The sequence below is a fragment of the Mustela nivalis genome (genome assembly GCF_964662115.1).
Source record: "Mustela nivalis genome assembly, chromosome: 6".
In the NCBI taxonomy this organism is placed as follows: domain Eukaryota; kingdom Metazoa; phylum Chordata; class Mammalia; order Carnivora; family Mustelidae; genus Mustela; species Mustela nivalis.
Window position 1 is genome coordinate 32,058,657 of NC_139025.1, and position 142,998 is coordinate 32,201,654.

The 142,998-nt window shown below is 49.5% G+C and overlaps 2 protein-coding genes across 3 annotated transcripts in view; both read right to left on the reverse strand.

The window, feature by feature from the left end:
• Positions 1-19,160: 19,160 nt before the first annotated feature.
• On the reverse strand, positions 19,161-111,849 carry GALNT16 (polypeptide N-acetylgalactosaminyltransferase 16). The gene is made up of 16 exons (XM_082733993.1): positions 111,788-111,849; positions 111,149-111,427; positions 52,843-53,000; positions 49,337-49,435; positions 48,444-48,511; positions 47,803-47,868; positions 45,328-45,449; positions 42,610-42,697; positions 40,905-40,989; positions 40,499-40,602; positions 35,207-35,333; positions 33,858-33,950; positions 32,376-32,459; positions 25,328-25,469; positions 24,529-24,651; positions 19,161-21,317 (listed from the first exon to the last, which is right to left on the reverse strand). The coding sequence occupies exons 2-16, from the start codon at positions 111,323-111,325 to the stop codon at positions 21,180-21,182; spliced, it is 1,674 nt and encodes a 557-aa protein (XP_082590119.1). The 5' UTR covers positions 111,326-111,427; positions 111,788-111,849; the 3' UTR covers positions 19,161-21,179.
• Positions 111,850-129,935: 18,086 nt separating this feature from the next.
• Positions 129,936-142,998, reverse strand: part of EXD2 (exonuclease 3'-5' domain containing 2) — a 54,947-nt gene continuing 41,884 nt past the window's right edge. For both annotated transcript variants that reach the window (XM_082733992.1, XM_082733991.1), the window contains 5 exons: positions 141,226-141,557; positions 140,104-140,210; positions 139,717-139,852; positions 134,356-134,712; positions 129,936-131,386 (listed from right to left, as the gene is read on the reverse strand). In XM_082733992.1, the coding sequence (XP_082590118.1) occupies positions 131,170-131,386; positions 134,356-134,712; positions 139,717-139,852; positions 140,104-140,210; positions 141,226-141,557 (1,149 nt within the window). In that variant the 3' untranslated portion in view covers positions 129,936-131,169. The remainder of the gene's footprint in view (positions 131,387-134,355; positions 134,713-139,716; positions 139,853-140,103; positions 140,211-141,225; positions 141,558-142,998) is intronic.

The following is a 142,998-nucleotide window of genomic DNA, read 5'->3' on the forward strand; positions in this document are numbered from 1 at the left end:
AAATGCCTTGGGCATTGCTTGGACAGGTTATGCATCTTACTCCTGTCATTTGCATTGGGAGTGCTGGGGCCTCTTTTCCTTCCAGCAGCAGACTAGACTGTTAGAAGGAGCATGGGGCGGTTTTTAGTATGACATCAGCCTCATAACAGTTTGGCCCTTCCTTTATCAAACTTGTTTTTACTAATTTTTCAAAGATCAGAATGAGAATCGGCAAAAATAAATGAACTGTTAAATTTCATTACGTTTGTACAGATACATTTAGAAGAAAGATGATTAACTTGTGTGTTGGTGTAAAGCTCCTAACATTACCCCTTTCCTATTAACGAAACATTGACATACATCTTTAATCTGCACAGCAACCCTTTGAAGTTAGAAATAATTGTTCCTCTATTAATGGTGAGAAAATAGGTTCAGATTGTTCAAGTCCCTCACCCAGATCACACAGCATAACCATAGAGATTTCGCTAGCTGAGAAAGACATGGTCTTAACCTCAGATCTTGAGATGAGTAGGGCTCCCCAGAACAAATAGCTGTGAGCTAAATAATGGATCCCTGCCTGTCAAAGGCAGCTTTTTAGATTCCTAAGACCTGAATAGATCTCATTTGTCACCTGTTTAATCAAAAGCATACAAGATATAAAACAGCTTGCCAGCCCAGCATTATGGAGTGTTTCTCTTCCATTGGTGCAGTCCCCATGGCAGTTCACACAGTAATCCAAGAAGTGTTCAACGCACACACACACAAATGATAGTTCAGGTGCAAGAGCTTAGAAGCCGGCCTAGAAGCCTCGTGTACAACAGGAGCCACTGTCCCTTGTCATAACACCATAGACTTAACTTCTAGGTCACCAAGAGACCTGCCCCAGTTACAAGTCACTGCATTCAGGGAAGCACAAAGTTTTACCTTCCCACCAGGAATTTGTAGTTTTCATCCACTCAGTATAAATGATCACAGGTCATTTTACCATCGGCGATCTTGTCTAGTAATATAGTCCACCATATTTTTTTCTTAGGAACAGAACTAGAAATTTAACCCAAGGTCAAACTTGGCCATGGGGCAGAAGTTTTGGTAAGCCTTCATCCAAAGGTATTTGAGAAGTGTGAGAGGGCACATCTAGCTTACTTTCACGCAGGAGATAACATTCGAGCTGGACCTTGAAAAATGGCTAAACTTGGAAAATAGGAAAATAGGACAGGAGAAATAACGAGGCAGTAAACACTGTAATGTTTGAGGAACAGCAAGGAAGCCATCCTGGCCGGAGAAAAGTGAGTATTTAGGTGAGCAGTGGTGTAAAGGCCAGGAAAGCTGGTAGGGGAACGCCTGGAACACACAGCGTAACTTTGTAGGCTGTGAATAACCTTTCAAGATTTTTAAAGCAAACCTGTCATCTGCATTAGGACGATAAAATTCACTGCTCTGTAGACGAGATTGGAAAACTGGATGTCCCAGAAGCCAAGTCGAGAATTTTTCAGTGAGACAGGTAAGATGAGGAATCGTGTAAAGGATTTGGATTTGGAATTTAGGCAGTTTTTTCAGGAGTGTAACATGAAGACAAAAATCGATGTGCCATGAAGAGCCCAGGAAATAGTGAGGAACAGGCAGGGAAGGCAGAGTTAACTGAGAACTTGAAAGAAGGAAGTGGTGTTATGAAATGATGAGTTGGAAGGACAGATTTTTATTTTTTTTTTTTAATGTGCAAAAGCAATTTGTCCATGTATGTAAGTAATGTGAGTAGAGGAAGGATCTAAGATTTTAAAAGTTTATTATAAAATGTACATAATCATAGGTACGAGCATGATGTGGAAAGGCTTACTTTGAAAGTAATGTAACATTGGATGGCCATTATACTTCAAAAACCTCCTGCCAAGCTCCAGGGGGCACACGTAGGCAAGTGAGTGAGGGGCTAAGACAGAAGGGGCTGAGAGACTGAAATCACAAAGACATTCGGGAGAGAAGTTAGGAGAGGCTAGATGATGGTCTGAGGGGAATTTCAGTGATAGAAACCTGAGGAGATAATTTCTTAGTGATTCACTTTCCTGTCTCCCACACTACATAGTTCTCTACCTGGAAGCCTGATCTAAGAAAAGATATCTTACCTTTGAAGACAGTGGTAGTCCTTTCAGCTACATTTAGAGATCCTGTGTCAACTTACCTAGCACACTTCTTTCTTTTTTTACAATTACATGCTTTAACTAGCTATTCAATTTGAGACATGCTGTGAAGAACTTGGCTTAAAAGCCTCTTTGTGCCAAAGGTAATTTTCTTTATGCTTTTCAAGAGAGTGGGGAGAAGGCTAATGAGGACTGATTATATCACTTAACTGAGACAGGCCCTATGTCTTTGTCCACAGAAGTTTGAATTTAAGGTCTTTGGACTATAAGAGAAATGGGATAGATCATGGTTTTTTTCCCTTGGAAGCCCGAGGTTGGATGGGTTGCCATGGTGATGCTAACTCTTCTTACTTACTGGCATTTGTTGTAGATTACCTACTCTGTTCTAGGGTCGCCCAGGCTTGGCCAATTATATTGCCCCTCTAGTCTTTGAGAAAAAAGAGTATGTTTGAGTCTTAGTACCTGCTGTAGGGTGAACAATTTGAGGAGCATCTAACAGTGCTGGGCCCCTTCTCCCCAATGGCCCTGGATGTTCCAGAGATTGCTTTGTCCTTGACACTGACAGTGGGCCCAGATGCTTGTTGGAAGCATGGTCTCCACTTTCTTCCACCTGTAATGCAATTCCAGGAAGAATTACCATAAGGCCCTTCCAGTTTTTAAGCAAGCCCCTATAGGAGGCTGCAGTTGTGAGGGAGGGCAGTTAGCCTCAAACTCCCTTCAGAGGAGTGTTATGAAAGGATCTGAAGGTACAGGTACCGAAAGGCAACTGAGGGCCAATGCTCATTAATATGAAGCCGTGATGCAACTCTCAGGGATCTCTCAAGGTAGGAAGTCTTGAATCTCCAGCATTTGGTGGCATCTCTGAGCCAGGTCCTCTCTGGATCTGTTCAAGTAGTTGGATTGAAAAATTATACCTTTCCTTCATGTAAGAGGCTAATGAGCTCTACTTAATAGAATATTTGAGGCCTATGTGCCCATAGGTGAATAGTCACTGGAATATTGCCCGGTAATCCCTGCAATTGACCAACCTAGATACCGGGGTTGTGCAGCTGGTATAAAGGACTGTGTATTACCCTTTGAATGGACCACCCAGCAGTGAGCTGCTGTTGGAGCTCAACATGACGCCTGTTCTGAGAGTCTGGATAGCAAAGGATCACTCCGGCTTCTCCCCCCACCATGGACAGCCTCCTCACTCCACCTGGGCTCTGACACCCCCCACCTGGCCACCTTCTGCATAAGCATGTCCCCCCACTTAGCTTCTGACTTCCCATTCCATGCCATTCCATCATGGGCCTCTCTCCTTCTCACCATTAAGATGATTTCACATGGTAAACATTTATATGACTGGCTACTCCAATAGTGGTTGTGCTATTTCCATCTCATTTTCAGTGTTTATCTTAATCCGCAGGACGATTGTAAAGCTTTACAATTATTATTATTTCAAAACAAACTTTTTTTGTTTTTAAGATTTTTATTTAAAAGAGATCACAAGTAGGCAGAGAGAGAGGAAGGGAAGCAGGCTCCCTGCTGAGCAGAGAGCCCGATGCAGGGCTCCATCCCAGTAACCTGGGATCATAACCCAAGCTGAAGGCAAAGACTTTTACCCACTGAGCCACCCAGGTGCCTCTATTTAAAACAAACTCTTAAGAATTTTGGGTATATTCAGCAAAGGAAACAGTCAACAAAATTAAAAGACAACTGACAGAATGGGAGAAGACGTTCGCAAATGACATATCAGATAAAAGGGCTAGTATCCAAAATCTATAAAGAATTTATCAAACTCAACACCCAAAGAACAAATAATCCAATCAAGAAATGGGCAGAGGACATGAACAGACATTTCTGCAAAGAAGACATCCAGATGGCCAACAGACACATGAAAAAGTTCTCCACATCACTCAGCATCAGGGAAATACAAATCTAAAACCACAGTGAGATACCACCTCACACCAGTCAGAATGGCTAAATTAACAAGTCAGGAAATGACAGGTGTTGGCAAGGATGTGGAGAAAGGGGAACCTTCCTACACTGTTGGTGTGGATGCAAGCTGGTGCAGCCACTCTGGAAAACAGCATGGAGGTTCCTCAAAAGGTTGAAATAGAGCTACGCTATGACCTGGCAATCACACTACTGGATATTTACCCTAAAGATACAGATCCGAAGGGGCACGTGCACCCGAATGTTTATAGCAGCAATGTCCACAATAGCCAAACTATGGAATAGAACCTAGATGTCCACCAACAGATGAATGGATAAAGAAGATGGGGTATGTATACATAATAGAATACTATGTAGCCATCAAAAGAAATGAAATCTTACCATTTGCAACGACATGGATGGAACTAGACGGTATTATAATGAGCAAAATAAGTCAATCAGAGAAGGACAATGATCATATGATCTCCCTGATATGAGGAATTTAAGAGGCAGAGTGGGGTGTTTGGGGGATAGGGAAGGAAAAAAATGAAACAAAATGGGATTGGGAGGGAGACCAACCATAAAAGACTCTTAATCTCACAAAACAAACTGAGGGTTGCTGGGGGAAGGGGGGTCGGGAGAGGGTAGTGGGGTTATGGACATTGGAGGGGGTATGTGATATGGTGAGTGCTGTGAAGTGTGTAAGCCTGATGATTCACAGACCTGTGGGCAAATAATACATTATATGTTAATAAAAATAAAAAGATAATTTTATGCATATATATATATATGTGTGTGTGTGTGTGTATAACATGTTATACTTTAAGTTTATTCTTCAAAAATATTTAAAACAATACTACCAGAAAGAAGTCAAGAAAAATTCACGTTACCGTGAAGTCATCCCTGCACCTTCACAGAAGCCTGGGACCCTTTCGCAGTTCAGGCACCAGCAGGTCAAAGAATCTCATTCACCTTTCAACACTTGTTGGCTGTCTAATGGGCTGTCTGTAGCCCTGAGAAACATCAGAAGGCTTGATAAAAATGCAAGGATCGCTGTCTTCTTTACCTTCTCTATTAAACTCTTTCAAGAAATGTTTTAAAATTACTGGAGTTGCGGGGCACCTGGCTGACTCAGTCAGTGGAGTATGCAACACTCAACCTCAGGGTTGTGAGTTCGAGCCCCATGGTGGGTATAGAGATTACTTTTAAAAAATTAAGATCTTTAGGGGCACCTGGGTGGCTCAGTCGGTTAAGCCTCTGCCTTCGGCTCAGGTCATGATCCCAGAGTCCTGGGATTGAGTTCGGCATCGGGCTCTCTGCTCAGCAGGGGGACTGCTTCCCTCTCTCTCTCTCTCTGTCTGCCTCTCTGCCTACTTGTGATCTCTGTCAAATAAATAAATAAGATCTTTTAAAAAATAAATAAATAAAATAAGACAAAGAGGGAAACAAACCATAAGAGACTTAACTATAGAAAAGAAACAGGGTTGCTGGAGGGAAGGTGGTTGGAGGGATGGGGTAGCTGGGGGATGGGCATTAATGAGGGCACTTGACCTAATGGGCACTGGGTGTTCTATGCAACGGATGAATTACTAAACTACCTCTGAAACAAATAATACACTATATGTTAATTAAATTGAATTTAAATTTAAAAATTAATAAAACCTAAAACTACCAAAGTTGTAAAATACATGGGTGATGATCCTAGTGTGGGCATAATCATGTCCTGCCTCGATCCTTCACCTTTGCCTTTTTTCCCCATTGTTTTGCATTTGATCCACTGCTCCTGCTAGAAATCGAGGGTGAAAAAGAAGGGAGTGCAAGAGCTCTCCTCCTCTCAGTATGGGTTCCATCAGCCTTAAGAAATTATTGTGAAGCCTTTTAGGTTTGGTAATAGTATTGCTATTTTTTTAAGGTATCGTTTAGAGGAGGTACTGAAATGTTTTCAGATAAAATGACATAATATCTGTGATTTGTTTAAAAAGAATCCAGTAGAAGTATGTAGATGCGGGACGCCTGGGTGGCTCAGTGGGTTAAAGCCTCTGCCTTCGGCTCAGGTCATGATCTCAGGGTCCTGGGATCGAGCCCCGGGATCGACCCCCGCATCAGGCTCTCTGCTCAGCGGGGAGCTTGCTTCCTCCTTTCTGTCTCTGGCTGCCTCTCTGCCTACTTGTGATCTCTGTCTGTCAAATAAATAATGAAAATCTTAAAAAAAAAAAAAATCTTTAAATAAATAAATCCATTTAAAAAAAAGAAGTATGTAGATGCAACAAGATTAGTCATAAACTGATCATTGTTGAATCTGGATGGTGAATATTCATTCCTTTGCTTTTTGACGTGTTTGAACTTTCCACAATGAAAAGTGAAAAATAAAAACCATTGAGAATGCAGTGACAATCCTGTCTTGACTCCTCTGTGGCGAGCACCTAGCACTCCGCGGCCAGTCTGTCCTGTCCTGAGGCTTTAGAGGAGCACTGGGCCCTCACTCCTCTACCTCCTCGCCTCCCCTTCCTGACTCTCCAGCCTTGGACTGGAGGCCGATGGGAGGAAATGGCAGGGAGGGAATGCCCCATTCTCCAAGCAGGACATATTTGGGTCACAAATGAAGCCTTTGCTCTACAATTTGGCCACTGAGGCAGGAGGAGCTCTGGGGGTTGAGCTGGCTATGCTGCGTCAGGTTGGCAATCTGCCAGCCTGGGAGGGTACGGTGGGCACCCGAAGTTGCATTTCTGACACATGCTAAAGAACTTCCTTCAGGGATATAAACAGAACCAGCACTTACAGACTACATTCTGGGGGAATTTAACTACCTTTGCTTAGCCATCTCCCTTGTCTGCTTCCGACTGGACATGAATGGCCAGTAAAAAAAAAGGGGGCATTCCCACCTCCGACAGCTGTACATCTCCAGTTTTTAAAAAGCTGTCAACTCTGCTCAGCCTCAGCGTGGGTAATTGCATTTGACACGTCGTCCCTGTTAGAGAACAGCAAATGTGTTTTCTACATACCCAATTTCGAGCGTCTCGACCCTTTTCCATAATCATCCTCAGTTTGGTTGGGAAGTGAGCCATCCTGCAGGGGACCAAAGGAACTGTGCTAGGAGTCAGAAGGACTCATTAGGCTGACAGCTGATTTTTTCATGCTAACTTCAGTGCCTTCCTAATCAAGGACCAACCAGTCCCGCAAGGGGATTGTGAGCATTGCCTATTTGCAAAATTGGGTCTTTCTCTACTGAGTCAATGTGGTTTGAATGTGGGTATTTGTAGCATTTAGATGGTCACAAAGTCAGAGTTCACAAGGCAACAACATGAATGTTCCTCATGTAGGTAGGTTAACTTTTCTGTTCTCTAAGAGCGGGCACTCATCTTGAAAACACATGCTGGCTCAAGACGGAACTCATAAGCCCTCCTTCCTGACCCCATCCAAAACAGCCCTTCTGTCTCGCATAGGGCTGCCGGCCACCCATGGCAGAGGCAGCAATAGAGGGGGTGTGGTTCCCTGGGTCAGAGTCCAAACTACCAGAACGGCCAGAACACACTTGAATCTCAAGGTCAAATAAAACCAGAAATGTGGACAGTCAGGAATGCCTGCCATTTCGGATCTCTGACCCCCTTTAGAGGTCAGCTCCATTTTCCCAAAGACCAGCTTCTTCCACTTAGAGGGCAACATGGCTGTTCACAGAGTCTCCAAGCTTCTCTTCACATCCATCTTTCTGGTTGAGTTTACGAATCCCAAGGAAGTGTTCTGGTTGACCCAGCGTGGGTCACCTGACCGATGGAGAGGTGGGATCCATGTGGTAAGCAGCCTCTGAATGACCCCCAGGGATCCGCACCTCCAGGAAGTCATGCCCTTGTGTGGACCCCTACTCTTCAGTGAGGGCTGCACTTAGGAACAACTCTCTTCTGAGGAACAGAAATCCGCCACAGCAATGGCACCTCACTTCCAGTGTTCAGTCCGAAAAGGATTGTGACATCCATCTTCATGTTCCCTCACTCTCTCACTCCCTGTGGGCAGCCAGCTTGCCGTGTTGTACAGCCCCATGAGTGGGCTTGGAAGCAGATTGTCCAGCCATGGTTGAGTCTGGAGACCAAGGCAGCCCTGGCCGACTCCCTGACTCCCACCTCACGAGTGTCCCTGAGCCAGAACCATCCAGCTAAGTTGTTTCCAGATCCCCATCCCACAGAACCTCTGAGAAAATAAATGCCAGTTGTTGTCCGTCCCTAAGTGAGGAGGTCTTTGTTACACAGCGATGGATAACTGAGACAGTCTCTAACAAAACAGAAGCTTCTGGTCCACAGCATGAGGGAAGGCACATGTTCCAGGAAAGGAAGGACAGGCCTGCTGACAAGTGTAGCTACCCCCTTCCCCCGCTACTCTTTCCCAGTCTGTCCTCTGTCCCGTCACAGAAGAGAGGTTTTTCTATAATGAAAAATCTGATCATGTCACTTTCCTGCTTAAAATACTTACAGCTCTCTATCACTCTTAAAATCCAAATTTGTAGCTCAATACCCCAAGTCCCTCATGATTAGCCCCTGCCCACTTGTCAAATTTGGCTCCGACCCGTCGCCCTCCCTCCTGCTCTGGCCATACTTTGTACAGCTCCATGACTATGCCACACCATCTCTTGCATGCCTTTGCACACTCTCTGCCTTTAATGGGCATGTCTGCCTCCTCAAGGACCACATACTCTAACTTAGGTTAGAGTTAAGGTATCATAGGTTAAGGTACAACTCAGGCATCACCACCTCCAGGAAGCCCTCCGTGATCACCAAACCCTCTACTTATCTAGCTTCTGAGTGCTGGTACCATCCTCCATCATGGCTGTTATCATACTGTGTGAAATTCCTGGTGTGACTTACCCACCTCCTTCAATAATCCCTGCTCTTTGAAGGAGGAATTTAATCTTTCATATTGGAATCTCTAGTACCTTCCAAATAATTTGTTCTTAGTTTATGTCTGTCGACTAACTGGTAAATCATTTAGCTAATCAATTGAGAAATGGCACCAAGGAGCTACTCTCACCTGCGCTTGCCTATCAACACTGGTTCTAGTAAAAAAGAGTGAGGGGCTTGGGGGTCAACTTGTCTTTACTACCTCAGTTCAGGTTCATAGTGAATGAAACCAGCATGACCCTGGTCCGTGATACCCTCATGGTGCTTACAGGCCAGACTAGACCCTAACATGGCTACCATTGTGAAGGAAATCATTAGGGTCTCCCAAGAGAGAATGGTATTTTGAGTTCCTTGAGCTTGGATGGGCAGAGGCCCCTCTAAGGCTTGGCTTAAGCTGAGATCCAAAAGATGAAAAAGATCCACACAGAGGCGGGCGGGCACAGGTTGGGGGGGTTGTCAGGTGTCGTAGGCAGAGGATCTGCAGTGCAAAGGCTCCAAGCAGGAAAGAGGTTGGGGCTTCTGCAGAATTCCAAGGAGACTGCCACAGACACTGAGAGGGTGAGGAGCACATGAGGAGAGACAGGTAGGTGGGGGACTGTCACAGATGGAGGGGAACGCCTCAGGACCCTAGCTTACCACGCAGGGACTCCGATGGGGATGCAGCCACTCCACACACTCATCCATTGATTAGGGCCAAGGGCCTGCCCTGCAAAGCCTTGAACTCCCTGCTCCCTCTGCCTGAACACTCTTCCCCAGAGAATCCTCCCGTTGGCTCCCGTTGCTCAGGTTTTGTGTCAAATGTCAACTCTTGCCCCGTCTGAACTTAGCTCTTGGGGCACCTGGGTGGCTCAGTGGGTTAAAGCCTCTGCCTTTGGCTCAGGTCATGATCTCAGGGTCCTGGGATCAAGCCCCGTATCGGGCTCTCTGTTCCAGAGGAAGCCTGCTTCCTCCTCTCTGTCTGCCTCTCTGCCTACTTGTGATCTCTGTCTGTCAAATAAATATATAAAATCTTAAAAAAAAAAAAAAAGAAAAAAGTTAGCTCTTACCTTCCTAGCACACAGTCACACTGGCCGTTTATTTTTCTGCATTGCACCTGTTAGTATCTTGGAATGCTCTTGTAAATTTTTCAGTTCACTTGTTTTTCTGTCTCTCAAATATATGCTCCATGGGCTGCGGGATCAGACATGTACTGCTTGCTGCTGTATCCGCTGTGGCGCGGTTCGTAACAGTAGACGAATGCTTATTGAATTGGTTCATTCAGTTAGCCAACATGTTTAATGTTTATCATGTGCCAGACCTAATGCCAGGTTCCACCCAGAACCCTGAGTCGGGGCCAGCCTCCCAGGCATGCAACCTATGCACTTAAAAGTTGTACGGGGCCTGGTGCTTCGAGGGACCTTTGCTGCTGTCATCACTTTTGAAATTCTTAAGAACTTGTGAATGAGATGACTCACGTTTTCACTTAACACTGAACTCCACAAATTACGTAGCCAGCCCTACCCCGGTGATAACTCTAGAAAGTTCCCCAGCACACTCAGAGTTGAGTACAGTTCAGGGACAAGCCAGTAGCCCTGCACACTATCAAAAAATAGTACCTGGACTGTCTTATATATTTAAAGAGTTACAAAAGGTAAGTGGTTTATAGGGATCTTTAGTCTGAAAACATAATTCTAAGAGTCAGACATCCTTGGAATCCGGTCCCTGTTATTTCCGGGCTGTGTGACCTTGAACGACTCATAGAACATTTCCTGACTTTGTTTCCTTGTTACAAATGGAGATGGTAATAATGTGCAACCCCCCCCACCACCACCACCAAGCTGGCTTGAGAATTAAACAAAATAAAATTTTAAACCCTTAGGTCCAGTTGTGGGCATCCTGAAAAGCAGGTTCGATTGCTCTCAACGACCTCCTCCCTTCTGTGTGCTCCCTTCCTTTGGCTCCTTCCACTCCCCCGGACACTCCAGGGCTGGAAAGATCTGGCAGCAAATGGCTGCTAAGTGAGAAGAATGTTGAGGAGAAAAACCAAGGAGTTATAGCCTTCAGGGAAGCAATAACATTGTACTTAAAAATTGCTTGAGCAAAGACTTTGTTGATGTTAGCAATTTGTATGCAAATAAACTAAAGACTCCATATTCTGAGCTGAGACCTGGCCCAGGCCCAAAAAGCTTCAGGAAGACCACAGCTTGGTACGCAGAGGAGCCTTCGTCCTTTCTCTCTGCTGTCAGGTTAAACTAAAACCTTTGATAATCCCAAAGCTGCGGTTTTCACTGCCTTAGCCTTTGACACGTTCATTAGTATGTAAGGCACTTTTCTCCCCAGGTCTGGGCATCCCCATCTGAATTTGCCACATCCTCTCTGCTGTTTCCCCTTGTCCTCACATGCATTGTTTAATCAGGCACGGATCTCGCATTAACTTGCAAATGCTGGGTCTCCTGTGACTGATGAAAAGGAATTTTCACTGGTCAGACCTCACCCGATTCTTTAAAAACCCCGAATCAACAGCCAGATTAGAAGAGAAAGCTGAGAGCAAACTGCTAAGCATCCCAGTCCTCGTGTTCCAAGACCTGAGCGTCTGGGCCCTCAAGGAGAATAGCAAGTTTTATTAGACTCCTTTATTCACTCAACACACAGTTACAGAGCGGCTGACAGGTGCTCGGCCTGTATCAGGCGCTGTGGACACGTTTTTTTCTTTATGCAGTTTGCAGGCTAGTGGGAGTATAGGAGAACACGAGCCCCTCCAACAAGACCGTGACTCACGGTCAAAGGCAGCAGCGCAGACACTCAAAGAACCTCTAGGAAGGCCCTTGACCCAGGGGGTAGGGATGGGGGTGGAGAATCTAAGGGATGGTCTCCGGCATACTTGCCCATAAAGGACACCTATTTGCCCAGCTCTCAGTTTCTCGCCTGCCAGGACTTGTCAGTCTGCAAAGTTAACTAGGCTACGGGTGCCTGGGTGGCTCAGTGGGTTAAGCCTCTGCCTTCGGCTCAGGTCATGATCTTGGGGTCCTGGGATTGAGCCCCACATCAGGGCTCTCTGCTCAGCAGGCAGCCTGCTTCCCTCTCTTTCTCTGCCTGCCTCTCTGCCTACTCGTGTGCTCTCTCTTGGTCAAATAAATAAAATTTTTTAAAAAAGTTAACTAGGCTAATATGGATCTATCTTGAATACATGCTCCCTTTGGAGTCCTGGGGACCCTGGGCAAGGGCTGGGGCTAAGCCTGGAGACAAGGCCTGCCAGGGAGACGCATTTGCCTCACACAGAGCTTCATTCATTCATTCATTCGCTACCCCATTCATTCATTCACAAACACTTAATGACCGTATTCTGTGTGTGACGGTCTGGTGGTCCAGCTGTGAAAAGACAACTATCCCGTCAAAGAGGGTGGACACTCCTCTAGCCACCGTGCTCCCCCTTTCTTGCTTTACTCCGACCCCTCCACAACTGTCAGCTCGTCGAATTTCACAACACCCCTAAGAAGTGGGTGGTCGTCTCCCTGTTTCCCCAGTGAGAGGACTGAGGTTGAGAAAGGGAAGGTCACTTGCCACGTGTGGCCCAGCTACCAGCAGAAACAGCCAGGCTTCAGCTCTAGGTTTGACTCCATAGCCCGCGCTCTTTCTGTCCTGCTTGTGGGTTGAACGCTGGGCCGGGAAGGGGGCTCCCAACCATGGCGTTCTCCGTGTCGTTGACAAGCATCTGTGGGGCCTTCTCTACAGTGTGACTTGGTCATCCTCCCTGAGGCCTTCTGAGAGTCCAGGCCTCATCCTGTGTGTCCTCCACAGACAGAGGCCCTGGGTGAGGACAGTCAGCCCAGTCCCCAGCTCCTCTGCTCCGTGGGACAGGCCCCATGAGATCTTCTCCATGTGGGGTGGAGGATGCGGGTGAGAGAGGGGCAGCTCTGCTCTGAAGACCTCAGAGAGAGCTACTCTTCCTGCCTCAGTCTCCCTTCCGGCTCCCATCCTGTTCTTACCCCACTAGTCTGAAGTCATCTTTCCTAGTTAGCTCCCCACCCCTGCAGGCCCGCATGACTGAGCTCTGATGGCTGGTACCTGTCCTCAGAAAATCTGAGGAAATCCCCAGCCTGCCCCAGGGTCAGAGAAACGCTCCCTCGTGGCTCCCAGACCGCGGCCCACACTTTCCAGTTTCCAAGGCCTGAGCACCCACATATTCTCATCTCACCTTCCCCCACGTCAGCCCCATTTTTCAGCTGAGGATGCTGTGGTTCAGGAAGTCTGGGTGGCTTGGCGGAGGTCATCCAGCTCATGGATGGCTGGGCCAGAGCTGGAGTGAATGTTCTCCTACTGCAAGGCTGTAACTCTCCCTTTCACCCAGTCAATCAGCCAAAAGTAACTGGAATGGACACGTTTGCATAGAGTAAATTTAAAATCAGCCCAGCTGCCGGATGAGCACCCAGAGACCCAGGCTCCCAGTACAAAGTGTGGGTGAGCCCCTGGGCTTCACGAGGCACCCTCCGCTCCCTGCCACAAGCGGATAGAGCCAAAGTGGCGGACCTGCAGAAGGAGAAGCGACCTGCGCAAGCACAAGGCTAGTGTCCAAGGAGAAAGAATGCGTTTGGAAGACAAGAGCCCTGGCCAGCGCGCAGAGAGAAAGCAGACAGGGCGGCAAAGCAGCCCTGAGCCCGTGGGGCCAGGTTCTGCGGAGGATCTCACCTCCCTGAGCTCTGGAGAAGGTACCCTGTGGCGGGCAGAGCCAGCAGCCATTGCTTCTGTTGCTGTGAAAGGGACGGTTGCGTTCTCCGGTCAATGGCATCTGGTGCTCCTGATTCCCTGCCGGTGACCTGGGGCTCATGGGCCGCGCAGCCTTTCCTGCACCTGTAGGTGATGAGCCAGCCCCGGCCACGCCTGCCCTCCAGCGTCCACGATCAGCTGTGAAAGGCTGTCGGGCGGCGGGACCCACGCCTTGGACTCTGGGCTGAGACTGAGAGCTTTGCAAGGGGCCTCCGTTTCCGCAGTGCAAGGCTGGGACAGAACAATACACGAGTGTCGGTGCTGGTACGAGGCTGTGAGCTCAGACGTGAAAGGCAGTAAAGCACGGTGCAGGGCAGGGAGCCTGCGGCGGACTTCGTGATCTCAAATCCTGCCTCTACCCCTTCCGGCTCGGGTAATCGTGGGCAGGTGTGCTGACCTCTCTGGGCTTCAGTTTCCCAGCTCGTAAATGGAGGAGTAATGAGAATCCTCAGCCAGCAGCACACCAGAGCTGCTGTGAGGAGGAAGTGAACATGTGGGAGGCTCAGCGACTGGTGAGTACGTGAACGTCACCGCTCAGGTGGTCCCTAGAAAGGACTGAGCCACATCACTCACAATAGAACGTCTGCCCATCCTGCAGGCTGGCAGGTGCACCACTACTGAGGCCTTGACTAATGAACCTTCTGGGGTGGGAGAGCTCGTCTACAAACACGTCAGCCGTCTGTGGCTGCTGGTGGGACAGAAACTCATAAATCACACAGAGCAAGGTTGGCATGGGGCATGGGGCTCAGCAATGAGCCTTGGCCCTTGTCTCTGACCACCCCGCCCCTGACCCCAGAGGGATCCATCACAGCCCAGGGCTCTGTGCCCATGGTGGTGCCCCATGCCCTCCAGTCAGGGGACCAGGACCCATCCTAGTCACCAAGCCAGTGACTCTTAGACTCCAGTGAACCTCAGAAGCCTCTGGGGGAAGGTTTCTAATTTAGTAGGTCTGAGTGGGGCCCAAGAGTTTGCATGGCTAGTAGGTTCCCGGCTGTTGCTGCTGCTGCTGCTGCTGCTGCTCTGTGGGCCCGCACAACGCTCACTTCTCTGGGACCGAGTTCAAATCTCCAGAGGGGGGAAATGAACAAATATGGAGTGGGGACTTTCTGTATGCATTGTCCTAATTCCTGAATGTAAAAATGCCTTGTCACTAAAACAAAACAGAACAAAACAAAACAAAGACACAACCCAGGGAGAATCTGTGAGTTCATTCATTTGGCAAGCCAGCATTTACTGTGATTCTGAGAGCCAGGCTCGGAGCTGTGGCTGCGGGGAACAGACACGTGTCCTGTTATCCAAGAGCTCCAGCGCGACCACAAAGAGAGGACAAATAAGGACCCGAGAGGACAAGTCCTCATCACAGCAAATGGAGGACGGTGAGCACTGCGGCTGGACGGAACATCCAAGACACTGAAGAAACACGTTGGAGGGATGCCCTCAGACAAGGGGGAGACCTGGGAATGTTTCCGTGTGGAAGCAGCCATGTGACTGGAAAAACGGGTAGCATCGACCCATGGAGATGACAAGATGGAGAGTGGAAGGAGCAGCAATCACAGGCAAGAGAAGGCAGAAAGCAGCTTCCAGAAATGTCACAGGTGAGTGTGGCTGGATCACAGGATGAAGGACACAGGGTGGGAGCTGAGGTGGGCCTGGCTGTCCGGTGTCTAGTAGTGGACAGCGTTGACTGTTGGGGGTTTCCAGGACTCTCTGAGCCCATTGTATATCCTCTGGGGTTGGCGCTCAGCACATCATCGTGGGCTCAGTGACGTTCATGGTGAAGATGCCACAGGGGTAAGAGACTGCACGATCCACGAGAGGCATCCCTGAGGACTTCAGACCTCTGCCCAGAGCCTGCTCACCTGCTGGCCATCCCCTGTAACGCAAGAGGCCATCAGTCTCCACCTGACGGCTGCAGGATGTGAGCACGGGGCTAAGGTGGCACTGTATACCCAGGAGAAAGCCCCTTGGGGCCGCCCTGCTGCTCCACCTCCTGCCCCCACCTCTCACTATGACCCGATCTAACCTTACCTTTCCCCGCGCTCCCACTGCCACAGAGAACGAGGCTCTGGGGAGCGGTCATCCCTGGGCGAGGGCCGCCCTTGCCAACGTGGGTGGCGGTGTCTGAGACTGCTGTGGGGCCTAAGGAGCACCCACACTTCAGCAAGCTGCCTCTCACTCAGCTGGGGACTTCAGCGGGGGGCTGGTGGGGAGAGGCCCAGTGGAGGCCCAAGCCACCACATCCGGAGACGTTTCCCTCCTGGTCCTGTCCTGGACCCAGAACCCCAGACTCTCCTGCCAGCCCTGGTTTCTTGTTCAGATGAAGTGTCCTAGCTGGGGGCATCCCTCCATTCCTGCTCTCCTCAGGGGCCCGTTCTGGCTCAGATATCCAGCTCCTACAGCCTTTTGCTAGTAAGGAGCATGGCAGTGGCCTCGCTTCCTCTTGGCTTCTCCTGCTCGCAGTGAGGTTGAATACTGGAGTAGTCAGTCCAGAGCCGGGGCTCATCTTATTTTTTTCAAAGATTATTAGACAGAGATCACAAGTAGGCAGAGAAGCAGGCAAAGAGAGAGGAAGGGAAGCAGACTCCCTGCTGAGCAGAGAGCCTGATGTGGGGCTCAATCCCAGGACCCTGAGATCATGACCTGAGCCAAAGGCAGAGGCTTTAACCCACTGAGCCACCCACGCGCCCCAGAGCTGGGGCTCATCCTGACTAACCCCTGTGTGGCTCCTCCTCCCTGAGCCTCCAGGTGTCCCTCCTGCTATAGAGGGTAGCAGAGCCCAGGGGCATCTGTATCACTGAGGCTGCAGGGCACACAAGGAAATTCCGAGTCAACAGGTGGGGAGCGGGGACCCCCGAGACAAACATGCCTACAAGCACCTCCTGTGATTGCCACAGCTTATCTGGGGGTCGAATCTTGTGAGACATTTATTTGAAAGACAAATTGTTGAGAAACAGGCTCGATTTTCAGATGGCTTGAGTGCGCCAGAGATAAGCTGAATAAGCTGAACCGAGGAGGAAGGAGAAAACAAGTCTTTCTGGAACACCACCTGGTTATTTGTATTCATTCTCTCCAGGTAAGAACCTCCCAGTTCTCCAGGCCACCTATTTCCCCATCCTTTCCTCTGGCCTCACCAAAGAAGACTAAGCCCTGGAGGAATGGTCATTAGCTCAAGAAGCAAAGGGTTTATCTGTTTGGGTATAAACGGCTGCCTAGGCAGCCGCAGCTTCCTTCTAGAATCCTTCTGTGACAATAGGCTGGTCTATATACTCACGATGCTGCATGCACCGAGGTGACGAGGTGACGAGGTCACCGAGGTGACGAGGTGACGAGCCCAGGCAATTCAACAATACCTGCCAAGCCACCAGCCTGGCTAGCATGACTAGCTCCCACCACGCCACACCCAGCCCGCCCTCCACCCAGCCCAAGCAGGCGTTGCCCAGAAGGTCATATGCAGCTGTCCAGGGAGCATCAGGACTCCTGGTCCCCATGCCCTAGCAAGAGGCCTCTCCTTGTTACCCCCATAGTTCCTGCCTTCCCTGTGGCTTTTATCATGTGGTATCCCAGGAGCCTGTTTCTTTGTCCATGTCCCCTGCTAGAATGTTCTTAAGGGCAGAGATAATTTCTGGTTTATGTTTGTGTCATCACCCCTGGTAAAGTACATAGTACGTAGAAGGCACTCCAAAAATGTTTATTAATAGCGGCATGAATCCATGTTTACTAGGCTTTTAGAGAGATGCTTTGCCCTTGTGGAATTAATCATTCCCCACAAAACCCCTCCAGGGCTAGGAGTAACTCCTTCCTCCAGGTGAGGAACCCAAAGCTGAGAGATGATGGGAGGGACTCAAGACCACATGGCCAAGGGCAGAGTGGGGACAGACTGGCTGACAAGGGCCTTGGGGTCCACACTCCGTCTATACACTTCCTCATACTTCATGAGGCCAAGTCCCATGGCAGAGGCTGTCCTCAGATGGCTCTGGAGCCTTCACCGTCCTGGCGGCACACACAGCCCGGCTGTGGGCCCAGAAGAGGGCCCCCACCTGCCTCACCTGAGCTATTTGCCCAGCAGTGAAGACCTTTTCAGCTGAGAAGCTGCCTGGACCCCTCCCTCCCGCTGGGGGAAACAGACCCAACCACGGCAGGGACACACCAAGGACCGTGGGAGCACTATCGGGAATGAAGCTGTGGGTGTCACGAACTGTAGCTTCTCCTTTCCAGGTTTCCTCTCCTGTTCTTTTGGTGGGAGAGGACCACACCCCGCTCAGTGATGGAAGACTGTCCACAGGCCTGGGGTGCCGGACCCCTTGGAAGACAGGTGTTGCCCATGTTATCTCTCCCAACTGCAGATGGAAGCCCTCTCCTGAGGGGAGCGGGGTAAGCCTCTGGGAAAAACCGCAGGCAAGTCACAGAGGCCCAAGGACAGAGGCACCGTTCCCTCCTGGATAAAAGGGAGGCTGGCCTCATGCCCGTGCCCCTCCTGCTTTCCCCACCTGTCGGGGTGGAAGAGAAAAATGGGACTTCAGAGAAGTAGGTTTGGAGGAGGCAAGAGAGCAGGACTCAGGAGAAGCAGCACCAGAGCCCTTGGAGGCTGGGAAGGACAACAGAAGGAATGTGGGGAGCTGGCCCAGCTTGGCCAGGACAGAGGCCTGAGAAGGTGGGCAAAGGGATGTGTTCCTTGAGAGGATGGTCAGATAGACAGAGACTACAGCCAGAGTCATTAGTGAATTGTTACCTATGCCCAGTCAGCCCAAGCTGGGCTCTGCGGCCACACTGTGTGCTTGGAACGGTCACCAGCCTGGAGCATGGTGGTCAGAAGTTCTGGGAAACCCAAAAGAGCGGCCCTGAGCTGAAGTGGGGGCTGGGGGCAGAAACGGCTGCGCGCAGGGAAGGGCAGGGAGCCTGCCCGCCACAGTGCACATGTGCGCCAAGGCAGCGTTTATTTTGACCTGGGAAGGCTCAGCTTCTGCTCACAGGAGCGCTGGGGGGCTTTCCGCTGGTTTCCATGGAAACATTAGGCAGAGCATCTGCTACCCAATCGACAAGGCTGGGCTGATAGGACTCTTTCTGGAATTATTTTGCTGATTCTACCCAGGAAGATTCCTACCTGCATTTCCCCAGTGCCTTCTGGTGTGGTAGAGGCGGGGGAGAGCAGTTCTGTGAGGTCAGGGCTGGCACCCAGGGAAGGAGAGAGGGTTGGCAAAAAGCAGGCATTCAGGAAAAGCCCTGTGGCTTCCAATTCAAAGCCCCAAGTAGGCTCCTGCAATGAGATCATGGAGCCGGAGCGGGCCTCTGGTCTCAGGCTGCCGCAGCAGCAGGGACACCTGCTGGTCCCCTTCCCGGAGCTGCATCCAGGACACCCTGACATGCAGAGGAACAGGCTGTCAGGTATGGGAGGGGGTGAGACCCGAGCATCTTCAGTTTCAGTTTCACACCATCAAGGCCCCAACTTGCCCACGAGGCGGGGGAGGGTGGCTTGGAGTAAGAGAGAAAGGCGCTGGTGCACGTGTACGTGTGAGAAGTGGTTTTATTCCAGGTGTGTGTTTTATAAAGATGAGGCCCTCAGGGACAACAAGTGGCACATGCTTTGGTCAAGAAGAGGAAAAGCAAGAACAGAACAGGGCTGAGTCCCACAAAGGATGGCTGACAGGTGCACTCTGACCACCGGGAAGGAGGGGGCTCTCAGGGGCTTCTCCCAGCAGCGACCCCCTTACATTCAAAGAGGGAAGCCATGCTCCCCTCCGCATCCCCAAGAGTCCATGCTGCCTGTGGGGGGACGCGCACAACAGAGATGGGGGTGGAGGAAACACAGTGACAGAGGACGGGAGATGGTGGCCCTGTACTGGGGCCCAGGAGCATTGCTTGAGGGGGCCTGGTGAGAGCTGGGGGGTGGTGAGAGGAAGTCACTGAGACCCCCATGGTGGGGTTGCTGGCCTGAGGGCCACGTTGGGGAGCAGGAACTAGCAGTCTAGGAATGCCAGGGAGGGAGAAGGGCAGCTCAGCCGGGGTGGGTGGGTGGGGGCCGTGGTGTTGCTTCAGTCCAGAGCACAGGCTCAGTCCCTTTGGGGATCATGAACCTCGGCAAGTAGCTGGGACGATCCGTGGACCCTCTCCCCAGGAGATGCACATATGCACACACACGCATGATTTGGGGGACAATTTCAGGAGCATCCCAGGCCCTCTGGAATCCATGAACTCCCTAGAAGCCCCAGGCTGATTTGCTTTGGGAGGGGGATTCCCAGGGGTCCGCATACTCTTGATCTTTTGCCAAAGCTCACACTGCCTGAGCCCCAGGGTTGGGGAAGAGGAAATGGGAAATAGCAGGGACATTTCCAAGACCAGGCCGTGGGCCCAGGGGCGGTGAGAAGGAACTAGGGGCTCTGCACACAGACAGGAGCCACCTGCCCGCCTCCCCCTGCACTGTGGGAACCCACCCTTTCCCAGGCCTCCGTCCTGCAGTGGAGAGGGGTATGCATGAGGCTTAGGCTCCATGACTTACTGCCCAAGTCTTGGGGAATGTTTAGCTCCAGAAGGGAGGTCCTGTTCTTACCAGCCCCTTCAACATCCCATCGCTGTATTTACAGAGGTAAAGGCTTTTGAGAAGGCAGGAGTCCGAAGGCCTGAACAAGGATGGGGCTGTTCCTGCGGTGTGCGGTGGCTGCCGGCCCTCACCAGGTCATCACCATGGGCCCAGGCGGAGGGGACACAGCCCCAGCTGGTCTTAAGGCCCAAGAAAGAGGTCTTGGCCTGACACACGGCCAAACAGAAGTGGGATCTGTTTCATAAACCGGATCCCAAGGCTGCCCATGAGGGCTCTTGCAGCTTCCCAGAGCACAGGGAGGGCACAATGCCCAGGGACTGACACAGGGGAGGAACTATAGGTTGTTGGGAAGAAACTAACTCTTCTGGTGCGTTGCTGCTTTTCCATCCATGTCCTTCTGCAAATTATCCATCCTTTGCTCCAGATCCTATCCTTTGCACACTCAACCCAGCACCTGCCTGGGACAGGCCACCGAACTTCTCACCTGCTTCCTGTTCTCCACTTGCCTTCAGGCTGCCCCTCGTCCAGCCCTCAGCCTCCCCATCCATGTTGTCCACAGTCTCCTCTCATGCCGATCCCACAGGTAGGCCCTGTGACCCAGGAGGGGCCCCGTGCGGGCTTCTGTCCTTGCTCTCCCCAGCCAATGGGGGACGGCCCCCCAAACACTGTCCGGGACCCCAGGAGGGTGAAGGGAAGGGGACAAAGGGCCAGGGGGTGAGGGGGGTCTGCGCAGTCTCTGTCCAGCAGCAGTCCAGCATCCTGACCTTCTCTTCTGGGACCAGGCCAGGCTGGCAGCCAGCGCATCGGGGCCTGCTTCCCCGCGCCCGCCCCAAACAAGCTTTGGAGAGACGTGTGTCGTGGCAGGGGTGTTTGCTGATGAGTCCGGCAGAAATGTGAGGAGATGGGAACGGCTTTACACTCCCCCACCCTAACCCGCTTCCGGTCCCGAAGTCTCATGCAAAAGGTCCAGGAGGCCCCGGGCTACCGTCATGTGTGCGGCAGCAGCTGCCACTGCTGGGCCGGGGCGTCGGCCTGGCACTTGCTGGTCACCAGCTGGGCGGGCTTGGCCTCCAGGCAGAGGCCGCTGACCGAGTGCTGGATGAAAGAGGCTTTTCTCCTCCATCTCTGGGGGGAAGAACGGGGGAGAAAAACACAAAGATTAAATAATGTCCAGAACTTCGTTTTGCATGGATGTAAGGGGCCTATCCCCAGGACAACGCCCCACCGTGTCCCTGACATAAGAGCTCCCTGACCCCCCACGCAGCCTTAAACTCCTTCCCTTCTGATGCACGCTTGCTTCCATAGCTCAGCAGAAGTCTACATCAAGGTCTGTGGGCCGAATGAATCTGTATTTCGTTGGGCCTGCCCAGTATCTATTTGAAATTGGGCTTCATTGTCCCATGAAAATGTGCGTTTCTAGCTTCCTTTTAGACCTGGGCCCAGTTTCTTGTGTGGCCTAGGGCAGCTCTGGGCAGAGCTGCTGCTCCCTCCAAGAGGTGGGGCTCTTGCTCTCCATTTCCTCAGGCCCTGCCCAGTTCGGCTAGCCTCACCCCTGCAGCACACCCCACTCCTCCCTGTGGGCACGTGAGTCTACATCTTCTTCCCACAAGACTTCCTCTCCCCGCAGTTCAGAGCTTCCGGCCTGGCCTGTAACCATGCAGCAGGTGGCCAAGAACCGTAGGGGGCGGCCCCGGCCACCTTATCTGCAGTGATGAGGAGTAGGGTCTGCGGGATGGTGGGAGGCCTGGGGTCCTCGATATGGTATTCTCCTGGGCCTCCCCTTCTCCAGACCTGATGAAGGGGAAAGAGGTGTTCCTGTGGAACATCTGGGGGTGCCTGGGTGGAGGACAGAGTGTCCTTTGGAAGACTCAGGGGAGGAGATGAGAGGCTGGCCCAGGCTTCAAGGCTCAGGGAAATATAAATAGTGAGAGAGATCTGTCTGTCCATCTCTCCTCTCCCTGTATCCTGCCTGTTCCGTATAGGAAGTGAGGAGCCCCCATCCCCCCCACTCCCCACTCCCCCGCTCTGTGGGGGTAGGGCCAGGCCTAGGGCTGCAGGGGTTGGGGTGGGCAGAGAAGCAAACTGACTTGGGAGGGAAGGTGGGGGGTGCAGACTCCCCTTGGGAATGTGGGCCTGTGGGGTGCCCATGCAGCCCTAGGGGAGAGGGGTCCCTGGCCTAAAAGTTGGGCAGTGCATAGGACAGGGCCTTGGTCCCTCTGGAACTCACAGCATCCTATTGCTTTGTGCTCTTCTAGTCCCCAACCTCCCGGGAGGGGCTGGCCATGCTCCCCACTCTCCTGGGCTTCGCTGGACCCTGTCCTCCCTTCTGCCCATGACCAACAGGAGCCGCCCATTCCCAAGCACGGGCAGAGACCCAGCGCAGTGTTATTTATAAAGTGGAAATGTTGGGACGCCTGGGTGGCTCAGTTGGTTAAGCAGCTGCCTTCGGCTCAGGTCATGATCCCAGCATCCTGGGATCGAGTCCCACATCGGGCTCCTTGCTTGGCAGGGAGCCTGCTTCTTCTCTGCCTCTGCCTACCACTCTGTCTGCCTGTGCTCACTCTCGCTTCTCTCTCTATGACAAATAAATTAAAAAAAAAAAAAAAATCTTTAAAGTGGAAATGTGAGGATGAGTGAAGGGATCACCCGATCCCCAGAGGTACTCCCCGAACCACGGGATTCTCACTTTCTACCCGTGCCACTGAGCACTCTCTCGGCCACTCAAGCCTGGGCCTGGTCAGAGAAACCGTGCCCCTCACGGCCCTCTCCCATCTCCTCAGCCTCTGTTCCTGCAGGCACCTTGTGAGGCAGGCAAGGAGGAGACCGAGGCTCAGAGAGGTGGGGGTGCTGGGGCCTGCCGACTCCGTCCTATTAGCTCCTGGACACAGAGCCGCTCAGATCCATGACGCCCAGTGGTTGTGGAAGCTGGAGGTGGACCAAGAAGGGAGGCCTAGCTTTGGAAGGCCCCAGCATGGGAGACCCACTCATCCTATCCTCTGGGAGGAGATGGCCCGGGGGGGCCCAGATGCAGCAGGGGGCCTGGCAGGCCTTGCAGGAGCAGAGTAGATGGAGCTCCAGAGAATAATGGAAGTGGGGGCCTTCCCAGGAGCTACTTCCTCGCTTGTCCTCAGCAAGGAGGGGTGCAAGAAGGCTGAAAGCCTGAGGGCAGGCAGCCCGAGGGAGCAGGACAGACGTCATCTGCCAGTCAGAAGCATGTCAGAAGGGTCCAACAGGCCCAGTCAGCAGATCTTTCTCTCTTTCTCTCTCTCTCTCACACACACACACACACACACACACACACACACACACACACACTCAGAGGCTGGAGGGAGGGGAATCTGGCTGCTTTTCCAGAACAGCATAGCAAGTTGCCAGTCATCCCTAAAGAAAGAGCTGACCCAGGCAAACAGGAAAAGGGCGAGAGGAAACCCTGCGGCTCTCTTCAGGCACTCTCTTCAGCCCTCCACTGTCCCGCCCACTGGCCAGGGTCAAGCACGGAGAAGGCTCCCGGGTGGTGTGGGCAGTGGAAGGGCTGGAGCAGACCTGGCCTTTATGTCCCATTCCTTGGGCAGAGGGCTCCCCCCTGCCCCCCAGTCAGGAAGGGGGCTGACTCTGCCACTGGCCGCTGCATATCCTGAGCAAGTGATATCCTTTCTCGTCAGTTTCTCCCCAGACGGGTGGGCTTGGCCTGTCTCCCAGGATTCGTGGAGACAGGGTGACGGAGGGTTTGACAAATGGAAAAGGCAGTGCTCATGTGAGGTTGCCGTGCCAGCCTGGAAATCAGGGTATCTGGATCTCACTTTCCTGGCAGCCACAAGAGAAATACTTACTGAGCATCTACTAAGTCCTGGGTTAAGACCGCGGGCTGAGGGGTCACACTGACCTTGAATCTCAGCTCCCTCCCTTCCCAGCTGGGTTTCATCTGACACCTGTTTCTTAAATTCAGCAAGCCTCAGTTGACTCACCAGTAAGATGAGGACAGCACAAGGGCCCAGACCCCCAGGGTGGCACGAGGGTAAGGTGAGGCCATCTGTGTAAAACTCTTATGACCAGCTCTTGGTCAAAGCCAGCTTGAGCTGGGCTGCGGTGGTTGTCAGGGGCTAGGGACCCAAGCCAGACGGCCCCTGCCCTCGTGAAGCTCACAGGCTGGCAGGATGGACACTTAACAGTATTTACTCGAAGAAGTGTTTCCTCATGAGTACAACGAACTGGACCTGGCCGCTGACTTGGACTGACCCTCCCTTTGGAAGGGCTTGAGTCCATCTGTTTCAGCCCAGGGCTCCCCTGCCAGGAGCTGCCACCCAGCCTGCGCACCCCAGTGGGTGAGGAGACTCACCTGCCTGCCCTCTCTTGGGTTGCACCCCTGCAGCAGGACCAGGGAGCCTGGGGTGACGGAGGTGGAGGCGGCAGTCAGGCACTTCCCCTGCTGCTGGATGAGATGGTCACTGAACAGCCACGCCTAGAAGACAGGGACCGGAAGGGCCAAGTCCAAGGATGCGGTGAGGGAAGGGGAGCGGGTAAACGATAAGACAAATACTCTGTTGGGACAATTTTCTCTAAATAATATGAGTGAGTGTATGGGTATTCACTGTGCTGTTCTTTCAACTTTGCTATATGTTTTAAAGTTTCCATAATAAAAGGATTGGCTGGAGCTGGCGGAGGGCAATCTGGAATGTACCAAGGGCTACTGTGGGGGGTAGAGGGGACAGGGAGAGACAGGACACAGGACCAGGGCAGCTAGGGGATTCCACGACCCTCCTGTGTCGCACACACATGTACACACAGGAGTCTTGGATGTCTGGCCACGCTTCATGCTGACCATAGCCACATCCCCGGAGAGAACCCAGGTGCCCTCTGGGTAGCATTTCTCCCTCCAAGGAGAACGTGGGTTTTATCCAGAGGGCAACCGTGCAACAGGTGGGAAAAGGGAAATGTGGCAGAAGCAGACCCAAGGAGCAGTGTGGAGGGCACAGTATGCGTGGTCCCTGGGAATGTGGGCTTGTGGACGGTGTAAGCAGAGATAAAATGAGAATGAGCCAAGGGAAGCCCCCTCCCCGGCCACCCCAACTCTGGGACAATGACCCAGGCTCCCTTTCCCTCTTCTGGTTCTAACCTCAAGGCTCTCAGCAGCTTACCTGGGGTGCTGGGGGGTTCTTGGCAGACCCTCTGCAGATCCCCATTCCAAGCAGGAAGTTTCCAGCCGAGTCCTGGCCCTGGGATTCCAAGCAATTCACTCCTTGCTTAATGATGCCAGGGAGTACTTCCTTCACGGGGACTCTGAGAGAAAAGGGAGCAATCAGGCTTGTCTTCTGCCCTCTCTAGGCTTACTCACCCCTCAGCCAGGGGGTGAGTAAGGGCAATGCTTGGTCAGCTCCCCAGGGAACCATGCTCTTGGTCTCAGACTCTGGGAAGGGGCCCTGGGGAGCAGGCCTAGCCGGCAGAGGCAGGAGGGTAGGGGACGGGAGAAGGAACAGGGATGCCTCTGGGAAGACTGAGCCTCGCCCCACGGGGTCTGAGCTGCTGTGGGAGCCCCAGAGGCAGCCCTGGAGGCCAAGCCTGAGAGAACCCTGGGGAAAGAGCTCCGACCAGAAACCCAGGGCTCCCCAGACCAGAAAGAAGAAAACCTGGGCGAGAGACTGAGGCCTAAAGCCTAAATATGGACTGAATATGACATCTCAAAATGACAGGAAAGAGGTCACTTCAGAGAGGCAAACTGAAAACCCACAAATGGGAAAATGCGTTCAATCTCACTAATGATTAAGGAAATACATATTCGAGAGTTCCCACGGTCTGTTTACCATAACTATGTGCATGAAATATAATATATAATAATATGCGTTATTTCTAGATATTTACTTATATAAAATATCTCGTATGTATTCTAGTGTAACAACACCAATCGATGATCTCAGTTCCCAGTGTTGGCAATAGTTGTGGGATCGAACCTTCTCCTTCCCTGCGGGGGAGGGCATAAACTGGCCCAGCAGTTCTGGAGGGCAATGGGGCATTGTGTATCCAAAGCCTCAAAAATGGGCACACATTGATAAAAAGGGTTACATGGGGCCAACCCCCAGTTATAAAATAAGTCACAGAGATGGAAAGTCCAGCCTAGGGGATATGGTCAAATTTACCCTAATAACGACCCATGGTGACAGGTGGTGACAAACTACACTTATTGTGGGAGCACAGCGTAATGCAGAGATTGCTGACTCACCACGTTCACACCAGAAACGAATACAACACGGTATGTCAGTCGTAGTTCAATAATAAAAAACACACAAAAAATAATGGACATACCTTTGACCTAACAATCCTAATCCTACTTCTGGAACTTTGTTATCCTGAGGCAATAATATTGGGGCTGTTGGCAGGGTGATTGGTTATACTGAAAACATAGATATCCAACAATAGGGGACAGGCTAATTAAATACCGATTCATCTGTAGGATGGAAAGCCCCATAGTCACTGAAAATGACTTCAAATGAATATCTGATATCACAGAAAGATGTTTAGAACATACTGTTAAATAAAACAGGCGTGTTTCAAAATATTTTAAATACTATTTTAAAATGCACAAGAAAATATGCTTAAACACACATCTCTCTTTCTCTCTCTCACACACACACACACAACACACCTCTACATGACACATTGTCTTACTCTGTGGTTAATAAACCCAAGGAGGCTGTGGGGCCCAGCTGATGCAGGCTTGTATTCCTGGGTTTAGAAGGCCACACACACTCTTGGGTTATGGCCCCAGCAAGTGATGGGGCTTAGAGTGTGGCCATGCACCTAATCTTAACCCCCTCTTGTTACCTCTATCCAAAGAGAACCTAAGTGGGTTGGGGAGGGGGGCATCATAACACTTTTGGCATTCTTTGATCTCAACCAAACCAGCTCCTCCTTCCTCAGGGCTGGTTGGAACGCCCCAGAAACCCCAAACCACGACCCACCCTCACAGAGCCTCAGGAAGACACCTTCACTTTCTCTCGAAACTTCCTGCCAGGCCCCTCTTGAGAATTTGCATAATTCTAGACCCCAGGTTGAAAACAGTTGGCTCCCAAGCTAAATATGATCCTGAACACACTTTCATGTTTTTTCTCAGTCGTCTTTATTGGTTTATTATTGCCTCACAGAGCATCAGGGTCAATCCCTCCTGGGAATATGACGTATAAAGAGATAAACACTTATTTTGCTCCCAATTTGTCAGTAGAGGGAAGTTTAATAAAAGTAGTAATATAAAAAAGATAATATAAAAGATATAAAATATAATATATTATAAGATATAAAATATAATATATATCATAAAATATAAAAAAGATAATCCTGAATATGACCCATAATAAAATGCCCCCTATGACCCCCTAATACAAAGGTGCTTGAAGCTTTGAATAAAAGGACCACCCCTGGGGTGCCTGGGTGGCTCAGTGGGTTAATCCTCTGCCTTTAGCTCAGGTCATGATCTCAGGCTCTCTACTCGGCAGGAGGCCTGCTTCCTCCTCTCTGCCTCCTCTCTGCCTGTGTCTCTGCCTACTTGTGATCTCTATCAAATAAATAAATAAATAATCTTTAAAAAAAAAAAAAAGGACCACCCCTCCTTTCTGGGAAGGGTCAGAAGTGCCTGGGGATCCTCCAGCGCCCCCCCATCAGTTGCCATCAAGCAGCCTTTATAAATACCCTCCCCATCCTGTCCTGGTCTAGCAATGACCCCAGCCCCTCCAGGGGCAGATGAGATGCAATGTCAGTTGGTTTCACAAGGCCCCTCTCTGTTCCCAAGTCCGCCAAGCTCCTCCCCAGTGAGAAAGGCTCCTATCAGTAGTGTTCTGCCCCCACCCCCCGGGCCCAGCCCCCTGACTCTCTGCAACTCTTCACTGCCCCCCCTTATCCCTGCCCTCCTCTGGATGCTTTCCCCTCCTGCCAACCATTAACACTGCGTCTTCCACTTCCTCTCCTTCCCCTTCCCTCTTCCACTTCCTTCACCTACGTCCTCTTTCACCTATATCCTCCCTTCTCCTTGTCTTTGAAAAAATATATATATATTTCTTTTTTAAGTAATCTCTACACCAACAAGGGCTTGAACTCACAACCCCGAGATCAAGAGTCGCATGCTTTACTGACTTGAGCCAGGCGTCTCATCCTCCTTTCCTTTGGATCAGAGTCTGTCTTTCCTACCTTGACCCTGAGCAGAGACTTGAACCCACCCAGAGGCTGGACAGTCCATAGTCAAAACCCCAGATTGCCTCCAGGGACCCAGTCCTTCTCCACCCCTCATCCCGACTCTTGCTTGCAGGTTTTCTAAGGCTTGGCACTGGAAAGGAGAGCTCTGGCATAATCCCCTTGGACTTCGGGCAGATGGGCCTCAGGGCAGCTCTATTCCCAGTAGCCAGCACAGTTAGGGGCTGGGAGCAGAAGAGAAAGACAGGATAAGGGCTAGGAGTCACTGGGTACCCAGACCAGCCTCTGAGTCACTCTCCAACACAGACCCTCCGAGTCCAAATTTCCACACAACCCCAGGCCAGCCGGAGCATGGCCTTCTTCCAGCTCTTTGCCCCCTCCTGTCTCTCGGTCCTGGGATCCGGGTGGGCGCATGCCTGTGGGTGTCAAGGGGGAGGCCTCTGATTCAGGGGCTGGGGAGAAGCTCTGGCCTCAAACACATTTTCTCTGTCCTACATAGCGTGGTTGTTGTGGCTTTTAGCTAATTGGCAATATTAAAAATCTGAAGGTTACACAAAGAAATCTGAATCCAGCTTCTCTTGAGAAAAAGGAAGATGAGGCCACAGGGAGCCTTGGATTCCCACAAGGCACTAACACAAGGTCGTGCTGCCCCCTGGGGGACGGGCTTTTGCATGCCAGTTGGCCACGGTCGCCACAACTCCCTTGCCTCTCACGGCTGCCCACCTGATTGGTTTGCATCACCCAACCGATCATTGTAGGATTTGAATTCGTAACCTCTCCCAAGGATGAGGGTGTTAGGATGCAAAGACTCCCCCCACTCTGCTTCGTCCAGGGCCAACCTGTTCTATTACCCCTCCCTGCAGAGAAGAGATGCCTGCTGAGGCCCCTCGGACCCGCTCAGGAATGCAGCCCAGGCTGTTCCAGATCCTTCTGCGTGCTTCCTCTCCCTGACCCTGTCCTCAGGGAGATGTGCAGGGTGGTCGGCTTCCAGAGCGGAAGTGGGCACTGTCTACATGTGGCAACAGCCACTGGCAGGAAGGCTTGGCCACTGATACTTGGGCGTTGGGGGGAGGGTACGCGGGGCTTGGGCAACAAGCTCCAAACCTGCAGTGGCTCGTGAGGTGTCCCTGTGGTCCCAGCCCTGGAGCTGCTGGCACGGTCGTCTCTCCCACCCTCCCTCAGCTTCCTGGCCGAGCCCAACTACGTCTGCTTCCCTCTTTGTGGGCCTCCTCCCAGCAGGGCAGCCATCAGCCCTTAGAATGCCTTTGTAGAAAGAGCAAAAATGTCCCTTCCTTGAGACTTTTTACTTCCCTCTATTAGAAAATTGGCCCATCTATTAGACTTCCATCTATTAGAAAACTATCATAATCTACTGGTCTTGTTAGAAGACTTTTATTGCCATCTGCCAGGGAGTGTTAGAATAAATGTACGATATCCACGGTGCGCTTAGTGCCCTGGCGCATGTGGTGTGCACAGCTTGCCCTACTGTTCCTGACAGTCCTAACAAAAGGACTACATTGCAGTTGTTGAGGCTGGCAGAACTCCGGTCTGCAGGGGGCAGAGCTGTGCCGGGACTGAGGCAGGCCTAGCAAAACAGGGGCCTCTCCCTTCGCCACCTCATTTCCTCCCCTGACCCTCTGCAAGTGGGGCCAACCATTAGGCTGCCCTGTTTGGAGGAAAGCTTGTATCACTTGGCATACAGAAGTCCTTCCTCACCAACGACCTGAGCCGCTGCTGGCCCCTCACCCCGGGCAGAACTTACAGAGTGGACCAGGATGGTAACCTGGACAGGAATGAGGTGCGCGGCTTCTACATTACCGACACAGGATCATTTTATAAAACCTCCCCACACTGACAGAAGAAACTGAAGACTCATACTCCTCACTTCGCGTAGCTGGTTTCATCCACTGTCCTGTCTTGTCATGGATCCAGGCTTCTGGTAGTTATAATAAAACACTTTTTCCTCTCAGTCCTCAGGGGATAACATGAGACCCTGTCCATGGGGATTGGGTGTGGAGAGGAAAGGCGTGTTCCCCGTGTCTCCCATGGGCCTCCCAGCTGCTGCCCGAGGCCTAGAGCCCGGGGCTCCATCCCAGTGTTGTTTGAACTCTGGCAGGATGTAAAGAAACGATTGTTTTTTTGCCTCAGAAATGACGTGTCTGAATGAAACTACCTCCCTTAAAAGTGGCCACTGGAGAAAGTGGTCCATTTATTAGACTTTAATAAAAAGTATAATGTTCTTTCCTTTCACAGCCTTCATCTGGGGGCTGGCTCACCCAGGCCGCCAATGCTTCTCAAAGATGAGGCTCTCAGGCGCCTGGGTGGCTCAGGCATTAAGCGTTTGCATTCGGCTCGGGTTGTGCTGCTGGAGTCCCAGAATCCAGTCCCTCATTGGGCTCCCTCTGACCCCACCCCACTTGTGCACACACACACACACACACACACTCTCTCTCTCTCTCTCTAACAAATAAAATTTTTAAAAAAATAAATAAAAGATGCTGCTCTTGCTTGAACTGTTTTGAAATCCTTGAAACTCGCTCCCAGTGTCAGTTTATTCTTGACTTGTTTCAGTCCTTGTCATGCTCTATCAGGGAGCCAGGATCACCTTATGGGGCGGGGGGGGGGTAATCGCCTTCTTCACTGGACTTGGCGACAACCTAACAATGGCTCTTTTCCAAAAAACAAAGCTGCCTTTAAAGAACAGGGAGTTGCCTTTTTCGAGGACCTGCAGGCTCTGAGGGGTGGAGTGTTCTGGAAAGCTGCTGTGACTGACATTGATGGAATTACCCGTTCCCTAAGGTGACAGCTCTAGAAAGGAGAACACTAACTCCTGAGTTATTACTATTGAGGCTTATTGACTATGCAATTTGTTCGGTTAAAGATACATATTGAGTGTCCGTTTTGAGACAGGAAACAAAGCAGATCACACCCCTACCCGCATAGAGCTTACTGTCACGTGGTGGGGGGGCAAGGAAATGAATTGGCCACATAGGCGCTGGAGGGTGGTGAGCATGGACTAAACAGGGGATGCTGGGGAAGGGGGTGCTCTGCAAACACAGACTGTTCAGGGAGCCCATCCCGCCCCCGAAGAGGACATTTGAGTTGAGACCCGAAAGAAATGAGGCCATGAGCCAGGTGGTTGAGAAGGCTTTTGAAATGAGAAAAAAGGAAGCCTCAGGGCCATACAGCAGCCTTACCCTTCACCCCTAGCTGGGGAGCTTGCACACGCGCTCAGAAGCAGCCGTGGGTCCGGCGCCCCCCATCTGTGTCTACTTCCAATTTGTCAGAGCAAACATTTTCCTGGGGCTCTGCAGTCTCTCTGATTGAGATCTTAATGGACGCCCACTGTTTGCTCGGATCCACGCATTGGGACTCACTAAACCCACCCCTTATCATTAGTTATCTCTAGATTTTTCACAGCAGCCGAGAGGCCTACGCTGAATGAACAGCTCTTGTCAATAGTTTTTTGCTTCGGTTGCTTTACTTCCTGAGGATAAACTCCCAGAAGGGAGAGAACAGAGTCAAAAGGGAGGAGTCTTTATTTCTGCAGCTTTTGCTACGTAATGCAGCTTTGTTTCCCTGTGGGGATAAGGCCCATTTCCGGCTCTGTCTATTAAAAATTGCTTCCAGGGCACCTGGGTGGCTCAGTGGGTTAAGCCTCTGCCTTCAGCTCGGGTCATGATCTCAGGGTCCTGGGATCGAGCCCTGCATCGGGCTCTCTGCTCAGCAGGGAGACTGCTTCCCCTCTCTCTCTCTGCCTGCCTCTCTGCCTACTTGTAATCTCTGTCTGTCAAATAAATAAATAAAATCTTTAAAAAAAAAATTGCTTCCTGCCGTGTCTTACTTGTAACTCTTTCCCCTCCCCCCCCAGAGCCTTCACATGAAGATGAAACACTGATAGCTGGAAAGAGCTGGACTGCCCAAGATAGGGTGATCTCAGGGTGGGGGGTCCCCCAAACCGCTGGCCCCCCAGCCAAGCCAGATGCGCAAGCTGAGGGCCGCACTCACGTGAGCTCTGGGTAGACATTTTCCAAGTACCAGCGGAACGACTTGCAGTTCATCTTCTTCCTCTGCTCAATCCGCGTGGCTACGCTGAAAGAGAAGGGAAGCCTCAGGCTCTGGCAGGGGGGCGCAGGGAGGAAGCCCCAGGAGGCTGGCCCCCTCCTTCTGCCTATCCCAGGCGGGGCAGGGCCAGGAGCTGTCCCAGGCTGCCTTCCAGCCGTGGCCAATTGCCAAAAATCCTTGTCTGACCTGCAAGGTCCCCCCAGGTCTCCTCACCATTCCTCATTTCTTTCCCCAAATTCCTGCACATTTTCAAGAATCAGAGAAGCCCCCCAGGGGCTCTGTTTGACTCCGGCTTCTCACACCTTGAGACCTCAGCACACCCCTAGCTGGTCCTCAAACAAAGCCTTAAGGAATTCCAAGTTTTCCCTTCCTGTATTCCAATTTCAGCAGAAAGGGTCCAACATGAAAAGCATGCTTTAAAGGTCTTTCAGGAATTTTGGCAAATGAGATCCCTCTGAGGTGCGCCTGGATGCCACAGTTTCCTCTCCCCAGTGTCCTCAGCTACCCTGATGGGAATGGCCACTGACAGATGACCCTCACCGCCTCTCTGAGCCTCAGCTTCTCCACCAGTAAACACGACCACCTGTCCCAGAAGGTTTTCAGAGAATAAAATGAATTAAGATAGGATAAGAGCCTAGCACAGGGTAGATCTTCAGCAAAGGTTAGTTCACCACGGAAAGAAATAGTGATGTAATTTTTTAAAGGGATATAGCTAACAATAAAAGAGTGCAGAAGATTCAGAGACGATCACCAATGTTCTGATCACAACCTTTAGAAATAAACGTATCTCACACTGTGATCGAGTATTCCTATATGTGTATATAGCTACACACACACACAACACACACATCTAACTGAAAGACATTTCACCAAACAATACTTAGCCTTAACTGCAATCAACTGTTCTTTTCTATTCTGCTTTGGTCCAATCTATCATGTTCTCTACGATTTTTTTTTTAATGTCGGTCACGACCCATGAAATTGATTTCATAACCAATCTACATTTTGAAAATGCTTAACTAGACTGTCGTCATACGAGCCCAGGACAGGAAAACAGGCTAACAAGATCACAGGCGTGTTTTGAATGGCGGCCAGACCCCAAGTGTTTTCTGCAGACAGCCCGGCCCTGTCTACTCCCACAGATGTCCCTTCCCCTTCAGGCGGGGTGAACGGGCGCTCTTCTTCCACAGCGAGCCTCCTCTGGCTGTTGTTTCTCCCCATGCGGCTGCGTGGTCCTCAAGGGCCCGGTCCTGCCCCGCACTGCCTCTCCTACCAGAGCCCCCCACTCCCAAGAGCCCAGCGGGGAGGGGCTCAGTTACCAAGGAGACTGTGAGCGCTTCCCTGGCGTCCACACCATTTTGTGTTTTGTTCTGGTTGTGCTAAGGCGGGTGGAGGGAGCGTAATGGGACTGGTGGAGGGGCCCACCTGCCAAAGGCCTTCCCGATGGCTGAGGGCCGGGCCTCGTAGTAATACTGCTTGTACTCGTCCATCCACACCTCTGCGGTGCGCTTGGTGTTCCTAAAAGGGGAGGAAGGAACAAAACAAAGTCACCAGGGAGGGGACAGAGTGGACTGCGATCCACTCTGTGCCGTGCGGGGTGACGCAAAGGAATAGTGATTGGGGTGGGAGAGAGGAGTCGGGTCTGTGAACCTCCATCAGCGCATGTCCGCATACCCTTCACAGTCCCCTGGAGGGCTCTGTTCTGCCGAAATGCCTGCCTGTGGGCGCAAGGAACGGGTACCAAATACTTGTTTGATAAAACATGGGTGACGACCTGAATGTCCATCCGTAGGAGAACAACAGTTTTTATATGACGCTGCTACGGGATGGAGGGCACACCCCGGTGAGCAGGTATGGACACAGAAGGACACCTGTCATTTAGGGTGGAGTGGCAGAAAAGCAGGCCGCTGACAGGACACGCAGCGTGACCCCGTTTATAGAAAAACACAAAGTTATGGTGTGTGTGTGTGCTTCTCTCTACGTGAACTGCATATATGAAAAGGAGTTAAAAGGCCTGAAATGATAGATCAGAAACCTACTCCCAGAAGTTACTTTTGGAGAGACAAGTGGGATAGGAGTCAGATCGGGTAAAAGGAACTTTTGCTTTTTCCTCTCTATATGATAGAAAGAGTAAGAACACATACAGGTACAGATATGTATGCGTTGTATGTTCTGGTACAGACTTGCATTTTGTAATGAACATGGATTACTTTTATAATTATAGAAACAAAAAATGGGGTTGGGGGAAGCAAACCAAAATAATAAAGCATCCGGTTAGCTAGACTGGGGAGCCACTGCGGTAAACAAGGAAGCGCAGGCCTGACAAGTGAAAGAACTGTCCTCCCAGGGGGGTCCTCGGGACCCTCTTCCCCTTCCATCCCCACCAGGAGCTCGGGGGATGGCTGGACCCTGTGGCTGGGGACGTGGATGCGTAGACGCTGACCAGGTCAGCCTCAGGACAGGACACCCATGACCAGAACCTGGGGCCTGGTGAGTGGAGGGCGGCCCCCAGTTAGGGGTTGGGCCAGTTCTCCAAGAAGCTCATGGACAAAGAGGGTCAAGACAAGGGAGGCCTAGTGGCAACACTCTCAGTTTCATCCTTCCATGCCTCAGGGTACCTGAAATCCCAGAATTGGAAGGAACAAATGGGGAAACTGAGGCCCAGAAAGGGGGAGGGGCAGCTGCCTAAAGCTACAGGAAAGACCAACAGGGCTGGTGGGGTTTCAGACTGAGGTGGCCTGGCTCCTAGCCTGGCACTTTGCACTGTCACCTACCTGATGTAGGTGAGGGCATTGCCCTCAGGGAAGTTGTAGGGGTGTCGTTTCCTGAAGACATGGCCCACCCGGCTGCAGGGCACGATTTCCAAGCTCCCACCGCACATCCACACCCTGAAGGAGAGTTCTGCAGGAGACAGCAGCCATCAGGAGGGAAGAGCCCTTGGCAAGTCCCCATGGAGCAAAAATGGGAAGGAGCGGGGCGCCTGAGTGGCTCAGTGGGTTAAAGCCTCTGCCTCTGCCTTTGGCTCGGATCCTGATCCCAGGGTCCTAGGATCGAGCCCCACATTGGGGCTCTCTGCTCAGCAGGGAGCCTGCTTCCTCCTCTCTCTCTCTGCCTGCCTCTGTGCCTACTTGTGATCTCTGCCTGTCAAATAAATAAATAAAATCTTAAAAAAAAAAAAAAAAGAGTGGGAAGGATCTAGCCTCTCGGGTGTCTGCTTGGAGGCACCAGTGGGGCTCGGGGTTTCTGGGCCCGTCTACATGGGATGTTCCTACCCTTGCACACGTTCCTGACTGCTCACTCCATGCATGTGCACACCCCCGCCCCCCACCACACACATCCCTGTCCACACACCCCAGCCCCATTATCTCATCCCAAACACACCTTCTCCATATACACCACATCCACATTTCCTTCATATACAACCCGCCCCACACCCCCCTGCACACATACCTGCTCCACACTTCCCACCCCAGACACCACACACACACACACACACACACACATGCACACCCTGCCCCACACACACCATACATAGCCACCCCCCCCCCTATACACACACCCTCCACTGCCGACCGCTATACACCCTGTCCGCATCTGATCCCTGGAAGAGCAGCGGGGAAAGCCCTGCAGCAGCACCAAGACCATGAGGAGAAGAAAAACCGAATCAACGGCAGCGTCGTTTCCAGCCTCTGCCTGGAAAGCCCCATCCAGATGTTGCTAAGGAAGAACACATCTGCTCATCAGTCCACTCTGAGCATTCACGAGACTGGAACACCAGCCACCAACCAGGCCAAAGGCCACTCCGGCTGGTGTCTTCCTGGCTCCAGACCTCCCTCTTGGCCCAGGGGGTCTCCATTTACAGGCACCCACTGGCCGCCTTGAGACACGCTTCCTTGTGATAGTGGTGGGCATGCTGAATGAGCTTGGGCAGGACCGCGAGGGACTGTGGTCCCCCTTAGGGCTGGGAGATGCAAGTGGCCATTCTGCCTCCTAGAGGAGGCTGTCACAAACTGCCCGCCCTGCTGTCACTTCTGGCAAGGACCCCCCCTGGGCAGGGGGCTGCACCTTCCAGAATCTCTTCCGATTACCCCTTCATATGAACCCTATAGCTGGACAGACACCTCTGACATTAAAACACTCATTCCTATCTCAGAAAATACACAACCCTTGTTTTGTGTTTGTTTGTTTTGTTTTTAATTAAAAAAAAAAAAAAGAGGGGCGCCTGGGTGGCTCAGTGGGTTAAGCCTCTGCCTTGAGCTCCAGTCATGATCTCGGGGTCCAGGGATTGAGCCCCCCATCAGGCTCTCTGCTCAACGGGGAGCCTGCTTTCCCTTCCTCTCTGCCTGCTGCTCTGCCTACTTGTGATCTCTGTCTGTCAAATAAATAAATAAAATCTTAAAAAAGAAAGAAAGACCGTTTACTCATGACTTCTAGCCGTGGTCCCGCTTCCCTCTCCCCAGCTGGCAGTACAGACACTCATTGTCCCTGGACAGGCCGGAGGGTTCTCACCTATTGCAACTTGTCAGGGCCCACTGCCTACCCCTCAGCGAACACCTGCCTCTGTCCAGCTTGTGGGCAGCAGAAGCTTCCAGACATGGGCCAGGGGCCAGGGCTGGACATGTGGTATAGCATGGGTGGCCATGTTGATGGGGTTCCCTAGGGCAGCCGGCAGACTGCCAGGCTTGTGTTCCTTCTCCCAGGAAGAGCTCTGCAGCTGGGTCAGCAAGTGAAATTTAGAACTAGGGACGACCTGAAGGACAGAAGAGCTGCATTCTGGTTCCATTCCTACCAGACTAACTTGGTTATGCTAATAAGTCACTTCATCCTGCCAGCCTGCACTTTCCATACTGTTATTGTCACCACCCACAACACATCACCATCACTCACTCACTGAGCCCTTACTATGTGCCATGCTCTAGAACCCAGGTCTAATTCTCACAGCAAGCATGTGAAGCTGGTATTATCACCCTGATGTTTTGTTTGTTTTAATTTTTTAAAAATTTACTTATTCTTTTTTAAGTAGGCTCCGTGTCTAGCATGGGGCTCGAACTCATGACCCTGAAATTGAGAGTCCCATGCTCTGTGAACTGAGCCAAACAGGTGCTTCTGTCCCTATGTGTTTTAATCAGGACTGGGAAGCTCAAACATGTTAACTTCTCCAAGACCACCCAAATACCCTGTTGCAGAATTACAATGTCAGGTTCACATTTTGTCCAGCAAGCTGCACTGTTCGAATCAGATCCCTTAGTTCATTCAGCAAAATTTTACTGGGCACCTGTTAATTATGTGTCATACACTGTTCTAGAGTCCTTACACACTCGTGGGTAGGCGACAAGAAGTCACTAAAATAAGGGACAAAAATGCAAGTAGACAAGAAAACGAGTGAAATGCGGTCTATCAGATGATACTAAGAGCAATGGAGACTGGATGAAGCAGGAAGAGCTGAAGAGAACCCCTGGGGCTGGGGTGGGCTACAGTTTTAATCTGATTGGCAAGTTCTCCATCCAAAGGGGACATCTGACCTAAGACCTGAAGGAGGTGAGGAAGCAAGTCATGTCGCTTTTATGGGAGAAGGATTTCAGGCAGAAGGACCAGCAAGGGCAAAGCTGTGGAGGCTGGAGTAGGCAGCAAGTTCCAGGGCCGAGAGGGGGCCTAGAGGAGGCAGCTCGGGGAGGAGTGAAGCCAGGTGAGAGAGGCAGGAGTTGTGGGCAGAGCTGGTGGAGTGCTGTGGGGGAAGGGCAGATGGCGTGAAGACTGCGGGCTTTGCTCTCAGCGATGGCACAGAGTCCCTGCAGGATCTTGAGCTGAGGACTGACATGATCAGACTACCTTTCAAAAGGCCCTCTAATGGGAATCCCAAGGTTTTCACGTTTGCCACCTCCACTTGCCTCTGGGGCTCTCTGAGGGAACACAGGACCGAGTCTCAGTTTGGGCTTCTTCCTTCCTTCAACAAAGGAATGAAATGAAAGGCCTGAACCCACCAGCAGCAGAGCCCTCCTGACTCAAAACTGCTCCCAGCAGCTGAACGTATGAGCACCAAGGCTAGCCTAAAAATTTCTTTGAATTTCTTCTAAGAAACAAAAACCTTCCCAGAACCACTCTGTGGTTCACCTTTCAAGTTTCCCAACCACTGAGCCCTTGCCTCAGGCTGAATCTGAAGTTAGCCATTTGATCATTTACTTGTTCCTCTGTCAATCACCAGCTGTAAAAAAAAGAAAAAAAAAAAAAAAAAGAAAGAGAAAAGACAAAAGAAAAAAGCTCCTGCATGCAGGAGAGACCATTAGTTTCTCAGTCCTCAGTGTCTGTACAAGAAACTCGCTTTGCCAAACCTCACTTCAGGCTGAGACTGAGGGCACACGGCGGTCACTTGGGCCCAGAACATGCGGAAGGAGGTTAGAAGGAAGGGTCAGTGCACTCCGGTTCCCAGAATTTACTTCTCCAAATGCCTGTATGCAAATGGTTTCCAAGAATAAGTTACAAAGGGGAGAACATTCCATGCCTCTTTCCACTCCAGTTGGTTTTGAGTTAAGATCAGACCTATGATAAACCCCCCTGCTGGGGAGTCTGGGTGGCTCCGCTGGTGAAGGGGTTAAGCATCTGCCTTCGGCTTGGGTCATGATCCCCAGGATCCTGGGATTGAGCTCTGTGTTGGGCTCCCTGCTCAGCGGGGAGCCTGCTTCTCCCTCTGCTCCCCACTTGTGCTCTCTCCCTATCTGTCACTATCCCTGTCTCTCTCAAATAAATAAATAAAATCTTAATTTAAAAAACAAACAAACAACAAAAGCCCCCCTGCTCATCTGTGTCCTGATCGAGGAGAGAGTAGAAGGAGCTGCTTCTCACCTCTCAGAAACACAGAATTTGCTCTGATCACCCCTCACAACACTGAAGTTGGGGGCACTACGCACACCCGTCAGATGTGGAGCTTCCTGACTGAAATCTGGAAGGCAGCATTCACCTCAGTTTTCCCACCTGTCAAACAGGTGAGATACTACTGGCCGTATTTACTTCGCAAGAAACTTGGTGAGGATGAACAAGGAAACAGAGGGCTCTGCGAAGAACAGGAGACCCCCCGGGTCACTCCCCATCCTTCACCCCACTCCTTGCCGAGTGGGCTGCATCACCCGCTTCCTTCCTGTGGGCTTGGCAGCGTCAGTTAGAGTGGGGACAGGGGAAAGGGAGGGTGGGGGTTTCTCTCCCTTGATACCCTCTGCCTGGGCTATGGGCTGGCTGCGGGTGCCCCAAGACCACAGCTCCTGTCAGGGGGCGCTCCCTCCTCATCTTCCAGACTGAGGGATGGCCACACCTCACAGCAGTCATCAGCCCAGCCCAGGGTCACACTGTCCCAGAGTTTTCCTATGTCTCGCCCACCCTGTGTGGACAGTCTCTTTATAAACCCCCTTATAGTACCCAAGTTGGCTGATCTGTTTATATCGGGCCTTTATCTAACAGAACCTTGCTGGTGACACTGGGAGCTCTCTGGGCTCTTTCCTTTCCTGCTGGAGCTTGAGGGCTCCCCTGGCCCCGGAAGTAATGATGATGGCCGCCAGCAGCGTGCCTTGTGTTTTAACCTATCTTCCAGTTGGCACTCATACCAGCCTCTTGAGGAAACCGAGGCTTCGGGAGGCTTTAACTTGCCCAGGGCCAGAGAGCTTGCAGGTGGGAGGGCCAGGATTTGCACCCAGGCCATCTGGCCCCATCCTTACATCTAACCATCAAACTTGGCTGCACCCCCCCACCCCCCCTGGCTTTTCTGGAAGAAAAATCAGCTGGGGGTTTAAGCTGCAGCCCCAGTTACAGTCTGTCTGCTCTTTCACACACATCTGGCTGTGGGACCACAGGCTCCCCCTGACCTTCTCAATATTTAGGAGCTGTGTGGCTCTGCACCAATTACTTAACCTCTCTGTGCCTCTGTTTCTTTATCAGTAAAATGGAGATATAACACATACCCCGAGGAGCTGTGAGATTAAACGAATGAATACATGTGTAGAACAGGGCCTTATGCATAGAATGTGTTCGAGCATGGTTATCTATTATTGTTGTGACTGTTAGTGTTACTTTCAACTTACCAAAATTCTCTCCCCCCCAGATATCCATCTGGGCATCATACTTTCCCAAGTGGTTAAACCAGGACTTGTCGATCACAAAGATTCCTCCAGCTATAACAGGAGTCCTGGGAGCAAGGAGAGGAAAGAGGCAACACATGAACTAGAGAGGCTGGAAGCCCTTCTAGATGGCCCCAGAACACCAGGTCATTTGCCCCAAAATCCCCTACTTGCAGAGTCACAGGGGCAGGACATCCAGCAGCTCCCTGGCCTCTGTCCTCTCTGTCCCTGGGCCCAGAACCGAGTCAGCACTTAGACAGTGTGCCCTCAGGAGCACCAGCAACTGAAATGTACCCCCCCCCCCCGCAGATTCCCATGCTCCTGGCCCAGGGAAGGAAGGGGTCTCTGCAGAGCCCACAGCAGCACTGACCTTATGGGCTTGGTGGGGTCAGTCCGGGCAATCTTCTGCTCAAGAGGGATCTGCTCCCACTTGAAATGCAGGCTCCAGTCAAATCCTAATGGACAGAGAGGGGTGAGGACAGAGCTCAGGCAGAGCTGCTGCCCCTTCATTCCACCAGCCCTTGGTCTCCCCTGATCAGAACCCAGTTCGCAGAGGACCCTGGGCAATTCATGCAATCATTCCTTCACTCAGAAGGAGACGGGTCCCTGACCTCATTGATTTACTGGGTAGGACAGAGGCTACAAAAAGGAAATCAATAAAGGAATAATCTGCCACAGGTGAAAAGTGCTGAAAAGAGAGGTACCTATGCTATTTTAGTAAGGGTAGTCAGGAAATGATCTCTTAAGAGATCACTTTTGACCTGAAAGTCTGATCCATGCAGGTATTTGGGGAAATGGAATTCCAGGCAAGGGGAACAGCAAGTGCAAAGGCCCTGAGGTGATTTCCCAAAGGAGAAACACCTGGCTCACTTCAGAACCCCACTCAACTCTAAGATCTAAGTAACAGCTGTTTCCATTTTTTGGAAGTCTGGGCCCCAAATAGGAAAACCACTCTGCCCACTAGCTCCTAGCAACAGATTGTCTAGTGCAGCCTGTCCAATAGAACTTTCTGCAATGATGGAAATGTTCTATATCTGCACTGACTGTCCAATATGGTAGGCACTACCCACATGGGGTTATTGAGCACTTGAAATGTGGCGAGTGCAACTCAGGAAGTGAATTTGAATTTTATTTAATTGTAATTGATTTAAATTTAAATAACCAAATATGGCTCTTATAGCAGCACAGCTATAAAGTCTAGACCAGAGCTGTCCGAAAGAATGCAAATGATGCAAGCCAGAAATGCAAACTACATATGTAATTGAAAATTTTTTAGGACACCTGGGTGGCTCAGGTTGCCTTCAGTTCTGGTCATGATCCCAGGGTCTTGGGATTGAGTCCCGTATTGGGCTCCCTGCTCAGTGGGAAGCCTGCTTTTCCCTCCCTCTGCCTGCCACTCCCCCTGCTTGTCTCTCTCTCTCTCTCTCTGTCAAATAAATAAATAAAATCTTAAAAAACTTTTTTCTAGCAGCCATATCAAAAAGAAAGAACGTATTAAATTAATTTGAATAATATATTTTAATGTAATATTTCCAAAAATGTTATCATTCCAACATGTAATCAATATAAAAAACTACTGATGAGATTTTTTACATTCTTTTGTAATAAGACTTTGAAACCTGGTGTGTATTTACACTTACAGCACATCTCAAGGCAGACCAGTCACATTTTAAGAGCTCAATAGCCAAATGTAGCTAATAGCTCTTCTATTCGACGGCCTGGGTCCAGGCCACCTCCAGGTGTATGTATTAGGAATTCACACAAGACACTGTCCTAGCATGTCCTTCTGACAGGACTGCAGGAATGGTCCCTGGGCTGACAGCATTTGGAAAGAACGTGTCAGTGTTTGTTCGGAGGGGAAGACACAAGACTAGCCTGGTTTTGTCGCTTATGGTTCCAGAGGGCTTTGTCCCCAATCCCAGAGCTTTCCACCATCCCTTTCCATTTTCTGGAGGTAAGGGGGTGGTGTGAGATGCTCTGGCACAGCTGGGTAGAAGAGCACCAAACCAAGGCTTTAGATCGCCCCCACCTGCCCCTTTCAAGCCTACAGCCCCTACTCTGGGAGATGGACCCACCTCCACGAAGATCTGCAGATGCAGCAAGGTAGGCAAAGTTATCCAGACTGATGACATCGATGATGGGGCTCACCACACGGGTGTGGTCCTAGGGGAGGAATGAGAGATGGTGTAAGGCCAGCGACTCTGTGAAGAAAGGCCCAGCTGCCTGCTCTGAGAAGTTCCCTCCCACCATGAGGCACTCAGCCCTTCCTGCAGGACTGGGCAGGATCTTGGGAGCTGTCCTGCAGCCCCACAGCCAGGCTCCTGGAAGGACCCACTGAAGTCCCATGGGCTCTCCCAGCCTCTTCCTCTCACATCATGCTGAGCCCTGCTGGGATCTCACCTCCTCAGGGAAGCCCTGCTGGATTGCTGCAGGCTGAGGATTTCTTCCTCTTTTAAGCTGCTCTCACAATTACAGACCAGACAATTCATGGGGCACTGAATCCTATGCTGCCTGAGGTGACTCTTCTGGTGCTGGTCTGAACTGCTGTTTTATTCATCGTTTGTACATGTTTCGGTTGAGTCTTCCCAACTGGACCACTAGCAGCTTGACGGCAGGGACTCTGTGGTCCCTGTGCAACCTGGCTGTCGTTCTCTCAAGCCACATCTGCTTCAAGGTCAGATTCACCACTCCCTTCATCCTCCTAGACACAAATCCACCTCCAAAGCATTGGGGAGTAATGTCAATTTTAGTAAAGATTTGGGATGTGCGGTAATGGTGTTGGGGGCTTGTGTGATACACCCCATGCAAAACTATCAGCTACCATCAGCCCTCTCTTCCCTCTCCCTCCACAGAGGGACCCAGCCTAGAGGCCCATCTCTCCCCAAACTGTGCTGACCTTCAAAATCCTCTTGTCTGCAATATGGAGGCCACCCAGCTCTGCCCCTCAGTTCACACACACCCTGTCTCAGGACCACAAAAGGCGGGGAGGAGGCGGAGCAGGGAGACCACCCATGGTTTCCTATAGAGCTCTGTGGGGGCCTTGCCTCTGCCTTTTCATAGAGTTTTTTGTTCCAAGGTGTAATTCACATTTTTATAGCAATTTCACTAGCTATAATTGACACGTGATGAAATTCACCAATTTAACGTGTGCAAATTCGGTGGCTTACAATACAGTCACAAGATTGTGCACCCATCATACCTAATTCCAGAACATTTTCATCACCCCAACAAGAAACCCTGTACCTGTTAGCGGTCACCTCCCCCATCCTCTCTCTCTCCAGCCCCTGACAACCACTCATCACCTTTCTATTTCTATGGCTTTGTTTCATTCTGGACATCGCACCTCAGTGGAATCATAAAACACAAGGCCTTTGGGGACCGTCTTCTTTCACGTAGGGAAGCGTTTTCATCCACATTGTAGCACGCATCACTATTTCATTCCTTTTTATGGCTGAGTAGTAGTTGTGTGGTTATATCCACACACATTTGGGCTGTTTCCACATTTTTAACTATTCTGAGAGATAGTGCCCTGAACACTCCAGGGTAAGTTATTGCGTGTAGAGGGTATATTTCCGTTTCTCTTGGGGGTGTGCCCCGCAGTGGAAGGGGTATCAGGTAATTTGGTGTTTAAACTTTTTTTTTTTTTAAGATTTTATTTATTTGACAGAGATCACATATGGGCAGAAAGAGGAAGCTGTAGGCTCCCCGCTGAACAGAGAGCCCGATGTGGGGCTTGATCCCAGAACCCTGGGATCATGACCTGAGCCAAAGGCAGAGGCTTTAACCCACTGAGCCACCCAGGTGCCCCTTGGTGTTTAAACTTTTGATGAGAGGAGCCTGGGTAGCTCAGTGAGTTAAGCCTCTGCCTTTGGCTCAGATCATGATCCCAGGGTCCTGAGATCAAGCTCTGCCTCGGGCTCTCTGCTCAGCAGGGAACCTGCTTCCCCCACCTCTTTGTGTGCTTCTCTGCCCACTTGTGATCTCTGTCTGTCAAATAAATAAATTTTTAAAAATCTTTAAACTTTTGATGAACTGCCGGGCTGTAATCTGGCTGCCTCAGATTACGTTCTCACCAGCAATGAGTGAAAGGGCTCCCACTTCTTCACATCCTCACCAGCCCTCGTTACTGTCCATCCTTTGGTCACGGCCATCCTGTAGGTCTCAAGTGGTATCTGACTGTGGTTTTGACTCGCATTTCCCTCAAGGCTTAACAATGTTGAGCATCTTTTCCTGTGCTTGTTGGCCATTTGTGTACTTGCCTTGAAGAAATGTCCATTCCAATCCTTTGCCCATTTTTGAGCTTGGTTGTCTTTTTATGGTTGACCCGTGATCACCTCATCCTTCCCTCCACCTATCTCACCCTCCTCCCCCTTCTAGTGAACTGCTGGCACGTGCTGGGGGCCCCTGTTCTCATCTCTTCTTGGCAACACCAGCCCCCCATTTTCCTCCTTCTCAAACTTTCCAGCCTTGACCCCAAGCTGTTCCCTGCCCCCGCACAGGACCCGTCTCCTCCAGGAGGAAAACCACCCCAACATTCCTAGTTGGAGCTTTACAGCTCACCCAAGTTCATGACCACATGAGTTCTCCCAACAGCTCCGTAAGACAAATATTACAATTACCCCCATTTTCGGAGGAGAAAGCTCACTAACATGACATCACTCTGGAGGAAGCAGAACATTTAGGCTTCTACTCTGCCTATCTATCAAGTCAATGACTGTTTACATGCCTTCATGCCAATAACATGGTGGGCACGTCCCAAGGGGCAGAGCTCCCCGAGGGACAGAGGGACTCACCTCCTTGACCCGCTGCAGCATGGGCTGCAGCCACTCGGTGTTCACTTCGCAGTGGCTGTCCAGAAAGGTGAGCACGGCAGCTGTGGCCACATCTGCCCCACGAACTCGGGACCGGATCAGCCCTGCCATGGGAGTGGACAGGGGTTGGTATGGGGACAGGGCCAATTTGTCTCCCCACCATCCCTGAAAAGGCTTAGGGCTCTGCACTTGTCAGGAGCCAAGGCTTCCTCTGAGTTACTGTGACTGAGCTTTACTTTGTATTTGACTATTTCCTCTGTCCCTCTCTTTTCTTGCATCCACTCATCAACTGTCATTACTCCAGGCTCATTCTCTGAGTGCCCTTCATGTGCCAGACCCTGTTCTGGGCTCTGGGGACACACTGGTAAATAGTCAGGCATTAGTGAATGGAAAGTGCAACGGAGGGTATTTTGGTACCCAAAGAAAACCAGAAACCAAAACCCTTTCCTCCCTGCCCCGCCCCCCACCGGGGGATCTCCAGGCCATCCCCTTCAGCTGCATCATCACGTGTGACCTGGTGAGAATCTTCTAGACTAAGACAGGCTGGAGTCAGTGTGTCAGCCCCTTCACGTACCTTAAGCATGTTCTTTAACTTCTCTGAGCTTCGGTCTTCTTAGATAAAAGACTCAGAGAAAAAATAACCCCCACCCGCCGGGGAGAGTGCCCCGAGTCTAGGAGGTCTCCACGGGCTAGATTCCGATCTGTTTCGGCCCCCACCCCAAACAATCTTGCTGATGGCTCGCCAACTGTCAAATATTGGCCTCACTTCTGGCAGCTTCCCGGTCAGGGCTGGGGACTCGACTGCCAGGGAGAGAGGAGGCCCAGCTGGTGCTAAGAGAGCAGCTGCTGGTGCCCCATGAGCCGTGGAGATGGAGGGGACTCTCTCTAAGAGCTCAGAATACAGTTGCTTCCTGGAGAGAGTTCCCTAGCCATGCCTCTGCCCTGTACTCGGCCTCCATCCATCTGACTATCCATTCATCTGTGCAAAAATCCATCTGTCCCATCCTTGCACTCCATCAGGCTAGCAAGGCAGCTAGCCTTAAGGTTTGCATTTGTGTTGGGAACACTGGAAACACTATATTCCTGGGCCTAAAGGTACCTACAACCCAATGCTTGGGAGAAATTACTCTCTGGCTTCTTCCATGCCACTGAGAAGGTCTCCTTGGTCTGACAGGTCTTTCTCAATTATGCCCCTTGCATCTCTCTCTCATACTCTCTCTCTCTCTCTCAAACCTGTAGTGGTTCCCTACTACCTGCCTTATCAAGTCTAAATGCCTGTCTCTGGCTTCCACAGTCTTCTGCCATCTACCCTCACCTCACCATTTCCCCTGCTGACCAGACCCAGATTCTCCCAGGGGAGGAGGAAGAGAGAGACGTTAAGTGTAGCCTCCCGCCTCGGGGTTGGAATTCTGGCTCCTCTACTCATCAGCCTGGGCAGATCATCCCGGGCAGAACCTCCTGAGGTCTCACTTCCCGAATCTGAGCAAAAGGGAACAACGGACTGTTAGGAGGAGGGACTGTGAGGATTTAGGCAGAGTGGATGCCTCCTATGGGCGAGCACTTGGGAGGAGGGCTGTTAGTATTACAGGGACACCTGGGCCTGACCAGCGCTCGTGCCTGCAGAGCCCTCAAGCCTGGACTGCCCTGCCTTGCTCCCTTCACCTGTTCTACCATGCCCTCACCCAGTCGAGGCCCTCTCCCCTATCACGCCCTGCTCCTGGGGTCTCTGATCTACTGCACATAATCATGGCCAACCTGTCCCTGAGGTGGGTCCTGACTCCTTGGCCTTATGATGTGTTCTCCAAGGGCAGGGGCCATGTTTTGTAGTTCTCTTGTGTCTCCTAGAGTGCCACATACAACACTAGGCCATGTGGCTGATGCCCCAAAACACCTCTAGATGGGAAGTGAGGCTACATATGCTTTATAATGCCCTCTGGGGACACCTGGGGGCCTTAGTGTCTGCCTTCTGCTCAGGTCATGATCCCAGGGTCCTAGGATTGAGCTACACATAGGGCTCCCTGCTCAGCAGGAAATCTGCTTCTCCCTTTCCCCCCCACCCCTCCCCCTGCTTGCGCACTCTCTCACTCTCTCTATCAAATAAATAAGATCTTAAAAAATAATAATAATGCCCTTTGGTTTTCTCAAAGCATTTCCATATAGGTTAGCTCATTTAATCCTTACAACAGCCACGCAAGACAGAAAGGGTTTATTATTAACTCCACTTCTCAGAAGAGACAACCCAGGCAGCCAGAAGTACAGCAACTTGCCCACAGTCATGCCATGGCCGGGGCTGACCCAGGCTAGCAGAAGGGTCTTTCCACAGCCCTTGGTCCTGGCCACAAGGAATGCAGAAGGAGCATGCTGGCTTAGTGGGACATGGTGCCAAAAGGGAATGGGGAGGTGCAGAGGTGTAGACCGAGATTGGTCTGCAGAGGCACCCAGGGTCCAAGAACTCACCTTCCCGCCGATCATTGCGCAGGCACTTGACCTTGGGGATCCTGGTCAGGAGCAGACAGTCTTCAGCTGAAGGTGAAGAGAAGGAAGCAAACTCATTCAGATATGGACGTCAGATCACAAGAGGTTTGGTCGCCCCTGGAACTGCCCAGAAGGTGTCTCACAGTAGGTCCAGGGAAAGGGCTGAAGATGGGGAGGTACGCAGGGGCATGGTCATCTCTATGGCCAAAGGATCCCCCTGTGCCCCACTCCCAGGCCAGACTGAGGACTCCTTATGGCATTGCCCCCAGGGGGCAGCAGAGAGCACCAGCAGGTCAGCAGGGAGCCCAGCCAACACCCCCACCCCAACCCCGCAGCCACACTGAAGGGACAAGCCTCAGAATAAGGCATTTGTAATAACAAAGGATGCTGCTGATGTTGCTTCTGTCTTTAAAAAGTGTCATTTCACTAGTGGCAAAACAACCCCACTCTTTCCCCTTCCTTGGCACCTGGGAACAGAGTCAGGGAAGGCACCTAGAAAAGACTAAAGATCCCGGGTAGTGGGCAGAGGTCCACCCGTGATATCCAGCCCGGCCCTGAGAGGGGCTCCATACTCTAGGCAACTGAGTGTGGAAGACTGCACATAACAGGAGGTAGAAGCTTACGATCTGAACTGAAGTCATCCACTAAGATGATCTCCTGGATCAGGCTGGCTGGAGTTCGGTTCAGGACGCTGGAGTGATGGGGATAGAGGAGCCTGGATTTAGGGTTCAACTTCCACTTACCTCTCCCTGCCCCAGGGCTCCCCCATCACCCAGTTCAGGGACCGGCACACTAGCCAAGAGCCAAACTCCTGGGCCCTGGTGAGAGGCTGAGGAGGGGTGTGCCCCTCGGGCTCTTCCGAGGACCTGCTGACCCTGGGACGGCCAGATGGTTTGTGGAAACGGCCCCAGCTGAGTCACCAGGACAGGACCTGTAGCTGCTTAATAAGCCCCAGCTAGGGCGGGGAGGGGGAGGGGTTGGCAGCCCCTAGCTGGGCCTGGGACGGCCCGCCTGCTTTCCTTCCCACCATCCTTCCTCTTCCTCTTCCTCCACTCACTGGGAAAGAAAACCCAAACTTCTTCAATCCCTGGAACAATCCAAATCCTATTCTCATTAAAGAAATGGGGTAAGCAGGAGTTAAACTTGACCACAGGGCCAAGTTAAGGAGGACACAGACCTCCCTCTGAATCCGTTGACTGGCACCTCCCAGGCTGGCATCTATCGTCCTGAGGCCTTCTGCGCCCATCCCTGACTCCCTTGGCTCCTGACCCTTGACTATCTGCCTCTGTCCTGCAGATCTGACCTTGTCCTTGCGCATTCCAATAATCCCAGCCATATTTCTGGGGTCTCTCTGACCCCGATTCACCAGCTCCAGCTTCTCAGAAGGACAGGATTCCCACACCCTCTGGCCGGGCGCCCTGTCTCCATGTCCCCGTCCCCCCACCCCCCTCCCCGCAGGGGCTTGGCAGAGCTTCCTGAGGCCTCACGAAATGAGGGTCCCCGAGATGGGGCTTACCTCTTCACGGTGCGCAGGAGGGTAGAGCGGGCCTCATTGTGGAATGTGATGATGACGCTGGTGGCCGGCAGGTCCGCAGAATAGGTTACAGACGGGCAACTGAGAATGGAGCACAGGGGTCAGAGGGCACCGTGAGGGCCTCCTCAGGGCAGGCTTGAGGCTTCTCTCTGTCCAGCCTGCTGCCCCCAGGAATACCTCTGTGGGACAGAGAAGGCAAACCTGAAGCCAGGCTGTGAGGCTGCCCTTCCCCGCCCACATTCCCCCGACTCAGCCCATCCAGCCTGGAGTCCTTGGAGGGAAGCCACAGGCCGAGGCAGCTTCCCAGGCCTGGTCATCTTTACCAAAGACCTTGCAGCCCCTGTCAATGAGCTGTTTAGAAGGGCCCTGACCTTCATGACTGTGTGGGCACCACTCCAGGCCTGGGGATGTAGCCCTGGGCCAGCAGCCGGATCTCCCCGCCTGCCAGAGAGAGACAAAATGGGGGAGACGGGGCGGGGGGGGACAGCCTCTGCTTTGTGTCTGGCATCCTGTAGCTTCTTTCTCTTCTCCTGGCTCACGACATTTGGAGGATCTGGAGAGGAATCGCCCCTCTCCTATCCTCCTGTGACTCCCTCCCTCTCGCTGCCCAGCAGGGACAGCTGGCTGGTGACCCCGGCCAGGGGCGCAGCCTCACTGCTCCAGGGGCCCGGACTCCTGGAGCACACAGAAGCCTCGAGAAGACCCTGAACAGTGCCTGCCAACCCCCGCGGCTCTGTGCTCCTCTTCTCCGTCTCACACCACATTTTTAGCCATTGGCTTCCCCCTCCTCAGGAAAGGGAATTAAAACAATCCATTCCTGCCAGCCTCCATCCCGGTCGCTTCCGCGGATGCTTTTGTGCGTGTTCCTGGGGCCGGCGGGAAGGCAGCTGGTTTTCATGACAATCTTCTTTATTACAATTGCTCTCCGACTATTCCAGCAGGGATGGTTTTTTCATTCCGGCATTCACGCCCTGACAGCAGCTTACAGCTGAATTCCCAGGCCCATTTCCTGCCCGGCAGAGCAGACGGGGTCAGTAAGGCAGGAGTCCCACCAGCCCGGGACCCCCATGGGAGGAATCCTGTGAGGCTTTGGTGTAGGGAGTAGGGGGGTGAGGTGGAGGGGTAGGGAAATTCACCTCTGCCCCCTGAGAAGCCAGGCTTCCTAAGTGCATCCTCTCAGAGGTGTGTAGACTGCGGGGCCGGGGGGGGGGGGCACCTGCTGAGATGGGGAGAAGCAGCCACCTCTGGCCTTCCGGGCCCCCCAACACTGACCTCTAGGGACAGTGACTATGAACCCCAACCCTCTGGTGCCCAGGAAGGAGAGGATCTGGATAGTGATGCCCATTCTTCACCTAAAAGGGGCCAACCTACCCGTACCCCATCTGGAGAGTTGACTTGACGTCCTCCCGACCGGCCTCCTCTAACTCTCCCCCGCTCTGCATTTCTCTGGGATTTACAACTGTGATGATGGGAATTTATCCTGGTCCCAGGAACCAAGAGCCTCTGAAGAGGTTGGCCCCAGGCCTGTGTTTCAAGTTTGGGGCTGATAGGGTTTTTTCTTTGTGATGCAAGGAGGTCTGTCTTGCCTGGTCTCTCTGTTCCCCTTGAGGGGGGCTCCCTAGACTGAGGGCTGGACTAGGAACTAGCCTGACCATTTAGAGACCAGCAGAAGCTGCAGTCTGGAGGGAGAAGAGCAAGGCTCACCCCAGCACCTGAGAGCCCTTACCTCTGTCCGTTGCTCCTCCTACACACGCATGCGCGGGCACCCGCACCCCCACCCCACCCCATCCACCTCAGGCTTCTGGGAGGGCTGGCAGCCACACGGGAGCAGGAAGGGAGGCTGGCCTCAACACCCCTGCTTTGGATTCGAAGAGTCTCATTTTAAAACGCGTGTCATCCCAAGAGGGATTCCTCCTTTAAGTTCTTCAGTGAACACCTGAGAAGGTATGAGGGGGGCTTCGTGGGAGGGAGGGCAGAGGTGATCCAGGCTAACCCTGTATCCGTTCAAAGATTTGGGTCCGTAGAATCTCCAGGCCTTGGGGTCAAGGTTTGCCATGGCCAGGGTTGCCAGGAAAAGTCCTCAAGTAGGGCTGTGTGGACATAGTCTTGTAGGTCCCACAGTGCAGGTGGACTCTGCACCAGGACTGACTGAGAAAGAACTGAGATCTGAGCTGGCCATTGGACCTGGGCGGGGGGTGAGTCTTTCTGAGTGGCAGGATAATTGTCGTACTTGGTAGCATGAGTTTCTGGAGGCTGGCAGTGCTGATGTCAGGACAGTTAGGACAGTCTGGGGCTCCCCCAACTCCATGTCCATCTCACCCTGAAGGCTGCCCGGTTCATTGGATTTCAAGCTGCCTTCCAAGGTGCTAGAAGCATGTCCTCTTCTCTTATCTCTCACACCCCTTTTGTGCTGCGGAGGACCCGCTTCAGAAGGAAAATCAACCTTGCCCTGCATCATCCCCACCTACCCTTAGACCAGGACCACCAGCCTGGTGCTAGGTACACAGCTGAGTCCCACACAGCCCTCGTTGGTCACTCAATACTGCAGGCACGTGGCTGAGTCTGCTTCAACAACCCTGTGTGCACAGAGCACAGAGGAAGCCTCCAAACCAGCCTGGGTTGGCAAGGAACCTTCCCCAGACGAGAGGTCACTGAGAAGAATTATGAAAATGCAAGTGGGGGGTGGGGTTTGGGCAGGGGAAACTGTGTGCGTAGATGAGGGGAGGGACAGGAAAGTAGAAGACTGTGGGAGTATCGAGTCCTAGGTGAAAAGGAGCAGTGGCTCAGGGCCAGGAGAGGTGGCTTATGCTTCAGGGTAAGGACTTCAGACTGTTTCCAGAGGTGAGGGTAGGAAGAGGGCACTGGAGATGGTGACTATGATCTAGACAGGACACATCACGGGCCTGAACCAAGGAGGGGGCGTGGATGGCTTGCCCAAAGTTGGTCACTCACACCAAGTGGAGTCAGAGTGGGGATCATTGTGGAAGGTGTCCCTTGGTCCTGCTTTGGGGCCTCTCCCACCTACCACACTGGGAGAACCAAGAGCAAGGCTGGGAAGCGTTTCTGGGAATTGCTGAGGAAATGGGGGCCACAGGGCAGGAAGAGGAGAAGGACAGGGATTCTGATGCCCAGAATCCCTTGCACAGTGTGGGCAGGGTCGGTGGCCCCTCTTCACCTCAGGCATCATCGGCAGGCCCACCCACCGCTCCGACCTCCCTGTTGTCCCGTGGCAGCTCACGCTCCCTGGGACTCCAGACTGAGGTGCTGAGGGGCCTTACCGGCGCCCACCGAGTCTCCTTGGCCATCTCAGGCCCTCTGGAAGTCAGTGAAACAGAGGAGACAAGAGAATAACTGAGAGTGAGGGTTTGAGGGTCTTGACAACCAGACAGAGCCTGAGGAAATCTTTCTCATTTCCTCAGTCCATGTGAGGAACGGAAGTGAGCTCATAGGTGCTGGCCCTTCCCTCCAGGGCACAAGAGAGGCTGTACCTGTAATGGCGGGTGTCCCGGATGGCTCGGTCCGGGCTCAGCTTGTCACTCTCCAGCTGGTTGAAGGCATGTTGCCTGTAAGGGTCCTCTCCGGGCTTCAGCTGCTTGGCTGCCAGGTACGCCTTCTCATCGAAGCCTCTGGAAGGTGTTCCTGTCACCTGAAACAAAGGTCAGCATCAGAGGGGTGAGAGGCAGGAGGATAAAGCGGCCACTGTGTGGGGCCAGCAGCGTTACCTCATTTGTACCTTATCCCAACTCTGTGAGCAGGAGACGGTTATTTCCCCCCCTTGTACAGATAGGGAAACTGAGGCTCAAGAAGTTAAAAACAGTATCCCCACGTGTACAGGGAGCATATGGAAATTCTCTGTACTTCCTGTTCTGTTTTATGCCCCTAAAACTGCTCTAAAAACATTAAGTCTATTTTTTTTAAAGCCCAAGGTCAGAGCTAATAAGTCATAAGTTCTGGATTCATACCGGTTGTTCCGACCCTGAAGGTCAGTCTCTTGAACAGTGGTCTTTGTTGGATTTGGAGAAGGTGACCCCCAATATGAAGTGTCCTGAGGGGACCACCAGCCAAGCTGTTGGTCGCCAAGCAACATACAGCATCCTAGGGATGAACTTGGGCCTGACACCAGACTGGGCATGCAGCGCGACACCAAGAGTGTAGATGAACTGCTGTGTTTAGAGTTTAGAGTTTAGAGAGCTACCTGTGAGGACACACAGGCCCCTCGTGGCTCGTGCTAGAGCTGTCAGAACACGAACGCAGTCAGTGATGTCTCTTCTCGGGGATGGTGCTTGCTGCTGACCTCGCCCCATGTCAGAGCAGCTGGCTCACTGCTGCTAAGTGCCAGGGAGTGAGGGATGACATTGGCCATGGCCCAGCCCCTCTTCTCTTAGCCACACCCCACTCTGTGCTCCCAAAGTCCCCCCATGAAAGACCCTGGGGAAGGACACATCTGAGATGAATGGAGAGACAGATGGATCTTGACATCTCATTATTTGAACCAAACTCTGGGCTAGATGTTCCCCCAGAGTGCCTCGAAATAGCATCAACAGTGAGCATATCCACTGCAACCCTTCCACCTGCCCGGCAGCCCAGGCTGGACCTGTGGGCCCCCAGAGACAGCAGGAAGGTAGGTGAGGACTGTTCAGACCCAGAACTCTGCATGAGGACCCCATCACAGGCCTCGCCCCAGAGTGATGGTCCCTGGAAGGCAGCCAGACCTGGGGAAAGGAGACCGAGGTGCTGGGTGATACTGGGGGACATCCACAGCAGCCCAGGGCCTCCATGAAAGCCTACCCCGGGCCTCACCAGACCAGAAGGCAGAAGGCTCCAGGGGGCTAGTAGCTCCTTCAAGGATGCCCGTCTGTTGAGTTCTGGCCTCCAGGGGCATCCTGTGCTAGGAGCCAGCCCCTGAGCTCCTCGGGTCGGAGCTGGTGAGAGGGCTTTCCTTGCGTCCACCAGGCCCAACCCCATGCTAGAGACAGGTGCTCAGGACAGTGATCACCTCTGTGGTGGCCATGCTGTGACTGATACTTGGAGTTGGTACCACGCCAAGGGCTGGACAGATGTGGCACAGCCCCCATGGGCTGGAAATCCATTTCAGGAAAGACAGAAGGAAGGGAGGAAGGAGGGAGGGAGAAGGAGAGGAAGTCTGTTTTGACCAGAACCTTGGATTGCTAGAAGGACTCAAGCTGTCCAACTTTGAGAGTGAGTATGAGAGGTCCTCTGGGTCCTCTGGGTCCTTCCCACCTGGGAGAAGGATGGATGCTAACTCTGCCCCCACAATTCCTCCCAGCCCAGGTCAGAGAAATGGAAAGCAGCCTCCAGTTGATGTCCTAGGTAAAATAAAAGAAAAACTGCAGAAGCTCCCAAACAGAGAATATGCCACTGAATTATCCTGCGAGGCAACTGTGGGAAATAACTGTGCTTGCTTATTTAGGACTTCTGGCCACACTGCGGGCTCAGGAAGCCTCTGAGTCCTCATCCCACACTCACCCATCACCCAAGAAACATGGATTGAGAGCTGTGCATCTACCACCAGGCCTTGGGACACCCCTCAGCAAGTTCCAAGGCCTATCTGGTCATTCATTCATTTGTTTAAGAATGCTTGAATTCAGGGCGCCTGGGTGGTTCAGTGGGTTAAGTGTCTGCCTTCGGCTCAGGTCATGATCTCAGGGTCCTGGGATCGAGCCCTGCATCAGGCTCTCTGCTCAGCAGGGAGACTGCTTCCCCCTCTCTCTCCACCTACCTCTTTGCCTACTTGTGATCTCTGTCTGTCAAATAAATAAATAAAATCTTAAAAAAAAAAAAAAAAAAAAGAATGCTTGAATTCTTTCCCATCCCAGCCTGCTGCCTTCCTGAGCCTCAAGGCCTCAGGTGAAGCTTCCTCAGGGCTATACAGAATATTGTGGAAGACAGAGGGCTGGGCCAAGGTGCACCAGAGAAGTTCCCTCCAGGGCCTCCAGACTGTGCTAGACATCCTCAAAGATGCTGTTCAGAAGCATCTTCTGCTCCCTTCTGCAGACGCATAGCCTGGGTGACGCTCCAATGGTCCTCCAAGGTCAGACCCTTCACCTATGAGCTGCCTTCTTCATGTGTGAAGAAGGATGCTGGGGAGACACAGTCCCTTCCCCCTCCCAGAGGTCTTAGCCTTGCTTTCACATTGACCCACATCTCTGGAGCCTGCAGCTGAAACCCCAGCCGGCCCCAAGTCAGCCAAGTGGAGGGGACACGGAGGAAGGACTGTAACTTCCTGTCTCCCTGGAGCCTCCCTGGCCTCTCCTTGAAGGGACCCAGAGCTCTTCTACCTGTTCACAAGCCCACACTGCAGCTCATTTTCTCCCAACTCTTGAACGCTCCTTGCCCTTTGGCCCTGTTCTTTGATCTTGAGACTTTCAGGACTTTGACTCTCCCCTGGGTTCTGCAAACTCAACATCTCAAAACAAATTCGGCACTGAAGACCAAAGCTGCTGCTTCTCCTGCATTGCCTGTTGCAGAGGTGGGAAGTCCCAGCCTCCTGGTCCTCCCAGGAACACACACAAGGGTCACCTGTGATGCCCTCCCTGATGCTCCATAGCCGGACCGAGACCACTGCCTTGTGTATCCACAGCAGTGTCCTATGGGCTCACCACTGGTGCTGAATCAACAAATATTTCCTCCAAGTCTAGTACGTGCAGACACCGTGCAAGAGGCTGGGAAGATGGAAATAAACAAAAGCACTACAGACCCCAGAAATCTGGGACCCTGGATCACCCCTCACAGCTCCCCCGTCCCATGCTGGACATGGCCACGCAAGATCAGGAAGAAACCCTCACCCTCAACCTCAGATCATGGGTAGCTGCAGAAGTGGCCATGGAAGCCGGTCCCACCCGAACTCTAGCTGGAACAGGAGTCCAGGGATGGGGCATGTGCCACACACTGGGGATCAGGGAATGCTATTCCCCTTCTCCCCAGTTTTCCCACTCATACTGCTTACTAAGCAGGCTGGCTAGGGGTCAATGCATCTTTTGGCTCTAGGCTGCGGGACTGTGAGGAGCTATATAGGGATCAACCTGGGAGACCCGAGATCCTGGGCTTGGAGCCAGGTGGAGTCATTCTATGGGACTTGTCCTGCTGCCCTTTCTGGAGGGGATGAGGGTGCTTAGAGCTGCTTGTGGAATTCACAGACATCTGTGCTTTTCTGCTCTTTCTTGTTTACTAGATGGTAAAAAAGAGCTCCCAGCGCCCAGCATATAGTAGGTACTGAACGGATGTTTGCAGAATAAAGGAATGAATGAGAGAGAATGAATGAATACCTAAATAATGTCCCTGCTCTTACCTATACTTACCTATAATCAACAATAAACTTACCTATAATCAACAGGGGAGAAAACCACAGTGAACAAAAAGGAATCCTCTGACAGGTCACATGATCTTCAGGGGCTTCCCCTCTCCCTCTCCCTCCGCACAGGCCCCGGCAGAGCTCACAGTGGCCCAGGACACTATGAGCGGGGGCCCAGTTCCCTCAGGGGCTCGGGTTCTGGTGTTGTTCCCTCCCTGGCTCTGGTTGGCCACACCAGCCTCCTTATGCTCCTTGAGCCTGCTGGCTCCCTTCCCCTCAACCCTTCTGTTCTTCTCTTTTCTAGAGGATCTTCCAGATGTCTGCACGGCTCCCTCCTTCACCCCACTGCAAGGCTCTGCTCAAATCTCACTTCTCCTGTGAGCCTTCCCTAGCCGCCCCCCTACCTGTAACACTATGACCCAAGCCCCGCATTCCCTATCCTACTGCCTTGTTCTCAATTTCCTTCTAGCACTGGCTGTCATCTGATGTTCTAGGTATATTTTGCTTAGTTATTTTGTCTTTCTGACTGCTTCTCCCCACAAGAATATGAGAGTCGCCAGGGCAGGGATCATCTGTTTTATTTAATGCTGGATCCCAAAACCTGGAACAGTGCCTGTTGGTAGGATTCTAAATCAATGGTTAATGAATACGTGAGCAATTAACGGTCATGACCCTACTCGTCCCCTTGTGCACTTGGCTAACACATTCCTTGGAATGGACGTGGACCAAGTTGGTGGCAGGGTAGTTTCTGCTTGCCTTGGGGATCTCCTTCCCACTCCTGTCTCCTGGCAGGACTGTTAATCACTGTCCTCCTGTCCCATCTGGACCACCACAACCACGGTGGGCACAAGGCCCAGGCGAGGCTGATTTCTTATAGAGTCTGGTAAAGCAATCGTCCTTTGACTCAGCCTGGGCCAATCGGAATCCACGCTGAGACTGAGCTATAAGATGAGCTCATTTTGTCATCACTGCTAAACATGGAAGGCAAGTCCTCTTATCTATTACATAGAGAAATTTTGCCTGGAGAATGAAGCCAAGAAGAAACAATCAGAGACAAGAGACAGGAAGAAAGAGCTATAGTGATATTACTTAGGATTCCCTGGGGCTGTTATATCGGATCCCAGTTCATCTTGGGGTTTTGTGGGTTTTTTTGTATATGTTTATATCTATCTGCCTATTACCTTCCTACCTACCTACCTGTCTACCTGCTACCTCTCTGTTCCATCTTTTTTTTTTTTTTTTGCTGAAACTAGTTTGAGTTGACTATCTTCTCTAATAACCAAAAATACAGAGATGTCAGTCCTTCAGTTGCTGCAATGAATAGAAAACCATTCTCCAAAAGTATGAAACAAGGGCACCTACGTGGCTCAATCGATTAAGAATCTGCCTTCCGCTCAGGTCATGATCCCAGGGTCCTGGGGTTGAGCTCTAATTTGGCCTCCCCGCTCAGTGGGGAGTCTGCTTCTCCCTCTCCCTCTCCTGCTCCCCCAGTTTGTGCTCTCAACCAAGCACATACACACTCTATCTCTCAAATAAATAAATAAATAAATATTTTTTTTAAGTAAGAAACAAAATAAAAAACCAGCACCTCTGGGTGGCTCAGTGGGTTAAGCCTCTGCCTTTAGCTCAGGTCATGATCTCAGGGTCCTGGGATCCAGCCCCACATTGGGCTCTCTGCTCAGCAGGGAGCCTGCTTCCCTCTCTCTCTCTGCCTGCCTCTCTGCCTACTTGTGACCTCTCTCTATCAAATAAAAAAAATAGAATAAAATCTTTTTTAAAAAATCAAAAAACAGAACAAAAAAATGAGCCATCGATGGCAATGACACAGTTTGGTGGCAGCCATCCATTCTAGGACACCAGGATGATCCCTAGCATCCAGCCCAGCGACTTGAGCCTCCAGTCCGGTGAGGCATTCCCTGCCTTCCCCAGCACGAAGGGCTGTGGTCAGGGTTTCAGATTGGGGGGTTCCAACCGGACCACAATTTAAGGGACTCTTGAGTTGCCCTGGCAAGGAAGGAGGGTAGGGAGATGGTGAGTGACAGCCTGCTGGGCTTCCCACAGCCCTCCAGCCTCCTCCAAGAACTCTCGGCCAAGGCTTCCTCCCCGGTCTGTCCTTTTGGGAAGCACTTCCATATCCAACAAGGTCAATCACATCTGAAATTGTATAAGCTGAAATAATGACTCTGCTCTATAAAATGGGAAGAATTATGTCTCATCTTGGAGAGTTTTATTTTCAGTCCGTCACTTCCGTTAAACTTTGAATCTTGCCTGACTGGCTTCAGTTTTTTTCCAGCTAGATTTGCTTACTTCTTCTTGACTGCTAATTTAGGAAACAAACAGCAAAGGGGAAGGTTTAAAATAAGAAAGGAAAATATTTTCCACATCGTTTTTTATCAAAAACAGTTCAACCCAAATCCCCAAGCCCTGTAAACTTTCTTTTAAAGCATCCATGCACCTCTAAATTGTAGATTTAAACAACTCACACTCCTTTTAAATAACTGCTGCCTAATTTCCTTTTACTGCCAGTAAAACAGGTACCTGCTGGGCTGGCCTTTCACTCAAGTTCAATGAAACTGCAAATAAAAAGGCCCTGGTCCTATTTTGTGGACGGCTCCTGACTTCTTTCCTGAGTCTGCTCTAAACCCCAAACACCTGGCGAACAAAATGTGATTTCCAGCCACTCCCCTCTCCCCTGGGAACAAAGCCTCATCTGATGCTGCAGTCCCAAGTTGAAAGACTGCCATTCATCAGGAAGGCTGGGAAACCAGTACATGATTCACCAGCTCTGAGGGCAAGGTGTCAGGTTCCACCTCTCCCAAATGAAAAGGCGGGTCCCACCGGGCCTCCCCACAAGCAAGCCGCTGGGTTCCAGGGAGGCAGCCAACTCCCTCTGGCCTGCCTGCCCTCCTATCCAACCAGACAAGATGCTAGGGCTGGCACAGGGCTGGGGATCTCAGCTTGGGTACAGGAAACCTCGCCTGGGTATCAAGGGTCCCTCAGGGGCCTGCCCCAGACATGTCCCGATGTCCCCTCTCACATGGTCTCCAAAGCAGTTATGGAAGGGTTACCAGCCAGGCCTTTGAAATCTGACAGCTCTGGGGTAGAAGGCTGGTGTTTACTGCTCTCTGGCCTTGGGAAGACACCCATTCTGAGTGTGCTTCTCCATCTGGAAAAATGGGGATTATTGTGAGGATTAAAGGAGACGATGTAAATAACGTGCTTGGCACACTATCTGGCACATAAATTATAATTATTAATTATGTTTTTGCTCTCCTGCCTTTTTACCAGTTGTTCTCCACCTTGGCTACACATTAGAATCTGAAGAATCGGAAGATTTTAAAAATCCCAATATCCAGGCCCTACCCAAGACCAATTCAATCAGACTCTCTACAGGTGGGAGACTAGGGTCAGGAGTTCTTAAAGCTCTCCAGGTGTTCAGCCTAGCAAGGCTGAGCCGCTGCTTTATAGAGATGCACAATGGTGAGCTGGTGAAATCACAGGACCAAGCACCAGATGGGACTTTGGAGGCCATCTCCCCTGACCCTCTTCCCAAGGAGCCTCACAGCGAGTCTGGGTTTTGGCCTCTGTATTGCTTCTCTATCAGCAAAGCCAACTGGACTCAGCTGGAGCCTTTGTTGTTGCTATAGAAACCACCACCTTGCAACACAGGCCCACATGCCCTGAAGGCTCTAGTTCAATTCCACACCGAGGAGCACAGGGTAAGGGCCTCCTGGGAAGCCCAGCGTGGGCTTCCAGTTAGATCTGCCACCACAGCCCAATTTCTCTGGGCACGCTGATGACTGCCCAGCCTTATGACGCCAGTGGTCTCATCAAGAAAGAGGGAGAGTGCATTCCCCAGATGGTCTCTGTTCAGGAAGATTACTGGTCTAATCAAGATCCTCAGGTCCCATTTTCCACACTTCGCTTGGCTCAGGGGTCATCCAGGGATGGAGGGATTCTGAAGGCGGGCCATGCTAGGGATGTGTGGTGGGATAGCTCAGTTTCCAGCCGCATATTGGTTTACCCAGCCTGAGTAGTACAGAACCCTGCCACACCTCACCCCAACCCCCGTCACAGCTGCTGCTGAGCATAAGGAACTAGGAGGGCTCTCCTGCAGTCATAAGTCGAAGCTGACTGCTCCCTGGGGGCCTACCGTGAGCTGGGTGCTAGGCTAGGTGCTTATTTCCAGCTTCAAGTAGTCCTGCCAAATAGGTGCTCTCTTGATCTTGCAGTAACAGTAGTGGAAACTGAGGCCCGGGGAGATAAAAGAGCATGCCAAGGTCACATCGCTGCCGAGTGGCCGGGCTGGGCCTGGAATCAAGCCCGTCTGGCTGCAGGGCCTAAGCACAAAGCTTTCTCTGTCTGTCTTGAGACTACTCCTAGGCACAGATGGGCTCGGCACCCCCTTCCAGTTCTGAGTCCCTCGGCTCCAAAACAAGCTGGCCTCTGGTGCCCAGAACACAACCAGGCCCTGACAAGTGCAGGCTGGAGGCTGCCTCCCCACTGTGCCCAGGGTTCTGAGCATCCGCTCATGGCTCAGAGGCGGACCTGCCCAGTGCAGTCATCTCTTGGCTTGCCAAGGGCATGGAAACACTTCTCTGCTTTGGCTAGAAAGGACACGGAAAAAGTGAGAAGTATGAGAGTTTGTATTAGTCAGACCCAAACAGCACATAACCCAATTTCCTTGGGTCAGCCGGGGCCCTCCTTGGTCTTCCCAGCCAGGCACATCCTCAGGGTCCTGACGACCTGCAGCTACAGCCGCAGAAAAAGGGGACAAAGCCAAATCCTCTTCCGCTTCTTGTCTGCTTGAAGGTACCAAACCCGCCACCCCCAAAACTGTGCCAGGGTCTGCGGCCAAGAGAAAGGAAGTGAGCAGAAGGAACAGCAGAGACAGGGCCACCTCGGGGCTCCCCAGACCCCCCACAACCACCCTTCCAGTGAAAACACGGTGCAGATCACGCAAGTGTCACATGTCCGTGTCTGTAGGTTATCGGTGCGAAACACAGAAATTCACCGATAACCTACAGACAGTGTTTCGTCTTCAGTCTACTGAACTTGAACCCATTGGATATTAACTGGAAAAATACAAGCAAGCGCAGGCCATGTACTACACAGAACACATTCAGTATGACGATTTCAAGAGCGTCAGCAGCCTCTTGCCTCACCCACTGAGGATCCCAGCTGGGCCAGGATCAAATCCCACCAGTCAGTACTCAGCAGGGGCTGATTGTGGCCTGGTGCCTCAGTTTATATCACCTTTTTTTTTTTTTTTTTTTTTTAGTTTATATCACTTTTTAGAACAAAGAGCCAAATTAGTTTAGTGAGCTGGCACTGTACGTTATTGGCATGGTAGGTCAAGTTTAGAAGTACATTACCTGTACTTTGTATATGATTAATATAATTAGTATAATTAAACAATTACGCTATACCCTCAGAGAGAGAGCATTCATTACAAAGACAGACTTTTAAAATCAAATTAAGCAAAAAGCAAAAGGAGGGGAACAGGAAAAAAGAAGCCTGGCTCATGTGACTTTCTTCAAGGGGCAGTGCGGGGGGGTGAGTACAACTTGTGTCCCTAGATTGGCACCTCCCCCTACAGCCCAGCATTTTACTTAGGTGCAATATACAAAACGGCCATAAAATCTGGAAACAGGGCTAATACTGAGATTTTCTTTTTAATGAACAGAGCCCTTTCAATTAATTCTTCTAGGATATGCTAAAGATGCAGGGTTAAAAAAAATTCTTTTTTAAAGATTTTGTTGATTTATTTGTTAGAGAGATAGAGCACAAGCAGGGGGAGCATCAGGCAGAGGGAGAAGCAGAACCGCCATTGAGCAGGGAGCCTGATGCAGGACTCGATCCCAGGACCCTGGGATCATGACCTGAGCCAAAGGCAGATGTTTAACTGACTAAGCCACCCAGGTGTCCCAGGATGCTGTTTTATTCAAGCAGAAATCAGAGGCACAGATCATGGCTGGGATCAATCGAAACAAAGGGTTATGCATCTCATTCTAATAAGCCGTAACACAATGATTATGTCATGCATTGCAATGCAACCTAAATGAACCGCTTAATCTATATGTTTGTCCATGTTCTCCTTGATGACCACCCTGTAGTTTAAAAAGAGCCTTAACATGAAATGTAGTTCGTTCTTGAAAAAGTCTCAGTGATACAAAGATGTATATCCTCCCTGACTTCATTTACAAACTTCATGAAATCCTGATCAAATAACAACTGTATTGCGGGCAGTGGGGAGAGAGGGGGATTCAGCTGGAAGAATTTGAACAGCAGTGTACAATCAGAAAAAATCTGAAAAAAATTGAAGATAAGGGGGGGCTTGGGTGGCTCAGTGGGTTAAAGCCTCTGCCTTCGGCTCAGGTCATGACCCCAGGGTCCTGGAATGGAGCCCCGGCATCGGTGGCATCGAGCTCTCTGCTCTGCAGGGAGCCTGCTTCCTCCTCTCTCTCTGCCTGCCTTTCCGCCTACTTGTGATCTTTGTCTGTCAAATAAATAAATAAAATCTTAAAAAAAAAATTGAAGATAGGGAAATAGACCTACCAGATATTAAGACATATGAAAGATTGCAGCCTTTATATAGCAAGATACTACTGGTATAAAGCCAAACAAATCAATAAAAGAAAACAGAGAGGTTAGAAATAGAACCAAGTACATATGGAGGGTTGGCACAAGGTACAGTTGCATTTCGAATGGCAGGGGGAAGGGAGAGACATACTATTCAGTGACTGATGTTAGGAAAAGTGACCAGACAATAGAGAAACAAAAAATGCTGAATTTATTTTTTTATTTTTATTTTTATTTTTTTATTTTTTTTTAAAGAATTCACCTATTTATTTGACAGACAGAGATCACAAGTAGGCAGAGAGGCAGGCAGAGAGAGAGAAAGGGAAGCAGGCTCCCCACTGAGCAGAGAGCCCGATGTGGGGCTTGATCCCAGGACCCGGAGATCACGGCCTGAGCCAAAGGCAGCGGCTTTAACCCACTGAGCCACCCAGGTGCCCCCTGAATTTATTTTTTAAGCCAAAATAAATTCTAGGTGGCTCAAAATTAAAAAAGAAACTAGGGGTGTGTGGCTGGCTCAGTCGGTGGAGCATGTGATTACTGATCTGTAGGTTGTGAGTTTGAGGCCCATGTTGCAGGTAGAGATTACTTAAAAATTAAAAAATCTTTAAAAAAGTAAAGTAAAATAAAGAAGAAACTAAAATGTATAAAGAAAAAAATTACTTTTTGTTTTCGTTTTTTGCAATCTCAGATATAAAATCCAAATGTTACCCAAAAAATGTACATAAAGATTTAAAAATGTTATAAGGCTAATAATACCACAAAGTCAAGATACATACATCATGCTGGTATAAAAATATTAACCAAATATAGGCCAAAGAACTAAATCCATCAATATGCAAAGAGCTTTTATAAATCAATGAAAAAAGAACCAATAATTCAAAAGAAAGGTAGACAAAAAGGATATGAACAAGTAGTTCATAGAAATGTGAAATACAAATGACCAATAAGAAATGAAAGAGGGGTACCTGGGTGTCTCAGTAGGTTGGGCATGGACTCTTGGTTTCAGCTTGGCTCATGATCTCATGGGTTGTGGGATGGAGCCCCTGTGGGGCTCCCGGCTTTTTGGGGAGTCTGCTTGAAGGATTCACTCCCTGTGCCCCTCCCCCACTACAAGCGCATGTGTGTGTTCACGTGCGTGCTCACTCTCTCTTTCTCTCTCTCTCTCAATTTCTTTGAATGAGTCTTTTTAAAAAATATTTTATTTATTTATTTGACAGAGAGAGAGATCACAAGTAGGCAGAGAGAGTGGGAAGGCAGGCTCCCTGCTAAGCAGGGAGACCCATGCCAGACTGATCCCAGGACCCTGAGACCATGACCAGAGCTGAAGGCAGAGGATTAACCCACTAAGCCACCCCGGTGCCCCTCTGTGAATGAGTCTTTTAAAAAAAGGAGAAATGACAGGGTGCCTGGGTGGCTCAGTGGGTTAAGTATCTGCCTTCGGCTCAGGTCATGATCTCAGGGTCCTGGGATCAGTCCGGCATGGGGCTCCCTGCTCAGCGGAGAGCCTGCTTTCCCCTCTCTCTCTGTCTGCCTGCCTCTCTGCCTACTTGTGATCTCTCTCTCTGTCAAATAAATTAAAAAAAATATTTTTTTAAAAAGGAGAAATGAAAGATATTCAACTTCACTGATTATTAAATACAAATTAGAATAAGATAATTTCTTACTAATTTGGCATATCCAAGAATAATTATATATAATGCTCAGGATTTTGAAAGTTTGAAGAAATAGAAGTCCTTATATGTTAATAGTTTATAAATTGTTATGACCAAGATCATTTGACAACATCACTTTATTCATTTTTTTAAAGATTTTATTTATTTATATGAGAGAGAGTGTGATTTGGGGGGAGGAACAGTAGGGGAGAGAGAAAGAATCTCTCAAGCAGACCCCATGCAGAGCCCTAAGTGGGGGCACGGAACCCAAAATGAGGGCATGGTCAGGCTCCATCTCAAAACCCCGAGATCGTCACCTGAGCCAAAACCAAGAGTCAGATGCTCAACCAACTGAGCCAACCAGACACTCTTGACAACATCATTTTAAATACTACTTTTTGACTCAGTAGAAGTTCCATTTTTAGGTAAACATAAACCTGGTTTTCCTGAGACAGTCCCAGTATACACCTGTGCTCTCAGGAGCCCCTGTGAATTAGAATTTGTCTTAGTTTAGGTAAGAGATTATAAGGTCCTTAAATTGTAGTTTATCCTTTGAGTAGGATTCTAAGTAAATGTTAGAATAAGTTATGGATGTACATTGTGATTCATTTTGAATAAACAGTTCATAAACATATGTGTGTGTCAATGTATAAATATATCTGGAAAAATACATGGCAAGCTGGTATACAGTGGTCACCTCCAGAAGGCAGCACAGGAGTGGGCTGGAAGACTGAAGAATTTTATTTACCTCTTCCTTTACACAAGCTTGGTTTTTTATAAGTAAGTATTTTTTCACAATAGAATTCTTTTTTTAAAGATTTTATTTATTTGAGAGACAGGGTACATGCACGAGTGGTGGGGAGGGGCAGAAGGAGAGGGAGAAGCAGATACCTCCTCTCTCTGCGCCCCCTCACACCCTGGGTAGGGAGCCCGACATGGGGCTCCATTCCAGGACTCTGGGATTATGACCTGAGCAAAGGCAGACACTTAACGACTAAACCACCCACATACTCCTACAATAAAATTCTTTACAAAAATCAGATGAACCTTAATTCCTCTCTACCTAAGATAAAAGAATTGAGCTAAATTATTGTCATCATCAACATCATCATCTTCAGAATGAATCTCAGATATAAATAGATGAAAAGTAAGACTTTCCTCACCTGAAATATTTGGGGGCAGAAGTACCAGCCAGGAACAGGTTACTCCTAATGGAGAGGAGAGGAAGGGAAGCTGCAGGGGCAAAAAAAGTAATTTTTCCCTCTACCTTTCTGAGTTCTTAGCTGAGACTCCCTAAATAAAAGACACACAAAGTGTTCTAGGACATAGATCCAACATGGCAGGGTTTTCTCCACTAACCAGCATTTCTCAGACATGACAGGATATCAACCCAATTCTGACACTGTGTATCAGGAGACAGCCTCAGATCCCACAGGTGGAGGGCTCAGGCCCAAGGACTGTCCAAACTTCACATGCCAGTCACAAGCCCGGGTTGTTACTTGTGCTTCTGACGAACTGACTACAAACCCAGACCCCCTCCTGGGGTTCAGTTACATTGCTGGAGCCTCTCAGAGCTTACTTACTACATCACCGGCTACTGAAGGATACGATCTACAACCAGATGAAGAGATACATTAGGGCAAAATCCAAAACAAAGGAGCTTCTGTTCTGGGGGAGCTTGGGTGGCGTGTGAAAGAGTTCTGGTTCCCCAGCCAGGCAGCTCTCCAGACCTCCTCCTCTTGGCTTATATGGAGGCCTTATATGACATAGGTGCGATTGATTAAATCATGGACCATTGGCAATTGATTCAGCCTTCAGCCTCTTCTCCCCTCCAGAAATCAGGGGGTGGGACTGAAAGGTCCACTCCTCTATTCACAGTTCAAGGAGTTCATTCCCGTAGCAACCAGCCCCCATCCAAGGTCACCTCATTAACATGAGTGAGGACAGGAGACCCGACATTATCATAGAGCATGCTCTCATTGCTCTTATCCCTGGACATTCCAAGGGTTTGGGAGCTGTGAGCCAGGCACCATGGACTAAGATCAAAGATATATTTCTTGTAAATCCCAACAGATTCACAAAAGAAAAAACAAACAGAAGTTCTATTAACATGTATACATGGACGAACCGAGAAAAATGAGTAACTCCCTAAGGCACTCGGAATTCAGGATTACACAACATCTTGAGAGGGAAAGGGGAGGAGGACATAGATCTCTTAGGGGAGAGTAAATGGTTTTTAGGAAGATGAATGAGCTCTTAGAAGACAAGGTGGGAGGTGTGGTGGTTTGTGACAGTTTGCCCACGTGTGGTATTGACTTCTAGTCTTCTCTCCCATGATAAGAGTCAGTCTTCCTTGGCCGCTGAAACTCTTTAGGAAGGGGATTTATGACCAGTGAGTTCCTGTTGGAGGATTTGTGTTTAGGCAGGGGATGAGAGTTCAGAGAAAGCATCTTCCTGCATTTGCTGGTTTTCAAATGCCTACAGCTCAAAATAATCAACGTACCAAAATGGCATCTTTTGAGTGGTGTTTTCTGCTACCCTTCAAAGTGGAGGCAGGAGGGAAGCAGTACACAGTGGTTGAGCCCTCGAGTGTGTGGGTGTGTGTTCTAGCAGATGAATTCAACATCCAGGTAATGCTTGGAGGCCCAGCTTAACGTCTCCTGATTTCTCCTCAAAGCTCAAGCCTAACAACTGAAAATGGGGCTTGGGGGAAGGGCTAAGAAGGCAAGCCCTAGTGCAGGGCTGTAACTTCACCTGTGCTCTAAGCACTGACCACAGAACATTCTGAAGAGGACGGTAGTCAGACATTGCCTTTACCATTTGTCCGTTTTTAGCTTTTTACAAAAACCTCTTGTAAAATTCCTTGTATGGCGTGCTTAGCTTAGTAGCTTGGTTGAAAGGGGTGGGAGGGCCAAGGGGAGCTGAAAAGGGCTGTTAGTCAAGTCCCTCAGGCTAGCCCACAAGCCATTCTGCAGGCCTGAGGTACCCTCTGTGAACAGCATTTCCACAGCTGCAGAAAGGAGGTAATGATGCTTACCGCCCAGGGGTTTTGAGCGCATTAAATAAAATCATTGCACCCTGTCCACATCCACGGGAGGCCCTCTCTCAATGACTCATAAATGGAGGGGGTTTGAAACAGATGAGCAAAGGAGGAAAAAAAAAGAGAGAGAGAGAGAGAGAGGCAAATCAAGAAACAGATTCTTAACTACAGAGAACGAACCAGTGGTTACCATTGGGGAGGAGCTGGGGGGGTTAAGCAGGGGGTGGGGATTAAGGAGTGCCCTTGTGGCAATGAGTGCCAGGTGTGGAAAAACTGGATCACTAGTCGCACACCTGAAACTAATATAACCCTGTATGTTAACTACCTAGAATTTAAATAAAAACTTAAAAACAAAGATTCAACAATCAAAGAACAAAAGGAGGGCGTTTGAGCAAGATGCTTTCTGAGGTGTCTCCATCTTGAACTTGAAATCATCTGGAACAACATCCACTCACCCCATCGTTCTTCAATATGTATTTATTACAGATCCTGGAACCCCTCTGAAGAGCCAAGAGCTGCTTTGTTTAAGACCTGCTGCTGTTCTTGACACACAGTAGGTGCTCAGGGGATGTTTGTCCCATCAAGAAGGCGTGTACACGGTGCCCCTGAGATCCCCGCTCCACGGGAGCCAGGAGAGTGGTCCCCAGCTCTGGTCAGGTGTCACCGAGAGGGAACCTGCTTCTTCCTTGAGCTTCGGGTGGGAGGTGGGAAAACACAGGGTCTCTGGGGTGGGGAAAGCTGCAGGAAGTAGGTTCCCCCCGGAGCGCCACCAGTGGTTCCTGACAAGTGCACGGGCTGGGCTGATGGGCATGGAAGTTTTGAGTCCGGGAGGGACAAGAAATGTGTGTTTTATTGCAGTTGAAGTGTCCTTTGTGGGGAATGACATTGTTGTGGGTTAATGGTGAGCAGTGCTTTTCTTCCTTGACTAATATCTTAGAATATTACATTAAATTGTTTTTAAGCCACCAGAATGGTTATTAAATTAGTACCCTTTTGGAAAACAGTCTGGCACTACATTTCTAGTGCTATAGCCTTTGGCACACGGCCTTTTCTATTTTATTCTATCCATTATCTTCCCCTAGTCATGGCAGGGTGCCAGTTGGGCCCCAAATCTCCCATATATCCAGAAGATTTAAATTTTAACCTTTGGAAGGAGGGAGTAACTTGAGTAAATGTGCCCTCTCATCTAAGATTCCTGTTTTAATCACTCAATTAGTCATAGACAAATATTAGGCACAAAAATGTTCACGATGGTCTTATTTATAAGAATGAACATTTGAAAACAGTCTAGATGTCAACACTGGGGCAAAGAGTAAGTAAATTACGTTCTATCATTTGAAAAGAATATTTAGCAGCCATTTACAATAATTGTTATAGGCTGTGGGGAAACAAGTATGCTCTCATGCTTTATTAGAGGGAATAAAAACTTGTATAAATCTTCTAGAGGTAAATGTATCGGTATGTATCAAGGGTCTGAAAATGATGTATATGTAGGATTCAATTTTAGGAATTCCTCCTCAGGAAATTATTAAAATGGGTTCCATTTATAATAGCAAAAGATTGTGGAGAAAAAAAAATCCTAGATTTCCTGTAATAGGGAATTGGTTCAGTAAGTTATGGTGTGGCCTTCGATAGAATATATTGCCATCATTTAAAAAGATGTAGAAATGTGTTGTTTTTTTTAACATGGGAAGCTGTTCGCCATAGAAAGTGAAGTGAAGAAAAGCGAGCTACAAATTAATATGGGATCTCAACTGCATTTTGTTTATCTGGACGTTCTAATCTGTCTTAATGAATAATTATTACCTGTGAAATCAAGAAAAAATAGTGTTAATAATATTAGCTCTGAAAGCTCTGGAGCGGTCCAGAAAAATGCTGGCTCGGTAACGGGAGGAAGGGGGCAGCATATAAATCCCAGATGCGGGGCGACTGCAGCTCTCTGAAAATGACGGAGCTTGACCAGAAAGGCATACTGAAAAATAGAAACTGGTTTGTTAGGAGCAGGAGATTACGGATGGTTTTCTATCCTTTTGGTTATTACTATGTTTATGTAATGTTTATTTTCAAGTGGAAAAAACCTCCTTTGAGACTTTTCCCTCTGTGGCCTCTCCCCTCCTTGGAATGGTTGTCTTTATGGAATGTGAGGCTGCTTACTAAAAATAATGCCTTACCATGGGTCCAGTTCTGTACAGCTTGTTTTCACTTCTCCTGGGTCAAGTCTATCCTGGTGACCCCTTCCCCAGGGGCCGGCACATCTCTATCCTATTTCTTATCATCCCTGACTTCTGACCCCAAGCACCCAGATGCTGTTGGACTAACCAGACCTAATCTAGCTATCCTGGACCCCAAGGATCAAACTTGCCGGCCTTGAAGCTGACTGTCTCAGGGTCTTGCCAGGGCACAGCACCCACCCACCCAAAACGAATCACGAATAATGGATTGGTACGTATTTAACTCCTCCAGAAACAGACTCTTTCGTTTTTATTTAAAGATTTATTTATTTATTTGACAGATTACAAGTAGGCAGGGAGGCAGGCAGAGAGGGGGGTGGGAAGCAGGCTCCCTGCTGAGCAGAGAGCCCAGGCCCCTGGGATCATGACCTGAGCAGAAGGCAGAGGCTTTAGCCCACTGAGCCACCCAGGCGCCCCAGAAACAGGCTCTTTTAGACACTGCTCTTGAGGGTACCTTTTCCTTGGTGGAAAACAATATGGCAGGGGTACCAAAAAGCTTTAAAGTGTTTACCACCTTTTGGTCTAGCAATTCTGATTCTAGGATGTTATAAGATAAGACGGCTATGAAGATGGGGGTACAGAGATATATCACTCAGTATTTTTTATACCAGTAAAACACTGGAAATAATCTAAATGTCCAACAATAGGAGCTTGGTTAGATAAACTATGGCACATCATAAGGTTGCCTTGTAAAATACAGGATGCCCTGTTAAATGAGAATTTCAGATAAACAATGAATAATTTTTTAGCATAAGTATGTCCCAAATATTGCATGGGATTTGCTTATTCCAAAAAAGAACTCATTGTTTCTCTGAGACTCAAATTGGAACATGGTTATACTAAAAAATTATTTGATGTTTATCTGAAATTCTAATTTACCTAGACGTCTTATATTTTTATTTGCTAAATCTGGCTACACTACACATCTATATGATCGGATACCATGTAGCCATTAAAGCTCATTTTTTAGAAGAATGGCTTTCAAATTGTTTCTTCTCTCCCTGTGTGTTAGCTAGACCTTCACATCTTTTAGTTCATATTTTAGCTTTCTGCATAAGATTTGGCTTGAAAATAAGGGTTCCACTCCTAAGAGACGTTTGAAAAATAACTGTTTTAGAAAACTAACAATAGGTGACAGTGCTCATAAAATAATAAGTAGAAAAAAATCTTGTTAAAAAAATAGTATGATCTGGGGTCATGATCTCAGGGTCCTGGGATCGAGCCCCACATCAGGCTCTCTGCTCAGTAGGGAGCCTGCTTCCCTCTCTCTCTCTGCCTGACTCTCTGCCTACTTGTGATCTCTGTCAGTCAAAGAAATAAATAAATAAAATCTTAAAAAAAACAACAGTATGATTCTAAGTTTGCATATACACACGAACATACATGGAGAGGGAAAGCGAGAGAATCAGACAGACAGCAGACATTCTAGAGGAATCAAAAAAAAAAAATTAAAAAAAAAAGTGGATATCGGGATTATAAGTGAATTTTAGAAGATTTCCAGAACAGTTTTTCAGATTTTCTACAATGAATTATGGATATTTACATTTTGAAAAACATTTCTATTAGAAATATCTATCCTCTCAGATGACATTAATACTTTAATGTCGTTGAGCTTCTGTATCTGTGATTCTTAAATTTGGAAGTTATGAACACTTTGGGGATCTAATGAAAGCTCTCTGTTCTATTCTCAGAAGCAATATTCACACAAAATTTTGCATACAGTTCCCCCTCCCTTCCCTTCTTGTCAAGAACTTTCCCTGGGTTTCTAGAATGCCATTCATTTATTCTGCTTGCTTATGAAGTTACTTATCCTGTCCTCATGGTAGGGGTTCTTTTTGGGGAGAAGGGCTGTGGTCACACATCTGTTCTGAGACCCCGTTAAAAGCTAAGGACCCTCCTCAGGGGGGAAAAAAAAAAGCCCACACAGCCCCACATGCTTCTGTGGGCGGCCTGAGACATTCACAAACTCCCAGAGGTCCATTCTTGGACTCTGGATTCGGAACTCCTGGTGCAATCCCAAGCCTTTGGCACTCACTCGAGCCCTGACTTGGCTGATTCCCCTTAGGGCCAAACTGGTTAAATATAGATTTTGAAAAAAAAAAAAAAAAAACAGACAAAGCCAGGGATAGAATCTAGCCCAGTACTCCCAGGCCTCTGTCACACAGCGAGTGCTTCCAGAGCAATGGGGTAGGGGGTGCCGGGGTGGACTGGGGCGGGCGAAGCTGCAAGGCAGAAGGAGAATTACTGCTGGAAAGTGTTCAAGCTGGCCCTGGTTCCACAGACAGGAAGAAGAACCAGAAGGGAAATGCAAAATTGGTGCCTCGTACTTGTGTGATCTGTGCCTTTGGGGGGGAGGGGTGGATAAAGGAGTATTGTGTCAGCCCCACGGCCACTGGCCACCGCCTGCTCTTTGCAGTAGCTCTCTCAAGCAGCTGTTCAGTGAACCAACCCGGATTCCATCCCAAGAACTAAGCGGTCACCCTGGACAAGGTGGGGAGAATGCTGGGAGCCTAGGAGGGCCGCCCCCCCACCCCAGGGCCAGGCAATCTGGCTGGAGCTATTGAAATGTTAACTCTGCACACCCTCCCATCTAGCAACTCTGCCTCCTGACATCTTTTATAAAAATGCACCAACAGAACTTACCCACATACCCAAAAAGACAGGTGCAGGGCATTTTTCCTCAGTTTGTCAAGCAGCACAAAGTTCTCTCCAACCCATGATTGGTTTTCAACCAAAAGATAATCACCAAACCCAATGACCATAACATGAATTTGTGTCTCTCTTCCGAGGGAAAACACAATCCTCTGCAAAGAAGTTCCCAGCTCAGCCTGAAGCTGCCTTTAGGGATCTAAGCGTCACAAGGCCAGCCAAGGCCGGCGACAGCCCTGTCCAGGGGTCCGGTGGCGGGAGCCTGGGCTCCCAAACTCAGGCCAACACCCACGGGATACCTTTCCAGGGGGAACACCCGTCATCTTCTCTCTCTTTCCTTTCATCTTGACAAAAAGATTTGAAAGTTCCTTGGGAAGAACAAACATCCGAAAAGAGGCCTGATCGCTCCATCCCACCCCCTCCACCCCAAAAAAGAAAGCCAAAAACAATGGGAGAGATTTGCCTTGCCAGTTATTAAATCTAATCCAAGGCCTCTCTAATCAAAATGGTATGAAGCTGCCTGAGGAAAAGACAAACAGGTCAGTAGAACAGAATATAATCTAGAAATAATATATACAAGAACTCAGTATATGACAAATTGGCATTCTAATTCGGTGAGGAAAAGAGAGTCTGGCATTAATAGTGTTGACATAACTGGCTATTCATATGGAAGAAAACAGAATTGGGCCCTCACGTCACAACAGATACTGAAATGAATTCCAGATGAATTTAAAATATACATATGATAAGAGACTCTTAAGTAGAGAGAACAAACTGAGGGCTGATGAAGGGGAGGTGGCCGGGGTGGGGCCAGACGGGCTCAGGTCCAGATCCCAGAGTCCTGGGGCTTCTCCCTCGCCCTCTGCCACTTCCCCTGCTTGTGCTCGCAGGTGCACCCTCTCTTTCTCTCTCTCTCAAATAAATAAAATCTTAAAAAAAAAAAAAAAAAAAAAGGAGGTAACCTGTTATGAGCACTGGGTGTTGTATGTAAGTGATGGCTTACTAAATTCTACTCCTGAAACCAATTTCACCGTATATGTTAACTAACTAGAATTTAAATAAAAACTTGAAGAAAAAGACAATATATATATATATAACTATGGAGGAATATATATTGTAATAAAATTTAGTAAAATAGCCAAACAGTGAGTAAGATCCTTAAGGAGAGCAGGAAGCCCATAAACAGGTTAAAAAAAAAAAAGGTAGCCAGACTGCGTTACACAAAAATCAAGAATTTTCACATGGCAGGAGTACTATTAACAAATTCAAAAGACAAATAATATCCTATTATTTAATAAGTCAATATTTATACACTTGACAGATAAAAGATTAATGCCTGAAATATGTTAAGAGCTCTGCCAAACTGATATGAATAAGACGAACATGGGCGCCTGGCTGGCTCAGTCGGTAGAGCGTGGGACTCTTGTTCTCGAGGTCAAGTCTGAACCCCATGCTGGGCCTAAGAGCTTACTCAGGGGGGAAAAAAAAAAAGACAACCAAATGATAAATGGGCAAAGGACACAGACAATTCCTCCAGGAAGAAATGCAAACGAACATATGAGACAACTGAGAGGTAGAAATTCAAAGTGAAAGAGGACGCTATCTTCCTCTGTCAGACAGGCAGACACGAAAAGGAAGAGAACGGAGCACGGCTGGGGAGGCTGCAGACAGCACAGCTAGCAGAAGGATTCCTTTCTACCACTCCGGGGAAAATAATTTAGCAAGGTGTGTTTACATTTAAAACCTACAGAGTTTAGGGGCTCCTGGGTGGCTCAGTGGGTTAAGCCACTGCCTTCGGCTCAGGTCATGATCTCAGGATCCTGGGATAGAGCCCCGCATCAGGCTCTCCGCTCAGCGGGAAGCCTGCTTCCTCCCTCCCCCCGCCAACACGCCCCTGCCTTCCACCTGCTTCCCCCCTCCCCCACCTGCCTCTCTGCCTACTTGTGACCTCTCTCTCTATCAAATAAATAAATAAATAAAATCTTAAAAAAAAAATAATAAAACCTACAGAGCTTAAAAAATTGTCTTAAATTTTTAAAAAAATGATAAAACATAGGATGCCTGGGTGGCTCAGTTGGCTAAGCATCTGCCTTTGGCTCAGGACATGTTCTTGGGGTCCTGGGGTCCAGTCCCGCATCGGGCCCCTTGCTCAGCTGGGAGCCTGCTTCTCCCTCTGCCTCTGCCCCTGCTTATACCCATGCACTCGTGCGCTCTCTCTCTCTCTCTGGCAAATAAATAAATAAAATAGTTTTTAAAAATAATTTAAAAAATAGAACATATGGAGCTCTGAGTGGTAATCCCACTTTGGGAGCTTTATACAACAGAAAGAAAAGCATGAGTGTGTAAAGCCCCACATATGCATGTTTCTTCTAGCATTGTGTATATTGGCAAGGGCTTGCAACACCCCGAATGTCCATTAGCGGGAACCCATTATACAAACTGTCATAAGGCTGTTCTATAGAATGAGGTAGATCGTAGCACCCTGTCCCGGGAAGATGTCCCCAGTTTTAAGGGGAAAAGCACGTTGGATGGATCTTTTGTAAGGGTAAGATTCCATCTCCTGTGTAAAGAGCGCAGGGTAGAGAGAGCTAGCTATGTCTGTATGTGTGCATTTCTGTGATGATAGGGAAAAGAAGACCACAAGGCAGGCTGTGAATGTTAAGCTCAGGTAGACGGTTTTGGAGTGGGGTGGCCAGCAGAGGCAGGAGGACAGTTAATATCTCCTTGAGATAGCTCTGTATTATTGCATTTGTTAAGATAGGCATGTGTAGCTTTTGTGGTTTATCTAATTTTTTAAAAGATTTTATTTTATTTATTTTTTAGACAGAGAGCGTGCTAAAGAGAATGGGTTGGGGGTTAGGGGCAGACTCCCTGCTGAGCAGGGCAATCAGACTCAGGGCTCGATCCCAGGACTCTGAGATCATGACCTGAGTCAACGGTGGACGGAACCACGAAGTCACCCCACTCTTTTGTGATTTTTAAAAATCTAATCATCTTTTTCAAAGAAAGAGCATGGGCTTTTATTCTTGGTTCTGCCACTTATGAGCTGTCTGACCTGATGTCCCTTCTGTAAAATGGCGACCATGCCTGCCGTGTGACTGTTGATCCGCTGGAGGGATCTGCCAAGCTCCAGTCCTTCCTGTGATGATTGGCTACGCCAAGGTTAGGAGCACAGTGTGCAGCCCTAAAACCGAGCACAGCTACCTGAGAAGGTACTGGCCAACCAATGTCCTTGGCCTCTGCCACTGGGCAGGCATTCCTTTTCTTCCCGGTCTGGGCAGGACCCCAGTCCAGGGCCTGCACAGGGGACCAGCTCCCCTCCTCCACCTCCAACTCCCACCCAAAACTAAACTAAAAACCTGGGGGCCCCAAACTGATGCCCAGCACTTCAAAAGTCAGAGACACCCAGGCCATCACACATAAAGCCAGCCTACCCCATTCTCCCTCCAGCCTCGGGGTGCATGCTGTGAAAATGCTGCAGGTGCTTCCTCGGGCATGCCCCCAAGATACACTCAAAGCCTCTCTTGCACCCATCAAACACCACCTCAGCTCTGAGAAGGCAAGAGCAAGAATGGCTCCCAGAGGGATCAGAGACCGTCCCCAGGGCCCTGGGGAAGAACAGCTCTTGGAGGTGGACCTGGCAGCAACCGCAGGCACCAGCAGCAACGGTGAGGACGGCTTCGTCCCAGGCCTGACTCTGGCCGGGGTCTCCAGTTCTGGGTCTGCACGCTTGTATGACATTGAACTTTCTTATCCTCCAATTTCTGAACCGTTCGTGATATATGGCAGTAAGGTGGGAAACGTCCCTCCCTGAAGTCTGCATGCTTTGTGCTGAAAGCAGCCACTAGGGGACTTAGGAAAAGGGGGCGTCTGGCTCTCCGGGAGCTCATCCCTTCATCTTGCCTCTGGGGCTGCTTGAATTCTTTCATCGGCAGAGAAGAGCTCTGTCAGATCCTGAAACACGGCAGCCTCTGTGTGTTAGGAGCAGATCGGGCTAGAATCCGAGGGAGGCCCCTCTAGCAGCACCTTCCACCACCCCCAACCTGAGGGCAGCCAGCCCAGGGGGGATGTGAGTCATAGCACCTGGAGAAAAGGCAGGAAAGGAAGGTGGTGGGGGGTAGGAGAAGAGGAATCTGCTCACCTGCCCTCATTTCAGTCCCCACATCTCCTAGCTAAAGGGGTCAAGGGTATGAGGTAATCCATTCAGGGAAGCACAAAGCCATGAGATAATCACTGTGCTTCTTCCTTTTGTTCAAGTATTCGGGGACGTTACTTTTCTATTAACCAAGAAGCAGGTACAAAGTTCTCATGCATTGTTGAAGGAAATAAGAGACTCTCACAGTTTTGTGGGGCCTGAGGCCCTGGCCCAGACCTCGGGAGGGACATGGGTCCTCTCCTCAACATGGTGAAGGGCTCTAGGGACGGGCCTGAGGAGCCCCGTGCTGTGCATTCTGGGGTGCTGATGGTGAGGGGCATGCAGGGCCTCAGAGGGACCTGGTCCAAGAGTTGACTCCGCATGATCGTTCGAGAACAGTAGGAGGCTGGGGCTCTGGGAGGCAGATGGACTGGGTCTGAGTCCCATCTCCTCACGGTGGGCGGTGGGTGGTGGGCGGGCTGGATAACCTCACCCAGCCTCAACCCTGCACCTGCAAAACGGAGACAATGACAGAACCCCCTTCACAGAGCCTTTAGGCAAATTCAGTGAGTGAACTCCTGCGAAGCCCAGTGCCCGCCGCTCCCCAGATTCCAGTGCTATGTGCCGAAGCATTTGCTGTCACAGGTCAACTTGTCCCTCTGACCCGGAGTCCCTCGCTGCCTTGCAGGCACTCATCCCAAGACACTCCCAGAGCCTGTTTCCAGGGAACCTGAGTCTGGGTGAGATCCCTCTGGAAGCATGTGAAGACTGAACAAGCCAGAGGACCAAATGCTGAGCTGGGGCCCTCCAACGTGTAAGGGTCAGGGAGGAGGAAGCCCTAGCACCCAGAAAGGGTGTTTTTTTATTTTTATTTTTATTTTTTTTTTAAGATTTTATTTATTTATTTATTTATTTGACACAGAGAAAGAGATCACAAGTAGGCAGAGAGGCAGGCTGAGAGAGAGGAAGGAAAGCAGGCTCCCCGCTGAGCAGAGAGCCTGATGCGGGGCTCAGTCCCAGGACCCTGAGATCATGACCTGAGCCTAAGGCAGAGGCTTTAACCCACTGAGCCACCCAGGTGCCCCTGAAAGGGTGGTTTGATAAGTGTGGTTTCTCTAAAGCAGAAGAAGAGAGAGGGCCTGACAGTGTCAAAGGCAGCTGATAAAAAAGAAAGTGGAGGACCAAGAACTAGGGAGGGGATCTAGTCACTTGGAGGTTATTGGCGACCTTGACAAGAGCATTTTAGAGGAATGGAGGGGACAAAACTCTGGCTTGAGAGGATCAAAAAGGAACCGAAGGAGAGAAGCCGGGCAGTAAGCACCGACAAGTTTTTGCAAGAGTTTTGCCATTTTCACAGCAGCACCGGGCTCACGGCTTCCCCGGGGCCACTGTACCCGCCCTAAAATAGGTCCCTAGAGGTGGACATCTGCGCTCGCCACCTCATTCTCAACCTCACACAGAATTTTGAATGCTTTGTCCAGATTTTCCGGCAGTTCCGAACGGGAGAGCTGCTCTCACACACTGTAGCTGGGAGCAGAAGGCTGAGGCGTCTGCCTTGGGTGAGGACTGAGTCTCGGGGTCTCTGAGGACAGAGGACGCAGCAGTGGGCAGGCACCTCCAAGGTCACATCCCGCGCGCAGCCCAGTGCCCCAGAAGACACCCAATAAAGCTTCTAGTAGATGTCCACTGGGCCCCCAAATTTGTGTTATTGTTGTTATTTTTTTCCTGAATTTGGTTTATTAAATTGTCTTATGCTACAAGGACCACTTACTCACAACAGCTGTTGCCACGGCAACCAAGCAGCCAACCTGCTGTTCTAGTTAACAGGCAGGAGACTCCCGCTGGCTATTTGGCTTAGCAAACTCAGGGCAAGATACCCCCAAAGTGGCTGAGAGGCTGGAACATGGTGGGAGGATGTGGGAAACGAAAGGAACATGAAGCCCAGAGTTCAGTGCTTTCTGAATTGTTCCATAATTCTGTACCAACAGGTAGGGGCTAGGAGAGCTATGAACTGACTGGTGTGTGGTGGGAAACCTTCTCCAGCAACCCATCCCCCGACCCTCCACTCTCTTTCCAGAAGCTAAAGGAGCAGAGAGGGGCAGAGGCGCCCACAACCCACCTGGCCTGGAAGTCGGGTTCTACCGAGACTTTTCCTGAGGGAGAAGCTGGTTGTTTTGAACCGTGCCTGAACGTCTTTCATTGGAAGTATAGGTTAGTCACCTGCACCTTTCTTAAAAAAATTTTTATTTTTTATAAACATATATTTTTATCCCCAGGGGTACAGGTCTGTGAATCACCAGGTTTACACACTTCACAGCACTCACCATAGCACATACCCTCCCCAATGTCCATAACCCCACCCTCCTCTCCCAACCCCCACCCCCCAGCAACCCTCAGTTTGTTTTGTGAGATTAAGAGTCACTTATGGTTGTCTCCCTCCCAATCCCATCTTGTTTCATTTATTCTTCTCCTATCCACTTAATCCCACCATGTTGCATCTCCACTTCCTCATATGATAGTTGTCTTTCTCCAATTGACTTATTTCGCTAAGCATGATACCCTCTAATTCCATCCAAGTCGTCGCAAATGGCAAGATTTCATTTCTTTTGATGGCTGCATAGTATTCCATTGTGTGTATATACCACATCTTCTTTATCTATTCATCTGTTGATGGACATCTAGGCTCTTTCCATAGTTTGGCTATTGTAGACATTGCTGCTATAAACATTCCGGTGCACATGCCCCTTCGGATCACTACCTTTGTATCTTTAGGGTAAATACCCAGTAGTGCAATTGCTGGGTGGTAGGGTAGTTTTATTTTCAACATTTTGAGAAACCTCCATGCTGTTTTCCAGAGTGGTTGCACCAGCTTGCGTTCCCCCCAACAGTGTAGGAGGGTTCCCCTTTCTCCACATCCTCACCAGCATCTATCATTTCCTGACTTGTTAATTTTAGCCATTCTGACTGGTAGTCACCAGCACTTTTGAAGTCACACAGATAAGAGTTCAAGATGTAAACTTGTTACCTGATTAACACTGGGAAGCTTAACTCAACCTCTCTGAGCCTGTTTCTGTAGCTGTAAAGTGGGAGGAACATAGTATCAATGTCATAAAACGTGCAATGGCCAGCATCTGGCACCCGGCCAGATCAGTGTGAGTGGGGAATATTAGCATTGGTATTGCTAATGTTGTCCTAATGATGGTGATGAAGTCAATTAGCAGCCTTAGGGGCTGAAGATCTGAGTGACAGACTTAAAGGGACTGAGAATGGCAAAAGCAAACCTCAGCATAATATATACATCAGGTACCATTTTTGTTTAAAAAGATGTTAACTGGGAGCTCCTGGGTGGCGTTAAGTGTCTGCCTTTGGCTCAGGTCATGATTCGGGGGTCCTGAGATGCAGCCCAGCATCAGACTCCCTGCTCAGCGGGAAGCCTGCTTCTCCCTCTCCCACTCCCCCTGCTTGTATTCCCTCTCTCTGTGTCTCTCTCTCTGTCAGGTAAATAAGTAAAATCTTCAAAAAAATAAAAAGATGTTAACCAAATGTTAACCAAAATAAAATAAAATAAAAAGAAATGTTAACAGTGATGGCACTACGTTATTTTTCTTAGTGGCTTTTGTTTTTTCCAAGTTTTCTGAACTGAACAGGTATTACTTCCATAATTAGGAAAAACACATTTTTAAAAGGTGAGAGATGAGCATTAAAAATGGGCTACGGACTAAAAACCATCGAAGGTGTACTTTAAGCAGGTAAATTGCACGGTATGTGAATTACACCGCAACAGAGCTGTTAACAAAAACGTTTTAAAAAAATGACTCAAGGTGTGCAGGTAATAACCCATTCAAAACTTCTGAACATAAAAATGTATGAACTAAAGCGAAATACCAAGTGAAAGAAAGAAAGAGAGTAAAGCAAGAAAGATAATGAGGCAAGAACTGAATTATTATGCAAAAGTTAAAATCAATGACTTGCATATATACTGCTGGGGGGGCGCTGTCAATTGGTACAACTGTCAGTGAGGGCAAATCAATGAAAATCACAAACGCTACGAATCCATATACTCTGACCCAGCAATTCCTTTTTTTTTTTTTTTAAGATTTTATTTATTTATTTGTCAGAGGGAGAGAGAGCACAAGCAGGCAAAGCAGCAGGCAGAGGCAGAGAGAGAAGCAGGCTCCCCCCCGGAGCAAGGAGCCCGATGTGGGACTCGATCCCAGGACCCTGGGATCATGACCTGAGCCAAAGGCAGTGGCTAAACCAACTGAGCCACCCAGGCGCCCCCAGCAATTCCTTTTTAGGAAATTTATTCTACAGATATTCTGGGATAAGTGAGAAATGATGTGTGTCCAGTTTCTGAACAATGGCATTCATTGCCTATAGAAGACTGGAAGCAGCCCCGAGGTCCATCAGCAGGTGAGTGACTGAATAAAGCTCCAGTGCCTCCATACAACAGAATAATACGAAGCCGTAAAAATAAAAATGGAAGAGTAAGGAAATTATCTTTCGATATGAAAAGATTTCTAAACTATATTATTAAGTGAAAAAAATCAAGGTGCAGAACAGTATAATGATATATGCTACGTTCCGTGTAAAAAGTGGGCAAAAACCGTATATTCCTATTTTCTTCTATATGCATTTTGGAAGAATACATGAAAATAACAGTCATTGGAAGGCACTGAGTGAAAATGGAGCAGATGGGGCATAGAAGTTTCCACAGTGAAACTTTTCACTGTACGTCTTTTATACTCTTTGATCTTAGAATCTTATGAATATATTATCTATTCAAAAGTAAATGCAATTGTGGGGCTCACGGTATGTTTGAAATTTTTCATAATAAATTAATACAATTTAAAAGGTTTTCATACAAATTAAAAGGTGGAAATATCCTAAATGTCCATCGACTAGCGAATGAGTGAATAAAATGTGATCTATCCATATAATGGAATACTACTCATCAATTAAAAGAAAAAAAACCACTGATACAAACTGCAAGAGAATCACCGGAAGTGAAAGAAACCAGACACGTGACCCTGTACTGAATGATGCCATTTATATGCAATGCCCCAAAAAGCCAAATCCATAGAGACAAAGAGTAGATTAGTGGTTGCCCAGGTCCGTGGGACTGGAAAGTGACTACAAATAGGCAGAAGAGATTTTGCGCGGGGGGGCGGGGGGGGTCATAGAAAGATTATGGTAATGGCTGCACAACTTTATAAATTTAGTAAAAGTCATCAAAATATACACTTAAAATGAGTGCATTTCATGGTATGTAAGTTATACCTCAGTAAAATGGGTTTTGGGGTTTGTTCTTTTTTTTTTTTAATTTTTAAAATTTTTTTTTATTTTTAAGCAATCTCTACACCCACTGTGGGGCTCGAGCCCATAAGCCCAAGATCAAGAGTCTCATGCTTCCCTGACTGAGCCAGCCAAACTTCCCAGTAAAGTGATATTTTTTTAAAGGAAGGGAACTGGGGCCACTAAGAGGTAGGTAGTCGTGGTGAAGAGCATGAGTCCTGGCATTAGACTCATTGCATTTAAATGCCTGCTCTCCCAGTGTAGCTGGGCAAGTTACTTGCCTTCCTCTGACCTTGTCTGTAAAGTGGTCTGCAGTATCTAAGGCTTACCACAATGGCAGGCACTAGTGGTTCCAAGTACTTTACATTGTTGTTGGTGATTTAAGATTTTATTTATGTATTTGTCACATACAGAGAGAAAGAGAGAGAGTGAACAAGCAGCAGGCAGAGGGAGAAGCAGGCTCCACGCTGAGCAAGGAGCCCGATGCAGAACTCGAACCAAGGGCCTGGGATCATGCACGACCTGAGCCAAAGGCAGATGCTTAACCCACTGAGTCACCCAGGTGTCCCAGTATTTTACATGGCTAATCCATTTAAGCCTCCCAACTCTCCTGTGGATGACATTTTACAAATGAGGAAACAGGGCACAGAGGTTAAGTGACTTGCCCTTGGTTGCATAGGTCAGATGATTAGCAAGCAGCAGAGAAGGTAGGCTGATTTTAAGGGCCCAGTGCTTAACCATGTACTGCACTCACAATATCACCACCTAACTCAGACTAGTCTGAGAACAAAATAAAAATAATACAAAATGCTTGATATATGTTAAATACTCAATAAACGCTAGCCAAAGAAGAAACCACTACCTAATTGACTCAAATGGCTTGGGGTTGTCCAGTTGTATTCTGAAATATTTATGGAGTAAACAGCCAAACCTGTTTAAGGAATAGTCTCTCTGGGGGCGTCTGGGTTGCTCCGTCAGTTAAGCGTCTGCCTTAGGCTCAGGTCATGATCCCGGGGTCCTGCTCAGCAGGGAAACTGGTTCTTCCTCTCTCTGCCTCTCTCCCAGCTCGTGCTCTCCCTCTCTTTCCTCTCAAAAAATAAAAAAAATTTAAAAACCACAAAAAAACCAAAACACCTTAAAAAAAAAGTCGTCCGTCTGAAAGGAAAGTGCTAAACCCTACAGATGAGCCATGAAGAGCTCCTTTCTCTCTCTGGTTTAGAAACCCAGAGGTGGAGACAGGAGCGGGGAATCAGCGCGACCCCTAATATGTGTACTTCAGTGCCTGTGTTCCTTTGCAAGGCGTTGGGACAGTATGCGGGCAAGTTTCGAACCAAGACTTTGCGGCAAGACAGAATGGGGCGGTTTGACCTGTCTCCTCTTCCGATTTGGGTGACAAGATACTTCACTTCAGTTAAGTCTCAGCTTCCTCATCTGTAGAATGGGTCAGAAAAGAAAAGTGCCAGTTCGGGGGTTGTGAGGACTGCGATATGTGTAGTGTGAGCCTCACAGGTGCCCAGCATGTACTTAGGGCTTAACAAATGGAGGTGATGTCTTCTCTCTAAATTTCTGGTCACCTACAGATACACTGCTCATCGCAAATCATTAAGAAAGCTTCCGTCTTCTCTCCCCGGAGGCGCAGGGCCCAGCACAGGCAACGCCCCTGAGAGGCCGATCCACCATTTCTCTTCCGGGCCAACACAGAGGTCATCATGGAAAACGAAGAGGTGATCGGGCAAACAGGCTAAGAGCACTAACTGAAGAAGGGGACAACCTGGTGGGGGCGGTCCCAGCTCTGTCACTAGCTGTGTAGCCTTAGGCAATTTACTTCACCTCTCTGTGCCCCAGTCCCTATGCCACAGGGATGCTGGGAAAAGACAATGACATGGTGGGTGTAGAACGCTCCGCACGGTTCCCGGCACCGAGCTGAAGTTCCACAAACAGAAGCTGGTGTTGAGGCTGAGGGCGAGCCATCCACGTGTCCCCTATCCCATCCCAGGTTCCCGTCTGAAAGAGGGACCCAGCAGGATGCCTCCTGGTCTGTGCCTAGGAGGGACACCCCCATCCTTCCCTCCAGAGCCTTGCCTGTGACATCACACCCATTAGGGGACTTGGGGCACCCACTACAGTAAGGATGGTGGGTTCCTTAGGCTTTTAAGACACTTGATAGTTTGTAAAGGAACATCAAGTGCACGATCTCACTTGATAAGCCTCTGTGTGTTACCATGATAGCCACCTTACACATTAGAAAATGGAGAAATTCAAGAGGGGCTCCACAGCCAGTGAAGAGGGCCTGAAAGCCAGCACATCAAGCTCTTGTTCCACGTCATTCTCAGCCCTCCTAGCGGAGGGGGATTTTGACATGGCTACCCTGCCTGAGCTCCTGGGCCCAGTAGTCAGCAAACACAGGCCTGGTGGGCCCCGGCCACGGTCTGGACCTGATGTATGTCTGTGGAAGGAGCAGCCCCTCCCATTGCCCTGGCCACAAAGAACAGGACAGGTGGGACAGGCACTAGTCCCACCAGGCTATCTCTGCCCCAGCCCAGCTGTCTGCACTACCTGGTCTACCCAGACCCCCCAGGGTCGAGATGTGAGAAGGTCAGACGTGAGTCCCCCCAAGAGACTTTGCGGACAAACCTCAAACATCTCTATGTAAAATTTGAAAATATTAAATATAACCCAAAAAAGACCAGTCCTTCCAAAAAGAATTTCTCTTATCCCTTAACTTGAGGTAAAGACCAATGGAGCTAAGATTTTTTTTAAATTATTTTTATTTTTAAAGATTTTATTTGACGGAGATCACAAGTAGGCAGAGAGGCAGGCAAAGAGAGAGAGGGAGAAGCAGGCTCCCCGCTAAGCAGAGAGCCCAATGCGGGGCTGGATCCCAGGACTCCGAGACCATGACCCAAACCAAAGGCTGAGGCTTAACCCACTGAGCCACCCAGGCACCCCTGGAGCTAAGAATTTAAACACAAAAGGAGAATCGGTGAGCCCCAGTTGGTCTAGAAGACCTCGAATCCTCTCTCCTGCGCTGTGGGCCACCGTCCCCACCTCCTCCAAGAATCACAGGCGTCCACGGAGCTCCATGCATCCTGAAAGCTCTGGGGAGCCTTCCCAGGTAACATTTGCTTCCTCTGACACCATTTAACTGTCATCGGTAGTGGAACTGGGATGGAGGGTTTGGGCATTTCATTCTTTCCAGAGAGGGCTGAAATCACATTTTCATTCTCCACCCTTATTTCCAAGGGCTGATGATTTTCTGAGACCATTACCTTTTGGGCTGTGATTTTGCTCCCAGCCCAGAGGTGCAGCATACAGGGAATTTTCCTCGGCAGCTCTGAGCGCCGGAAGGTGCTCTCGGGAGTCACATTCTTAATGCGAATCTTTCAATCACTTTCCACCATAGCATCTGGGGGTCAATGAGAACCTTGTTATGTTTATAACCTTCTTATTTGCTTCCGTCAGTTTAAAATCATCAACAGTGAAACCAAAGGGCAAAGCCCACGCCGATGTTTTTGTCTTAGTGCCTCTGGAGAGGCACCAAAGATAGATGATTGTGGAGACGGTGCCTGGAGAGCTGTTCCCGGCTCAGGCAGCTGGGGGTTCCTTGCTGATGTCCTGGGACAGTTTTCTCTTCCCCCACCTTCCTGTTTGCCTGTAAGGCCATCCAAGATGTCGGCTTCCAGAGGCAAAGTGTCCTTCTCCAAAAGGACTGAATGTAGCACAGCTGTGTCCCAAGAACCTTGGGAAGACAGAGCGAGATGGTGTGGGCCAAAGGCAAACTTGGGAACACCTACAAAGAGGAGTTCTGATGACAGAGACACACGCACCAGTTCGCAACAGTAATTAGTCCTGTGGCACTGTCTTTTGCTTTTAAGAATCGTACATATTAGGACACCTGGGTGGCTCAGTTGGTTAAGCGTCTGCCTTCAGCCTGGGTCATGATCCCAGGATCCTGGGATCAAGCCCTGCATGGGGCTCCCTGATCAGTGGGGGGTCTGCTTCTCCCTCTGTGCCTCTCCCTGCTCATGCTCTCTCTCTCTCATATAAATAAACAAAATATTTTTTTAAAAAAAGAAAAAAGAATCATACATATTAGATCATCGGCACTGACCAAGAAAGCATATGGTCATATTAAGTTAATGAACAAAAATAGATCAGAACAATTTCTGCACTGGGCATGGAAGACAGTCTGTTTTGGGAAGCCAGCATCCGTTTCCCCTTTTGAAGAGCACCCTGGTTTCCTTTATTTTATTTTATTTTATTTTTTTAATTTATTCATTTGAAAGAGACAGAGAGAGCTAGCGAGAGCACGAAGTGGGGGGAGGGAGCAGAGGGAGAGGGAGAAGCAGATTCTCCGCTGAGCAGGGAGCCCGACGTGGGGCTCAGTCCGAGGACCCCAGGGTCATGACCTGAGCGGAAGGTAGATGCTTAACTGACTGAGCCACCCAGGCACCCCTTAAAGAGCACCCTAGTTTCCTTTAAAGGAATTGCCTCCTGTCTCTGAGGCAACCTCACTGGGAGGGTAAATCCAAGGGTGTTCTCCACCCCCTCCAACATGGCCATGAAAGTCAAAGTGGTCCTTGCGGGCTCCTTTGGCGGCATCCCCCTTCTTCCTGCCAAAGGGTAACCACAGGACAGAAGGTGGGCGGCAGGAGAACTGTATTCAATCTTCCAGCAAAGTGAGGCCTTCAGGGGTTTGGACCACCAGACGTGGCTGGTTCCCAGCCTTCCAGGTGTCCTATACGTGCCTCATGACTCGTTTCATGTTAACTTACCCTCAGAGACTCCAAAATGGCACTCCCATCCAAGCGATGATTTACACATAGGCTCAGCCCTTTTCGGCCTTTCTAAGGCCTCTAGGCCCTCAGCATCCCCCAGAGGCCCCAAAGGAAAGCAACGGATGATCTCTGTCCACTGGCCAGGGAAAAAAAGTCCAGGTCAACATCAGACTCGAAACGGGAGCCTGGGCCACACACGCACGCTCTCATTCTCCAGGTGCTGACTTCTACAGACCTTGGGTTGAGTTTTTAAGTGACTGATGCCCTAGAGACTATTTTCCAATCCATAGCATTCAGGAACCTTAAGGAGACTTCTGGTCCTCGAGGATGTACCCTGTGAGGGGCCCATGAATCTCATCATGTCTGAAGGAGTCCTATCAGGTCCGGGGCTACAACATGCTGGGCCAGCCTCGGAGCTCCGTCAAGGAAGGGGTAAACGGAAGCAGTGCCACCAGCCCTGTTGGGGCTTTGGGGACACTCCGGTGCTGGGGTTTCTGGCAGGAGTGCTGTGGCCCCGAGGGCCTGAGCTGTCCATGCGGGTCAGGTTTGGCGGTGTCTCTGCTGAATTCATTCACCAGCGATTGCATCAGAGGTTTCTTCACAGCTGGCGGTCAGCCCGTTCCAGCTGCCTTCTGGTTTGCCCCAATGCAGAACAACTGTCCTGTGGCTTTCTAAAGAGGCAGCATGTTGTTGTGGGAAGAGCTGTGGCCGGAGGCCGGGAGGCCTGGATCCCAGCCCTCCGCTCTCCATCAGCTGGCCGGAACAAGCCCAGTGACTTTCAGCAAGGGACCCTCTCTCCTCCTGTAAATCAGACCACTAGGTGGCCCTCCAGGTCATTTCCTCCAACCCTCCTGGGCCCTCTTCCCGTTCCCCCTGGAAAGCAGGGCGCCAGGAATTGAGAGAGGTGGCGGCAGATACTTTTGCTGGTTTGCTTTGGACTTGGGAGCTCACTGATGCCAAGGTGGTTTCTTAGCACCACGGTCTTTCGGGACTCAGGAGACCTCAGGGACCATTCAGAGTTCTGGGTACCAGGGAGGGCTCTGTCTGAATCCTCAGAACTCATCACTCACTACCCAGATGAGGATCAAGTGGAGAATTCTCTACTGGATTTGGGCCCCACAGTCCGGACTTTGGTCAGCCCATCTCACTCCAGGCCAGCTGCGTCATGTCCACACTGTGGCTTTGGCTCAGATCTGAGCACGGGAGGCGGTGTGGTCCGGGAGAAAGGGCTGTGGAGGCGGGAGAACCGGGATCTGGGTTGACTCGGCTGCCCATCAGACTGCTGTTTGCCTTCGGGCAAGTCACTACACCTCTCTGCATCATTTTCCTCACAGCAAAATGGAAGAATTGGCCTTGATTTTATTCATTTATTTATTATGTATTCCCTGTAGCATTAGACATAGGAAAACAAAAACCCCAGAGTTACTAAAGGGAAGGAGTGGGGAGCCCTCCCACTCCCAGTGAGGGACCCCAGGCCACCAGAGCAGCTGTAATTGCTATATTGAATTTCTACCCACACCAAAAGGGAAGCACCACATGCTGCTTTGTCCTCACTGTTTGCTAAAAGAAAGCTTGCCCATCCGTCAGGAGAGAGATGCTTCTATTCTGTGCTGAATTCTACAATGCACTCATCCTTGCATGCAGACAGTAAGCATTGACCAAGCACCTGGGAGAGGCCCTCCATGCTGGGCTGCAAAAGCAACCAGACCCGAGGCTCTGAGACAGAGATTTTATCTTGGGGACGCTCACGCTGTGGACATACAATAATGATGTCAATAGCGAGGACACAAGAGACACTCACTATAAAAGTCAGGGTGTGGCACAGAGTTGCTCTTCTACAAAGACCGTCCAAAGGTGAGCAACTTCCTGAATGGCCTCCAGGTATGGCCCTCTCCAGTGACCGGCTGGATGTGGGCCTGGTCTGGACAGCCAGGAGCGGGGGGTGCCTTACACATATCCTAGAGCCTCTCAATTATTCATCAACTCCTCTCAGCTTCTGATACGAGTGAGATACTGGTCAGCCCGTGTTGGGCCTTCAATAGCCAGCCTGGGGCGCAGGTGTCTTGGAGAAGGAGCACAGTGTTGGGATGACAGAGCCCGCCGGCTCCCATACTTTTTCTTTTCCTATTAAAGCTTTCACATTGTCTCATAAACATTTTTGAATGTTTGAAAATTGTTTGAATGTTTGAAAGTTGAAGGAAGTATAGAGTGAACACCCCTGTACCCACCACCTGGATTCCACGATTAGCATTTCGCTGTATTTACTTCCTCATAGTTCCATCCTTCTATCCATCCTGTCCATCTACACAATCCAGTGTATTCAAAGGAAGCTGTAGACCTCACTGTATTTCACCCCTAAATCCCGCCAGCACGCATGTCATTAACTAGAGATTAATATCTGTTTAAGGTTGTGTGTGAGTACATGTAAAATGCAAAGATCTTAAGAGTATCTCCAGAGGAATTTTGTTAAATGCACACACCTGTGTGATCCAACTATCCAACAAGAAATCGAACACCGGTATCACTCCAGAGAATTCCCTTTTCTACCCCTTTCCAAAGGCCTCTGCCCTTCTCTCAACCCAGCATCCCCAGACCCCCTGCTGCCCTAGTCTGTGACTCTGAACACTTTAATCCAGCCATTTGCCCAGGTGGGCACCTGACCCAAAGGCATCCCATCTAGGGGTTCACTAGTGACCTTTAATCTCTGTGGTCTGGCTTAGCAGGATGAGCTGGGCCAATGAGTCTCTCTCAGGAAGCCGGAAAGTGAGGCTGCCCTGGCCAGGACACTGAGCTGAAGGCAGATATGGGGACAGAGTCACAGTGGTCCCGAGCCACATGCTGGGACCGAGCAGAAGTACAGAGAAGTCAGAGTTAGTGAGGAATATTTGGTGTGTACCTAGGAGAGACAGCGCCTCTGCGTGAGGGACGACATGGTCCCTATGGAAGGAACAGGAGAGAGAACCTATTTCCTTCAGGTGTCCAGAGTCTGAGGGAACCTGGATGGGTCTTTCTGTGCAATGACTACAGCACCCACAATGACTACAGCACCCCCCTACAGCATAGACAGGTTAAGTAACTTGCCCGCCAAAAGAGAAATACACATGTGGTACCTAGGACAGTTTGTTTTGGAAAAGAGGGATCTTTCTTACATGACAGCCATTCTATTTCTGTGTGGGATGAGCTCTGGGTATGACTTGAATGTCCCTGGAAAATGACAGCCAAAATAAATGACATCAGCCTAATAAAGGGTAATAAAGCCAAGTTCAATACTACACGTTTTAATGCACAATCTCGGCTGATCCTCACAGCAATCTTCTCCAGACAGAGGCACTTTGCTCTCATTGCCCCCGTTTTGCAGGTGAAGAAACAGACACAGGATGGAGACATAATTTGCCCCAGCTCGCTGTAAGCTGTGGAAGTGAGCTCGCTGCGTCCAGGAATTGCCAGTGCCCACGCTTTGCTGGAAGAGCAGCTCGTGCATATGAGCAGGTGCTCAGCCGAGGCCCCGGCGCTGGGTGCAGGGTGGGGGGCAACTATTCTGCTCTGGAACATTGTTCCCAAGTGAGCAGGCCACATGGATAGGGCCTCCTGGCTCTGGCTCCTGACTCTCCCCTTTCCTGGAACACACCGAGCAGGGCGACGACCTCAAGTGGTGGCCCAGGGTAGACCCGGGATTGTGCTTCCCTTGTTAATACCCATCTGTTGGCGGCCAACACTGCCACTCCACCCGCATCCCCATCCCCGGGACAGCTCTGTGTATCTCTCCTCCCTGATGATGGCGGCCCAGGGTCCCTTTAGTCTGGATAGTGGCTCGTCAGCTACCACTCCCTGCTCCCTGCGGCTGAAGAGCAGGCAGCCCTTCCTGGAGGAACTGCAGCAGGGGATTGGCTGGAAGATATGAATGAGATGCAGGGTCTCCATGGCCCTGTTAAGACAATGCTGGACCCAGGAGAGGGCCAGAGAGATGGTTCATCAGGACAGGCGTGAGCACCTAGAATCTATTTTTGCAAAGCAGGAGGGGCCTGGTTGAGCCGAATCGCTCTTAGTTAGGTATGTCCTCCCCCGGCATCTGTCCATGACCCCATCATCATCTCTTCCCACACCTCCAGGACAGGGGCTGGGACATCTCATTCATCTGTGACCCCCAGCACCCGGCACAGCCCGTGACACATTGTAGGTGCTTAATGACTACAGCTTTAATACTTGAAGACATGACACAGGGAAGCCGAGAAAACAGAGGGGTATCAACAACACAGGTAAGGTGGCGTTACCAAGTGCCAGGTGCCATTCGAAGAGACTACTTAGAGTACGTAATCCAGTCCTCATAACGACCCTGGGATGCAGGTACTCAGGCACAGACAGGTTAAGTAACTTGCCCACCATCACACAGCTAGTCACTCATGGAGCTCGACTTGAACCCTGGCAGAGTCCACGGTCTTAGCTCCCGTGAGCCCCATCACCCTATCTTCCCGACCCTGGAAAAGTTCCTGGCAGATTACACCAAGCTCCTCACCTGCGCGAGCCCAAGAATCGGGACCTGTAAGAGGCCAAGTGTGAACCTGGCGAACAGGCCGACGTCCTGACAACCCAGACCTGGTGATACAGCCTGCGAGGGGCCATGTTGTGAGCAAAGAAACAGCAGCCATGCCCCGAACCATCAGCCTCCCTCCAGTTCTATCCACACGTCTGGCAAGCCCGTTAGGTGCCAGGCACTGCCTGGGCGAACCAGACGTTCGGTCCCCAGCTCACGTGTCTACTGGGGGGCGCAGTCCATGGGGGCGGTAGAGCTCTTTTCATGTAATCCTCGTGACTCCTGTGTACTGTGCAGATGACGCAATAGGTTTGAGAGGTCAGCCACTCGTCCGTGGTTAAGGACACATATTTACAGGTAGCTGCAGGGCAGGCCCTGCTCGGTGCTACAGACGTGCACGCCACACCATCTCCCCTCTCGCATGCAGCACGTTCCAGGGGAGCTGTGAGATGGAGAGCAGTAAAGGGCCTGCGAGCATGATCAGGGAGTGATAAGTGTGTGGAAGGCAGTAAAACAGGTAAAGGGCTGCAGAGGGCTGGAGAGAGGAGCCAGCCATGGTCAGCGTGGGAGTGGGGGCTAGCCTGGGGTAGGACACCTTGAGTCACCCGTGGAAAGACAGGAGGGCAGTGTGGCTGGGGCACAGTGGACGGAGGGAACGAAAGAGATCAGTAAGGTGGGGGTCTCGAATCAGGCCTGGCTCCCACGCACAATGCTATGTCCAGCCGACTGTGCGGGGAACTACACAGAGTTCATGTCTGGAAGAGAAGGGTGGTCTTGGGTTCCAAGCCCCTCTGAAGGATATAAAGCCTCACTGTGCAGCTTAAACCGTCTACATGTAAAGAAGAAAAAATCAGCTAGTGTAGACATAATCTATATCAATTCCAATACCTCTGAGGTCCTCTGGGGCAAACCCCAACACGTAATTTATGCAAAGTAAGAGTATTAGCACTTGGTCCTTGAGGAGTTCTGTGTATGCAAGCTCTCACCAGGAGGAAGTCATTTCAGAATGAATATTGTTTTTCTAATGACGACCATAGTGGCTTGGGGTGTAGACAGGTTCGGCTCCAACTCAGCACCCCTATGCCCGGGCAGAGGGCTGTGTCTGGAGTAAAGGGGGACTATATTGGGGTCCCCAGGCCTGAGAAATATCAGGTCTCAGAAACACCACAAGCCAGTGTCCTGGGAGAAAAGAGAGTGATGTCATCGTTTTTAAGCAAGCACAGATTCCCCGGGGTCACGTGAGTTTATAGAGCCCGGGAGGCTGGAGGGCTGGGCTGGTGTCATGACCACACAGCCAGAGGAAAGAGATTTCCACTGCCAGAGCTCACAGAACACTGAAGAGCCGGGAGGGTAGACAAGCAGGGCGCTGGGGTCCACCGGCTTGGGAACTGCCTTTTCCTCGCGTCCCTTTCCCCACCGCTCCCATGCCAGGGATCCAAGCAGGCGCTTCCTTCCCTTGCAGCATCCCACCTGCCCAGGTCTAGAGCTGAGAAAGCTTCCCTTCTCCTTGGACAAGCATGTGGTGAGGAGCGCAGATGCCTGCTTCTGAGCCCAGCACTGTGACTGATCAGCTGAACACATCAAACAAGTCAGCAAGAACAGCAAGTCACTCCCTCTCCAACCCTCCGATTCTCCATCCGGCTGGTGGAGATGGGGCAGGGTGGAGATGGGGTCAGTCCCTAGCTCGCAGAGTTATATCTGAGAACGTGCGTCAAGGTCTTCCAGGCCTGGAACACCGTAGGCGCCCTGTGGGCTCAACCATCGGCAGACTCCGGGAGTGTTCATCGTGTACCAGGTGCCGCAGAGGTCACATACGACTGCTGATCCTGTCCACCGGTGTGCGAGGGACAGCTGAAGAAAAGCAGTCTACAGCATGGCTGGGCTGACACACAGCAGCAGCAGTCCTGGTGCTCGGGACATGCTGTGGGCATGTGGCGAATGCGCCCCGTTTTCACTTGCCCTGAGCTGCCCAAGCTGAGGTTTCCTCCTGAACTCTGGTGACCGAAACTGGACCCATCTGCCCCTTTCTTCTCCTGAAAGTCACGACTGTCACTGGCAACTTTTGCAAATGATGGTTCTGAAGCTTGGGGGCTCCCTAAGGGCTGTGTCTTCAGCTTCTATTCCCAGGGGAGGGAAGGGGGAGTAGGGAGGATGAGGCTTCTCCAAGAACCAAGGAGAGCCAGGCCTTCTCACACAGCAGGTGCAGCCTGGAGATAGCCTTTGGTCTCTGGGGTTGGCCCCAGGGTTCCAGTCTGTTCTGGCCCCTCTCCCCCACCTCTAGCTATGGGGACTTGGGTGAGTTACTCCATCTCTAGGAGCCTCATCCTGGCAACCAGTGTCCACTGCACACTCACAAGGCACTGTGAGTGTGTCAGGCCTGTGCTGGGTGCCTCAGCTGACCGATCTGGCAAAAATAATCAGAATAGAAAAACAGGATGGTAGTTCCCCAAAATATTAAAAATGGAATTATCATATGATCCAGTAATGCCATTTTATGGAATACCCCCTGAATTGAAAGCAGGGCCTCAAACAGATATTTACACACACATGTTCCCGACTGCATTATTCACAGCAGCCAAAAGGCAGAAACAACCCAAGTATCCATTCATGAATAAATGGAGAAGCTAAATGTGGTATATGTGTATGATGAAATACTATTCAGGCTCCAAAGGGCAGGAAATTCTGACAAGGGCTACAACACAGATGAACCTCAAGGTCATGATGCTCAGTGAAACAAGCCCGTCACAAAAAGACAAGGACCGCATGATTGTACTTACAGGAGGCACCTAAAATTGGCACATTCACAGAGAAGAAGGTAGAATGGTGGGGAAGGAGAGGTCGGGGAGTTCGTGTTTCAAGGGGACAGAGTTTGAGGTTGGGATGATGAAAAAGTTCTGGAGATGGACGGCCGTGATGGATGCACAACCTGTGAGTGTTCATGCTACTCAATGTCACCGTGGACCCTTAAAAATGGTTCATATGTAAAGTTCATGTTATGTATATTATGCCATGATTAAAAATAAGAAAATCAGAAGAAAAAGAAGAAATCAATCTTTGGCATCCATGTCACCATTATCTATGACCCAAGGAAGGAGGCGCCCCTGGGAGGGTGAGCGGACCGCAGGAGCCTGGCCTTCCCATAGTCAGTGTGACTTCGGAACAGACAGATAGGGGGCTCAGGGCAGAACCCCAGTATCCCAGTGTCTCTCCACCGCCACTGAGGCTCATTCTCCGCCTGGTTTTCCTCCCGTTGCAGACTACGACCTTACTAACAGAACGACTTGGAACTAGGCTTCCCACGCTGCATGTTGGCTCAGGACGCACCTCCTGCCTCATGTCTCTTTCACTCTGTGGGCAACCAGAATGTGCCCAGATGAAAGACTAAGCCCACATCATCACCCCTCGCTGTACAAGGCAAAGATTTCGCTGTATCCAGCTCCTGTCCCGCAATGGCATCCAGCCCGCTCCCCACCCCTCTGGGCTCCCTTACACTTCTAAGCAGTTTGAGGGCAGGAACCTAACGCACCCTGGCAACCCAACTTCTAGCTTAGCGCTTGTCATATGCTCGATGACACATGTTTTCTGAAAGGAGATAAACATGCTGATTGAACACACCGACACTGTTTTGAGAATTTTACAAGCCTCACTCATGATGACGATGCCACAGGGGAAACACTACTGCCATCCGGGGCCAGAGCAGGGGGAGGCAGCGAGGTACTCACGAGGGGTGTGAAATGTAAGGGGATGCTAAACAAACTCAGGGATCAAGATAGATATATTTTTTAAAGATTTTATTTATTTATTTGACAGAGAGAGAAATCACAAGTAGGCAGAGAGGTGGGAAGAGAGAGAAGGGGAAGCAGGTTCCCTGCTGAGCAGAGGGCCTGATGTGGGGCTCAATCCCAGGACCCTGGGATCATGACCTGAGCTGGAGGCAGAGGCTTTAACCCACTAAGCCACCCAGGCGCCCCATCATTTCTCCTTTTATTTAAAGACTCATTCACAGAGGGGCACCAGGAGCCCCCCAAGATAGATATTTTATCTTTTTTTAAAGATTTTATTTTGGGCGGCTCAGTTGGTTAAACACACTACTCTTGATCTCAGGTCCTGATCTCAGGGTTGTGAGTTCAAGTCACAGATTGGGCTCCATGCTGGGCATGGAGCCTACCAAAAAAAAAAAAAAAAAATTGTAGGGATACCAACTGAGCCAGCCAAGTGCCCCAAGATAGATATTTATTCTTTTAAAGATTTTATTTATTTATTTGACAGACAGAGATCACAAGTAGGCAGGGAGGCAGGCACAGAGAGAGGAGAAAGCAGGCTCCCTGCTGAGCAGAGAGTCTGACACGGGGCTCGATCCCAGGACCATGGGATCATGACCTGAGCTGAAGGCAGAGGCTTTAACTCACTGAGCCACCCAGGCGCCCCCAAGATAGATATTTTAAAAGAAATTTTTAAAAAAATTATAATTACTGCAAAAGATCCAGAATAAGCAAAACTAACATTTGAGATATGGACAGATCTGGCCCTGACTTAAACCACTCACTCCACTCACCTCTCCCTAATCCCAGTCCTATCCGATCTGTCTTTAGTAGAATGTTTGATATTTTGTTCAACAATTCCATTGCTAGGATTCTATCTCAGGAACTAATTGAGGCTATGCGTAAAGGTGCACCCATAAAGATGTTCATTGCTGTGTTGTTCATAAAAATGAAAAACTAGAAAATGTATTTGGTTGAATCATTTGAAACTGCCAATAGTTGGCCATTTTTTACCTAAAATCAACAATTTCATATTATCCAATCTAACCTAATCTCTGGTGTCCATGAATTGTGATTATATAATCTATAAATATTCACCCAATGAAAATCTAGGCAGCCATAAAAAAAAATTCGGAAGAAGACTATGACAGAGAAAGTGTTCATGATACAGTGCTAACTGAAAAAAAACAGTTACAAAACAGCATAAAATATACGATCTCTTTTTTTTTTTTTAAGATTTTATTTATTTATTTGAGAGAGAGAGAGACAGAGAGCATAAGCAGAGGTGGAGAGGGAGAAGCAGGCTCAAGACATGGGCTCAGTCCCAGGACCCCAACACTATTACCTGAGCGGAAGGCAGATGCTTAACTGACTGAGCCACCCAGGTGTCCCATACGATTTCATTTTAAAAAATCCACAAATGGGGCGCCTGGGTGGCTCAGTTGTTAAGTGTCTGCCTTCAGTTCAGGTCATGATCCCAGGGTCCTAGGATCGAGCCCTGCATCGGGAAGCCTGCTTCTCCTTCTCCCACTCCCCCTGCTTGTGTTTCCTCTCTCGCTGTGTCTTTCTCTGTCAAATAAAGAAATAAATCATAAAAAAAATCCACCAAAAAGGATCTGAATTGATTATTCACCAAAATGTTAGTAATAGTAAGCCCAATCATGGGATTTGGAGTGATTTTCGTCTCCTTCTCGAATTCCTGTCTTTTGTATATTAAACATGTGGTGTCTAAAGAGAGAAAAGAGAATAGACAGAAACCTCATACCTTGATCTGTCTCACAAGACTCTGTCATCCCCTCAACCCAAAAGAAGTGAAAAACCCATTTTTACTATTCATGTCCTTTCACAGATGGAACTCCCAGGCTCTGGCTCTCAGTTTTGCTTGCCTGGGCTCCCCCTCCCTCACCCTTCCTTCCCCCCGGACCCCTGCACCCCCAACTCTTAGGACTTTGTTGGAGGGAATGCTCTCTCCAGCACCACTACCTCCAATGCCAGCCCCTCCTCGGCTGATCTTCAGGTGCAGAAGACATGCCTAAGCCCTGAGAACTGAGAATCTAGAATCGTTTTGCAGTTCTCCAGGCAAGTGAAAACAGTGTTGTGTGGGTGACAGGCTTTCTGGGGGGCCAGCGGGCAGGAATCTTGCCTTCAACGCTCCCTCCACTACCCTCCTTCTCCATCTTCATGCGGCTGAGACCCAGCAACCTTGGGGCATCCACTCTTCCTTTCCCTTCCTTCTAAAATGTTTTTAGACTTCAGGTTTTGGGTTTTTGTTTTTGTTTTTTAATTCTAAAAAGTACAAAGACTAGGGATCACCTGCACAGCTACCAGAATTAACAATTTACTAACATTTTTGTCAGATTGGCTTCAAGCCTCTCTTTTCAAAAACAAGTGATATAAAACATTGCGGATAAAATCAAACTCCCTGTTGGTCCCCTCCTCCGCCTCTCTCCAGTAACACTCTTTGCTCTAAGTGTGCTGCTTCACCTCTTTAGTCCATTGTTACACTTTGAGAGATAGATGCACACACACTCACCTACATCCGGGAACAACAGCACAACTGTATTACTCTAATTTGCATAAAAGGATACAAAATCATCTGCAATCCCCTCTCTAACATCGTGTGGGGTTTTTTGTTTTGTTTTTAGAGGGAGAGAGAGTGCATGCTCAGGAAGGGAAGGGCAGAGGGAGAGGGGGAGAGAGAATCGTAAGCAGGCTTCATGACCAGTGTGGAGCCCGGCACGGGGCGATCCCACCACCCCAAGATCATGATCTGAGTCAAAATCAAGAGTTGGACACTTAACAAACTGAGCCACCCAGGCATCCTTAACATCATGGAGTTTTTTTGTTTGTTTTTTGTTTTGTTTTGTTTTAAGAGATTTTATTTATTTATTTGACAGAGAGATAGAGATTACAAGTAGGCAGAGAGGCAGATGGAGGAAGAGCGGGAAGCAGGCTCCCTGCTGAGCAGAGAGTCCGATGCGGGGCTTGATCCCAGCACCCTGAGACCATGACCTGAGCCGAAGGCAGACGCTTAACCCACTAAGGCACCCAGGCGCCCCTAACATCATGTTTTTAAGCTCATTTGCACAGATATATATTGGTCTAGTTCATTTATTTTACTGCTGCCAGCTGGCAGGTGGGTAGGCCTGATCCTTCTGCGTGGAAATCTCTAGGGCTCATGTAACGCTAAGGCTTCCCTGACCTCAAAAGTTTTGCTAATTTGGAAAGACTAAGCCAAGTATAGGGGTCTCACCCCAGCCCACCCCTTTTGGTCCATACAATCCTCCAAACCTTGCCCCAGCCCTTTGATCTACACGCCCCCCCCCCCCCCAGCTCTGGCAGGTGCCGAGATCACCAGGGCCCTGTTCCTCCCCTGTCTGGCTTTCTCAGGTTCCTTATCCTGACTTGGAGAAATAGAGGAATTAAGATCCTTCACAAAGTGTTTTCCCTTGTAAGTCACAGCATCACGAGGGGGTCATCCTAAGAGGTCTTGTGTCTCCCCAGGCTTTGGTGCCAGACAACCCCGGGTAACTTGGCTCTGTTGGCAGGTAACCTGTCCAATCTGAGTCAGGCTCCCTGTCTGTAAAATGGGAATAGTAATACTCAGGCCATAGGCCTGCTATGATGGATAAAGGGGAAAGTATATGAAACCCCGCTGGTAGGCTTCTACCACTTACCAGGCAGTTGGAAAGTGCTTCTGCCCTTGTACTTCCCCTGTCTCTTCTCCAAGCAACAGCTACAGAGGTCTCTCCAAATGTAACTCTGATCACATCACTCCTTTGCTTATGTGACTTCCCAGGTTAGGTCAAGAAGTCTTTGCAATACCCGCCTTGATCTCCTGGATCCTTGCTACAGGAGGAGCCAGCCCCCACACCATGAAAACACTCCAACAGACGTGGAGAGATGCACATGGAGAAGGACGGAGGCCCCCAGCCAACGGCCAGCACCAGCCAGCCAGCCACGTGAGAGAGTCGCTCTCGCTCCTTTGGGTGACTGCAGCCTCAGCTCCTGTCTGGCTACAACCTCACTGAGAAACCCGGAGCCAAGCCACTTCCAGATACCTGACCCCATAAAAGAGAGAGACTAAATGATTTGTGCAGCTTTCCGCCATTCAGTTTTAGGGTGATTTGTTACACAGCTTTAAATAAGTAATACACAAGCTAACAAATGATGATAATTTAGATCATCGTTACTAACTTGTATGCCAATGCTAGTGTAGCACTTATTACACTCCAGGCACGATTCCAAACACCTTATGGGGATTAACTCATTTAATCTTCATGGGAACCATCTGCAATGGGGACTTCTGGTATCTCCACTTTACATATAGGGAAACTGAGGCACGGCATGTTTAAATAAGTTGCAGTAAGTGGCAGAGCTGGAACATGGCTCCAGGGGCTGTGCTCCTGGCCACTCTCATTCTGCATCTCAAACAAAACCATAACCAGAAATGTGGCACCAAGAAGCAGATGTTCTCCAGTTCAGAGCCCACTTTTAAGGGAGGGAAGATACAGAAAAAAGGAAAAAGAACCAAGCCTCTTCTCTTCTCCCAGCCCCTCCAGGTGTCTACCCTTCTCCTTGGGTTTACAGATCTGTCTTTATCCTGCCAATAGACTGGTCCCAGACAAGAGCCAACACACCTCTTCTGAGTCAGTGAGCAAGTGTTTTAAAGCTCTTGTCACATCTCTTTGGTTAGGGTTCTGATCAGCTGAGATGATCCACTTCCCCTCTACACATCTAACTCAGCGCAAGCCTCATCCCTGCTTCTTCTAAGTGGCCAACTTCTTAAAACACGTCGCAGGTCTTTAAAGTGGAGGAAAATTCTAAGAAGACAACCTCATCAGGCAGAATCAAGATACACAAAGCACGTGTTCTACAGTCCCAGTCCGTGCCGTTTACAGACATGGCTAATCAGCCGCCTCTTTCCCACTCAGTCCCGAGGTAGCCTCAGCTGCCTTCTCCCCGCGGGGCTGCAGGCGGCCTCTTCCACAGGTTCTGGGCTGGCCATGGAGCCGAGACCTATTTATCATTCTGGCTCTAACAGGATAAAGACGAAACTCCGAAAGCAACAGACTGGAACTAATCCCTCTACTTTCCAAGGGAGTAAAAGGCTCCCTGCTTCCTTGCTCCGACCCCTCCTACCCAAAACCCATTTTCATCACAGCAAGAGCTTAGAAGCGATTTTGAAAGAGAAGAGGCTGCAAGAAAACACTGGCCTTGGCTTTAATGATGGTATGAGGACGAAGGCCCATGCTGGGAGGTGTCCCGTGCCCATAGATGACGGGGCGTTAGGAGCCAGACTCTGCAGCAGCAGGACCAGAAAGAACTTACCCCGAAGTCAAGGTAAATTGGGAATGTAGTTACATTCTTCACTTGACGTAAAACCTTCTGCTGACAACCTCCTAGCACTTTAGAGAGGGCGTGTCAACACGTGTAAGGACCAGCTCAGCCCAAAGAAATAGAATGCTAGCCATGCAGAATTTACATATTTTTAGTAACCACATTAAAAAGGCAAAAAGAAACAGGTAAAAATGATTTTAATAGTGTATCTCATTTAGCCCAATATATCCGAATATTATCATTTCAAAATGTAGTCAATATTTTCACATCCTTTCCTTGTACTCAGTCTTTTGAAATTCAGTGTATGTCACATTTACAGCACATTTCAACTGAGACACTAAATTTTTGCTGGAAATACTTGCTCCATATTGACAGTTCATAAACTTTACAGTTCAAAATGTAGATTCCACAAACTTCAGTTCTTCCAAACACTCCTAAAAGTTGCCCAATAACTGAAATGAGTGTTTGCTTTTCCACTTTAAATTAATTAAAATTAAATAAAATGAAAGCTCAGTTCCCCCTGTTGTACCAACCACACGTCAAGCGCTCAGTAGCCACATGTGGCTGTGGCCACGTAGTGGTCAGTGCACATCTGGACCACGCAGCGCTCTGGCTCCCCAGGGACAGGGGCCACCCTCCACCAGATCCCCTGTGACCAGGCTCTACTTGGCACATCCCTTTTGGCTTATGGCTCCCAAAAGTCCTCCATCATCTTCCCTGGTCCCTGCAGTGTGTGTGCTCTCTCCCTGGGTTCCCATTCTCCCTCTGGCCTCAGGTCTGGTGAACTATCTGGGGGCTCTGGCTCAATCCTACTACTTGACTCCTTTAAGCCATCAACACCAGCTCAGACATCACTAATGGATCACATCTTCTTTCTCCCTGAGCCTCAGGCAAGTCTCTACCCCAAACCCTTGGATACCGCCCCCAACCTCTCCTACTCCCCTCAGCCTCTTCCCCTTCCAACCCTGCGAGGAGGAACTTCACTTGGAGGGGAAAAGCTCGTTTCTAAGCAAAGAATCTGGTCAGAGATGTGCGAGGTGCCAAAAGCTACCCTCCACCCCTCAAAACCGACTGAAGACTTGACAACTTGGCAACATGGGTCCCTTCGGGCTGTGGCCTCCCTGGGCCAGACCCCCTTGAGATGAAAGACCTTGGAATGTCAGAAGTACTCCCCAACAGTTGGTTGAAAGAAGCGAAAAGCCAGTGCTGCTGGGAGAAGATAAAGGGATGAAAATGTGAACTCTGAAAAGCAGCCACTGAAAGGGCATGACTGACAGCAGTCTGGAATTGAGGGTGTGTGACCTGAACTACAGAGACAGCGCTGGCGGCTGTCCGGGGACACATGAAGCCTTATCATACCAGCCACCAGGGCACTGGGGAAGCCACCTGGACATCAGTGGACACAGTCTCAGACAGGCCTAGGCAGAGCAGTCTTGCCCCTGAAAGCAGCCCCTTTCTTCCACTGCCTGCCTGATAAAAAGTCATGTGGGATCCTTGATCCTGCCAGGCCTCGGGGGCCCATGCCATGTCTGAGGGAACGCCCCAGATGCTTCCACCTTCGGGGTTCTGCCAGTACAGAAAGGGAACCTGCTTGCACACAAGGACAAGACTTCCAAGTCCCCCCGACCAGGTACCACCCTATGGAGGAATTCTTCCCACACAAAACCCTCCAGAGACAAAGCCCTCCCCTCCCCTGCCTCACTCCTATTTCAACAAGGGCCCCATTATCTTTTGTCTTTTAAATCTCTTCAGGCACCAGCACCCTCCATTCCCCCTCACCAGCCGAGAGAGAGAGAGAGAGAGAGAGAGAGAGAGAGAGAGAGAGACACGAGACACAACACACACAAATACCTCATTGATCTCACTTTATAAGGAAATGAAGTGTTCCAGCCATAGACTGTTTTTCGAAGAACTTAGTTACCTCTTTAAGAATCAACACTTCCCATTATATTTGATCACATTTCTGGAAGATGTTCTGAACGGAATGACAGTCCGCTGACGTACCCAGCCTGTACACTGGGTGTAATTTATCACTTCCTGATGACTCAGGGACATGTTCCTGAGCCTCCTCCCCACAGCCTACGGGCCTAATGACCCAGACTTCCACCTTGGGCCACTTATACCCTTGCTGAGCCTGCCCCAGCCAAGTGCCCCGGGCACACACCCTGCAGAGATGGTGCCCTGGGCCTTGGCCCTCTGGAACATTCTCCCGCTAGATGCCCGTATGGCTCTCTTTCCATTCATGCCACAGCTCAAACACCATCTTATCTGAGAGGCCTCTCCTGACCATCCTTCTCTCGCCTCTCTGTCCCCTTTTGTAGCTTTATTTTATTTTCATGGTATTTATTTCATGGTATTGCCCCCCACTCCACACCTAATGCATTGTATATTTATCTGTTTATGGTCTGTCTCTCCCAGACTAGGATGCGAGCTTGTCAAGACCAGGACCTTTTACCCAGTTTGTTATCTCCAGAGCCTGGAACAGTCCTGACACATAGTAAGTGTTTGACAAATAATTGTCAAGAGAAGGAATAATGATGCCATCAGCACTCTCACCAGTGTGTGTGTGTTCAGGAAGAGGGGGACTGCTCCAAACTCCTATGGCCTTTCCTGGTTGGTTCCTTTGTTGTCAACTGCCGTCCCTTCTCAGTGTAGCCGCAGCTACTAGCAATTCTCTCATCTCACTTCTTCTAATCTGCTGGATTTGTAACCCCAGAAAAGCGAAAGGCTACCAGGAGATGGCCAACCTCCTGATCTCCTTAAATTGATTTTTATGATGTTCATTTCCAGGTTGGGGCCTAAGAGCAATGACCACTCCTGTCTTCTGAGTCAAGTGCAAGGACGCAGGACTATCCATTCTCTGTTTGGGGGTCTTTGTGCTTTCTTTTTGGTCTCCCCAGATGGCCCAGATGTCTGAAGTCCACCCACAGACACCCCTGCATGTGTGTCTGTGAGCAACCCCAGACACACAAATACCGCAGGCTTCTAGTATAGCAGAGAGGGAGCTGGGCAGCTCCATCAGACAGCGTTCGAAGGGAAGAGAACAGGGGCAGAGTAGGTCCAGCTTATTCCTTATGAAACCTTGCAGGTTTCATGCTCTTCTGCACATGAATGGTCTGGCTCTTTGTACACCTCACCTTATGGCCTTACTCTCTTTCATCTAGGCACTAGCAGACCTTGAGCCCTGGTTTGGGGCCACCTCACTTCTTCAGAAGTAGGTCAACAAAGCTAAAGATGGTTTGAGTTGAAAGGCGCCTCACAGGTCCTATAGTTCAGTCCTCATCTGACCGATGAGGGGACTAAGGCTCAGAGAGGGGAGGTGACGCACCTAAGAAAACGTCACCCCTTGGGGGCAAGACTAACCCTAGAAGTGGGTCACTTGGTTTTCATTCCACATCATCTCTCCATCCCCTCACACTTTCATTCCCCTGTGGCCAACACCTGTTTCCATCTCAGGCCACTCTGTTCTGCCAGGTCCTGACCCTTCAAGGGCCTCTAATGGCAGGTGTCACACTCTGAGCGTGTCAAGAGATGTCACCCACCTCTGAGCCCTGGGACATGCTATTCCTAATGTACATTGAGCCACACCTCACTTCATGGAATGGCAGGAAAGAGACACTGGGGCCCTTAAACCACACCCGAAGCTCTTCCTAATGGGTCCAGAAGAGTTGAAAGGCTCTCCCTGGGACAGACTTGTCTCCATGTCTTCCCAAATGTGGCCCGAGCCTTATCTTGCCTAGGGAATGTAATCGAAAAGCGTTCTCCCATTTGCCCCCTGAGTTCCAAAATACTCCAGGCTGCCACTCCTACCTATTCCAATATGTTCACAAAAATCCTGCGGGTGGTCACACTGTCTCCAGCCAGATACTGTTCTAAGGTATAGCTGAAATTCAGGGTGTCGGGGAGATGGGCAGGCCTGGCTTCAGTCGGGCAGGAAAGCTTTGTGGGCCTCATTCTGAGGAGCACGAAAGACATTAAATACGTTTGCTGTTTCGTGGCTTTGCCTCCAACCAACCTCGCCCTGCAATGCTTGCCTGCTTGGTGGCTCCAAAGGAACAGGGAGGGGACAGCACAGTGGCTGACTGTTATGGGTCTTTGAATCATCCTCCTCCCTGGCCTGGCCTCTGTGTTCTCAGCCAGCCCTGCTCCCTACAGCGCCAGGTCCCTTGTGGTGTAAGAACTGAACCCTATTTCAAACCCCATCACAGAGCTGCCTGACGTCTTAGGAGATGGACAGACAGCAAGACTTTTCTCATCCCCCGGCAACTGCTGCGAAGAAACTGCTGACCTGTTGACAGGGGGCGTGAAGAGAAACCCTGGTCATCCTTTGGACTGTTCCAGAGATGGGTGGTTCAGTGACCGTTGTCCTCTCTCACTGCAACTTCTATCCACTCACCCCAGTTCTATTCCTTCACGCCTTACGGAATAAGTCACATAAACCTCTTGCCTTTTCCATTGGCTCAATGCTGAGCACTGATGGGGGAGTCAGGAGTGTGAGATGTGGTTAAGAAGTTTACTTCCATCGAGGAGTCGAGAGTGATTTTATTCAACACTGAATACATTTTAAAATAATTATCCCAAAGGGCTTTGTCATTATAATGCTAAAAGATGTTTATTATAAAAAACGTCAAGGTGGGGCCACTGGGTGGCTCAGTGGGTTAAAGCCTCTGCCTTCGGCTCAGGTCATGACCCCAGGGTCCTGGGATCGAGTCCCGCATCGGGCTCTCTGCTCAGCGGGGAGCCTGCTTCCTCCTCTCTCTCTGCCTGCCTCTCTGCCTACTTGTGATCTCTGTCTGTCAAATAAATAAATAAAATCTTTAAAAAAAACAAAAAAACAAAAAACGTCAAGGAGCACCTGGGGGGTGCAGTCAGTTAAAGCACCCGACTCTTGGTTTCAGCTCAGGTCTGATCTCAGGGTCGTAGTATCAAGCCCCACGTCGGGGCCTGCATTCAGCACACAGTCTGCTTGGGTTTCTCCCTTCCTCTTCTTTTGCCCCCTACCACACTCTCTCTTTCCTCTCATTCTCTCTCAAATAAATAAATAAATCTTAAAAAAAAAAAATGTTGAGGGGCACCTGGATGGCTCAGTCAGTTAAGCGTCTGACTCTTGATCTCAGCTCAGGTCTCGTGGTTGTGAGTTCAAGTCCCACCTTGGGTATGGAGCCTACTTAAAAAAAATGTTGAAAAAGCCAAAAGACGGATGGGGGGATTACCCATAATCCTACTTTTCTACTGCTAACATCTTGTTCTCAATGGCTTTTGCGTTTCTTCCCCCACCAAATGTTTCTGAAGTCAACACAACGCGGATCTAAGTACTCCAGGAAAGAGACGCTGGGGCATCAGCCTTGGTCTTGCCCTAAAGATGCTTCAGGGGAAAGAAGACATAGCTTGGGCCTCACAGGCAGAAACACCTCGTTCTAAAGGCACTTCCTACTTGCCTGATTGTGGATAAGCCAGCCACGGTTTACTCATATGTCAGCTGGACCTGATAATGGCACCTACCTCGTCAGGTTGTTGAAGGGAATCTGAGAGGTTGAAGTTTGTGAGACATCTACCATAGAAGTAGCCAGCGAACATAGCCTCCATAAATATCACACAGAGGTAACGGCCTTGACAGAGGCCAGACAGGTAGGGACCAAAGAGAAGTGTCCATTTAGAGGAGAGACACCAAGGCCCTGCAGGCCATTTCCAGAGCCGTTGCACACCGTCTGTGAGTGCACCCAGGAAATTGTCTGATTGGCCTGCACCCCTCCACATCTCCTGAAATGGCATTTCCAGACCCAACGGCTTCCTCTGCTCCCAGAACTGGTAAACTCGACTGCCAGAGAAGAAAGCCAGGCCCAAGGCCTGGAGCAGCCAGTGCGGGAACTACTGCTACTGCACAGAAATTTGGCGCCCATCTGAAGAGTGAGCAGCACCTTAGAATCCTGGGACCTCGGGCCTCAGGCCTCCCAGGGAGGTGACTCTTGGGCTCTCAGGCCCTTACCAGTCTTGGTGCCTCTGTTCTGTCCCCAAGTCCTACAGGAAGGTCTCAGCATGACCCAGGCTGGGACCCAAGTGATAGGAGACCAGGTGCTTCCCAATCTGAGCCCTTTGGCAAGGGGAGGTACCGGTGAACATGCACCTCCCTCCCCATCCTCTGTCTTGTGCGTGGCACCTAGACAAATGAAATATAAAATCATTTTCTGTCTTTTAGGCAAACCTTATTCCACAGTTCCGAAATGCACACATGATAAATAAAATATGAACCCATCAAGATCTTGTTGAAGCCTCCACTCTCAGGGCACAGCACCAGGAAAGCCGTCCGTCACCCGTGTCCCCTCCTGCTCGGTGAGCAGGGATCCCTTCGAGGCCTCGGGGGTCACTGCAGGACCTCATCCTGACAGGGACCTGTCCCTCCACAAGCAATAAACCTCACAACGCGCCTCAGGAAAATTCCCTTGAAGCCAATTTATTTGCTTCTAGAAATGAAGCTCTCATGAGCTTGTCTACGGATCAACAAACCTTAGAAATCATTTAACCCCCATTCGACATAAAATAACCAAGGCCCAGAGATATAAATATTTTGTCCGTAATCATCAGCAGGATTCGAACTGGAGGATAAGAAAACTTGTGCCTGGGGCGCCTGGGTGGCTCAGCTGACTAAGTGTCTGCCTTCCGCTCAGGTCATGATCCCAGGGTCCTGGGATCGAGTCCCACATCGGGTTCCCTGCTTGTCGAGAGAAGTCTGCTTCTCCCTCTCCCTCTGCCTGCTGCTCTGCCTACTTGTGCTCTTTATCTCCGTCAAATAAATAAATAAAATCTCAAAAAAAAAAAACCCCAAAAAACAAAAACAAAACAAAAAAAACCCTCGCACCCAAGACTTTCACGGTTCCAAACAGGCAATGTTGCAAATGAGTACCCCTTTCCTGAAAATATTCGTAATGGACAGTCTTTTAAAAATATGCCTGCAAAGTGAAATTCCGTGTAGCACCTTAGCATCCCACCCATGCCTCTTAGAGAACTAGCATATGGAAAACCTGGGTGCCAAACCAATCACAAATGTTCTTCCCGACTGCGAGGTCTGAGGACCGAAGGCCGGCCGTGTCTGCTCAGCCGCCTGTTTTAGCGGCTGTCCAGGGCCAGCATGCATCAATGTAGATTCAAGTGGATTTCCCCAAATCCACCGCCTTGCTCAGAAAAAACGGCATGGAAAAATCACGAGTCCTGCCACATCGTCAGCAGCCACTTAGGGACGGAGTCAGTATCTCCCTGTAGTTTTACACATTCCATAACCAATTTTTCACATCAAAATTTGTGACACATGGGCTGACAGCAGGACAGAATATTAAAAATCAGGACCTCCCTGAGAAATCCGGGCCATACGGTTGCTATGCCGACACCCCGCAATGCCAAACAGTGCCTCCAAGGTCTGGAAGCAACTTGGCCGGCTTCGAATAGCCCAGACATTGTGAAGGCAGAGCTGCCCCCCCTGGCCCAGGCTCTTAGGCAGACCCTCCCTTTCCCAGCTCTGCTCTCCAATTCCCCAGGGGAGTGATGATGACGCTTGTCTGAATTTTCTCAGCCTCTGTCAGCAGCGCTGGCCACATCATTCCCTAAGAATTTGAAAACCCACATGCAGCGTCCTGGCCCAACTAGACAGAGACATGTTTTAGAAGGGCAGGGAGACCAGTGAGAGGTTCACCACAGCGTTCCGGGAGAAAGCAACCCTCAGAGGCACCTGCCTCTTTTAGGCAGGACATAGGGTTCAGCCCCCAGGGGAGATGAACATGCATTCCCCTACCTCCTTAGTTATGCTCAGGTTGGAGCCAGGAACAAAAACACTAGGATGGGGGACCTGAGGGGGGGGGGTGAAGCTTGGCTGCTCCCAGAGACGGGCAGAAATCCTACTTCATTCGCCTAACAAGTACTTATTAAGTCTGGCTGTGTGCATCAATATGGAGATGTAAGAAGCTTCCAGCATAGTCCCTGCGTGACAGCCTATATGACTAATAACCCTCCTGAAGTGAAATACCTTGGAAGATAGGAAGACAATGCAAGGCTGTGTCCAGGGAGGTGTGTGACTGGGGACCAATGTCTACACAGCAGAACAGAGCTAAAACTGAAGAACAGAGAGAGTGCTGGCCAGGGCCCGCGGTGGCCGGACAAGAGGCTGTGGCTCACTCCCCCAAACTCCCACTCTCCCTCTCTTCCTGCACCTCCACTCCCTGGATCCCAGGATCTTCTTGTTAATCCTTCACACTTTAAACTTAGCTTCCAGTTCACAGCCCTGCTCCAATCTGCAGCAAGTCGAACCCCATGGGAACAAGCAGAGGGCCGGAGGTTGTTCATGGGTGCCCCCTCACGACCTCTAATTTCCTCCCCTCAAAACTCGGCGGGCCTCCAGCAGAGCCCGCGCCCCTCCCACACACCCCCCCCCCACCGTTCCAGGGCTCTTGGTCTGAGCGGCCCTCCTGGCAGCTCTCGGAGGGCAAGGAGGAGTGAGGATAGGTCCAAGAGCAAGGTCAGGATTCTGAAGGAGAGACAATTGTGAGGAGACCCATACTCCAGCTCCGCTCCCACCGACAGTTTCCCTGGGCTCTCTTCCTTCCCTTCCCCTTCCTCTCTCCCTTCCATTCTCCCCTCCCCCCTCCTGCTCCAGCTCAGACCCTCTTCCCCACACGTCACCAGAGCGTCACCAGAGCAAAGGACAGAACATCTGGCCAGCCTGCCTCTCCCTGGCCGATCCAAGCCCCCCTACTCTGAGACCCGGGATGGCCCTCTCAGGGTGTAAGAACAGGGTCTCTCCGATGGGTCCTGCACAAGCTCCCTGCAGGTCTGGGGCCACTACTGGTTTGGCCAGTTCCCACTCCACTCTGTCAGTCTGCCCAGATCCCAATACCCTGGAGTCTTTACACTGGAGGATTTATGCTCATCAGCCTTTCCGTCCAAACATCCTCAAGTGCTCTGGAAACAGTTCCTAGTGACAGGGACCCTGGGCTCAGAAGGGAACACGCCACCTAATCAGGCTCACCCACAGAGTTCAGCTGGACAGGGATCTGGGAGTTGGGGGAGGGGGGCTGGGGAAAACCCATAAACCCCAAGGTCTCCAGAGGCAAAGCTAGGAAATACGGTTCCCCTGCAGGGTTTTTTTTTACGTCTTCCAGAGGTGGGGAGGTTCGGGGTGGGGTTGACAATACACGGCATCAGGGGCAGGCTGGGAATATGTGAACATTTCCACATTGACACCCGCCTCCACCATATTCCTGGGGCTCAGCTGCCTTTGCAGAAATATCCCAGATTCTACTCCACACAAGCCTTCGACCTCCTGAACCTGCATCTCCCCTCCCAGAGGAGCTTCGCACTCCTCCCTCCCCAGGCCCAGATCTTCTCCATCAGAATGGCCACCCAGCTCTACTCTCCCCCCTTGGCCCCACACTTTGCTCTCCCTCCTCCTGGTCCTCTTCTGGCAGAGCTGCCCCAGCGCAGCAGCTTGTTCCGAGGGTCGCCCGAGGCTCTCGCCCACCACCGGCTCCTGACGAAAGAACGCGGTCCCCCGACCGCGCCTCTCCGCGGGTCCCAGAGCCTCACGCCTCAACAGGTGCCCCTGCCACACAGGGCTGTCACCCGGGGCCCCGGCGGAGGAGGCGACAGCAACGCCCCCTGCAGGGCGGCGAGGGCTCCGCACGCCCCAGCCCAAGTTCCCGGAGCGCCTAGGGCCCCGGCAACGTCGCGGAGGCCCCCGCGGTGCTCCGCCACCTTTGTTTCCCCACTGGCGCATCGCGGAGTTGACCGCGAGAGAGGGAATCTCCCAGCCCTAGCGCACACACTGCCAGCTCGCCAGTCGTGATGGATCCTCGTGTTGGGGTGAAGGGCGCATACAGGAAGAGAGACCTTTCCCGGACCCAGAGAACGCCGCGGGTGCAGTGGGAACTCGAGTCCTCCGTGCGAGAGAAGCAAGTTCAAGTTGATCCGAGCCGAAAAGGGGGCGCAAAGCCCGGCGCAGCCCCTAGCGACCCTGCGTTACCCTACGCCCCCACCCCACGTCCTTTGCTCCCCCCCGAGACTAGAGAGGGGCTGCGCACCGCCTCCTACGCGCTCAGCCGCGCGAGGTTCCCACTGCTGGCTCGCTACGCGCAAGGTCCAGCTGCCTTCCTGGGGCGGGCGAGGTGCGGACTGTCCCCGGCCCCCGACCCCCAGCCCCTAGCTCCGCCCGCGCAGTGTTAAGAGAGCCACGTTCCCAGTCGCGCGCGTTCGCCGGGCCCACCAAACTTACAGCACTTTCTCCCAGCCCCCATCCGCTGTCACCCTCCCTCCATCCGTGCGCCCTGGCCCGGCTGGCCCGACAGAGGTTGCCATAACAACGGACAGGAATGCTCCAACATATACAAAGCCGGCAGGGCGCGGCGGGCACGCAGCCCCCTGCCCCGCGCCCTCTGCAGCCGCGCGGGGCTAAGGACGCGCGCCGCGGCTCCCCGGCCCGCCGCCCGGCGCGCAGGGCGTACTCACAATGAGCGGGATGGTGCGGTCCTCGCGGAGCTGCTCTGGCCTCCCGCCGGCCCTTTGCGCGCCCCGGCCGCCGGAGGATGCTGCGTGGGCTCGGTTGTCCTGCCATAAGTAGTAGAAAGTGCCCAGGATCCAGGCTACGGTCAGGATGGCGATGGCATTGGCGCGGATCTTCCTCATGGTGGGCGGGCGGGCGCCCCGAGTGGGGGCCCGGGCCGGTTGCTCTCGGGGCCGGGGTGGGGGCGCTCGCAGCCCCAGCTGTTTGTTTTCGCTCACGCCTGGCTGCTCAGTCCTGCAGAGCAGAAAAGGGAGAGAGGTGGGGGGTGGGGGGTGATAGGGAGAGACAGGAGCGCAGAGCGATCCTCACGGTCCTAATGCCCTTCAGCCCCGAGCGCGCGCGTCCCCCGGGCGCCCATTCATTCGCGCGCAGAGCCCGCCCCGCGCTCCAGCCCCCGCCGGTTGCCCCGGCCGCGGCGCACGGGTAGAGGAGCACGGCGGGTGCGAAGCGGCGCTGGAGCAAGGCCCCGCGAGCCAGACGCCCGCGGTGGAATGGCGACGGGCCAGAGCCAGCCTCTGCTCCCACAGCTCAGCGACTGAGCGCCCGGCGCCTGCCCCCGCGCGGCCCTGGTGGGTCCCGCCTACCTCCACGCACCCCCGGCCGGAGCGGCCCTGAGTCACGGCTGGAGATGCGCGACCCCGGCCCGGGCCCGCGCCGCGAAGCTGCGGTTCTGGGCTGCGCTTGGAACTGCGCTCTGGCGCCGGGTTTAAGGTGTGTTCTGCGAGGCCTCGGGAAGGGACGGCTGGGCGGGAGGAGAGTCTGGAGTTTGCCCCGGAATCCTCCGCAGCCTAGGATTCCCAGCCGCCCAAAGGCCCGCCCCGAGGAGGGATTGAAAGCTGGTGCACTTGACATTCGAAGAGAGCGGAGGGTTTGAGACTCGGCTTCGCCGCCGCCACCGGTGGAAGGATGGGGGTACAACTACCCCCATATCTTTCACCGGCCTGGGGCTCCCAGCTTTCAGGAGTCTTCTCTCCAGACCTTTCACTGTCCCCTGAACAACCATGGGTATCATCACAGCTATTTGTCAGGGAGAAAGGAGACCAGAGAGGCTGGAAGATTGGCCCGAGGCCACACGACTAATTAGTGGGCAGAGCCCAGTCTAGAAGCCATCTCTCCGTTTGCACTTTCACAGAGTGCAAAACACGGTGGTGAGACACAGACACAGAAATCACAGAGACTTGGCCCCAGCCCCGGAGGCACTGAGAATCCGATGTGAACCGCTTGTGTTCAGAGCAGAAGGCAAGGTGGGCTCCACACAGTGTCCGGCACAGAGCAGACTTCAAGTGGGTAAATGTCCCATAAACTGAACAGGGATTACAAAGGAAGGAATAATGCATTACAAGGTAGTCTTAGGGGAGGCTTCTCACAGAAGGTGGATAAACCTTTGAATAAATTCTTAAAGATTATTTATTTATTTATTTATTTGACAGACAGAGATCACAGTAGGCAGAGAGGCAGGCGGCTGGGGTGGGGGGGGGGAGCCCGATGCGGGGCTCCATCCCAGGACCCTGGGATCATGACACTGAGCCACCCAGGCGCCCTGAATAAATTCTTAAGAGGCAGGACAGGGCAAGGTATTGGATGCCGGAGTAGTGAGGTCCAGAGGATGGCAGTGCTTGATGTGTTCCAGAAAAAAGAGCTGCCCGGTATTGCTGGGGCCCAGAATGCTGGAAGGGACTTGGGAGTTCACTTTGGGCAGGCTGGTCCCTGGACGTGGGCAGAGTTAGCACGGAGTTTGCTTCTTGCTGGTGCTACTGGACACTGGCTCTCACAGAGGGTCCTGGCCCACATTAGGTCCCTGACTCTAAATGAAGCAGCCTCAGGACTCAGGCAAAGGTGAGGTCACAGCCCATGTCTTCCCCAACCATCGCCATCAGCAGTACTCATTTCCCCCCGTTTCTCCAGCATGCAGGACTGAACCATGCGTGTAAGAGAGGCTTATTCTGTTTCTGTTGGAATGAAGGAAAATGAAGAAAGAAAAGCCTAATGAGTCCTTGCTGCAGAAGGATCATGGTTGCTACCGCAGTACCCTCTTCCTCACTCCAAACAAGACCGTGAGGGGACGTCAACAAGTCCAGAAACAGCCACACCGAGAAGAGGACCCTGGAAAGGGTGTACAAAGAGGGTCTCACAAAGACTAGCAGGGAAACCGAGGCCCGAGGCAGGTGGTGGTCGAGAACAACAGGAGATGCTGTGGAGATGGCACTGGCCCCGGAGCCGTGGGCCAGCCTTGCTCTCCTGGGTGTCTCTTGTCTGGGAAGTTTAATTAGACAGCTAGAGGGGCCAGGATTCATCTCTGTCAAGCCAAGCCATTCCTGGTTTCCCCAGGAATCATGAGGCTGATCCAGGGGTCATGCCCTCTGTGGGAAGCCAGGACAAGCTTGCTGCCTAAGAGTCAAGCCCCACGGGCATTTCCAAACCATAAGAAAATGTAAGGGAACTGCCCTCCTCGTGCCCCCACTTCCACACAGGCTCTCGGGTCAGCAGAGTGGAAAGACTTGGAGGATGGCCCTCCGTTGCCACTGGCCGCTTCCCTCAGCCCAGCCTGGCCTGTGCCTAATTACCTTTAGTCTTGAGAAAACCAGGTGAGAGGACGTGGGATCCAAAGACATTACATCAGCCCCTAGTGAGAAGCTCCAAACTCACGCCTAGGCATGGGGGATGAAGCTAGAAACTGCAATCAGGCTGATGGGGTTTCTGGTGGCTCTAGAAGGAGGGCTGTATGAGGTGAGGGAGGGAAAGAAGAGGTGGAATTCGGCAGGATTTCCACAGGTCTCACCTCTTACTCCCCAGGGTTCCGTGGTGAGGATGCTATACTTCTGTCTCCATTGTCACTCCCTGGTAGCTCTGTCTGGAAGAGAAGGCTCTCTGCCCCACCCCCACACATTCCCATGTCACCACCACGAGAAAAACCCCACAGGGACATAGCCTCTCTGAATGACGTTCGTTAGACTTCACAGCCATCCCTCCCTCAGATGGACACAGTAAACTTCCCATGGCGGGGTAGGGGGTAAGGAGACAGGTCACTACCATGCTCATTTGGCTGACAGAAATCTGACCTAGGCAGAGGTTAAGCAATGAGCCTGGAGCCACAGGCTGAAGCTCAGCTCCCCCCCCCCCCCCCCAGATGGATCTTAGTGATCAGTGACGTCAGGGGGCGTTGTTTCCTCTCTGGTCCTAGGAACTGAGTCCGGTGGAACCAGAGAAGCAAAGCGACACCTAAGAGACTTGGTGCTGCCCGGAACTCACTGAACCAGGGTGGTAATAATAGCTGAGGTTCACTAGGTACCCAGCAGGGGCCAGGTGTTGAGTGGGCTCCCCACATCCGCGATCTCTGAAGCCCCACAACCTGCAGACCTGGACTTGGGGATACTCTTGGTGGTGGTGGCGGCGGCCGAGAGCCACCCAGCAGGGAGGAGGCGGGGCTGGATTCGAGTCTGGTCCCCCTGCTAGTGTCTGGGCACCAGTACAGGGCTTCCAAGCACACTGGGCAGTCTGCAGGGTGGTCAGAAGTTCTGCACGCAGGGACCTCCCCTCCCCCACGGGGGCCTCCATTTTCTCCTCTGGAAAATGAGGGATGCGGGGAGATGACCTCCAAGGTCCCTCCGACTGTGCCTTTTAGGACCGCTGGTTCCTTGGGTATTTTCTTCCAAAATGTGGCACCGCTCCCCGCATGGTTCTTCTCTTTTAAAGCTGTCAAAGCCAGCACTCAGGAGCCTCAACTGGGCAAAGTGAAGTGCTCCCCGTGCTCCCAGAGGCCCCGGGGAGCTCTCTGTCCCCATGCTTTTGATGTGTGGATAGATCACAGAGGGGAGAAAGGCTGCGGAGTTCAGGCGAGACCCTGGCTCTGGACTTGGACAACCCGCATTCAAATGCTGGTTCTGTCCCTTATTAGGAGAGTGGCTTGGGTGAATTCTTACTCTCAGTTTCTTCATCTATAAGGGGCATTGACAGTCCTTAACTGACAGCACTGCTGTGAAAGGTAGGAAATAAGGCACGGAAACTCCAGTGCTGGTAACCATCCCCATCCCAGACCCCCACCCCACCGCGCGCCTCTCACAGGCACTGCTGCTGGCTCCTGGCTATGGGTCTCTAGAAAGGCCTGCCCAGGGCACATGCAGGGGAATGTTCACCAGGGCTGGGAAGGAGAAGACTCTGGACAGGCCCAACAAGGGTAACTATCCTGCCGCATTGGGGCATGGCTGCCTGTGTCTCCACAGTCTGTGTTGAGCAGCCTGGAGGGAGCTGGGGAGAGGCAGCATGTGGGACCGCAGCTACTGCTGGGTGTCCATTCTTGCCAGCATACCCATTACCCTTGCGACTCAGTCAGCTTGGAAGCCTCTTGCCCTGTCTGCAGCTGCAGCAGGGACCTGGACGGTGGGTGAGGGGGACTTGTTAGACCACCGTGTCTGCTCTAAGCAGCAAAGGAGGAAGACATGGTGAACAGAGCGTATGTTACCAGGCAACAGGCACTGTGCCAAAGCAAGATCTCAGAATACTCACAATGACCCTGTGAGGAAGGGGGAACCAGACCCTCTCCCTTGCACAGACAAAGGGGCTGGTGCCTGCAGGAGTCCCTCAGCCCCGAGTGGGGGATCAGTGGCACAATCCCCACAGCCAGCGGGCTGCACTGAAGGCACCATATAAGGGAATATTATTTCTAAGCTAAGTTCCTTATAAACCAGCAAGGAGAGGACCTGGCTCTTTGAAAGGAATTCCAAGGGGTGCCTGGATGGCTCAGTCATTGAGCATCTGCCTTTGGCTCAGGTCATGTCCCAGGGTCCTGGGATCAAGCCCCCTATCGGGCTCCCTGCTCAATGGAGAGCCTACTTCTCCCTCTCCCTCTGCCTGCCACTCTGCCTGCTTGTGCTCTGTCAAGTATATTAAAAGAAAAAAAAAAAAAAAACCCTAAAAAAAAAAAAAAGGAACTCCCAAGAGTCTTATCAGTCATCGTTCTCTTATTTGGCTTTTCAGATCAGTTTCTGCCACTGGGGTGTAAGCTCCACGAGGCCAGGAGTACTTGTGTTTGTTCCCCATGGGCTCCCCAGCACTTAGAACAGCTTGGCATATAGCCACACATAGTACGAGCTCATTAAGTAGTTGTTGCTGGAAGGGAGGGAAGGAAGAGGAGCGGATAGCTGTGTGCAGGAGTAGAGCTGAGAAAGGGAGTGACTCCTCTGGGGTCAGTGTGGCCAGTGCGGGGACTCACTCAGGTTCCCCAACAGTGCTTCCTTGGGAGCCCTGCCCCCCTCCCTGCAACCCCAGGACCCGGGGCCAAATGCTGTGGCTGCAGGATGGCAGGGTGGGGCATGGGAAGCAGAAAGGTCAATCAGAATTTGGGAGGAGTGACCCTGGTTCTGGTGGATAACTCCAGGAATATTATTACTAATCACGAAAGGAGGCAGCTGTTGCATTTGGGAATAATAAGATTGCAGAGGCTGAGGGTTAATTAGAAATGTGTCAAATACTTTCTCTTAACAGTAAGGAATTTCTACAAAGGAGAAATGTATAAATAAAGCCAGCTGGTCAGCAGAATTGGTCCTGGAGGCAGAGCCCTTTGCAAGGCCTTCCTGACCTCCCCATTTCTCGGGTGCTCTACTTCATTCCTTCCCCCTCTCCACAGCCTCTAAGGAGATGAGTGGCAAAGGTCCTCAGAGCCAAACAGATGGCCCAAAATGCCAGGGCAGTGTTTGTCACATGCCCGTCTCTCACCTTTGAATGGGAGTTCCTCTGAGCAGGGCCTGGCAGCCTTCTTTTGTCACCAGTTTCTAGCACAGTGTTAGGGCATCGTGGCAGCACTAATATTTGTGCGAGTGAATGAGTGAGTAAATACCTGGGGTCCACCCAAGGGCTGCTGCTACTCCCCATTCTGTCCCATGAAAATCCCACAAGCCTGCTCAGATGACAGATCTGGCCTGCTTACATAGGGTGGTATGCCCAGTCCCTTTTTTTTTCCTTTCCTTCTTGAGTGCCTACCATACCAGGCAATTCTGTTCTAGGGATATGAAAATGAACAAAAACTGACCGCAGCTTCTGAGGAGCCCAGTAACTGATCCTGGGGAAAAACACATCCATAAGAGGATATAATGGAACTCTCTCGAAGCACAAAGGGGGCTTCTCCAAGTAAGAAGTCATCTGAGAGCTGAATCTTAAAAGGCAGGCTGGTAGGCAAGAGTGAAAGGGTGTTCTGGGAAGAGGAAGAGGCAAACAGAGGACACGAGGATGTGGAAGTGTGTGGGAGCTCAGGAAATGGCGAGGGGTTTGGGGGTAGGGGTAGGGCGTGGTGATGGTAACAAGGGCAGAGGTGTAGGCATTGACCAGTTAACAGATGTCTTCTCTGTCTTTGTAGGACATTTGGACTTACTCTGGTAAGCCATGGAGAACCACCTAAGATTTTAAACCAGGGAGTGACATGATCGGTTACAAATTTTAGTGAGGAGGCTGGAGATAGGTGGTAGCAGGGGGTGACAAGGATACTGTGATGTTCCAAGCAAGCAGTGCTGTGGGCCAGGGTTAGGGCAGGAAGTCTGGAGGAGAGAGAGAGGACAGACTCAAAGGATTTGGTGATCGGTTGGAAGTGGGGTTAGAGAAAGGGATGAAGAATAGCATGCACATTTCTTATGTAGCAAACAAGTGCTTTGGTGCAAGGTAACCCACTATTAACTGAAACAGGAAATGCAGGTGGAGGAACAGATTTGGGAGGCATGTTCAACTGAACTGGAGCTCTCTGCGGTCTGTCCACAAAAGCAGCTGTAAATCCAGGTCTGGTGATCGGGAAGAGGAGTGGAAGGAGCCAGGTCAGGTAGAGATGAGAAAACCAGAAGCACAGCTGGGGCAAATGTGCTGGGTGGCTGCCCATGCGCCCAGCACCCAGGCATAGGAGAGAACCATGTGCATCAGAGATTAGGATTTCTGGATCCCTCATGAAAATGAAGCCATAGAAAACTGGTGGTTTTTTCCGCCTCCATCGGATGCCATGTCTCAAGGCCCTGGACCCAAGCTCTTGGGAATTCTCATTTCTTTATCAAGGACCTCATCACCTGGTACAGATTAGAACTGACCCCTAGACTTAGGGCTGGAGTGATATTTGGCTGAGAAAGAGATTATGTGGTAAGACCAGAGAGAATCTGAAATGCAGAGACCCCTCACCTTGCTCCTGCACCTCCTTTGGTCTAACTGGGCCCATAGCTGGTACCTCCATCTTCCCTGAGAAACTTGGAGGTGGAAACTAAGGGAATGTTCCTGGGATTGGTACATCTTTTGAAGCTCTCAGCAAGGCTGAAAATATCCATCGATATATTTTGAAGTGTAATTTCCACTCCCTTACCAGCCAAAATAATTGAACAGGAAGAAAAAGCTGTTAATGCAGGAGGCGTGTAACATCAGATCCACATTGCCTGGAAATTTACCATTTCAAAGCAATTGAGGGTTTTTACTGCCAGTGTTTATAGTCATACATGTCCCCTCTCACTGAAGCCATCAAAAGGCCCATCAATCTGGGTTTGGACACTGAAATTGTTCAGAGTCTGGAGCAAATGTCAAAGCAGGCAGAATTTTTAAAAATTATCCTGCCGTTTTGTCAGCATATAAATCATGGGGGTGGGGGAGTCGCCTCCTGGGAAGCGGCGTAAACAGTTGGGGTTGCTGGTGCTCCTGGATCCCGTGGTGGCTGAGCTCCCCAGTGGCATGGCCAGGCACACCCTCCTCGCACCCACAGCATCTCTGATCTGGGCTCCATGCACCGGTTGTCCTCTTACTTGAGTCTGGGTGGGCATTTCTCCCTCCTGCCCAACAAAAAATGCCTGCCCAGTGACCCCAGGTCCAAGGGGGTGCATGTTCCCCAGGAGGGGAGTGACGTCATGCTGCCTCTTACAGCCTCTGCCCAGCTCAGCAGGAGAGACAGTCGACTTTGCCGACTTTCATTTTCTGTCCGCTGCCACTGCCTGTGTGTATGTGCGAGCATCATGTACGCAGGTGTGCTCTTTTTCAATTAGAATGTGACTTCAGGCTTTTCCTGGAAATTACTTATTTCTTTCCCTATGTTTGTATCCATCCAATGGAGGAAATTTCTAAACCCATGCCCAATCATTTGTCTTTCATTTTGGGATCCCTGTTTTTCTAAAGGCCACTCTAAAAGTGCCATTGCCTCACTTGGTGATCCTGGAAAAGTCACTTTCTGGGCTTCTTTCTTGTGTTTGAAATGGAGGCTTTGGTGCAAGGGACTTGGAAGGTCCTTTCTAGTGCTAGCATTTTAAGAGTTTATTTAGTTATTTTAGTATTTTAAACCGTTCCTGCCCCAGAAAGAATTATTGGCAATAAACGGAGACACAGTTTTCTTTATTATCATTTAGTCCCTCCACACACATTACATACATACATATACATCCAAACAATTTAAAATATTCCATTGGGTCAAGAACCTAAAAACTTCTGGATTACAGCAGACCTAAAAAGGAGAAGTAAGAAGAATGTACAAGAAATTGGTACATCCAGGATGCCTGAGGAGGGGAACTTGAGAAGTAGGAGACTTTTCATCATACATTCTTTTGTATCCTTTGATTTCTTTGCCACATGTGTTATTACCTCTTTAAACATTTTTTAAGCAAGGGAAGAGTTTTCCTTTCTCCTTCTCCAACGACAAGCCTCTCTGTAGCTCACTTGCTGGGGGGCAGAGGGGACCAGGACAGGGCTGGCGTCATGGGCCAGAAGCCATTCCTCAGCCCAGGCCCTGCTCAAGACCAGTCCCATCCCTCCAGCTGTCATGGCCAATAGCCACCCCATGTGCGTGGAGGGGTTCCGTGGGTGGGCACCACTGCCGGCTGCCCTTGCCTCGGGCACTCCGGCTGAGCAGTCAAAATGCTATAGGGACTCCATTCGAGGTGCTCCAGGAAGAGGCTAACTCTCCCAGCTCCAGCAGCCTGTGTGCAAAGGGGCCCAAGAGTCCAGCAAACGGCGAAGTGCATGCATCTAGCTTTAAATTCTCCAGATCTTACCATTCCCTTTCAAAGAGAGATTGCTTTTTGTTTCGTTTTCTGTTGCTAATATAACATGAGGGTAGGAACATGAAAGGAAATAGAAGAAAAGGACCAGAGATGCATGGAGAGAAAGGGTCTTTAAGGCTCCCCTTTCTCCGCCCACCCCCCCCCCCACCCTGCCACCCGCTGCTGGCCTCTGCTCGGTGGAGCTGGGCTGCAGCATCTCCAGCAAGTCCTGCCTGGTTTTCTCCCCTAGTGTAGCTCCTGCTCAGCTTTTCCTTGTGACATCCAGCTGCCACCCAGCCTTCCACCTCCTTTTCTGATTATCACCTTTGAAGGGTACTGGCCATCACTTGTGTCCCCTACTTTCTTCCACCCTCCTCTGACTCACCCACTTCCCTGCCACATTGCCCAGCACCACCCAGACTGGTGCTGCCACCTACCCCACAACTGGGATAGGTTCCTCCATTGTCCGTTCGAAGTCCCTGTACTCGACTTCTTTCTGGGGTCAACTTTGTCCCCCAGCAGGCTATGGGAAGGTGCGGGCAAGAAAACAACCTAAGAAGTCATGGCAGAGTCAGACAAGGAGCAGCAGATGGAGACATGCATTTGACAGAGCGGACACAAGAGATGGAAAGATACAGAGTATGAGGAAAATCAGCTTCAGGGAAAGAAAAAGCAGACAGCGAAAACCAATAAAAGCGTAATGAGTACTAAAACCAGAAAGGCCTGAAGAGAAACCATCCAGGGAGCAGCAAGCGGACGCCTGACACCAGTGGCGTCAGGTCAGAGGGAAGGAGCAGGAGGGCTGGGGCGGGCAGCATGGGAGGGGCGGGAGGCAGGAGGCATGGCGCAACAGAACCCTCTCGGGAAGGATCATTCACCTCCCGAGCTGTGGGGCTTACTGGCTGCAGCGAGTAGAATCTATTTAAAACACAGCAAGCATTTTACCTCAGTCTGTTTCCCTGTCTAGAAAAAGCTGGAGCCAAAGGCTTAGGAAACCATTCCAGCATTAGGACCCCGCATGGACGACAGAGCAGAGACCAAGAGATCCTTCCCCCTCTGGGAATCAGCCTCCAGGCTAAACTCACAGCTATTGATCCAAGTCCCAAGGGCCACTCGTGTTATCTACTTCCACAGGGAAAGCCTCTACGACTTCCTTCATTCAGTCTTCAAGCTTGTCAGAAAGCAGATGCTGTTCAAATGTGACAGCTGTGCTGAAGGATGCTCACAGGGAGCTCCCTGACCAGTGGGAATATTCGCAATGATGACTGGAGAAGCCTTGGGTGATCGGATAACAGCAAGGCAAAGAAGAGAGCACCAGAGAACATCACAGATAAAATGGCCCCAGGGAAACCAGATGGGACTTGAATTGGAAAAACACAAACAGCCTCACTCCTTTCCCTGGACTGTATATCTTTGGGAAACTCTAATCTGGGGAAGACCTGACTCTTTACCGGCCTGCCGCAAAGGAGTACAAAATAAGGCTGGGAGCTCAAAGTGGCGTAGAGAGCCATCCATCCATCACGTTTTGGTTTCTGTCTGACTGAGAGGGCTGGGAATAAGAGGTCTTCCTTCCCTGGCTCTGGAGCTTGTAAATTGTGTAAAATACTGTTCCTGGCTGAATATAAGTCCTCAGCTCTGCATGACATTTATATTCTTGAAAAACTTAGTGTATAAATCAAATCAAATTTTGCCTGCCAGAGAAGTTGGCTTTTCAAAGTAAATTTGAGGTCAATCCTATGTGTAAAAAGAAGAATGGCCTGTGAAGGTGAAAAATCATGCCAGTTCATGTCTGTAACTTTGGAGTTCTGAATGTCTGATTTGGGTGGCTGTGGGGTGGGGGCATGACTTTCTAGAGATCCGGCTATAGTTCACTTGCAGATTGGGATTCAGCATTACTTTAAAACAAACAAAAAACTTAAATCAGATAGGTATGTTGCAGAAGCCCCACTAAAGAAATAGGAATTTTTAAAAATTGATTAGGGAACACTTCAAATACGTATTTTAGAAGTATTGAGCCTAATAATTAAAAAACCCAACTCCAGGGTGCCTGGGTGGCTCAGTGAGTTAAGCCGCTGCCTTTGGCTCAGGTCATGATCTCAGGGTCCTGGGATCGAGTCCTGCATCGGGCTCTCTGCTCAGCGGGGAGCCTGCTTCCCTCCCTCCCTCTCTGCCTCCCTCTCTGCCTACTTGTGATCTCTGTCAAATGGATAAATAAAATCTTTAAAAAACAAAAAAACAAAAACCCAACTCCAGCTATTAGCAACTCCTGGTCAATCCTGTGAGAAACATAGACTTTTGAGCCAGATGACAGATACAGAGAATGAATTTTATAGGACAAGACAAACATGATTAGTCGTACTGAGGCTGTAGGTCCAAGTTTCTGCATAAGTGCCTTAGACTACAGCCTGGAGTATAAAGAGAAAGGCTGAGAAATATATTCTTGGTGAACAACCAAAGAAAGCTGGGACTTAAAAAACAAAACTCCCCCTCCCCCCAGCCCCAGGCTGAACAACTCCCAAGTAACAATAACAGAGGTTCCCTTCAAGGAGGGAAAGGACTGGGGGGGGGGGTTGGAAGGGAGACAGTCCCTTTTCACATTACACATTAAAAAAGATTGTTTTGTACTATGTGCACACATCACCTATTTTCTTTCTTTCTTTCTTTTTTTAAAGATTTTCTTTATCTTTAAATAAAAAATAAAGAGAGAAAGAGTGAGTACGAGCAGGGGGAGGGGCAGGCAGAGGGAGAGGGGGAAGCAGGCTCTGTACCAAGTAAGGAGCCCAATGTGGGGCTTGATCCCAGGACCCAAGGATCATGACCAGAGCCAAATACAGATGCTTCACCAACTGAGCCACCCAGGTGCTCCCATATTACCTATTTTCAAAAGTAACTCGTAAAGAACAAGTATCGTGAAGAGTTGCAGTAAACACAACTACATATGACAAAAGAGCAAACTGCCCAGACTCAAGACTACCAGTTCTTCATGTTTTCACCTGAATTTGCACTCGTATAATAATTTGCTCAGGTAGATGAATGTACAACCTTCCAATCCAAGGCCATACATCATCAGAATAGATGTTTCATGTAATATAAGAAACCTGAGCTCCGGTGTGCCTAGGTGGCTCAGTTGGTTAAGCGACTGCCTTTGGCTCAGGTCATGATCTCGGAGTCCCAGGATCGAGTCCCTCATCAGGCTCCCAGCTCTGCAGGGAGTCTTCTTCTCCCTGTGACCTTCTCCCCTCTTATGGTCTCTCTCTTGCTCTCTGTCAAATGAATAAATAAAATCTAAGAAAGAAAGAAGGAAGGAAGGAAGGAAACCCAAGCCCTGGGAGCTGGAGTAACTGGACTTAGGACTGTCCTGGAGCTGGTGGGGTTGGCATGTGCCCTGAGCCCAAAGCCCTGGGTAGGGGCCTGGTTGGGACTCTTGCATCATGCCCTACCTGCTCATCAGCACCCAGATCCACAAAGAAGTGGGCCTCAACCTAGTGGGTGCTGAGCCCTCAGTTCCAGAGCTGATGTGGCATCTGGGGGGCCTCAAAGAGAAGTGTGTTGGGAAACAATTTTTGAGTACTTCATCAGTGACCTTCCCCACATGATCCTGGACAAGCTGGAACGTGAAGGTTTCCATGTGCTCAGCATGACAGAGGTGAGCCAGATGCTGGTGTGGGGTGTGCACAAGGACTGACTCTTTCACACTGAGGAGCAGACCGGGCACCCTTTTCTCGCGTGATTCCCAATCATGAGTGTCTGTTCACTCACTGTCTAGCCCCTCACTTCCCAAATCATCATTTTCCTTTCCCTGTACCACTGGGCAGTGAATGGCCTTTTCTGAAACCTTCCTCAGCCTGTGGGAGAGGGCAGGGCCCTTGCCCTGGGGCTTCTAGCTGCCCCTTCATCTTCAGGCCTGCCTAAGGGACTTAGAGGAGGTTGTAATCTCTGGGCAGGCTAAAGTGCTCCCAAGAGCCAGGCTGTCCTAGGCCAGGAGCTGGGAGCATATAGCCCCAGGTTTGGGTGGGAAGGTCCTGCAGACCTAGTCTAGGCCAACAAAGGGCTGTGATGAGTGGCTGCTCAAAAAAAAAAGGGGGGGGGGGTGTGTGTGCCTGGGTGGCTCAGTTAGTTAAAGCCTCTGCCTTCAGCTCGGGTCATGATCCCAGGATTCTGGGATCAAGCCCTGCATCCGGCTCTCCGCTTGGCGGGGAGCCTGCTTCCTCCTCTCTCTCTCTCTTTCTGCCTACTTGTGATCTCTGTCTGTCAAATGAATAAATAAAATCTTTAAAAAAAGAGAAAGAAAGAAAGAAAGAAAGAAAGAAAGAAAGAAAGAAAGAAAGAAAGAAAGAAAAAGGAAGAAAGAAACCCCAGCCCTGCATGGTTAAATGCCTGCATACAATTTGTCAAAATTCACAGAGTACTCTCAAGATTTGTACTTCATGGGCGCCTGGGTGGCTCAGTGGGTTAAGCCACTGCCTTTGGCTCAGGTCATGATCTCATGGTCCTGGGATCGAGTCCCGCATCAGGCTCTTTGCTCAGCAGGGAGCCTGCTTCCTCCTCTCTCTCTCTGCCTGCCTCTCTGCCTACTTGTGATCTCTGTCATATAAATAAAATTAAAAAAAAAAAAAAGATTTGTACTTCATTGTATGTTCATTACACTGTGCTTCAATAAAGTATTATTAACAACATCAAAAAGCTTAGCCTTTGTGAAGAAAGAATGAAAGAAAGAATCGCCATTTGGGGTTTATTGGGTAGGTGGTTCAGAGAAAACTAGTGTTTTGAGAAGACAACACGGTGTAGACTTTCTGCAAAAACTTGCTCTTTGGAAACCATCACTACAGCATGTGCTTTTGGTTAAGCATTCCACGGCTGAAACGCAACTCTGTGCTGAGATGCCGAGAAGATGAGGCAAAATCTTGGCCAAGGTCAAGCTCTGCTGATGGTTTGAGAGGGGGGACGGCAGCCAACTGCTCTGCACTTGTGTAACATTTAACAAAAGAAAAACTAACCCCAAGCCATCTTCTGTCCCTTTTTGGAGCCAACATTAGCCCTGCTCATTGCATCCAAGAACTCAGAGGAAGTTGCATGTATGTCACTACAGCTCAGGCCTACCAAACCTCCAGGGCCCATACATACCTACTTTAATTTAAAAAAAAACTAAGCTAGCTTGCTGGGACTCTAGTTGGCTCTATTGGATATGATGGAAGATGTCAGAATTTTAGATGAAGTTAGGGTTCATCCATCAGAGGCAAAGAAATATACTTTAACCTCCCTTTTGGCTATCTGGTTACTTTTTCTGGAAATAAACTTAAACAAAATGCAACAAAGTGACCATAATTTGATAGACAATGAGGGCTCATGTCTGTATCTGGGTAACTATTATAAAAAGAGCTGCAAGCTTAGCATATTTGGTCCAAATATGTGCTACACAAAGAAAAGCCAATACACCAACACCCTCTTTGGGACTGAACGAAGCACAAAAAGGAACAGGGAAACATATTTTTTGTCAGGTTATAGGGAACAGATATAGATACACAGAAATGTCTTTCAGCAGTTTATAGAATATAAACTATATTTTATGCATGTCTGTCTTATAGATGCAAAAGGTAAGAGGGACAAAGTCCAAGGCCAGTCAGGGTTATACAAGATGCAGGCCCCAGAAACTTCCCAGTCTCCCTGTGAGGTGATCATGTCTTAGGACTTATGGATGGGTAACAATGTGTTAACACTGGATCCCTCAAATTTTCTTAGGCAGTCATGACAACATAAAAAAAGAGAGAATATTTTTAACTCATTGGTTTAATGTTTTCCTTTTAAAGTACCTAATTCTATTCAGTCCTCTATAGTATAGTCTTAATTTCTCCTATCCTTAAAATGAGAAACACTCATTCCTTTTTTCTCAATATCTTCCCATCTACAATACTTGGCAAACTTGCCTCATTTCCATTTTGTGCTTATCTCTTGTTAAACCTTACAGCACAAGCAATGCAACTGAAGATACAAATTTCTCCTCTTTATTGCTGAATAGTGAACTGTGAGTTCCTAAGGCCACAGACAGCACACCTCTGGTTGAGAAGTATATTTTGACCTTAGGTGGAACACCAGATGGAGGAACCAGGCTTCTCTCTAGTCAATGAGGCCAGGAGGACATGGTGTGGCATCCTGCTTCCCTCATTCCCCCCCTTTCCGTGCATAGTCTCCATTCCCAGAGCTGGGGGCGGGATGAGGGTGTGCAACGATGAAGCAGAAGGTACACGGCTTCCAAGGGAAAGCGCCACATAAGAAACAGTGGGATGTATTGCCGAATGCTACAGCTAGGAGGGTCCTTACAGCACATCTAATCTTAACTTCTAACTTTACTGGTAAAGAAAGGAGCCCAGAAAAGTTAAGTGATTAGTCCAAAGATATACAGGTAATGGCCAGAACCAAAACCTAGGTCACCAGGCTGTTCCTCTGATCCTTTAACACACAATAGAACTGAGTACAGGGAAAAGCAAAATAGAACATTAAGTCCATGGGCTACAAGCCCATCAACCCATGAACCAAATAAACATATCTCTTTTAAAACTACCCATATCTTAATCTCCCATTTCTTTTCAGCTGTTAGCTTACTAAGCTCAAATGTTTGATTCTTATCCAGGACTTAATGGATACCCTGGTGGCCTGGAGAGTCAGAATCCCAACTCTGCCCCAGCATGTTGAAGCCTGAAAAGGGAGATCTTTGGGAAGCAGGAGTACAGTAAAAGTAGCCTTTCCTACTCAGGAATATTCTGGACCACACATCATGCTTATATTAATGCTGACTCCAAACTCAGCAGCTTTTGGAGCTTATGCAGGCAGAAAAGGCAACAGACTACCCACTTAGCAAGAGGAAAATGCAAGAATTAATAACAAATAAGGAAGCTAGAAGGAGGATAAATGCTTTGGATTCAGTCTGGAAGGCAGGGAAATTACTTCCATTCAGAGCAGAAAATGACCTTTTAAGGCAGTGTATACTACATCTGAAGAGGATGCAACACAGGATGCGTGAAGCAGGTCCTTTGATATTCCCTATTCCTGTGCAAAGGAAGTCAATTCCTGATTATCCCTCAAATGATGACCCATTTGGTCTAGTTACCCACAGTATCTAGGGACCTCCAACAAGAGTGGGCTATATAGACAAACCTCGTTAGATGGAAATACTAATGTACTTCCCACTTTCCCAGATAACATGCTGGCATTCAAGGGAGGGCCTTGGTGCCTCAAGCAAAAGGCAGGGGATGGGGGGTGACTAAAGCATCTCCTAGCAGGCTGGAAGGATAGGTAATTGGAACAAGCAAGCTGCCCGGCTGCATGTAAACCCAGACCATCACTGGATATGAAACTGCTCCGGGACTGGGGACAAGAAGGTATAAGGCTTCAGCATGAGGAGGTAACTTGGTGAATAGCTAAAGTATATCACTGAATTCCAAAGCAAAAATATTCTGGGGACTATGTATTATATTTACATTATTCAGATCAAGAGTTCATCACAGCAATGTCATTCTTAGACCTTCTTTCAGCTTATCTCACCCAAGAAAAACTGATTCCCACTGTATTCCTGAAAGATCAGGCATTCTAAAAATGGCCACTTAGCAACAGAAAAGACAAAAGATCAAGAAGAAGGACTCTTTTAAAATATGTAACAATTAGTAAACTAGCAAACCAAGAAACTGTCTTCTTTAACAGTAAAAAGTGATAGTGTGATGATGGGACATGATGAAGGGGAAAAAAAAGAAGGAAAACGATCAACAAATGAATGAAAAACTCAAGAGAGGTAAGGTAAACTGAGAATTCAGATTATAGTCAAATGTTAGGGCCCCACACTAACAGGTAAGAAAGGAAGCCAAATAAAAGCTCTTTCTGCCTGCTGGGCTCCTAAGAGTCTAAAATGAGGGATTAAAATGGCTTTATTTCAACAGAACACATTTTGTCATCTGATCTCCATCCGTGACATGGATAAGAATAAGTAACTTATGGTTGCACTCTTAAAAAGCAACAAATCCCTGAACATTGTGCCTTGTTCACTTTCGGATGGCAAATCACTGCTGTGTATCATACACACAAAAAAGACCTGTCTGTAACTTTTATTTTAAGTTTTTATTTTAAAATAGTGTTTCCAAAAAACACTGACTACAAGGGGAAATGAGTCAATAAAGGATGGGAGATAAAGAGGAGGCAGAGAGAAGACTGTAAGCCTAGAAACACAATGATCCGGGTACATTCGGAGGCCCTTGCCATGACCCTGTCCTCTCACTACTGTTCACATGGAGGCTCAGTAAATGTACTGGGACACGAGCTAAAGGGTTAGAGAGAAGCAGTCCCTTGATATATGCTCCTAAAAGGTGATATCAATTGGTACTCACTCCAGAAATGTGAGACCTCCTCTGCCCCATCCAATCGCTAGAATTCTATCCTAAATAAATTATCAAAGATATAGTCAAAGATTTATACAAAAGACAGTTCAACACAATATCACTGACATTAACAAAGGATCTGAAACAACCAAAATTTCAACAGTGTGGGAATGGACAACTGAAGTATGGAAGAGTCACTACGAATCTACTTTCAAAGATGAGGGGTACAGGAAATTAATTATTTGTGGTACCACGTTAAGTGAGGGGTAAAAAATAGGATGTCACAGTCTATATGTACAGGACTCTGAATTCTGTTTGTATTTCACACATTTTTAAATAATGAAGGAAATTTGTGGACATCCCAGCAAAGGTTAGCTCTTTTCTAGATGGAGGGAAGATGGATGATTTTTTACTCCTTCTTTAGACTCATTTCTCATGAACATACACTGCAATAAATACTTCTTTTATAATATGCCTGCCCTAAAATATCTCATTCAAGGTCACCACTGTCAGTCTTCGGGAAAGGGTGCTAAGGGCTGACTCAAGAGAATGAAGAGTCAAATCCACCCAGTAACTTCTGAGAAGGGTGAGAAATCTTGTGTGCCAGTCTAGCCTCCTTTTCTACGGTGCCTGTTGGCTCTGGTGGCCCACAGCTCTGCTGGAGAATCTATTCCTTGTTCCTACAGCAACCACCGCACCTAAATAACCTCATGTTTCTCCCCTTTTAGCATGAGGATCACAAGGAATGAAAATGAAAGCACCCTACTCCCAGTTTCAGAGGAAGTTTTTCTGGTAACCCTATTCAAATGGCCCCAAATCAGCTACACGGATCTGGAAACACAAGTCATCAGCTGTGTTCAGGAACCATATATAAAAGCCCTACTTCTCAAGACTGACTATAAAACAGAATCTGTGAGTGCCACCTTGTGGCAAGCCTGACCACTCTAACGCCCACCCGTGACGCCCCATGGTTCACCCCCGGACTCCGGAGCATGGGGTCCAGCCACTGAGCACATGGCCCACAGTGACCTACCCCACTGAACATACGGTCCTGGAAGAGGCTGGTATTGTTCATCTTCAAGGATCTCTAGTTTAGTGCCCCAAAATGCCTGTTTGGGGGCAAGAGGGCACAAAGCGGCGGACGAACAAAACGCACACCGGTTTGCGGACGCTCCGCTGATGGGCTGAAGCCGCGCTGTGTGTGGTATGTCGTGGCGCACGCCGTGCGTGGTACGTCCATGTGCTCGCTGTGCGTGGTGTACCTGTGTGCGTGCCATGCTTCTGCCCACAGCAGGGACCCCAGGGGTGAATATCTCCTCCCCCAAGAATATTTACTGATTTTACAAAGCCGAGAAGAAAAAAAGTTTTACATTTACAGTCAGTGAGCGTTGTGCTTAGAAGTTTTATTTATGAGTGTTAGAGCAACCATCACCAACTTGGGCACAATTTCAAAACAGCTCCTGTTGGATTCTGGCCATAAAATCACTAAGTTTGTTACGATCTTGTCAAGTAAAAAAACCTTTCCTCATACTTTAGAAAAACTGCTAATCACTAATAATTTATGCTCAAAGTGGTGGCTTCACATAAAGAGATGAAACACCACGGTTCTGAACATCTAAGTATATGAATTAATCTCAGAGTCCCACGCACAAGAGCGGGTGGAGAAATCCTCCCAACGCAATCCGACCAAAGGACTCCAAGAGAGAATTAAGTGTTGAAAAGAGGTCAGTATTACAAATCGGAAGGAACACAGAACACGGAAGGGACGTGACACTGACTCTGAGAGTAGAGAATCTTCCTCTCAGAAGGAGATTCAGCTAGAAAACCTTGCAGTTCTGGACACGAGGATTGCAATGAATAGACAACAAACAGCATGAAAGGGAAAGCGAAGCAAATATCAAAGTTCTCTTGAGAGATGATGCTTGTACCTCTTTCTGCCCCACCCAGTTAGAAGGCCTATTTCCAGAAAAGGATTTCCTCCAGTGTTAGGGTGGAAGCATATGGCAGGAAGTCGCTGCTTTGGTCCTGGCTGTGTAAAGGGGAGCATCCTCAAGTATGGAAATAAACCGAAGTGACCTAGATGGGATGGATCTCAACCAGGTGAGATGTGGGAGGGCATGAACTTAAGGAATTTATAATTATGAGCTTGAACTGGGGAAATGAATCTGACTCCTGTTCACCTCTCCAACCTCTGCAAGAATTTCTCCTGTCCTAACCCAATGGGATTAAAATACTTGACTGCCCCTGTTTGAGAAAAAACAACATACCGGGCAGGGAAGAAATGTATTAAAAACCTGAGCGTCTTGAAAAGTCACTTCAGGGGAGAATCCTTCATCTGCTGTCTGTGCACAGGAAGCAAAAGAAGGAAAGTAAAATAAAGGCCAAGGCCCTTTTGTCCACAAATAATAAGAGGGAAGCAAAAGGAGTTCTCACTCTGCCCAAGTAAAATCCAAAACCATAAGCTCCCCTTGAAGCAACAGCCCGCCTCCACCAGAAGCATCCTGGGATTGGCATGGGTTAGCATTCCGTTGTGACACTAGGCTCTGACAATTAATGACACAGGAAGAGGTGACTTTCCCACCTTGGCTCAGCTTCCCAGCCATCCTGGGAGGAGAGCAGCTCTCAGGACAGCTTGATGGGAAGGTCTTCCCCGTATTTCCGGAGCAGCTTCTGATGGTTGTGGTCCACTGACCACTGCTGGGGCAGGTGCTTGGGCTGCATGGAGTCCAGGAAGTGCTGTCGCCAGCGGCTCTCCAGCTGCATGAGGGAGCGCAGCCCGCCCTGGCTGTGGCACTGCACCACCTTCAGCCCATGAGGAATGTAGTTTTCGTTGGAAATCCTGGCAAGACACAAAGCACAAGGGTCTGAGGAAGACAAGCACAGGACGGTGTCACAGACGGCTCCAAATGCTGTGGGCCAGGGGGCTGCCACAATGTTAGATCAGGAGGTTGCTGGACTTCTAAAGGTTGATTCCTTTAGTGCTTTTTAAAAAATTTTTATTTATTTGAGAGAGAGCACGTGAGCACAAGCAGGGTGTGGGGTGGCAGAGGCAAAGGGAAAAGCAGATTCCCCGCTGATTGGGGCTCAATCCCAGGACCCTGGGGTCATAATCTGAGACAAAGGCAGATGCTTAACTGAGCCACCCTGGCGCCCCCTACTTTAATGTTTTTAAAGCATCTTTCCTACATCTGCCATTTTAAGAAGTCATTTGGACATACTGCACACAATCTGACAGAAGATATTTGGGGATTCTGAGCTATATTTGTGGGAGGCCACTGCCGGAAGCTCAGCCCCCACTACAGGAGCCGCACTGTCTGGCTGACAATGAGTGAAGAACGTTGTTTTTTTATTTACTCCGGGGTTACTCAGGTACCAGCTTGTCCTTCTCAACCATACTCAGTATTTATATGGCGCTGCTAAATCACCCTGTGTGTTCTTATGTTTCAAACGCTGGAATACATACATGTAAAAATGCAAGGTGGGACATTTCTTTAGTGCCTCCTTTCTCACAGGAAGAGTGCCAAACCATACAGCACAGGCAGTAGTCAGTGGTGTTGTAATAGCATTCTAAGGTGACAGATGGGAGCGTCACTTGTGGGCATAGCATAACACATAAACTTGTCGAATCACTGTTGTACACCTGAAACTAATATAACACTGTGCATCATGTGTCACAATGTTGTGTCAGCTACACTTCAACTTTTAAAAAATTGAAATTAAAAAAAGATGGGGGTGCCTGGTTGACTCAGTCAGTAGGACATGTGACTCTTGATCACATGGTCATGAGATCGAGCTCCACGGTGGGCCGAGAGATTAATTAAAAAAAATCAACAAATAAAAATCTTGGGGTACATGGCTGGCTCAGTCAGTAGAAATGCAGCTCTTAATCTTGGGGTTGTTAAGTTCAGACCCCATGTTGGGTGTAGAGATTACTCAAAGTCTTTGGAAAAAAAAAAAAAAGCCAAACCATATCACGAGAGATGTGTTTTGGTCCCATGAAATACTCAGTTGTGCAGCCGGCGCTGTTTAATGGGAAGATAAATCCTTGCCCTCTTCCTAACTAAGCAGAGAAGCCTTAAAAGTCCTCGGATGTCCTGCAAATAGTGCTTTCACTTCCTGTGAGTAACAACTACTTTTCCGGAAAAAGTCCCTACCCCATGGACTCAGTTCCCCTCCTTGCATTCATACCCCACTCTCATTCCTCCCTTCCAACACTCCCTCCCTCATTCCAGCAGTACCAGTGCCCTCCAGAAATCTGCAGCCACCTTACTGCTTAGCTGACAAGTGTCCCTAACTTGCCTATCTTCCCCCAAACAGCTTCTTCTCAGTCCAGACAGCCAAGTCCAGCATCCCTCTATCCTAGTCAGCAAGGTGATTGGTTAGAAAGGTCTGTGACTGAAAGGGGAAGTTTAGTTGTATTTGCAAATACATCTGGGAATTGGTTGGAGGAACCATTCTCATTAATTTCTCATTGGACCTTGGCAAGTTACTTAACTTTAACCTCAGGGTAGCTAACATAAAAAATAATATCTATGCTACAACCTCACAAAATAGTTAGGAAGAATCAAAATAGGACAAAACTCATTAGTACTGTTTTCTAACTTTGAAATATTTAACAAATGCAAGATATAATGCTAGCAGTTACCAGTAAGAAATCTAAATCCTATTTCAAATGGTTGTTAGAAGAACCGATTAAGACAATTTATAGAAAGTTTATTAGGTTGGATAAATAGAGCAGGATAACTTGGGACGCCTGGGTGGCTCATTCAGTTACGCATCCACCTTCAGCTCATGTCCTGGGATCATCCTCAGGGTCCTGGGATCAAGTCCCACATCGGGCTCCCTGCTAGGTGGGGAGCCTGCTTCTCCCTCCCTCTGCCAGCTGCTCCCCCTGCTTGTGATCTCTCCCTCTGACAAATAAAATATTTAAAAATATATTTAAATAGATTAAGACACCTACAACCATTTGATAAATGTTTGCTGCGATCTTTAAGATTCCGGGGTAATGAAACTGAAGTACAGCCAAGCAGCATCACTCTCACGGTTTTGGGAACTTATCAGTGCAATTCTTTCGGGCTCTAGTACTCCTGGAAAAGTGGTAACAGGAAGCAAAACTGGAGCAGGGGGCCCAGAGTTTCTTTCACCTCAGCCCTGTACCCATTCATTTGTCAGGGCCATCGGCTTCTCATTTAGGAACACTGAATTAAGTCACGAGTTCAACTCATGGGGAAGGAGAGGAAGCAAAGGAAGGAAGGAAAAAAGAGAATAGTATGAATGGTAAGACCAATTCTGGCCAGTTCTATTCAGTGGGCCAGTATCCTGAATGCAGATGAGACAGCAAACATGAATCCATTGGTCTCAGTTCCCAAAGACCTGGATGAGGTAAGGGACAGAAAGCCATGTACATTGTACTCAAAAGCAACTTCGGAGACTTGGGGTTATTTTTTGAGTATTATTTTCATCTCCTCTGCTGACTTCAGGATTGACTTCTGCACAGAATCTCTAAGGCAGAGCTCCACTGCATTTGAACTCATCTGCTCATCATGAAAATGGCTGGACAGAGATGACCCTGAAGGGTCAAGGACAGAAGGCAAGTCTCCTATGGAAAGGAAACTCTCACACCGATTCTTCTATCCCAGCCCCATGGTATTTTAAGCCATTAGATACTCAATGGGGTAACAGGAGGCTATGCTCTGCGCCTAAACGGCTCTTAGCCCCTGCCTGGCCGGCATCCCCGCTAAGCAGGTGGAGCTAGTGCCCCCAGAATGTCCCCCAAACCCTTCCCCGACCGGGAACTGTACACTGTACCTTGTCTCCAGGCTGGCCGCCTCCTGAAGCATCTCCTCCGTGACTGTGTCTGTGTGGTAAAACTCTCTGAGCGCCTGCAGCAGTTCCGCCTTTCGGTGAGCAGGCAGGCTCTCCGCGTTGAGCAGGGCCCTGGCCCCAGACCGTACCTGCCGGCGCTCAGGATCTTCCAGCAGGCGCAGCCCTTCCTCAGAGCCGATGGGGGCCTGGAACTCCCTGGCCAGCTGCTGCTTCAGGTGGTTGTCATAGTAGTTAGAGACAGCGTGGCAGGAGGTACAGAGCAGCAGCACATCGTGGGAGTTGTGGTCTTTCATCTCAATGGGGAAGTGCTTCCGGTACTCGTGCGGAATCACGTTCTTCCTGCCAAGCCCACCCAGAAGCAGCACTCGTTAGCATCGGACACAGAACGCAGGTGGAGCTAGCAGGCAGGCTGCTGGGATCCTCCTCTGGGCGTAAACAGGACCAAGAAGCCTCACGCACCACAACCCAACAGAGACTACATAAAGGCAAAACTGCCTCTTCCACTCTTGGCCTACCTACCTACCTGAGCCTTGGTTTCCTCTCCTCAAGGAGTAAGTTCATACCACATGCTAGCAAGAGGCAGCAGAGGGCCAAGGCAGAGGGAGGCTAACAACAACCTTTGCAAACACTGTGCTCCCAGAGAGGAAAAGTATCAGAGAAATGAAAAGAAATTCTAATGACCTTCAACATCTGGAAAATAACTCTCAAAGCATGTAGCAGGTCCCCCTACTCCTGAAATTTTGGAAGCCTGGTGACTTAAAAAAAAAACAATTTTCTCATCTGAGGAACCCCTTCCTCAAACTATTTCCAGGCTCATCAAGGCCCATTGTTAATTTCTAAGGAAAACTGAGCTCTCAGGAAAAACTCTTGGCACACAACTATTTGTCTCATTTTATAAGAGGAGAGTAGGAGAGTGAGTTACTCTACTGAAGGCAGGGAGTAGAGCCAAAGTATGCCTTCAGGTCATCCAAAAACAGGCATACCTCATTTTACTGCACTTTACAGATACTGCATTTTTTACAAACTGAAAGTCTGTGGCAACTCTGCATTGGGCAAATCTATTGGCCTCATTTTTTTTTTTTTTAAGATTTTATTTATTTTATTTGACAGATAGAGATCACAAGTAGGCAGAGAGGCAGGCAGAGAGAGAGGGAAGCAGGCTCCCTGCTGAGCGGAGAGGCCGATGTGGGGCTCGATCCCAGGACCCTGGGAATCATGACCTGAGCCGAAGGCAGAGGCTTTAACCCACTGAGCCACCCAGGCACCCCTTGGCCTCATTTTTTTTCCCCCAGCAGCATTTGTTCACTTTGTGTCTCTGTGTCACATTTTGGTACCTTTTCCTTATTATTATATTTTTGTGCAGATGTGAGATCACTGTCCTAGGAGTCACTATAGTAACTGATTTGGGAGGCCATGAATCATGCCCACATAAGACTGAGCACTCAATAGATAAATGTGTGTGTTCTGACTGCCTCACCAACCGGCCATTCCCATGTCTCTCTTCCTCTCCTCCGGCCTCCTTATTCCTTGAGATGAAATAATATTGCTCTCAGGCCAATCAATAATCTACTACAATGGCCTCTAAGTGCTCACGTGGAAGGAAGAGTGGCATGTCTCCCACTTCAAAAGGTAGAAATGATTAGGTTTAGTGAGGAAGGCATGTCAAAAGCCAAGACAGACCAAAAGGTAGGCCTCCTGCTCCAGTTAGCCAAGTTGTGCGTGCACAGGAAAAAGTTCTCCAAGGAAATTAAAAGTGCTGCTCCAGCAAACATGTAAATGCTGTGCAAACAAAACAGCCTTACTGCTGGTATAGAGAAGGGTTCGTGATCGGGACAGAAGATCACACTGGCCATACAGTTATCTTAAGCCAAAGCCTAATCCAAGCCAAGCCCGAACTCTCTTCAATTCTGTGAAGACTGAGACAGGTGAGGAAGCTGCAGAAGAAAATTCTGAAGCTAGCTGGGGTTGGTTCAAGAAGTTTAAGGAAAGAAACTATCTCCATAAACATCAAAGTACAAGATGAAGCCCTAAGTGCTGATGGAGAAGCTCCAGCAAATTATGCAGAAGATCCAGCTAAGATCATTAATGAAGGTAGCTACATGTAGGAGCAGATTTTCACTGTGGATGAAACAGCCTTCTCTTGCAAGAAGATGCCATCTAGGATTTTCATAGCTAAAGAGAAGTCAAGGGGCGCCTGGGTGGCTCAGTGGGTTAAAGCTTCTGCCTTTGGCTCAGGTCATGATCTCAGGGTCCTGGGATTGAGCCCTGCATCAGGCTCTCTGCTCAGCATGGAGTCTGCTTTCTCCTTTCTCTCTGCCTCCTTGTGATCTCTGTCTGTCAAATAAATAAAATCTTTAAAAAAAAAATAATAAAGAGAGAGAGAGAAGTCAATGCCTGGCTTTAAAACTTCAAAAGCCAGACTGACTCTCTTGCTTGGGACTAATGCATCTGGTGACTTTAAATTGAACCCAGTGCTTATGGACCACTCCCAAAATCCCAGAGCCCTTCAGAATTATGCTAAATCTACTCCACTTGTACTCTCTAGATGGATGACAGCATATCTGTTTACAGCATGGTTTGCTGAATATTTTAAGCCTACTGTTGGGACTACTAATCAGGAAAAAAAAATTCCTTTTCAAATATTACTGCTTGGGGCACCTGCATGCCTCAGTCAGTTGAGTGTCTACCTTTGGCTGAGGTCATGATTCCAGGGTTGTGGGACTGAGCCCCACATAGGACCCCTGCTGTAGAGAGCTGGCTTGTCCCTCTCCCTGTGGCCCCCAGCCCCTACTCATGCTCTGTGATTTCTCTCTCCCTCCCTCTCTCAAATAAATAAATAAAATCTTTTTAAAGTAAAATAAAACATTACTGCTCATTGAGAGTGTATCTGGTTACCCAAGAACTCTGATAGAGATGTACAATGAAATTAATGATCTTTTCAGGTCTGCTAACACAACATCTATTCTGCAGCCCATTGATCAAAGAGTAATTTTGATTTTTAAGCCTTATTATTTAAGAAATACTTTTCATAAGGGCTATAGCTACCATAAATAGAGATGCCTCTAATGGATCTTGGCAAAGCAAACTGAAAACCTTCTGGAAAGGATTCACCATTCTACAGGCCATTAAGAATATTCATGATTCATGGGAAGAGGTGAAGATACCAACATTAATTAACAGAAGTCTCTAGCCCTTATGGAGGACTTTGAGGGGTTTAAGACTTTGGTGGAGGATGTAACTACAGATGTGGTGGAAATAGCTAAAGAACTGGAATTAGAAGTGGAGCCTGCAGGTGGAAGTGAATTACTGCAACTGTTTCATCCCACAATAAAACTTACAAGGATGAGGAGTTGCTTCTTGTTGAATGAGCAAAGAAAGAGGTTTCTTGAGATGTGAAGACTATTGAAATGACAACAATGGATTTAAAATATTACATAAACTTAGTTGACTAGACAGTGGTAAAATGTGAGAACTCTCCATTTTGGAAGAAGTTCTGCTGTGGGCAAAATGCTATCAAACAACATCACATGCTACAGGGAAATCCTTCAAGAAGGAGAGGTTCATCAATACAGCAAACTTCACTGTTAACTTATTTTAAGAAACTGCCACAGTCACCACCCTCATCAGTCAGTAGCCATCAACACCATGGCAATAATCTCCTCCAGCAAAAAGATTACAACTCTCTGAAAGCTCAGATGAGGTTAGCATTTCTTAGCAATAGAGTATTTTTATTTATTTATTTTTTTAAATAATCTCTATACCCAACATGGGGCTCGAAGTCATGACCCCAAGATCAAAAGTCACATCCTCTACTGGCTGAGGCAGCCAGGCACCCCAGCAGTAAAGTTTTTTGTTTTGTTTTGTTTTATATAGAGAGTGTGAGGAGGGGGCAAGGGGTAGAGGTAGAGGGAGAGAGAGAGAAGCTCAAGCATGCTCCATGCTCAGCACAGAGCCTGATGTAGGGCTGGATCTCATGACCTTGAGATCATGACCTGAGCCAAAATCAAGAGTCAGATGCTTAACCAACTGAGACAGGCGCCCAGCAATAAAGTATTTTTTTAAATCTATTTTAATTTATTTATTTGAGAGAGACACAGAGATAGCAAGTGGGGAAGAGAGGGAGAAGCAGGCTCCCTGCTGAGGAAGGAGCCTGACATGGGCCTTGATCCCAGGACCCTGGGATCATGACCTGAGCCAAAGACAGACGCTTAACCGACTGAGCCACCTAGGCATCCAGCAATAAAGTATTCTTAAATGAAAGTATATACATTGTTTTTTTAGACATAACATTACTGCACAACTAACAGTCCAGAGTATAATATAAACAATTTTTATATGCACTGGGAAAGCCAGAAAATTCATTTGACTCACATTTTTTTTTTAAAGATTTTATTTATAGGGTGCCTGGGTGGCTCAGTTGTTAAGCATCTGCCTTCAGCTCAGGTCACAATCCCAGGATCCTGGGATCAAGCCCCGCCTCGGGCTTCTTGCTCAGCAGGAAGCCTGCTTCTTCCTCTCCCACTTCCCTTACTTGTGTTCCTGCTCTTGCTGTGTCCATCTCTGTCAAATAAATAAATTAAATTAAATTAAATAAAGATTTTATTTATTTATTTATTTTTGGAAAAAGACAGAGCATGAGTGGATAGGAGCAGAGGGAGAGAGAGAATCTTAAGGAGGCTCCATACCCAGTATGGACCCCAATGTGGCTTGATCTCAACACCCTGAGATCATGTCCCGAGCTGAAGTCAAGAGTTGGCCATTTAATTGACTGAGCCACGCAGGCACCCCTAAAGATTTTACTTTTAATTAATCTCAACACCCAACATGGGCCTTGAACTTACCACCCCAAGATCAAGAGTCGCACACTCCACCGACTAAGCCAGCCAGGTGCCCCTGACTCATTCACTTTATTGCGGTATTTGCTTTACTATGGTGGGCTGGAACCAGACCCGCAATATTATACTCCATGAGCAGTATCAAGGCTCAGAAAGTTGTGAGCCACGCATGGGAGGATTACAAGGACACATAGAAAAAGGCAGCTTCTGAAGGACATGGGTCTCCAGTCTTTCATGAGCAAAGGGAAACCACTTTCTTTATAGCAAACTGTTACTGAGAAAAGTGTTGCATTCTTGAAACCAAGAATGGGACCCAAGACAGACAGGAGAGCATGAAAAGGACCATACAGATGGCAGAAGTTCTCAGGAGTACTGAGATGACCCCTATGGACACGTCTCTCAGCCGAAATTGGCAGATTCAACCAAGACCCCTGAGAGCCCCACATGTGGCTACAAAGGCAACTTCCATCAGAGGCAGACAATCTGGGTGGCTGAACCCCACACTCACCGAATGTACGAATCTTTCTTGCCACAGACTACACACAGGTTCTCTTTAACCATCAGGTAATAGTCTCCTGGAGATTCAGGTCTTCCTGCGGGTTCAAACTGCAGCTTGACCACAAAAGGCTCCTCACTCACCAGCTCTGAGAGAAAAGATAAGAGACCAGCATTTGCCCACCCATCCCTCTGGAAAGAAGCCCCACCTGAAATGTTCTCTGTAGTGTCCTGGCAGAGAGTAGGGTTTCTGGGTTTTGAATAGCCATGTCCCACTTGTCTCAAGGTCGTTCTGCCTTCTTCTGTTCCTCCCTGCCCCTTGTCTCTCTGTCTCTCTCCTCACTCCTGCCAATACCCACGTGCACCTAAATGCAAATGCAAGGACAGGTGAGTCTCACACCTCCAATGCCTTTGTCCAGGTACCACTGAGCTTTCCTTCGGTCACAAGTGCAGAGAGGCTGTCCGTCAGGAGCATGGAGGAAGCAGTTATCATACAGAGGGGATTTTCTGCAGGGAAAGGAGAGATTAATAAAACTACCTATGGATCAAGGTAGCTTGATCTATGTTGTCTTCTGAGTGACTGCTATTCTCAACACTAGGGTCCAATATTATATTTATGGAAAAAAAACTAATGGGGCAAAAAGTCTTGATTGTTCCTCCATCTTCATGGGGCTAGGAACTAAAAATGAATTCGTTTAGCTAGTTTTTATATTTATGGAACAAGGAGTGAGTTGGGTAGTATATATACAACAGCTCTGTTGTGAAAGCGAACAGGAACAGAGCACCAAGAACACTGCTCTACAGAGTAATCATTGGGTTAAACAAAGTAAATTAAAATTAAAGAACTTCAAGCCAAAGTAATGAGGGCCACATGGGTTTATTTCTGGCTCATACGCAATACTGGCTTCAATTTAATCATCCAATTCCTAAAGGCATTCTGCTACAGGGACCAAACTTCCACTCCAAAGCACTTATTAGTCATCTTTCTGCAACAGAGGCGTTAAGTTGTACAGAAAAACTCTCACTGGTTAGAGAATAATATTGGCTTAGAGCTGGATGCCTTTCTAAATAATCAAATACCAAATGAACAGGAAATCAGATGATGCATTTCTCCTGAAATGTATGAGGCAATTCATGCCATTCATTTTCGCAGCTATCCTGAGCAAGCAAGGAGTAATAATTATACCCTCATTTATAACTGGAGAGGTTATAGGGCTCAAATCATACCAGGATCAGCGACAAAGCTAGGTTAAGCTCTCCTTATGGGCACTCAATTCTAAAAATTAGAAAGTAAAAGAAGGGGAAAAGGAGGAAAACACATAAATAGACCAAAGGTTAGCTCTAAATGTCCTTGAAGGAAAGGGAAAAAAAAAAATTAACCTCTGGGGGGAAAAATTAACCCCTTGAGCACCATCGTCCTACCACACAATCTTCTCCCCAGACCTAAGATGAGGCATCATGCCTTTTGCTGGAGGCTGGGCCTCTGCATCTCTCTCTACCAGACAGAGAACAACTCAGTTACCTGGCCGAATAGCCCACCCCCAGGGGCTTTCTTTTATGCTTTCTGGGGTCTTTCCCTTGGTGGTTGCCTGGCGTCATTCCATCTGTCTTAGACTTCTTATTTCTTGGCTTCTGCTGAGTTTCTGCTGCTTCCCCATTAACCTCTTCCCCCAGTCGGCTGAGTCCTTTGCTTCGGAATGGGATGTCTACCATATCCTGGCAATTTTCCAAGACTTTTCTCCAACCCACATGGTCATCGTTTTCGTCTACAGTTGAATTCCTAGAGAAAGGGTATCCAAGAAGATGGAGAAAGAGAGCCACTGAAATCTGGGCATCCCTGGCAGCATAAATCACCTGAAGAGAAAAGTCAGAGATCAGTGGAATCTGGAAGGCACACCAGAGAGAGCAATTGCCAAGTCAGTTACAAAGACACAGACAACTTTCAGGATTCTAATTCAAGATGTACAATACCCGAAGCACTGTGTACTTCTTAAAAACCTTTTATGATGAAATATTTTGCACTATATGAAAGTAAACTGAATAGTATAATGAATCTTCATGTTTCTTATCTATGTTATAACTTATTTTAGTTAACTTATTTTAGCTAAAGTTAACTTATTTTAGCTAAAATAATGACTTACTTTGAATATTCAAAAATCCTAACCTATACAAACCAGTGAAGTTTCTTTCTCTTTGTTACCAAACCTGATGGACAGACTTTTCTCAAGTTTGGTAATTTGAGAAAAAAGAGCAGTCCCCACAAGTGTGACAAGTCCATGAAATTCACGTTGGAGGTGGCCATCATCTAGACCACCTGAAAACAAGATTCACTGAGAGGTCTGTGTAATTGCCAATCAGAAACAACCTGCCATACCTATTAATAAGATGTGGAAAACAAACAGGTTTCAAGCATGGGCCTCAAGTCAAAAGTCACAAGGGCTCATTTCTGAAATGAATAAATTTCAGATTATATGGTATAATCTACCATAACAATAACGGTAAGTCACTCTCCCAAACAACTTGACAGGAGAGCTGGTCATAAATAAAAGTAGCCAAGACTATCATTAAGAGCTTTTCCCAAAAAAGGGAGTAAAGACTTTAAAATTCCTTTAATTTACCTTTAGTAACCAAGCCTGGTAAATAATACTATTAGGAAGGATTTACTATGCTTTTAGAATAAAACAGGTTTGGATAAAATTTTCCATCTAGACTCAACAATCTATAATCTACCACCCAGCTGTCTCCCACTGGAAAAAACTGTGTTTGAATGGGAAGAGTTTAAAGTGTTTTCTAGGGGCACCTGGGTGGCTCAGTCAGTTAAATGTCTGCCTTCAGCTCAGGTCATGATCCCAGGGTCCTGGGATCTAGCCCCACATTGGGCTCCCTGCTCAGCGGGAACATGCCTCTCCTCCTGCTCATTCTCTCTGTCTCACTCTCTCTCTCAAATAAATAAATTTTTCTTTTAAAGTGCTCTTTTAACAAACTGTTTTCAAATGATAAGGAAACCAAGGCACTTTCAACAGATGCTGTTGAGACAACTGGATGACCACATGTGAAAGAATGAAGTTGGACCCTTACCTTATATCACACACAAAAATGAACTCAAAATGGGTCATAAACCTAAATGTAAGAGCTAAAACCTAAGACTCGTAAATGAAAACATAGGAGTAAATGTTCATCACCTTGGGGTAGGCAATGATTTCTTGGATACAACACCAAAAGCGTAAGTGATAAGCGAAAAAAATAGATTAACTGGGCATCATCAAAATTAAAATATTTTTTGCTTCAAATGATG

What these genes read in the sequence shown, in the direction of transcription:
- GALNT16 (XM_082733993.1), bottom strand. Translation starts at nt 111,325, where the DNA reads ATGAGGAAGATCCGCGCCAATGCCATCGCCATCCTGACCGTAGCCTGG. An exon ending in CGGGACACCCGCCATTACAG is followed by an intron (nt 49,436 to 52,842) that starts GTACAGCCTCTC and finishes CTCCATTCTCAG; the next exon opens with TTGCCCGTCTGTAACCTATT. An exon ending in CTCCTGCGCACCGTGAAGAG is followed by an intron (nt 48,512 to 49,336) that starts GTAAGCCCCATC and finishes CCATCACTCCAG; the next exon opens with CGTCCTGAACCGAACTCCAG.